The sequence below is a fragment of the Aythya marila genome (genome assembly GCF_965140915.1).
Source record: "Aythya marila genome assembly, chromosome: 27".
Classification (NCBI taxonomy): domain Eukaryota; kingdom Metazoa; phylum Chordata; class Aves; order Anseriformes; family Anatidae; genus Aythya; species Aythya marila.
This window is the reverse complement of record NC_139068.1, coordinates 2,555,626-2,699,236: the sequence shown is the minus strand read 5'-3', so window position 1 is coordinate 2,699,236 and position 143,611 is coordinate 2,555,626. Positions and strand designations below refer to the sequence as shown.

Sequence of the window (143,611 nt, the reverse complement as noted above, 5' to 3'; positions counted from 1 at the left end):
AAAATAAAATAAAATAATAAAATAAAATAAAATAAAATAAAATAAAATAAAATAAAATAAAATAAAATAAAATAAAATAAAATAAAATAAAATAAAATAAAATGGGCTGCATGGTTGCATATGTGGCAACAGATTCCCTAAAGTAACAAAGTTCTGCAAAGAGAAGTGAATGCATTAGTCTGGGGGTCTATCCTCACAACTCTGGAGACCTCCTAGTGGAAAGCACAGGGTTAGTGCAGCCTCTCCCTTGGACTCTCCAAATACACAAGGAGTTCTTTGTTTTGGAGAGGGGTATAATCTGGGAAGGGAAATTGCAAGTAGTTTTTTTGGAACAAACCAGTAATGAAATCCCATCAAATTTTACCAAATAACAGTAGAGCTGGAGCCTCTTGGCCTCTTGGGCCTCTCTGTCTGCTGACAGCACCGAGCAAACAGGGACCTGTTCTAATTATGTGTGCCAACTGCATTTGCTCAGCTCTTCCAAACCCAGCAATTGTTTAAGGCGCTTTGGTGAGCTGCCAGGAAACGTGCTCAGCCTCCCCCATCCCACATCTCCTCCTTGTCAGACATGGTGCCTGTTGATTACTGCTGCGCTTTGGGCTGCTGCTGGAGACTGCCCTTCAGGACAGACCTCCTGTGCCAACAAACATTCTCAGGTACCAGCCTTGGTGGAAAAAAAAATACACTCTTTTTTTTTTTCCCGTCCTGACCCTCAGAGCCCAGCCACCACTCTGCTCCCTGTGATGCCTCCGTTGGTCCAGCACTTCCTCCCATTGTGGCCCAAACCAACCACAAAGACCTGTCTACCTCATGCCAAATACCCCTGCAGTTTTCCCTTCACCCAGTTTCTTCACTCAGTTTGTTAGAGAGGATGACAAATTAATTTTGTCTTTCACTTTGTCAATGATCTAGATGAGGGCATCAGGTGCACCCTTAGTAAGTTTGCAGACAATACCAAGTTAGGCACGAGTGTTGATCGGCTCAAGGGTAGGAGGGCTCTGCAGAGAGATCTGGATAGCCTGGATCGATGGGCCAGGGCCAACTGTATGAAGTTCAACAAGGCCTGCACTTGGGGCACAACAACCAAATGCAATGCTGCAGGCTGGGAAGAGTGGCTGGAAAGCTGCATGGTGGAAAGGGTATTGGGGGTAGATGGCTGACTATGAGCCAGCAGTGTCCTCAGGTGGCCAGTGCCATCCTGGCTTGTATCAGGAAGAGTGTGGCCAGCATGACTAGGGAAGTGACCCTCTATACTTGGCTCTGGTGAAGCTGCACCTCAAATACTGTGTGCAGTTTTGGACCCCTCACTACAAGAAGGACATTGAGGCCCTGGAGCATGTCCAAAGAAGGACAATGAAGCTGATGAAGGGTCTAGATTAGACCTAGAATTAGAGAACAAATTTTATGAGGATTGGCTGAGGGAGCTGGGGCTGTTTAATCTGAAGAAGAGAAGGCTCAGGAGAGACCTTATTGTACTTCACAATTACCTTAAAGGAGGTAGTAGCAAGGTGGGGATCAGGTTCTTCCCCCAAGCACCAAGTGATGAGATGAGAGGATATGGCCTCAAGTTGCACCAGTGGAGGTTTGGGTTGGATATTAGGAGAAATTTCTTTACTGAAAGGGTTGTGAAGCACTAGAACAGGCTGCCCAGGGAAGTGTCTGAGTCACCATCTCTGCAGGTTTTCAAGAAATGTGTAGATGTAGAACTTAGTAGCATGTTTTTTTGGTGGACTTTAGTACTAAGTTAAAGGTTGGACTAGATGATCTTAGAGGTCTTTTCCAACCTGAATGATTCTACGATTCTGTGATTCTATGACGCACACATTTATTTAGCTTTGCATTCTCTGAAGCATTGAGCAGCGCTGTACAGCACTAAAGAGCGTTGTCTTTCTCCTCTCAAGGCTTGGAAGGATCTGTCTTACTGTAAAGTAAGATCCCTTTTGTTTTGCTTTGTGAAAGCCTTCCAGAGCACAGACAAACTAGGCCCGGCTGCTGCCCCCATTGTCACTATTACAATAGCCCTGCAAGATGCATTCAGAGATCAGGGCATATCACACCCACATATGGACAGAGTGCTCCTTCCCGGAGATCTTGGTCGCAGACAGGGGACCCAAGGGAAATGGAAGCTATGAGTCAATTGCACAGTAACAAATAGAGCTGTATATTCCTCTTACAGCCAGAGTCCACGTCTTTCCCTGAAGAGTGGACTGGTTTTGCATTTATTTCCCTCCTTAGCTGTTTAAAGAGCAGCCATGATACAAGAAGTCCTTTTAAAGGAAGATCTGAAGCTTCCTGCTGCCATTATCAGTCCTTTGCTTGCATCAGCCTAAAATATCCACACAGCTAAAATCTTGCAGTTTACAGCAAAGTGCTGTTCTTTTTCACTGCCTTCTCTCTGATCTCAGCCAGCAGACACTCCAAACTCGCCAGTGCTGACTGGTAAGGACCATACACATTTCTCTGCCCTTGCTGCCACAGCCTCTCAGTAGGATCGTGGCATAGGCACACATTTGGTAAGAGCACACTGATTTCTTGAAACAGTGCAGTTGACTAATTGGTACGAAATCACTTAATTCTTTGGTAGTTTACTTGCTGACTCTGAAAGGTGAGACACAATGTATAGTCCTGGGCAGGAAAATCCCTTAGGAATCTTGCCTGACAGGTAATATGTGAGAATCAGGCAGACCCTTGCCTCCTCTAGCAGCAGGGCTGTGGGACACTTTCTGCAGGCAGAGCAGCTCATGTGGGAAGAGATATACCTCCAGTACCTGCTTCAGGTGATGTAGCTAAACACCATGTCTGTTCAGAGATGATGACAAGGACATTCTCCCCTCTGAGCATAAACAGAGGCAGCAGGGGGGGTGAGCAATCCTTCTTCCCTTTTTCATGAGACTGGCAATGGGAATGCCTTGGGCTCCCTTCCCATGTCTCCAGGCCCAACTCAGGGAGCAGATGGGCCTCAGTCAGCATGCTTTTCCCTGCAAGGAGTGGCTGAAGTCCTTGATCTGCAAAAGGATTGCCATATATCCATTTTGCATGGGCAACGGCCAAGTTCTATGCAAGGAGCAGGCAAAAGTGTTTACCTGTATGAAGCATCACAAGGACAGCTGTCACTTCTCCCTGAGTGTGCAAACTGGTCTAGATGTGCAAGTGAGATTATGGACAGGGCTGAGCAAAGGCTATGCATTGGCTAGTGGGGGATAGAGATCTCCCCAGAGCTCATCACGGTGACTTTTATCTCCATAGGCCCACATGCTCCTGCAACAGTCACCATCTAACTACATTCGCCTTACCATGGAAACAAATGTTGGACAGAGATCTGGGGATCTACTGAGACCTACTCAAGGTGCAGTTGCAGGTATTAACATACCTAAAATAGCTGTTGCCTAAGCCCATCAGGGTGATTCAGAGTAAAATGAGTACTTGGGGTTTCTGCATAGGCAACAGGGAGACCTAGATCAGGACCTTCTGAAATGGTGCACACACAGACTGCACATAAGGATCCAGATTCCTAGAAATACTCGAGAGTATGCAGCCTTAAATGGATGCTCAGATAATAAAGATATTTCAGGAATTGAGGAATCTACCAAATATCCTGCAACTTGCTCATCCCCACTGAAGCTTAGTTTTATGTTGCAAAGGCCAGCTCTTTCTCTGCTTGCTCCTAAATCACAGAATCACAGAACTGAAGGGGTTGGAAGGAACTTCGAAAGATCACCGGGTCCAACCCCCCTGCCAAAGCAGGTTCCTTAGAGCAGGCTACCCAGATAGGCATCCAGACAGGCCTTAAATATCTCCAGAGAAGGAGACTCCACAATCTCCCTGGGCAGCCTGTTCCAGTGCTTGTCATCTTCACTGGGAAGAAGTTCTTTTGCATGTTGTTGCGGAACTGCATGGGCTCGATCTAAATCCCACCATATGGATCATTTAGCTCTAGACGTACATACACACAGACATAGGGTAGTCTTGTAACTATCAAGAGTCTAGCTGAGACCCTCAAGTATCTCTAAGATCTTGGCCTGAATTCTGAGAAATGACAATGAATAACAAAGCCTGGCCAAGCAGAAGCACATTGTAGTACCCATTCTATGGAAAACTACCAGCAGAAAGCAAGCACAGTGGGATAAAGAGCTCCTGGGCAGGTTTTCGGCTTGATGCTATTCCCAAGTGTTGGTTCTCCATTCAGCTGAAAGCCATTAAGAAGCAAAGGATTCAATTAAAATTCGGGAAACTTCCCTTGCAATGTAATTTGGGGCCATGTCCGGACCATACTTCAAGAAACTGAAGTTCGCTTAAGGTCCTACCTTTGTGTTTACAGACTCTCTCCCAGCCTGAGCATGCAAGAGTTAATGTCTCTAGCTCTTCCCTCGATGGAGTGCAGCCCAGCACTGTCTGAACTGGCATGAACTGCTGCTTAATGCTCCAAATGGTTTCAAGCACATTCCAGCTAGGCCCCCAGAGCTGGGCTGTGTTCTGGCCAGACCAAACACCACAGTCTGTTTAACAACTGCAGTGCAAGGCACAGATCAAAGGCAGCAGCCTGAACGCCTGCTGCACACTTTTTGCCTTTTATCTCCCTGCCTGGGAAGCACATCCTACAGCTACCCCCAAGAAGAGGTTGCAAGTCAAATGTTCCTCTCAGTATATTTCTTGCCCTAGTGACGACAAGTGCATTATGAACATGGGCTGTTGGTCTTGCTCTTGTCAGAGAGGAAGAATTAGTAAGGTAAGCAAGAGATGATAAAGGACATTAGATATTCTCCTGCCATGGCTGCTAGAGAACTAACCTGAGCCTTCCAGAGACGTGATACAAATGGCATGAATTTGCAGGGTTGGAGGGGGAGACAAAACCCTGAATTTCCCTCATACTGAGTGACAGACAGTCTACCCTGGGAATGGTGGGAGGAAGAGGCAGAAGGGAATGGCTGGTGGGTTGGGGCCTTGCCAAGCTTTGAGACTAGTGGCTGCCAACAGCTCTTAGACACCTTCTAGGCCAGACTATAAAGAGGTAAAGAGGGGAGAAATTTCTTTCCTTTTCCTCCTTTGTACTCATGGAAAAATCTGTTGTCTAAAAATAAGCCGTAAGATAGCTGCTGCCCAAGGGACATCATGTACCCAGGCCAGGAAGCAAGCTCAAGGAAGGTGAATTAATAAAGTTGGGATCTAGAGTGTAGGAAGGAGACCATCTGGACCTATCAGTATACCTAACATCTTCCCAGTATCCCAAGGTGCCTCTGCTGGAACTCTTCAAAGATACTGGCATTCTGGCCAGTCACAATGGAAGCAAAATGAGATGAGAAAATCACGGAAGAAAACTAAGCCCTTTCACTCATCCAAAGGTTTAATTTTCTAACAAAGAACGAAGTCCATCTCTCCTTACCCTGAGCTGAAAGTCTTTGGCAATGCCCAGGGGTTTGCATTGCACTGTGCTTTGGAGGGTTCCCAATACGGTCTCATGAAAAGCTTAGGGGTGAACAGGGTCCTTTTTTCCCCCTACTCTCTCCTGTAATGCATGGAATTGAAATTACCTCTTCCTTTTCGTTTTGTTGTCAGTGGCTTCTTAATAAAAGAAGATGTTAACTATTTTAACTATAATTTCCCTCACTTTGGTAACTGATAATTAAAGATTCAAATTCCAAAGTTTTAATCAAGTTTGATAGTATCTAGTCTTAAACCTTGATAAGCACCTTCATATTTCACTGAATTACAGGAGAGAGTTCCTATTGGTGCCCTCCAGGGAAGAAAAGGTGGTGGCGTGAGCTCTTGTGCTATTACACAGCACAAACGGGAAAGAAATGTTGTGTCTGCCCTAGCTGCAAGGAAAATACTTGGTTTTGGATCTCACGTGTTATTAGGCACCGAAGAATCCAAACATGAGATTCTGATCCATGGGAAACTGTACTTCTCTAGTCCAGCTGCTCCTGGAACAGCACCATTTATCTAGGACCAGGAATGCCTTAGCTACTCCCACACGGGGATCCTGCAAGCTTTTGCATTTCCAGTCAGCTGTTGACAAAGTATCTGTTTCTCAGCAGCACTGGAGTTCAACAGACTGTTCTATGTTGCTCACTCAGTTGCACAAGTTCACAGGTTTGTTGTTTTGCTTTACTATGTTCCTGCTGAACTTTGGGCTCACTGATAATTTTGCATGAAAACAGTTTTTCAAGAAAAAATCTATTAACCAATTTTTTCACAGATAGTGTCTGTTCTCCATGTTCATTTTCAATATTTCACTGAAAAAAAATGAAAAATGCTTCGATTTCTCCCCCTCCCCCCTCCACCCCCCCCCCAAAAAAAAAAAAAAAAAAAAATCCTAGGAAATGAAAATTTACTGTGGAAGAAACATTTGCTGAAGAGTTCAGCAGAGAAGCAGGAATCTGTGCTCCTGTGGCCAGTCCAGTCCTGAGCTTTACAGCAACAATAATATACAGCTCAACTGACTACAGCTATATCACCTCCCAAAGAAAAGTATTAGCTACCTTTTCTCCAGAGCCAAAGAAAGTCAGAAAAGTCAGTTGTTTGTCACAGTGCTGAGGTTGAGGAACTGTCCTCAGCTCATCAAAAGCCTTTGGAAATGATTTTTTTGAAAAACAAAACGGAGAAAGATGAGAGAAGGCAGATTTCTAGATTTACTTTTTCTTCCATCAAGAAAGAATGAGACTTTTGGAACATGAAAATGGAAAGCAACTTGAGTGAATAAATGTTAACTGAGTGATTTTTATAATTCCAAATCTGGAAAGAGGAAACAGAAAAACGGAATAGATTTCAGTCAAAGACATGGTAGTTCCCCTTCTGGATTGGAAGTGTGAAAGCAAAAGACATTCAGGAGAACTGGCAGTTCCTTAAAGAAATTACTGAGAACGTAAGTGCAAACTCCCCATGCAGAGGAACTACAGGAAATGTGGCTTCATTGCTTCTTACTTGCATTTGAAGTTGCACAAAGCTTGGAAACTAGGTCAAAGTAATAAGGACAAGACTAAAAGAACAGTATGAGCTTGTTCAGGCAAAACCAAAAAGGCACAAAATGAAATCAGTTAAGGGACACAATGCAACAAGAAATGTTCTGTAAGTACTTTGTTAATAAGTTGATGAAGAACCTTCTGCTTGACTCCTCAGAGGAGAAAGAAAGGAAGCTGTAGACAGATGATGTGGCCAACATATTTGATGCTTTCCTTGAAACTCCTTCTGCCTAAAAGGGCAACTGCAAGCATCATCAGGAACAGGACAAATACTTACAGGTTAGAGTGTATGTGGAGAGGTTACATTTCATAAAATATCTGGCTTAAAGAACACCATCCCAGTATATTCAGAGGTGGTAGTTGCACCCAGGGCCACCAGCAGTTGTCTGGACAATTAGGCAATAGTGGAGGCATGAAAAGGTTTAGAAGACTTCTAAGAAAGGAGATAAATGAGAGACCCAGAATTCTATCATTGATAGAATTAAGAGTTGCTTGGATTCTATAGACTCAGCATCTAAAACTGAGGAACACAGCTAACAGTTTTCTGAAAATAATACTTAAATTCTTAAAAAGAAAAAAAAAAAAAAAAAAAAAACATATTAAATACTAGGAATTATTAAGAAATGACCATAGAATAAAACACAATGTTAGATGCTACTGTGAAAACTAATGGTTTGCCCACATCTTTTGCACCTATGGTCCTCACCTCCATCTCAAAAAGGATACAGTAGTACTGGAAAAGTGTCAAAGAAGGACAATAAATAAGGATGTTGAATCCATCTTTGCTGATAACAATTAAATAAAGCAATGCAAGAGGTAACTGATGGATATGTAAAGTCACAAGTGTCATGGACAGGAAAAAGATGAAATATCTATCCCCAGTGACTTCCCTGGCAAGGTTCAGAATATATCAGATAAAGCCATCATAAGGCAGATTCAAACCTAATACAGAGAGATGAGTGTTCACACAACAGAGTTTATGTGTGGAACTTCTTGCCACAGGACACTGTAGATGAGAATATTATACACACATTCAGGTGGTGATTAGACAAATTTATGGAAAATGAGGACTCCAGATACAAACGCACTGCATTTTGCAGAGGAAGTGTCTAAGCTGAAAACTGCTAGAGGCAGGGTATATGGGGAAAGTATAATTTATTCTTCCCCATTCCTACATGCTTTCCCTAGGCATCTGTTGTCAGATGCTGCTAGAGAAATTTATTGGGCTGGATAGACTTATTTTTTGACACAGAGCAACTGATGAGATTTACATGTAGCTCAATACCCAGAACAATTCCTTAATAAAATTGCAGACAGTCCTCTTGTAAGTATGTTATAAGCTGACAAGATGAGAAGCTATGAACATTTATTTTTTTCCAGGACAAATTATGACAATCCAATTTAATTTCCATATGCACTGGGTTTCTATAGATAGGGAAAAAAACAGCTGGTGACAGTTATTTTGACCTGAAAATGGCTTTAGACTTTGTTTCATATACATTCTCATTAGGGCTTAGGGGAACTGGGATGATCAAAAGCCATACTGAGAGAGCAGATCTCAAGGGACAATTGTCACTACAGAGGAACATAGAAAGTAGACTTTGCAGTGGTTTCTTGGGTCCACTTCTATTCAGGGTTTTTACTAGTGTCCCAGATGGTAGGAAGGAGAAAGTGGTGGGTTTTTTTTGTTGTTTGTTTGTTTTTGTTTTGTTTGTTTGTTTTTGTTTTGTTTTGTTTTTAATTTGTAGTTGACAGGAAGTTAAGACTGTCTGTCACTGGTGCTCTGGGGCTCAGGCATGGTGTTGCTGGCATCCACATGTGAAGTGTCACCTGGGCCAGGTTGCTGAGAAGATCCTCTGAATCCAGGAGTCCTATAAGTCCTGGAGAAAAGGCAGGACCAGAGGCTCTGGTCCAGTCCCTGAGTAGCTCAGGGTTTGGAGGTCAGGCTCCAGGAAGAGAGGATGTAACAAGCACAGGTGAGGTGCAGAACCATCCCATCACCTCTCTGATAGTGGCATGATGGAAATGCCTAAGATCTTGTCCTGCTTGGGTCCTTGTGGTGCCACCTATTTACACTTCATCACCATGGTCTGGTGCAGCATCACAAAAAGTGTTCCCACAGATACTCATTTGCACCACCTGCCCATTCCACTACTGGGGTAGCCACAGACAGTGCCAGAGAAACTTTGGCCAAGACCAGGCAAGGAGAAGCCATTTGAGCAGGCAACATGGGGAAAAGAGATCAAGAATCAGAACAACTGGTGCAGAGGGGTGATTCTTCCATCAAAATGTGGACACAAGAACAGTCGAGTGAAAATAAGATGATCCCAAGAGACTGTGTGATGAGCATTAGGATGCTCCAACTCATGGGAGCTCTAATCAGGCTGTACCATCATGTGTGGGTCATTGGCGCCACTGAGTGGTAAATCAAGTCTCCTACATTGTACAAGCCCCAGCTTGCTGTCTCCATCAATTTATTCTCACCTCAGCATCCCTACAGGTGTGTGTGACCAAGGAAAGCTTCAAGGCACTCTGCCGCCCCTCCATCCCACAGTGCCTGGTAGGCAAGAGATTCATGAGGGTGCACACACAGAAGCCACTCTGGTTTTCTGAGGTACATTTACTGCATATGTTTTCCTCTCCACAAATCTAATAACTTGCTGGGTCTGAGGCTAATTGGGTGGGGAGCTGGGGGTCAGCCTCTTCTCACAGGTAACTAGTGATAAGACTAGCGATTGAGGATGATAGGCCTCAAGTTGCACCAGAGTTGGTTCAGGTTGGAAATTAGGAGACATTTCTTCTCAGAAAGAGCAGTCGGGCGTTGAGACGGGTTCTCCAGGGAAGTGGTGGAGTCACCATCCCTCTGGCTTGCCCTCTGGCTTGCCCTTTAGAGCACATATTGAGCAAGCACTTCAGCCTTTCACGTTTCATTGTCTCCTCCCAACCTGCTTTCCTCTCCCTTCCATCACTAGTTCATTTTCTGCAGCTCCAGCTCCACCCCAGTTGGGCCAGTCTGACTTGCTCCCTACAGAAAGTCTTCCTCTTGGATCTGCTGGCAGTCTCTTCTTAGCCCTCTGCATGCTCCCAGCTTCAGCATCCTACAGCTTCAGCTCAGTCCTCCTCTACAAACACTTCACAGGAATCTGGACCCCAGCTCTCTTACTTCATTTGGCACAATCCAGGATTCAACTATTGCTAATAATGTGTTTGCCACAAGACAATCTAAGTCCTGTTCTGAACACAGAATCAATTCCCCTGGGTGATTTCCTGCAAAATTCGGAAATTTGAGAAGGGTGATTCATGTATTTTCATATATGTGCGTACACACACACTTGTAACTAGCAGAAGTGTTTACATCTTCATCTGAGGAACTGTACCACAGCAAAAGTAACACCAAACCCTCCCAGTAACTTGGGGTTCCCCTACAAACAAATGAGGATTGCTTATTTCCAATAAACCTCTTCAGTGATTTCAGGTGCAGAGGCTCAGCACCACAGGATCTCAAACTCCAGGACAGGATAGCAGTCCAGGCACTGTGAAAAGACACCATGTGTCTCTGAGACCACCCATGAACCACCTCTACAATATTTCTTCTCTCTGTGTCAGAGATAGGAGTTTGTCATGGTAGCATCATGTTAAGCTATGAGATTATCTTTTTCCTCCTTGCTACTTTCCTTCCCACTCCTGAAGTGTTTGTTGGAGGCTCACACCTGGATCACAGTTGCCACAGATCAGGTGTGATGGGAAGCGAGTAGCTGCACATCATAAAATGTGTCACTTGAACAATGGGTGTGCAAGCAGTAATGAAATAAGGTCATGAAAGCAGTGATGGAATAAGATCATGAAGAAACAGGATGACATTTGATGTCATCATTAATAATGCTAATTTAATTCTGTTTTCCTTCCTTCTCTCCCCCTCCCCACCTCCCTCTCCTCCCAGCCTCTATTCCAGATGATCCTTATCCCTACTCCCCACATTCTCTGGATCTACTTCAATATCATTCCAGAGTTACAGGTAGATCACCTTTGAAAGTAGTTTTTGTTTCACACCCCCACAGACACATATTCAAAGTTTGGGGCATTATAGCTTCTCAAAGAAAAGGCTGTCAGATTGTTTTCTTCATATGTCAAAACAATAGTTTTTTCTTGGCCTTATTTCAGAAATGGCCCAACTGTTTCAGCCCAAACTTTTCAAATAATTCAGCCACAGGCAGACAGGGAATGTGGTGTGTTTCAGACTGTGTGGTTAATGCTGGCAGAAGTACAAGGAACAGAAAACATGGTGCTACAATGGAAAGCATTAGGAAAACTTAGCTCTAGGCAATGCTATCAGCTCTGAATATAACAAGCTTCTTTCTTTTAAACTGAAATAATTTTTCATGCAGGAATTTTCATCAGTTTAACTAAATGGCAGTTTTCAGTTCCTAAACCAGAAGCCTACCATCTGCACCACCATTCCTCAATGTTCAAAGTAGGCTTCAAAAAGGAACAAGGAAAAGCAAACACTTTCTGCAGTTCTGTCCCTCTCTGGAAGCCCTTGGAAGAAATTGCACTCCAAAGTTGTTGCAAGTTGTGCACATTCTCTCCATATGCCCTGGATATGCCCTTAGCACTTTCTTCATGAACAAAAACACTGCTGGTCAAATACCCTCAAATGAACCATCTCAAAATATAACAAGGTCTAACAAAAAAGAGTGAAGCAACTGAGCTCTAGAGATGTTATTTGATTTAACCAAAGTCGTCTTCTCTCCAACATCCATCCACCACACAAACCTCTCTACAAGCTGTCCTGTGCACACACAGAGCATAGGGTCACAAACCAGCCCTTGAGTGGAGTATGGAGCACGGTGTGCCAATGTTTCCTCTGTGCTGAAAGACTGCGGCAGGCAAAGAGCCAAAGCAAGCGTGCTTAAATTGCTGTTTTACAGTCCTGTGGAATGGGATGAAAAGGGAATGAGGAAGGTGAAGAATGTACTGTGCACACACCACTTGCTCTGCTCAATGGCTCCACACACTGTATGGAGCTGTGCCAGGGGTGACGCCATGGAAAGAAGCCCATGGCACTGGCCAAGTGGTACAGAAATTGTGCTGTTCCTAGCGGGCTTCTTCGTCCACTGCCCACTCAACTCACAGCTGAACCTGTGAAGCTTGGTTTGGAGTCAATACTCCATCCCACACGCAGAGCAAGTTTTTGTCTTTCCTGCCAGCAAGGTCTGAAAAACACTTGATTCATCCACTTTTATGTGGTGTCAGCCAATATCTGCCTTGAGGGTTTTTTTCCATAAAAACCACACAGAAGTCATATGGTCATGACTCAATAAAGCCCCTAGCTGGCATCAGCACTGCCAAGAGCCCACCCAAACATCCTCTGCAAGTACATCTGAACTAGGCCCTCTCATACCTGATGTGGAAAAACAAACTCCTAGATCATTCCAAAAACACTTCTTGTTGTCCCTTTCTCTGTGACCTGGCCACCTTTCACCATCAGACATCTATCTAGCAAGATAGACTGCAGAAGGTGTCATTCATATAAGTGTCTACCATTGACCTAACTGAATCTTCAGGGCCACTAGGAGCAAGTTTAGGGACATGTGATGATGTTCACAGTCGGTGAAATGTGAACATGCATGTGTGTGGCTCCTTCTGCTGGGAACTGGATTTTCCTTTGATGTGTTCTTCATAGCTTGCTCACCTCGAAGGGAAATGAATCTCCTTAATCAGTAGTCATCACTCACTCCACCAGGCAGCAACAAAGTTGGGGTTACTCCACAAGAGAAGATAAACCAGGAGACCACAGCACAGACAGAGAACCCACCATGTGCATTTCTATAGTATCCGGGCAGGACTGGTGACAAAAGGCCCCACTGACAATCCCAAACAAGGCAAGGGTGTGAATAAGGTCCAGGGTCCGTCCAGGGATTCCGGTCAGGAGCTGCAGGAGATGAAGCCAACCGTGCCCTGGGGTACATCAAACACGGCATTGCTAGCTGGTCAAGGGAAGTGATTGTCCCGCTCTACTCCACATTGGTGCAGCCTCACCTTGAGTACTGTGTGCAGTTCTGGGCACCACCATATGAGAAAGATATAAAACTGTTAGAGTGTGTCCAAAGGAGGGCAACAGATGAGGTAAAGGGTCTAGAGGGGAAGACATACGAGGAGCAGCTAAAATCACGTGTATTGTACAGACTGGAGAAGAGACTGAGGGGGGGCATCATCATGGCCTACAGCTTCCTCATAAAGGGAGCAGAGGAGCAGGCACTGAGCTCTGCTCTCGGGACCAGAAACAGGACCTGAGGAAATGGCTTGAAGCTGCGACAGGGACTGTTCAGGCTGGATATCAGGAAAAGGTTCTTCACCAAGAGGGTGGTCAGGCACTGGAACAGACTCCCTAGGGGAGTGGTCACGGCACTGAACTTGCTGGGCTTCAATAAGCATTTGGACAATGCTCTGATTGTCCACGATCTGATTTTGTTATTATTATTATTTTTTGAGTGGCCCTTTGCACACCCAGGAGTTGGACTTGGTGATCACTGTGGGTCCCTTCCAACTCGGCATATTCTACAATCCTTATGAGAGCCTTCAGCTAATCCTAGCCCCTTTACATTGTCAGATATAAAAGCACATAAAACCCTTTAAAAGAGACCGCAATATTTCTTTTCAACCCCATTCTGCCTTACTTCAAATGGTCTGAATACGTAGTATGGAGCTCATCTTCAGTCTGGAACTTATTGCATGGATTCAGATAAAACTTGATGCTCCATGGGACTGCCTTCCCTGTCGTTAGCATGGTTACAGCCGTCATTTTCTATTACAAATGTTGTTGTACCCATTGCTTCCTCCACTGACAACCAATAGATGGAGTCAATGTCTAGCGATATGTTTGAGACTTTATCAGAAACTCTCTCATATTCTCCTTAAGTGCCATAATTCTGAATTGGTCTCATTAATAAGTGGAATTAATAACTGGAATCTCCTTTCTAAGATATTTCCTTAAAAGTGGCCTAACTACATTCAAACGAGGCACTAATAGATGTGCTAACACTTTCTAATTTGGCATGCAAGTTTTCCTGAGTTTCTTTTGGGTTTTCTCCCTTTGCTCTTGTGCTATTTAATTTCAAATCTCTATACATAATCAAATACACTTTATTTTAGGGGACATACTCTACTTGATACCCTACACAAGAGAAAAGCTTCCAAAAGTATCAGATAATTAGACAGAAAGTTAACTGACAGGAAGTTAAATGACTTTATCCAAACGAACTTGATGATTCACTTGAAGCCCAAGTGTCCCATTGGTTTCTCCTTCCCTTTGTGAATTTGTAGAAGAGCCCCTGAATACCCCAGTGTCCCTAACACTGAGGTCTGAGCTGTGTGCTTCACATCTGAGTTATTTTTAGAAGTTCTTCAAAACTTCAACATCAGGCTGAGCCAAACCCAGGAATTAAGACTCAATAATGCTTATCTGTACATGCAAGACTCTGGAGGTCTCCCCCTAGGTCCTGAAGGCAGAGTGAGTGTCAGGGATGCAAGAGTGCCCAGCTGGATGAGCTCCTCAAACAGGTGGCTTTGTTGCAAGAGGAGCTCACTGGATAGCATAGCATTTGGGAATCTGAGTGGGAGATTGACAAATCGTATTATGTCTGAGCAACAAACCTGCCTTAAGTCTTGGCAAGGGGAAGGTAAACCAGCTTCCAGCCCTGAACGAGCACATTTGAAAGACTCACAGGACAAGGGATCCTTGTCTATGCATGGACCCACAGCAGGGGTCTTCCCCTTGCACCTGAAGTGCCCCTGTGCAACAGATATGATGCTCTAGGGCAGGATGGAGGAGACTCCCAGAGAATTAGTAAAGACCTCAGAAAGGCCAGCCAAACAAAGGTGGCTCAGTCTCCCAACTCAGAATTGGGAAGTGGCTCCAGATCAGATGATACATCCCCCAGAGGTGTCATTTTCTTTTCCAGCTGTTAAAGGAAGGTTTATTGGCTGCCTAGTAGGTAGACATCTACATTTGTAATGAACTCTGCCCACATAATCAACAACCCCTCCACCCTACAGGCAGGAGTTGCAGCATTTCCCCTACCCAGGGCCTTAGGTAATGGTAGGAGCTGCCCGGGGAACTCTCTGCACACCCATCTGGCACCACCAGGAAGCACACCTGCTCCTGTTACCCTTTCCTTGAAGGCCATCCTCAACACACAGGAAAGAAACATCAAGCAAAAAGAGCAGACTCCTTCCAGATGTCTTGTCAGGCAGTGACTGCACAGCCAGGCTGTCCCAGTGTTAACACCTCAGCCAAATGAGCAGAGATGACAATTATTTATGTGGGGGAATTCATCTGTTTCCTTGGCAGCCGTGTATGACTGTAAACCAGGTGCTTGGGTCATGGCCAGACTTCAGAGAGCTTCTTTGGAAACCTGATCTGTAAGGCAAAGTCTGCCATCTAGTTTCTGATGTGTGATTAACTCCAGTCTCTCAGCCTGGTAATATCAAGAAGAATTTGAGAATTTGTTCCACGCTCTTATCCCAGGGCTTTACATGATTAATTTCCCTTCCCCTACTACTCTGCTGGCCATTTTCTTTGGTCTTTGGGGATCTGCTTCAGTGACAGACCAATTTTCCTCTGTTGATGCTGGGGAAGAAAAAAAAAAAAGAAAAAAGAATAAAAGAAAAAAAGAAAAAAAGAAAAAAAAAAGAAAAAGAAAGAAAAAAGAGAAAAAAAAAGAAAAAAGAAAAAAGAAAAAAAGAAAAAAGAGAAAAGAAAAAAAAGACATGTACAGCCCTCCTGTACTTGCAAGACTGATGTGTAAAATGATTTTTCATACCCTGAAGGTAACAACCATGTGGTGAGGGGCAATATGGCAGTAAATGCCATACTGAAAAATGTTCCACTGAAAAAAGTGAACAGTCACAAACCTTTCCACTGAATTTGCAAACTTGACTCAGTCTCCAGATAAGATGCTCTTGGTTTCTGCTCTAACTGAAGATCAGACATTCAGGCTAATGACCCTTAAAGCCCAAGGATGCGTAGCTTTTGCTGTATTACTATACATTCGTGTTTTTAAAGAACCAAGACCCTCAGAAAAACAATCAAGTCTTTCACTTAAGCCTGTAAGTCTCAATTCCAACTATAGGTAAAAAGTTTAATGTTTCAGTGTTACAGGCAATGACCAGAGGATAAGACAGGCTTTTTCTTTGCAGTGCTCCACTTTGCTACCTGTTACCGCAGTGTTTAGTAATGTTAGACCTGGCAAACTAAATGCAAAACACAGATACAAGTAGATGCAACCGTGCAGCTTATGGAAATGGCCTGGCTGATGTAACAGATGTTTTTCTGAAAAAAGGAAAAGGAAGCAGAGCAGTACTTTAGCCATGAAGCATCTCTGAGAAAAGCATCATGGCTCCCAGACCATCAGATGTCACAAGTCAGGAGGGGATTTTGCAGAATAAACTGTGGTCAGGAACAGAAGAATGCAATATTCCAATCTGGATTTTCCATCTGCTGTTTGAGGCTGTTTTCCAGCACCTTGCAACTGGATGAGTAAAGAACAGCTTGTAACACAGCTTGTAAATATGTCACAGCTTGTAATATATTTATCATGTCTTTGGTTATATCATAAATGTTGGTTACTGGAATAATTGATTAGAATAAGGCCCAACATAAACCATATCCACACCCCAGTGAGATCTCCTGAATGGGGGACATGTTCCCTATCGAGTGAGATCTGACCCAAGGTACTCGTGGGCCTGAAGCCTTTCCCGCTGCCTGATAAAGCCTGCACAACAAATCAACAGATGTGAGACTGATGCCCATATGCAACCACACTCAAACTGTCTCATTCAGGCATTCAGCTTAAGTGATACAAGACCTAAAGACAAGATGGTTGGCCTGGCAGTATAACTCAAGGCTATCAGCTAAGAAATTAGGCACTGGGAAGTTGAGAGCCAAAAATTGGCAGCTGCTTTTGGTCTCTGATTAGTTACAACTCCTTCACTGAGCAGGAGAGACATGAAGAGGCCCTAACCCAACTTCCAGCACAAGCTCAGGTCTTTGTACATGCTTCAGCTCTGGCCTGGGCTCTCTGTGCAGGAGCCATGGCACACAAGTGTTTGTCTAGGTCATGTAATGTTATTGCTGGCTTGGGTGATCATTATTGGTTGTGTCTGTTTAAAGTATCAGTTAAAGTGCAGATTTTGATTAACATCCAATTTGGAAGTTTTCATTTTGTTAAGTGGTCCCTCAATACAACTTAGAATTTATTTAGATGCATATTTGGGGATAGTTTATTTTATTTTTGACATTATTTTCTGGAGCAGAAATGCCCTGTGAAAACAATAGATAACACAACTTTTATCACTACTTCGCCAATTTAAAAGAGAATTTTAAGTTCCAGGATGTGTTCCAGGGATTTATCACCTACCATATATATTTAAATGCTTTTCTTTCTAAGCAAGAGCATTGTTGTAACCTCCAAGGATGGACCTCAGATGGATTCAGCTCCCTCCAGTACAGGCAGTTTGGATGAGGTTTTTGGTAAAAGGTAATATCACAGACAATATTTTAGAAATCAGTGATTTGGGGAGAAATTGGCAAGCATAAATTGCAGACACGTGTATCTCTATCTCTGACATCTGTTTGGTATATGTTCTTGACACAGCCCAGAACGATGTTTTAAATCAATTGGACTTAATGAACTGCATTTTTTCATTTTTTATTAATCAAAACTAATATAGAATTATGACAACTGGAGACGTGTTTTGTCCACATTCACTGCCAACTCATGATGGGTAGGAAAGGTAAATGCTAAAAACAGCACAGCAACAAAATCACAAAGAACTGGCAGATGTTGAGGACTCCTTAGCCAGTGTTGCCTATTCTCCATGTTACTGCAAGTGACCCTGTCCAAACCACTTGCACACATCCATACCAGTACTTGTATATGGATATGAGAGAATCAGTAAATTAAATTCAAGAGAGGATGAATCAATTTTGTTTAAAATAAAATAACCTGTACAGTGTGCTCTGAGTTTTGCTGAACAGGCTGTGTAAGGGGAAGGGGGGAGGCAGGATGCTCTGACATTCTCATGGCATGCTAGGCACTCTCAGGACACTTTTTTCTCTCAGAGTGGAGGAGGAGGGACCAGTGACACATTCACCCTGAAAATGGTGCTGCAGGTTGAGATCACAGCAGGACAGGGCAGAGCCTAGCAGTAGAGAAAGGGCATGGGATTGCTTGCTGAAGTTGCAATACCTAATAATAGCCACAGATCATATACTTTTGTAGCTCTGTCAAGAAAGACAGAGATCCCAGGACAGCTTTCCTCTCTAATCCCCTGGAGCAGCACAGTCCCTTGAGGTTTGTAATTCAAATCCTGCCAGACTGTACCGGGGAGACAAAGTGGTTGTCGGGTACTTTGGTCTGTCCTTAAAATAGGAACAAATCTGCTCCCATGTGGCTCCCCATACAGCCTTGGACTGGGGGGAGGGGGTTGCACGTCATCCAAGAGCACTCACAGTGCCTGCATTTCTCTTTTTTCTATTACCTGCCCAAAACCATAAATTTGGCTCAAGCTACTGAGCTTCAGCACCAGGCAGTAAGCCAAGTTCTCCTGATACCTGAGGCCATAAGGCCCAAGGACTACCAAGTCAGGCTGACACACAGCAAGAAAAATGTGCAAGTGAGGCCATGCAGCAGACACAGGCAGCAGAGGTGGGTAAGTGGACTGTGGGAAGCACTGAGACATGCACAATATGTTCGAGCCACTCTGTGCCATGTAAATGGCCCTGATGCATGTACATTTGTTTCTGCTGGTGGTCTTTCTGGGTCTTCTGGTGGTCATTGATAGTCTTCCCCACTTTGTTCGCTGGTTGAACCCAGTTCTCATGCATGCTCAGGCTCAGGAGGGATGCTGCAAAACAGCTGTGAGAAGGGGCTCTGCAGCTGTCTGGAGGCTATCAGTATTACTTAACGGTATTGGTATCATAAAATTGTTCACCATTGCCTGCTATGTGATTGTAGTAATGATAAAGACACCAGGAAAGCATCACATTCTCAGTATTACCATCAGTAATATCATCAGCATTGTGAGTATTTTTCCTTTGGCAGAAGAGAAAGCTAGCATCATCTCTCAGGCTCACATAAGGAGAACAGTCTGCACAGCTCAATGGCCAGGGTGTCCAAGAACAATGCCTGGTTTTGCCCATGCTGCAAGGAGACTGCCTGTGAATGTACCCTTCCCATCCATTTATCTCTATTAATATCCCACTGTGGGATTTCTCATCACATTGGCTATTACAGCTGATTTACTTTAAATAACTAAGACTTATCTTTGGAGACTTTCCTCCAGCAACAGAGGGCCTTAAGCCTTTGCCTAATCTTCCCAGATGCAGCTGCGGAGCAGACTTTCTCATGTCAGCTGTGTGATTCTTGAGAAGTTATAATTTAAAGTGGCAGCACTCCTTATTTAGTCAAAATGTCATTCTCTGATGACAAATAGTGTCTCTGTAAATTTTCAGTACAACTGTTTGTTTCTAAAATAAGCTGTCATATCTTAATCGACCTCCTGGTTAAGCTGTGTCCTCCAACAGCAATACCTAAATCAAAATGAGATAAAACAGCTTTACTTCTGAGAAAATAATTGTGTGTCAGCGTCTAAGCCTTTGTCTTTGCAGTCTTAGCACTAATATATACAAGTTATCCAAGTTATCTTCAAGAACAGGGTTGAAGCTGTTTTCATGCTCAGAGATGAATATACGATATCTTTAAAAAGAAACGCTGCTGACATCCCTAAAGCTGGGTCATAAAACATTTGTACCAGATACTTTGGTAACAGTAGAGAATGCAGACAGGACTGCAACTCTTGTTTCATGAGCAAATTGACATATAGCTGTGTTTGAATTCAAAAAAGCAGCTGACAAAATTCAGCTAAAGGAATGAGGTAAGATAGATGGCAGGGTCTGAGGGCTTCATCTTTGCTTGCACAAATCTTGGCAGCAGAGCTGTTTCCAGCATGCCATTGCTCCTTCATTCTGTGTGGCATGTAACACGCACATCTATCAGATTTTTCTGCTGGTCATTTCAATTACACAGTTTCCCTTGTAACCCTGATTTCTGCAGCTGTTAGTTGGCTAATATCACTTATGCATACTGGAACATCATCAAGGCTGAAATAATCTTTGTTAAATTAGGACTAAGGAAAGAGAAAATCTTCTTTTGTTTTACTTTCAGTGGCATTGCTGCTAAATTACAATGCCTCTACACGAGTGTTTGTGCCGGTACACTAGAAGTATGAGGACCATGAAGCCAGGAATAAGGTGTGGGCCAGGTTTGTAACAAGCTGGAACAGATTGATTTAACCTGCTGTTGAACTGCACTGCGCTGCACGAGCTGCTGCCTCTCTTCAGTCACATGCATCTGGCTGAGCCAGTTTAAGCAGCTAAACTAGAAGAAAACTAACCCTGTATAAGATCTTTCTTACAGTGGTTTAATTAAAAATAATAATAAGTTTTCTGGTGGTTTAGCTCCTCAAACTGGCCCATCAGAAGGTAAAATGAATGGCAGGACTGTGCCTCTGTGCCTGAGGGAATACAGGCTGAAAAAGTCAGGACAGCCTCTTTCTGCAGCAGGTAGCTACTGGGTAGATTTGTTGTAATTCAACGCTGCTCCCTTAAACAAAGGAGTAAGTCCGGTGTGTCTCAGACTGAGTAACTCAAAACTGTGATTTAGCCCTCAGTCCTTTCCAGGTGCACCAGGCCTGTGCTCAGTTCACAAAGATCTGTTCTCTCTGTCACAGTTTTACTTTTAGAGTTACAAAAAATAACGTGAACTTTTATGTCTTCCTTCCTGAAGTGTGACCTACCCAAGAGCAGAGTCCATTGTGAGGGGCTGTAGTGGCAGTGGGTTCACCATGCAAAAAGCACCTGAGTAACTTGTCCGCTTTTCTGCTACAGTACTTTGCCACTGGGCCCTGCTCTTCCTTAAAATGCAAGGGGAGGAGAAACAACTGCCTCCTTGCCCACTGCTGTGAACAATAGAAACTTTGCAAGAAGTGCTCCAGTATGTGCATGAACAGCCTTTCACACCTTGGGTCACTTACTTGCTGCAACCCTCCCCGACTGCCATAGCACTAGGAACATTATCAACACTTGAACTGCTGACACAACCTCCCTCTGAGACCAAAAAAGGTCACCGGAGGGCACAGTGAGGTAAACAGAAGGGAAAGTAATTGAGAGGAAAAGAATTCAGTTTTGTTCCAAAACAGTCCAACATCACTGCAAGCTGCAATGTTTTGGATCATTAGAGAAGATTACGGCACTTTTTTAGCGCTTTTGGGAGCTCCTAAAAAGTGGAAGTGGATCCTGTTTGAACGGTTTGTCACGCTGTGATGTGAGGAAGTTCAGTTCTATCTGCATTTGAACACCTGAAATCAAAGTGAAAGAAGCATTTTAACAGCAGGAAAAGACTGGCATTTGTCTTATTACAGAGTCACTAGCAAGAAGTGCACAATTCATATTGCATTTGAGTTTTTGCAAAAGTGAAGCTTCACACGTATGTTATTGGAAAGATAAATGCATGGTAAGATATCAGAACACTGGTATCTGCAAGCACAATTCCTGAAACTTCACCTTATTGTTACAGCCCTGACATTGCATCAGCAAGTTTTTGTGAATCTGAGGTTGTGCTGCTGCAGGTACCCAGAGGTGCCACTGCACTAGCTGAGCAGAGTTTCTCAGCACCCTTTTTTCACCTACACAAGCCAGATATTTCTGTTCCTAAATCCCCTGAAAACCAATGCAGGGAGAATTTTTTTAGAGTATGCCTACCCCTCAGAAATAACACTGGGGTCACTATGAAGCTGAGTGTTCATGAACACACAAATTAAAAAGCTGTAAAATAAATTGAATCGATTAAATTTAAAACATTAAATGGTATCTCCATTTATATCTAAATACATGGCAATGCTTTCTCAGAGGGGAAGAGGACTTCATTCCCTCCCTGTTTCTCCCTCTCGAGGTCTGTAAGAACAGGTTGGGGCTGGGGATTCCCTGGGGGTCTCTGGTTCTATATTCCAGACTGCAGGGTTTACAGGAAGAGGTGAGATGATGGGAGACAATGGGGAACTGTGTATCCCAGAGAGGAATGTGCTTTCCTTCTGTGCTGCGGGTCCTGGTGGACGACAGGTTGATCATGAGCCAGCAGTGTATCCTGGTGGCCAAGACAGACAATGAGATCCTGGCGTGCACTAAAAGGAGCGTGGTCAAGGGAGGTGATCCTCCCCCTCTGCCCTGGTCAGGCCTCACTTGGAGTACTGTGTCCAGTTCTGGGCTCCCCGGCACAAAAAAGACAGGGATCTCCTGGAAAGAGTCCAGCAGAGGGCCACAAAGATGATACGGGGCCTGGAGCATCTCCCCTGGGAGGAGAGGCTGAGAGAGCTGGGGCTGCTCAGCCTGGAGAAAAGAAGACTGAGAGGGGATCTTATCAATGTTTATAAATACCTGAAGTGTGGGAGACAGAAGTATATGGCCAAACTCTTTTCAGTGGTCTGTGGGGACAGGACAAGGGGCAGTGGCCACCAAATGGAGCCCAGGCAGTTCCGCACCAACACGCCAGAGAACTTCTTCCTGGGGAGGGTGCCGGAGCGCTGAGACAGGCTGCCCAGGGAGGCTGGGGGGGCTCCTTCTCTGCAGATATTCAAGGCCCGTCTGGACGCCTCCCTGGGCAACCTGCTCTGGGAAACTGCTTTGGCAGGATGGTTGGGCCCAATGATCTCTGGAGGTCCCTTCCAACCCCTACAATTCTGTGAGTCTGTGATTCTGTGACCTACTGTATATTCACCAGTACCCATTTATGTTTGAAGTTCAGTTGTACCGAGTGGGACAGACTGGGTGTGCAGGGACTTTGGTTTTCCACTTGAGGGTGCTGTCCAGGCTGACACAGTTCACCTTCAGGGTGTCCAGCACATCACAACCAAAGAGATCGGAGACAAACTGCCCACCAGATCTGGTCAGAGATTTATTTGGACTCGATGTACAGGATGTCAGAGGGTGACTCTTTCATAGACTATGAGCAGAGGACTTGTTCAACATCTGGCCCACGTTAAGCAGCTAGTGTATAAATGATCACATTCAAACTACCAGTTTTTCTTACTCATAGATATATTGTAATATAAATAATAAAATGGGTTTGTCAGCCTATGTTTTAAAGTTATTTTTAAGTACCTCAAATCCTAATTATTTCCTGAAAAAAAAAATTGAAGAAGCCTGATATTTAGAGACTGAGTGTCCATCTTTGTGTTCCAGAACCCTTTGGATGTCTCAAGGTGCATATTATAAAAAAGAGTGGTAACTTTTAAGTCATTAATGAAGCACCCTCTATGGTCAGAATGAGGGGCACTGTTCAGCACTCATAGCCAGAGTTCAAAATACATCATGATTCATATAAAAGACAAGGTATTCACAGGTCATGTCCCTGTGCACCAGGGCTCCTCACCAAGGCTTTGTGTCCCAAATTGCTGTGGGGCATGGAGGTTTGTGCTGTGTTTTGATGATGGCCCTGTGTGCTGGTGACTGGTGATTAAGCAAAAATTTCTGTTCCAAGTGGCATGACTCATATTCCACCTCTGTAACTGAGGAAGTCACAGCTAACCGGGGTGAGGGGGTGAGAAAGACAAATAACACCCTGAGCAAAGCCCCTTCCTTTGTTCCAGTGTTTTTAAATGTTTCTATTTTATTTACCCTCTGCTCTGACATTAGCAGATTTTTGCCCAAGGAAGGCCCAATCCAAGTCCTTTGGAAGTCAGTGGGAGCTTTTCACTCAGGTCAGCAGGCTTTGGATCAAACCCAGAAAAGCTGGATTTATAATACAAAGACTGCTGGTCAAGCACTGTTTTAAATTGGTTTTGGTGATGCCATTCAACTAGCTACAGGAACACTAATGCATGTAGGAGCGTTGGGGTCCACCCAAGGGAATATGATATGGCTAGAGATTCCTGACATTATTACTCCATGGCCCAAATACTTTGTGCAAATATTCACCAGTATATTTGTACAGATGCTAGTACATTCATGGCAATCTTGAGCAGAAACCATTTTCAAGCCATCAGTCAGTTACACGTTTGACTGTGTATTGCTTGATTGGAACTGAGCATGTGAAATACAATCAGTAAGCAAGAAAAAAAAAAAAAAAACTTTAACAAGTGAATAAATTTGTTTTAAAATTCTTAACAGCTCTATCTACACAGGTATTTACAGCTATATTTATCAAAACCATACTGGCTACAGCTTTAGAAAAGTCTGGAAATAAAGAACTGATGGAAAGTGTTTTAGTAAGATGAGAGAACAGTCTTAAGTGCTCCAAGAATGCATTATAGCACACTGGCAAACAATAATAGTACACATGATCTGTACTCCCAAGACTTGAAAGCAAGAATGATGGGGTGGAATTTTTTTTGGCCTACGTAATTCAGGAGGACAGAATAGATGAGCTTAACATTTTTTTTCTGGCCTTAAAATCTACCCAGCTGTACTGAAGTGATTCCAAAGCTGTAGTCCACCATATTAGCTCTTCCTCCTTGTTTTGACTTGCCTCATCAAGAGGCTGAAATAACACGTAGTACTCAATCCTTGTTTTTTCATGTAAAGGGCAGCTGCAATTTGCTCAGGGACTTTATTTTGTCTCCTTTTTTATAATGTTTACCAAGAAAATACTGGGTTAAACTAACCAGGTTCACTGTTGGCAAAAGAAACATGGAACTGTAGAAATGTGCTCCAGCATCATCCATTTAAGCATTTATAGGCTGCTGTATGTCCTGCTTGATGCACAATGCTTTGATTTTAAAACATAATGGCTTATACATACTTTCATATGTGTGCATTTTTAAATGTATTTTTACACAAGTGATAGAGCAGGCATGAAATTAGCAAATCTCTGATCTAAGAGAGTAGTGGAGGTAGAAGAGGTAACTAGCAAAAGAAAAGGGGGAAACGTATGATGAGAAAAGGAGCAGGATCTGGTTCATAAGGTCAGTGGCAGGAAGGCTGTCATTACATCAAACTGCAGCAGGAGCAGGAGTCTCATGACGAAGATTCCCATGACACCTTCCTTATCTTTTAATTTGCACTCATGAAAAGTGCATGTAAAGTAATAGTTAGGCTAATTCTTTAGCATTTAATTCTCACTTTGACAGCTATAAATGGTACCATGCAAAAAACAGTATTGCCATGCAGTGAAAAATCAGAGAAAATAAGGAAATGAGTGTCTTTGTTCCCGTGGTACTCCATCTGATCTTGGAGGTCTCTTGCAACCTAGATGATTCTGTGATTCTGTGATTCTGTGATCTGTATTACAGGTGTCACGGCATCTCTGTCCTAGCACAGCTGTTCCTTCCAGTTCATGACACCTGCTTCTCTTCCTGGAGACATTAATTCCCTCTTGGGGAAGGCAAACAGGCCAAGTTTTCCTTTTAATGTTGAAACACACGTGGACATTCATATAATGGTCCTGTCATCTCCTAGGTGCGTCACACCTGGCAAGGCTCATCCAGGGTCACCAGAACCAGCCTCTCCTCCCTTGCTGGTACCCCCACACTCTCTTCACATCCTGGCCCCTGCAGTCCTGGGTGCCCCTGCTCATGGCCTCCTGGCTTTGGATGTCCATCAAACGGCCACAAGTTGTACCTGGGGACATTTAGATTAGATATCAGGAAAAACTTTCTCTCTCAAAGAGTGGTCTAGGGAGGTGATCGTCCCCCTGTACTCAGCTCTGGTGAGGCCGCACCTCGAGTACTGTGTTCAGTTTTGGGCCCCTCGCTACAAGAAGGACATCGAGGTGCTTGAACGGGTCCAGAGAAGGGCGACGAAGCTGGTGAGGGGCCTGGAGAACAAGTCCTACGAGGAGCAGCTGAGGGAGCTGGGCTTGTTCAGCCTGGAGAAAAGGAGGCTCAGGGGCGACCTTATTGCTCTCTACAGCTACCTTAAAGGAGGCTGTAGCGAGGTGGGGGTTGGCCTGTTCTCCCACGTGCCTGGTGACAGGACGAGGGGGAATGGGCTTAAGTTGCGCCAGGGCAGTTTTAGGTTGGATGTTAGGAAGAACTTCTATACCGAAAGGGTTGTTAGACATTGGAACAGGCTGCCCAGGGAAGTGGTGGAGTCACCATCCCTGGAAGTCTTTAAAAGACGTTTAGATGTAGAACTTAGGGAAATGGTTTAGTGGGGACTGTTAGCGTTAGGTCAGAGGTTGGACTCGATGATCTTGAGGTCTCTTCCAACCTAGAAATTCTGTAATTCTGTGATTCTGGTCAGGCACTGGAGCAGCCTGCCCAGGGAGGTGATGGAGTCACCGTCCCTTGCTGTGTTCAAGAAGCGCCTGGACAAGGTGCTGAGAGATATGATTTAGTAGCTTAGTGGTAGCATTGATGACAGGAGGACAGTTGGACTAGATGATCTGGTAGGTGCTTTCCAACCCTATGTTTCTCTGATTCTATGATCAAAGCCCTCTGGCCCCTGGAGACACTTCCCCGCGGGGCTCAGCACAGAACCATCCCACATGGCTCATGGAATAGAATCATTAAGGTTGGAAAAGACCAACTGGGACCACCCCGCGGCAGCTCCTCGAGGCCGGGAGGCCAGGCCCGGCCGCCGCCCGGGGTCCTCCTCCCCGCCGCGCTGGGAGCAGCGCCCGGCCTGGCCCCGCCCCGAGGCCGCCGCCTCCTTCATCGCGCCCGGGGCCAGGCAGAGCCCGGACGCCTCTCGGGTCTCCGCGGAGACCGGGACGGCGCCGCCCCGGGGGAAAGAGAAAGAGAAAGAGAAAAAGAGGGGGCCGGGGGAGGTGGAGGTGGAGGTGAGGGGCGGATATAGCCCGGCAGGTGGCGGCTGAAGGAGCCCGCGGGGGTGTCGGGGACGGGGGGAGAGTGCGTGAGCGCTGGCGGAGCGGGGCTCGGACGGTGCCTGGCGGGGGAGCGGGCAGTGCTTTTGGGGGGCGAAGGGACAGTGCCGGAGCCATCCGGCAGCGCCCGAGGGTCAGGTACCCATGCAGCCGGCGGGGAGCCGGCCGTGAGCGGAGGGGTGGCGGGGGCGGAGGTGGGGGGCACCGGGGAGCCGCGGGGGCAGCGCGGGCGCCGGGCCCGAGCAGCGGGCGGCGGCCCCTGTGTGGCCGAGGGGGGAGGGTCGCCGTGACGGTGCGAGGGGCTGCTGAGGCACGGGTTCCTGCTGGGGCTGCAAGGAGCAGCCAAAAGGGTGCCCTCACGGCAGCCCCCTGCCCCAGTAGAGCAGTGCTGTGGGAAGAGCGGGCAGGATCCGTGCCTCACCTGCTGCCGGGTGGGGTGCTGGCCGGCCTGCTGCTGGCTGCCGGTCCGGAGGGGAAGAAAAAGCCTTGGTGCCGTTCTGTTGTAAAAGGAGAGCTTGCCGTTCTTCTGGTATAGCACGGCCAGTTAGTATGAAATCAATACAGAAATAAGGGGTTGTGTTGAGCTGTGTTTGCAGTGAAGAAGGTCAGAGCAGGCAATCGCAATGGTACTTTTTGAGAAACCGTTCCGCCTTTCTCTAGGTAGCTGCTGGTTGAGTCTCCAGTACTTCACTCTTAGCCCTTTGCATGGAAGGAGGATGAAATTAAAGAGATTTTCCTTGGTGGCAATGAAAACTATTCCCAGAAGAAAAAAAAATACGGCAAAGCTGCCCACAGGGCTGCATGAATGCATTTATAAATCTTTTATAATTATAAATCTTTTTAAAGATGATATGTTTGTTCATCAAAATTCAAGTGGTAAAATAAAGGAAAAAAAAAAACAGCTTAGGCTAAAGTTGAAACCAAAAATAATTTAGATTGTACTTTGCACTTCTGGAGTCATTTAAAGCCAGCTTGTATGGTAAGTTTATGAAGCAGTAATGGTTCAGTCTGAATCAAGTTAGGTATCAGAGCATGAAATGAATGTTTCCAAGATAGATGATGATGAATTATGTGAATTCAGACATCTGAATTTTAGCTAGCAAGATTTGAATATGGTTACTTTCTTACCTACACCTTTATCTACATCTGAAGACAAAATTTTCGTGTTTTGCAATTTTAACATGAAGTCTTATTAAAGTTTTGCAAAAGTCAGACAGAAAGTGTGTTTGAGGGGACAAACGTGGAGACTTCTGTCCTCCAAAGGAGCCAGTCTTTCTTCTTACTGACCAGAGACAACTGCAAGATATGAAAATGTGCTGGTGACTCATCTATCTGCAAGCTCAAGTTTATCAAGATATTCAGGAGATGTATGGAGACTTAAAAACACAAAGGAACTTTTTTTTTTCCAATTTCTTTTATATTGTTAACCCAATGCTGTATGTTGGAAAAAATCAGACTGTGATATGCTGATGCTTCAGTGCATCAAAGCTGGCAAAACTGAACAGTGCATCTGATATGAAGCCAAAATTTCTCTTTATCTAGAATCAATGCTACCCCGTGAGGAATACCTGTTCTGGGTTATTAGCTGTAACAAACGGATGAAATTCATATAAAATATTAATTTTATTAATTCCCTTCTTCTGCTAGAATTGCATTAAGGAGATAAAGCAAAGAGAAGAGATTTCTCAGTTTGATAGTTGCTTCCGGTAGGAAGGAGAGCAAATAAATGCACTGAAAAGTAATTATTACATTGCCCTTCCATTGCAGTCCACCTAACTCCACAGAAATTGGATTTATTATTGTAGCCTATCACTCACATAATTCAGAGAGACTCAGCTTCTCTATGCACAAGTGAAAGATGAGATTTCTGCTGCAATCTCTACAGGCAGTGGTTGAGGAATTGATGATATATTTCAGCTCTAATCAAAATAAAAATGTCCCTTCTGGGCTGGTGCCTTTTCTGCTTGTTCTTAGAGGATGTCTAAGGACACCCTAGTCTACAAAGAAATGAAGACAGTGGTGGTGCTTGGGGGTGTCTAAGCTATCCACTCTTTCCTCCCAAGTTTACCTGTGGACACTCAATGACCTGTCTGAAATCTGAAGCCCAGAAGTTGGGGCTTCACCTGAGGAAGTCCTTTTTCTTCTCTGCACAAGGTCACAAGCGTGATGGAAGGCATTTTTTTTGTGGTTTTGAAGGTTACTTGTGGTTTTCTGACATCCTTTTCTATTCAGAATTTAAATAGTATTTGGTCTCAAGGAGAGAGCAAGTTCTGAAGGGTTAGTATCACAAAGATAGCCAATTTTAGTGGTGTCCAGTAAACACAAGAATCACTTTATCAATCATTCCTGAAATTGAGAGTTTTTCAGAAAGATGATTGATGTGGATTATGTTCCTGAGCCTAAGAGGGCTCAAGAATTAAAAAGGTTTCAGGAAAGTCTAATGGCTTTCTGTTTGAGATAGATACCCATGTTAAAAGTTCAGCTATCTTTTGTTCATAGAATCATACAATGATATGTATAGGAAAGGACCATCTAGTCCTTCCCCCCTGCCATGAGCAGGTACATCTTTCAGTAGATCAGTGAAAGTTATGGATGAACAGCTTCTGGAAGTGTTCAGGGCCAGATTGGATAGGGCTTTGGGCAACCTCATGTCTTACCACCCTCATAGTGAAGAATTTCCTCCTTATATCTAGTCTAAATGTACTCTCTTTTAGTTTAAAACCATTATCCCTTGTTCTAACACTACACACCTTTGTAAAAAGTATCTCTCCATCTTTCTTAAAAGCCCCCTTTAAGTATTGTAAGGTTACAATAAGGTCTCCCCAGTCTTCTTTTTTTCCAGACTGAACATCTCTAGCTCTCTCCTTCATAGAAGAGGAGTTCCAGCCCTCTGATCAGATTTGTGGCCTTCCTCCAGACCTTCAAGTCCGTGTCCTTATATTGGGGGTCCCAGAGCTGGATGCAGTAGTCCACATCAGGTCTAAAGAGACTGAAGTAGAGGCAGGGAATCACCTCTCTGAGCCTCCTGGCAACTCCTCTTTTGATGCAGCCCAGGGTACAATCACCCTTCTGGCCTGCAAGCACACACTGCTGGCTCATGTTGAGTTTTTCATCCACCCATACCCCCAAGTCCCTTCTCCACAGGCTTGCTCTCCATCCACTTGTTACCCAGCCTGTACTGATGTTTGGGATTGCCCTGGCTCAGATGCAGCACCTTGCACTTGGCCTTGCTGACTTTCATGTATGCCCACTTCCCAGGCCTGTCCAGGTCCCTCTGGATGGCATCCCTTCCTTCTGTTGTGTCATCTGCAGCACTCAGCTTGGCATCATTAGCAAACTCACTGAGGGTGCACTTGATCCCACTGTTTATGTTGTTAATAAAGATATAAAGCATCACCATGGATGTCCACCTGAACATAGAGCTGTTGACTGCAACTCTTGCCATCCAGCCAATTCCTTATTCATCAGCCAATTCCAGTCCATCAGATCCATCTCTCTCCAATTTACATGTAAAGCCAAGGATATTGTGTTGGAATGTATCAAAGACCAAACCGAAGTCCAGGTAGATAACATTGCTCATTCTTCCCTTGTCAACTGACATAGAAGGCCTCCATCATAGAAGGCCACCAGGTTGGTCAGGCATGATTTGCCCTTGTTGAGGGCTGTCTCAAATCACCTCCTCGTCTTCCATATGCCCTAACGTTGCTTATCTGATCCATGATATTCCCAGGCACAGAGGCAAGGTCCACTGGTCTGTATTTCCCAGGGGCTTCCTTTCTACTCTGTTTTAAAGCAGGTGAGCTGTTTCGCTTTTTCTACTCATTGTGGACTTCACCTAACTTCCATGACTGTTTCACATGTTGTTCTACACTATCATAGATTTGGGAATACATGTAATATGTAAAGAAAGACCCAAAAATAAATTTCTACCTGTAGCAGGACCTTTTGACAGCTCTTGCTGGCCCGTTAAAAGTCTTTCTCCCAGATGTGGACATTGTATTGAGCATTACCTCAATGCAGCAATTCAGAGCTGTGGCAGATGAAGATGCATTCTTAATTCCTTGGACAAATGTGTCATTTGTCTTGCTACTTTATCACTCCGCTAAGTTTTCATTGAACAGAAATAGGATCAAGCTAGGATGTACCATCCAGTAACTACTTTGTCAGTTGCTCGTACGTTTTTTTTTGTTTTGTTTCTGATCATTAACAAAACTTTGGAAAAGTTGAGTGCAGAAAAGTTTCTCTATGCAACAAAGAATCCACCTGCTTTTGCGTACTTGTTGACAAGGTCCTTTAGAAACACAGTATTATGAGACAAGAAAACTAACACTGTTTTCTAAATTTTTATTCTGTATTGTAACACCAGCTTCTAAATTATTCTAGAACCTTCCCATGCAAAGTTTTTGGGGATAAATTTGCTTTCTGTCTCTTAGATCTAGACAAATTCGTATTTTCTGAAATAGGTACAGCTGAGGACAATGCTTTACAGACTAGTGTAGGAACAGAAAATCTCTGTAGCAGATGGTAAGTCTATAGCCATGTAGACATAGCTCTGACTTTTGCTTATTTTACAACTCTTTTGTGACCACTGCAACAGTTTCTAACATCCATCCTCTAGCAGCTGAGTTGCCATGTTAAGACTTCGGAAGCAATTACTTAAAATGAAAGATCTCTCAGGGAATTTTAAAATCTTAATTCATAGCCAGAATCTTAATTCTTCTCACTGAGAGGATAAAACGCAGCTAGGGTGTTATCATGTACTGTTTGTTTTTCCAAGTCAAACATGAGTAAGGGAAGGTCTTGTAAGCTTCCTACTCACCTCTAGGAGAAATATGGGAGGAATACGGATGGAGTGATGTGATGCTGAGGTTCCCTGCAATTTATTTGAATATGTACACTCAGAATTTACTTTTGGCTATGCATATAGAATATTTAAGCTTTTTTGTGTTTGTTTTTTTTTTCAGGTTCCTTTTCCAGAGGGCAATAAAGACTTGATGACATGAATCCAGATATTACCAGGTATGATGTAGCAGTTGGAGGTTTTTATTGTTCAGCAGAGACGTTTTCTGCAGCACTACAATTTGATCAGATTGAGGTCAATGACAAATGAACCCCTTTGTCCTGCCACAAGCCACTTGGGCTTCTCTTCCCTATCTTGTTTAGCCTGCACAAATGATCCTGAAACCATGTGGTAAATTGCACTGAGGAACTGGTGTGGGGTGAAATCAACCCAAGTACAAAGAAAAAAAAATGTTTTAACACATTTATTTAACACATAAATGGGAGTGCTAGTCAGGAACGGGTGGAGGCCTGGGGCCTACTCGCAGTTGGCAGTGTTGGTTTCAGTTGGCAGTGTTGTTAACACTGTAAGGTAAGTTATCAAAAACCTGTGACAGCAGAGGAATCTCTTCACTCTGGACAGAGCAGTAGATTCATTTCAAAGTTTAAGAGGTTGTGTTGAATCTCTCAACCCATTGATATAATCTTAAAGGAAACGTCTGATTCCTCCCTCACTGTGGTCTCCTGTGCTGCAATCTGGCTTTGTTCAGGTGAAACCAAATTCACAAGAGGGAAGATTATAAAATTTCAGAGGACTAACATCCACAAATCAAAACAAATAGTCTGTCTTGTTTTCTGTACTCTGGGCACTGATTAACATATATTTGCCTTTGAAATGCTGAAGATTGAGTCCATAACTCACAGCACTATCTGGAAGATCGCTTTTTTGTTTCTTTTAATTTTGACTCTTTGTATGCATCCAAGCATTACTATGATATAACAAGTTCACAGTAATATCCAATCTAAACAGGTGAGAGCAGTTTTGAGCTGACTCTACTTCAGTTGTGAACTAGATAGTATATAGATAGTATATAGCCTGTTGATAAGAACAAAATTGTAATGAGATTTACAGAGTCAGGACAGTTTATTGTACCCTGTGTTTTATCTCATGCTTGTATTCCTGATGTCCATTCCAAATTTCTTTCCTGTAGCAGAAAACCTGTGCCTTCACCTGAAGAGAAAGGGGAAAGCAAGAGTCTTTATCTGACACAAGAACTTAAAAACAGATCATGTAATTATTTCTTACTAGTAAACTGAATTATTCTAGTTAATATATTAATTGAGTGTTGCAGGCACATCTGCAATGTAACATGTCACAGGTGAAGAATTTATGTGATGCTTTTGATGGCAATGCAACATACTGCAGGTTGTGTTGTAAAAGCTCCAGCTAACACAGTCTTTAGATCTGGAGTGCATCTGATGAACAGGTATGTAGGAAACTCTACCAAGAGCTGGGGTACTGCATAAACAGTGCAGGTTCTTGTATTGTTATGTTGGGTTTATCAGTTTCAGGAGCTGTTACCTAGCCTGGGCTGATATCTGTTGAAAAGCTACCAAAGCTAAGCTGAGCAAGCCAATCCTCTCCACCAGGTGCATCCTTTCTATCAGAAGGAGACAGAGCTACTCTGCTTGGTCCTGCTAGACAGTCATGGTCCAGACCTCACACACAGGCTTTCTAGCTGTGGGCTGTTTTCCTCAGATTGCTGAAATATATTGCAGGGCTTTGTTCCACATCCTTGACTGTCCTTCTGTTTGAAGTAAAGGCTTTAATTTTATTGTGGGTCTCTATTACATATATATATCACAGAATCACAGAACTATCTAGGTTGGAAGAAACGTCCAAGATCACCGAGTCCAACCTCTGACCTAACACTAACAAGTCCTTCACTAAACCATATCACTAAGCTCTACATCTAAACATCTTTTAAAGACCTCCAGGGATGGTGACTCAACCACTTCCCTGGGCAGCCCATTCCAATGCCTAACAACCCTTTTGGTAAAGAAATTATTCTTAATATCCAACCTAAACCTCCCCGGCGCAACTTTAGCCCATTCCCCCTCGTCCTATCACCGGGCACACGAGAAAATATATATTATGTATGAAAAAAAAAAGAAAGAAAAAAGAGAACATGAAAGAGGGAAACAGGCTCTGTTTGGGTTGTTTTTCTGTAACAAGGGTTATTTTTACCGACTGGGGTACTGTCACAGTTTTCCTGGGGAACTGCTTCCTTATTGTCCATCTGTCTTCATACGGTATATGAAAGGTAACCTTCTTCTGAAAGATTTGAAAGATGTTATGCCAGAGATTGTTTTTAATATTTTTAAAGAAAAGATCATTGATTTTTTTTTTCTGTTTAGAGATGATACTAAAGAAAAACAACTTGAAATCAGAATTCCTGAAATAATTATTATGTGATTTATCTTGTAAAGTTTTTTTTCCCCAGTATTTACATCGATTTGTGGTGAACTGAAGAAAGGAGAAAGTGACCCTGAGTATCTGTATTTTAAAAATAAACCCTGAGCTCAGCTAACATGAATCAGGGCTGTGCTGTGACAGCCAGAGATGTTAACTTTGTACAGGGAAATTGAAATGGCTGTGGCTGTCACTCTGGCCTGGGTTATGTTCACTTATCCAGTCACTGTAACTGGTAGAGTTGTAATTGTCTGAGCTCACATAGTTTATATGCAATTTTTTTTAAAAAACTAAGTATCTTCATATGGTAGATTGCATTACTCATTAAGCAGTAATGATTGTGAAAAGTGAGGCAGTTCTTTTAGTTGTGGAGAAAGGGAAATCTTTCTGTTGGTTGCTGTTTCTCAGACAATGTTTTAAATGTATTTTGCTTTTGCTGTAGCGTTGGGAATGTAGATGCTATTCTCAGATAAAGTTTTAGGTTTTATGTTTTGAAATGAAAGAAAAATAATGAAAACATACTAGTTTTAGAAGTATAAGGGTGTCATTTTTAAAATCTTAATTTTAGTAATTAAAATTTAATTTTTCTCTCTAAGCTTTGAAACAGCCTGGGGAGTTTGTGGGAACAAATAACCTGGGAAACTGATGGAACTGTTGATACTGAAATTCAAAGCCAGCTGGTAGAAAGTAATTAAAGCTTGTGTGTTCCTTGCGTGAGGGAGGAGAATGGAGATTGTGTGAAAAGTTATGATCTGCATCTGTAGGTGTGCTAGGTTATAATAAAGGATGCCTCCCTCAACCTAATGCAAACAAGCTCACCTAGCGTGGATGATAGATAAGCACTTTTCTAGTCTCTGTTGGCATTCAGAATGATCCAATTCCACTTTGATGTTTTATCTTTGTTAGATCTGTGGCATAGAAGTCACATGTATTTGTTCCTTTGTCTTACCGTTTCCTTATTATCACAACTGTTTCTTTCATTTTGTCTGAAGATTAACAGTTCAGGAGTTCAGTGCTTCGCTTAGCTGAATGTTCTTATTGCTGGGGGAAAAATGAGAAACACATATTTGGGGAAATGCCCCATTTGTGGTAGAGTGAAGGGTAACATAGGGCTTGACTCACTGCAGGGACTGACTGTACAAACAAGCAATGGTGAAGCTTTGGACTTCAGGGCAGTAGGAACTTTGGATAATGCTAGGGATGAAGACCTTCTGAGAGCTGCTACAAACTGTGCAGAACTAACCGTGTGGCCAGAGTGGCAGAACAGAGCAGGAAGGCCTTTCTGTTCCAGAACAGAACACAAACCCCTTCTGCCAAAGGTGATTCCTGGAGAACAGATTGGGAGAGGGCCATCAGACCAGAACCATACCAATATTTGCTTTGTAATGTGCTTTGGAAGTGATGAAGAATCAGATGACACATTGGACAAGCATTGCATTGTCACATGAATGTACATGAAAAAGACTTTGACAAGGGTTGTGCAGGATTTTAATTCTTCCTTTCAAATCCTGACTTAGAAATTGTGTTGAAATTTCAGTTTATATGGCAAGAAAATTTCCTAACAAATGTGGTTACATCAAGAAGTTTGAAGATATGACTTAAGATACAACGTTGGAAACTTGAACCTACTACCCTCTATTTGTTTTTCACAGTTTTTCAGTTTCACTGTTATAATTAAACATTTTGAGGCCTGATGTGTAGTTGTTGAGTAACAGGAACAGTGATAATCAGTTGAAAAATTTCATATGGCAGTAGAAAAGATGTTTGGGGTATGTATCATATTGAAAGGTATGGGCTCATGGTTCCCATTTCTCCAGCATACAAACATCATGCACAGGACTTTAGGTTGTATAACAAGAACGTGCCTTTGGAAGAATTTTGTGTATCTCCCATAGCTGTCACTGTTACAGGCTTAAAATTTTGAGCCTTACTCAGTGTGTATTCTCAGTGTGTGATTTCTTTTATTTTCTGTTTCCCTCCAAAACATGTGAAAATGTCTCTATCAGTGTACAAACTACTTGTTTGTACAGTCTTTGGGGATAAGTAAGCTTAGAGAGCTTTTTGGCAGTTTTTTACTGTCTTTTATCTCAGTTTGAAGGAAGATGCCTCACTAAGAAGCATCTAACATACTCTTGCTTTATTGAAATTGAGAGAAAGGAGATGAGTAGTTAAGATCAAACTAAGTTTCCTCTTGGTTTCTTTATGTGATCTCCCGGCGTGAATTCTTAGCTTACTGTGGCCTGAGTCCAATAACTTGATTTTCTTCCTTAGTTCTCTCAAGTGATGTAATCCAGTGAGTCCTATTTCTACAGAAAGACCAGAGGAGATAGCAGGCATTAGAAGAAAGAATGAAGGAAAAAAATCCAAAGAAATTGCTGAGTAGCTGGTCTGGATTTTATAAGTGCCTCCTTCTTGCATTTCATGTTGGTAAATGTATGATTTCAAGAAACACACATAAAGATGTTAATACCTGTGTATATATTTTGGTTGGATGTTCTAGCTGGTACTTTGGATGCCTGAGTTGCCTTACTTGGATACTAGTAGGGTCTGATGTTCTTGCTAACAGGTAGTATGTGTGTAGTCTTCTATGCACTGATGGAAGAACATGGTTTTCTTTACTCAGAGGGTGGTGAGGCACTGGAACAGGCTGTCCAGAGAGGTTGTGGATGCCCCATCCCTGAAGGTGTTCAAGACCAGGCTGGATGAGGCCCTGAGCAACCTGATCTAGTGGGAGGCATCCTTGCCTATGGCAGGGGGGTTGGAGATACATGATCTTTGAGGCCCCTTCCAACCCAAGCCATTCTGTGATGGTTCTGTAGTGCTCTTATGCCTCACCGAAACAATCAGCATGCAGGTTTTTTTTTGTTGAAAAATTGTTTGTAAACTTAGCATTCAGTAGCAGAATAGTGATTGTTCCAAAGTGTCAGAAAAACAAAGTTGATGTTACCTCACCCCACTCAGGAATTAAAAAAGGAACATTATTTCATTTAATAGTAGAGACCTAGGGTAAGTGCCAGACAGAGTCTGCAAAGGTCTTCAACTTTCATCTCTGCTGCTTTTTACGCTGGTGACATACCACTTTATTTTTGCGACTTGTTTGACTAACAGGTGCTGCAGTTCACCATGAGTTTCTTCAGCCTTAGCAGGGAAGCATCTGCAAGGGTCTGGAGAAGCACTATGGATGAAACAGCCATGATATTATTTCTAACTGTGCATGTAAGGATGACAAGTTCTTGTTTTTTTTTTACGATTCAGGAGGACAGTTTTGGCTTGTTTGGGGATCTGCTTGGTAGGATTTCATGGGGGACTGTCTTGGTAGGTAAAGGGGTTGGACAGCTGGTTGGTCTTCAAGGTTGGCCTCCTCTAAGCACAAGTGTAGTCTATTCCAACATGCAAAATGTCAAACAAAAATGGCAGGAGGCCAGCAGGGATGAACATGAAATTGTTGATGGAACTCAAACACAGAATAAAAGTATCAGGAAGGTGGAAGTGGGAGTGGCATGCAAGAATTGAGATGGGAAAGTCTGAGCTGTGCTGGGGCTATGGATGTGAAGGGCAAATAGAAGGGCTTCTCTAAGTACACTGTCAGCAAAAGGCATGCTAAGAAAAATTTGGGCTCACTGTTAAAAGTACCTCCTTACCAAAGACCTGGAGAAGCCTGAGGTCCTTAGTGCCTTTTTTGTTTTTGTTTTTTCCTGGTTAAACCAGTACTTGGTTTCTACTGAGTAAAATCAAGGAATCTTACTCATCCACCTCAATAAGGGATAATAGAGTGAGAAGAGCTGTTGATTTGCATTCTGACGTGGATGACTGACATCAGTCTGTAAGCTGTGCTGTCAGTCAGACCTGGCAGTTTGCTTTGGAGTCAAACACTCAGAAGTCAGAGAAGCCTAACAAGCAAGAAGCTGGCAAGCAGACCACAAGGTACGGCAATTAGTAATTTATATTGGCTAGGGAAGAAAAGAGTGTTGTTCTCTGGACAACTAGGTAGTGAAGTTTGTCTATTTGCTAAATGCTGGTTTGTAACTTCTAGCACTTCTTTTGTGTTTTTATGCTTTTTTGAGGGGGGACAGGGGACTCCCAAAAGAGCGTGTAAATGAAAATTGTTGCCTTTGAACAGAGCAGCACATGACCAGCCCACACTGAAGCATGAGGTAGGGCTAAAATTGGTGAAAAGTTGGAAAGTTGAGGAACCCCAGTGAGTTGAAAAGAGATGTTTTCTTGTCAGAGGGTTGTGGAAGCAAGTTTTGTCATTCAGCTTTTAAAACAATGAGTAAAAAATTAAGCTTCTGTTGGACTAGTAATGGAACTAAACAAATAGAGAAATTCAATTCAAACAGATGAATTGCAAAATTAATTTATTCTTGAGTGGGCAGCAGACATAGTTGAGTATAACTGATCATTGGTGGCAAGACAAGGCTGCATAAATCATTGCAAGTTTTCAGCCTTTTTTTTTTTTATAAGCCTGTGAAGACTTAGTGTTGATGATTACAAAAGGAAGAAGATTTTGTTTTTTTCATTTCTAGTCACAGTTGGAAAAGTCTTATTTGACAAAAAAAAAAAAAAAAGGTGGAGATTCTGCCAGAGCTTGAGGTTTTAGAGAAAAATAAAAGCTCATTCAGAATCACAAGAAAAAAAGATGAGAAGGCTGGGGAACACAGGAGAAATTAAGCAGAATTAGCTGCAGGTAAACAGAGATTCATACTCAAGATTCATACTAGAATCTGCCTGTGTGTTTGGAGGAGGTTCTGTGTCGGTTATGGTCAGAGCAAGCAGTCTTACAATGATCTCCAAAAGAGGTTCAGAGAAATGGTGGTGTAGAGGGCAATGGCATTTGTAGGAAATATAACTTTGACAAATAAAATGAGGAGAAGGCATACCAAGAGAGTGAAGGTTAATAAATTGTTCATGGACTGGTACGATAAGGAAAGATTTTTATTTATTTATTTATTTATTCCGTCAGAGGACATTCTTATGCATTGTTCTTAATTAATAAATATCAGCTGAATCCCTTGGACACTGGCAGGCTGTTGCTGAATTCACTTGATAGGTAAGGAAAGCTTTAAATTAAAATGGGGAAGAATTAACAGAGGGAAAAGGGAAAGGGAGCAATCTCTGGGAAATGAAACATTGATAAGATGATATCAGAAAGCAGGTATATCCCTAGGGATGAGGGAAAGGAAATGAACATATCCAAGCTGAGATAAAATTTGAAAAGTTTAATGTATTCCCCTAAGGGAACTAGAACTTAGGTAATCTTTGTCTCAGCATGCTGGAAATACTAGTACATGTACTTAAGAATATTTGAGCAAAGATTTCTTTTTACCTATACGTTTTTAACAAATTGACAGTACATTAATAGTATGTTAGATGGAAAAATCATCGCACCAACTGTAATCCCAGTATTGTGATCCTAATGTGAAATTTTTACAAATAAAATTGGGGACAGAAAAACCTTGGAGACTGAGATGAAGACTTTGAAGGTAACATGGGTGTAGAAAAGATAGCCTATGTCATGTTAGTCTAAGTTTTCTTTGTTAAAATTATTTCTCTAGAAGAGAACTGCAGTAAATTTCAGGTCTGAACTTGTAATTTATGTAACTGTAGCAAGTAGTTCGATGGGGTACTTAGGGACATGGTTTAGTGGGTGACATTGGTGGTAGGGGGACGGTTGGACCAGATGATCCTGGGGGTCTTTTCCAACCTTAGTGATTCTATGATTATGGGAAGTATCAAATAGGTAGGAAACTGTCTAGAAAAGCTATTGGAAGGGAATCGACCTATGGAATTTTTGAATAATCGATTTCTTAGCTAAATTAGATAAAGGTTCAAATGCATAACATATAACGATAACCCAAATTTAGAAAGCGTGGATAAGTGCAGGACTGCAATACAATGGCTCTTCCCATTTGAAGTAACAGGGAACCTTTATGAATATGCATAGGATATATATGCATCTGTTTCTACACCCCAGCTGCTTCTGGAGAGCAGTGAAAGGGAGAGGGACCTGAGGGTCCTGGTGGACAGCGGGATGACCATGAGCCAGCACCGTGCCCTTGTGGCCAAGAAGACCGATGGCATCCTGGGGTCTATCAGAAGGGTTCCTCCCCCTCTACTCTGCCCTGGTGAGACTACATCTGGAATATTGTGTCCAGTTCTGGGCCCCTCAGTTCCAGAAGGACAGGAAACTGCTTGAGAGAGCCCAGCACAGAGCCATGAGGATGATGAAGGGAGTGGAGCATCTCCCTGATGAGGAGAGGCTGAGGGAGCTGGGGCTGTTTAGCTTGGAGGAGAATGAGGGGTGGTGACCTTACTGAGGATGTTCTGCTTAAATATGAGCCAAAACTTTTTTTATGGTGTGACAGGCTGCCCAGGGGATTGTGGAGTTTCCTTCTCTGGAGATACGCAAAACCTGTCTGGATGTGTTCCTGTGTGACCTGATCTAGGTGTTCCTGCTCCGGTAGGGGGACTGAACTAGATGATCTTTTAAGGTCCCTTCCAATTCCTAACATTTGGTGATTCTGTAATTCACAGAAAAATAGGGAGAGCCTCTTCATTTTGCTCTCCAAAATATCAAGATTTAAGAGGCTTTTTTTGGATTTTGATTATTTCAATCATAGCCCCATGCAAAAAATAGAGCAAGTTGAATCCAGAAGCAATATAACTGCATCCGTATGGTGGTGTGCTTCCACATTAACTAGTAATTTCCCCTGTGGCACTAATGTGCTGCTGGGGGTTAATTAAGTCCTAGGAAAACTGGCTATTCCAGGAAGTCTACTACAGGAATACCCGTGCTGCTTCTGGCAGCAATGTCGTTAGCATGATGCTGCACTTAAGCTAATAAGACTTGACAGACCTAAACAGCTTGGCCCAGAGGCACTTGGTGGATGTTTGTACCTGTGGCATTATCCACCCACAAACTCAGCTAATCCACCTCTAGACAATAGACCATCTGCGGTATCATCAAGAACTGGAAGGCCTTCCTAGCCGGAGTAAGAGAAGCCAGGTGGCATTTAATAGTAAAAAGTGCAGAGTTGTGTATCTGGGGACTAATAAGAGAAATTTGTATTAAAAATGAGGGTGTTAAAGCTAGACACTCCTCTCAGAAATCCTGTTCACAGTCTAGTCATAAACAGAGGAATGTGCAAGGAAAGGTTTTCTGTCTTTTCAACTATGGCTAGTTATATTAGGAGAGAATTAGAAGCCATGGACTTATTTAGCCTAGAAATAAAGGATTAGATAAAAGTACTGTTCTATAAACAGTAAGAAGAACTTGCTCGTGGTAAAATCCTGTGCTAATACAAAAACAAATGGCATTTAAATTCTTGATTGTAGTTGGTTTGTTAGTAGTGCAGTACCATAGTAAAACTACATTGCTGCTGGAACTAGCACTGGCATTCCTATAGTAAACAACCTTCCAAGGTATTTGCTGCAAAAATGTTGAGACACCTCTAATACGTCTTGGTACCCTTCAGTAAGAAGATATTATTTTTGCCTCTTATAGCAAAAAGCTGAAAGTGACTCAGCACAGTCTTGGATGTTCCTAAGATTAACTGCTTCCTGAGGTAGAGAGGAGGAGGAAACAAGTTCGTGAGTTGTATTTAGGAATCTTGAAAGAAATTGGAAGTTCTGTGCTATTTTGGGCCAGAATTCCTGTAGCAGAGACCTAAATCACTACTGCATCTATGTTCCCAGTATGTGCTGCGTAAACATTAAGGCAGGGGCAGAAGGGTTTAGGGGAGGAAATATTGATCAAAAAGCAAACTAAAAACTCCAGTGTAATCTCTTTTTTATTATTATGGATTTTTATATTATCTTCCTCCAAACGGTGGCTAATGCAATAACATCTAGCTTGACACTGCAGTTAAAAACTGGACAGCAGATACCTACACCTAGTTTTCTTCAGAGTGGGTAGGTAATTACCCTGTTCTTTATGAAGATTTTTAAGTCTTTTCTCTCTCTTTTTCCCTCACCCTTATCTCCCGTATTCACATATGCAAATTTATCTGAGTATTCATGTAGCTATATTCTAATGTTTTGCTTGGGAATAGATTCTGTAAGGGAAGCAGCAGAATGACTCTTTGAAGATATAAGCAACAGTTATGCTTTCTGGGTAAACCTGCTTGGCCATTTTAACTGTGAGACGAGGAGTAACCTTTCTAGCCAGATTCCGTGCTGCTTCTCAAACAGTTCAGCTTTGAAAGTGAAACTATATAAATACATCCCTACGGGAATTAAGTGTAGTGGTGTTACTGATCCACGGCTCAGATTTCATGGAGCCCTGTAGTGCTGTTCTCTGCTGCGGTGCTTAGATACTGCAGTTGCATTCCTCCTGCAAAGCAGAGTAATTTCTGCTTTCCCAGCAGCAGTTCAAGTGCAGCCTGATAGGAGAGACCTTTGTCACTCTAAAGATTCAGATAGAAATGTCAAGTTAAAAAGAAAAAATCAAGAAAGGTAAGATTTAACAATGTAAATGCAATTGGCAGGGCTGCTGGACTGTGCTAAATCCAGTTGCCTCAAGACCTTCTTGTGTTGACTTCAAGGAGCCATGTTCATGTATATATTGAGTGCCTGATCTTGTCATGGTATAGACTCAGCCTTGTTCTAAGCCTTGCCCTCCCTGTCCCCATGGCATAACTGTGATAATCCTCTGTTTTTGATTTCATTTTCACATGCATATTCTACTTCAAACTTAATGCTGTTTTCTCAGCGTTTACTCTTATGCTCACTGTGAAATCCTAATGCTGATCTGTTCAGTGTCACGTATGGGGGAGTGTTTTGCAGTGTTGTTTTTTCCTTTGTTCTTGCTGAACTTTTCTTTGTAAAAGAAGCTTTTTGTTTCTCTTGTATTCAGAGCTGGAGGGCTTCCTCCTGTATATTATTACAAAGCTACAACTAATAACACAGGATGTTCTGTGAGGTGTAAAGGACTTTTGAAAAGAAGTAGGCCAGTTGATGCTCTTCTGGGGGCGCTCAGTGGGCATTTTAGAAGCACCATGGTCTTCAGCTTCCCAGCTGCCTCAACTTGAAAACTTGTCCTGTCTAAATTGCAAAAATATAAATATGTTGCTTCACACTGTACCTTCTTCTATATTTTTGTGATGTATAATGATAGCTGCTGAGATAAAGAAAACTTTGAAGAAGGTGATCCTGACTGTAGTTTGCACATGAGAGTAGATTAGATAATGGATGTTTACTTCTTTAGTATTTTGAATCTTAGAATATTCACCCTAAGCAAATTGCAGGACTTACTTTAAATATTCCGCACTTGGCAGAGATATGTTGCTGTCCTCCACCAAGCCTGTGTTTGCTATCAGATACATAGAGTTCTGGAGGGAGAATTCCTGGTTGTGTAATACATCATGCAGATACCATTATACATCACAAAATATAGAAAAGGATACAGTTTGGTTTAGTGGAGGACTTGTTAGTGTTAGGTCAGAGGTTGGACTCGATGATCTTGAGGTCTCTTCCAACCTAGACAATTCTGTGATTCTGTGATATGAAGCAACATATTTAACTTCTTGCAATTTAGACAGGCTGAGTTCTCAAGCAGAGGCAGCTGGAAAGCTGAAGACTGGAAAAAAGCTGTGTTTCTAAAATGCCCATTTGAGCACCCTCAGAAAAGCAAAGCTACTTATTATAGCATCTTTCCCTAACATGCCTATTGTCTGCCCTTTGGAATAACCCCGTGGTACTGAAGAAATGTGTTCTGAAGAGCTGAGGAAGGGGCGAAACGTAATTTCTCTCTAGGGTTCTCTTGGGTATTCCTGATGTCCTTCTTAGTTACAATAATCTAACTGCAAGCTGAAGCTGTTCCCAGGCTATGTCACTAAATTATCACAAATTTACACTCCATTTCAAGGATGTAACTCAACCTTTCTGCTCCATCCCAGGATGGAGTAGAGGAATCGGGTGCCTTGTCCCCAGGCAGGCATGCAGCAGCTGCAGCTATAAGACCCAGGCTTTTTTGGCCACCAACCAGATAACTTCACGAAATGCAGCCCGCTATGTCCATATGCTAGAAACTGCATGCGGGTTATGACAAGATAAGCCAACTGTTAGATCTGCTTTTTGCTGTGCAGTGTCTGTGGTCAGTTGTATCACCACAATTCACAGCTGGATGTGTTTAATACTAACTGCTAGCTCATGTTTTTCAGACACTACCCAGCTTTTCTGAGAACACAGTCCTGCGTGATTATGATAATGGGCAGCCAGAGGTCATACAGCATCTTGGTAGCTGTTTGAGAAACCCAGGAGGGCGTTTTCCAGAAACTATTGTCATGGACAACTCAAAATGCGTGGCCTCTGTGCTCTTGCTGACCACACTTCCTAGCTTTAGTATTCTTCATATCTGTGTGGTATGTAGGTCATTAACTAGTCCTGTGACTCTAGCCTGCTCCAAGAGAAGAAACCAATAACTTATTTTCCAGACTTCAAGCACAACTGCACCACTATAGTGTTCTGCTTTTGGTAGCACACGTCATGTTATCCAAAAGCTCATTGTTTCCCACCATGAAATATGTTTGTGTTTTTTTTTTAAGATAACAGAATGTTTAATTTGCTGCTGGCACATGTAAATCTTTTGACCTATAGATATTACAATAGAAAATTATCACTTCTCTTCATAGCAATACTTGGAACATTTGTTCTGCCTTTGCCCCCATTATGCTGCTGATCAGTAACAACTGAAAGGATGAAAACCATAACAAGGATGGTTGGAAAATATAAATAGTACAAGCCCATCACAAGAAATTATGTTCCACTTCTGGAATCAAAGAAATACCAGCTTCTTACCTGAATGGTTGTGTCTTAACCCACTTGCTAAATATTCTGAACTTTCCTTTGTTTTGTTAACCTTAGAATCACAGAATCATAGAATGGTTTGGGTTGGAAGGGACGTTAAAGATCATCTAGTTCAACCCCCCTGCCATGGACAGAGATACTTTCTACTAGATTAGGTTGCCCAAAGTGTCCTTGAAAACTTCCAGGGAAGCCTTATAAAGCTTATTTTTCCTCCATCACCTCTTGTAATTCTTGTGTCTTAACCGAAACATTTTGCATGTCAAATTGGATTTTGAGGATGGGAAAGCCATTTAAAATTTGACTCAGTTTCATATCAGAGAGTCCCATTATTGAAAGATGTGTCCAATGTATTACTTTTTCTGACTACGGCTGAGATTTTTATCAGCTAAGAACATTTACCAACACTGTTGAGGATGGTGTCTTTCATGCCTTGTGTAGCTCTTTCTAATTCAGACACCTTGCTTAAGTTATCTGACTTCTAGCTGCTGTCAAGTATCTATCTGAAGTGTACAAACTGTTTTGGAACATTATCACCACACTTCATAGTGACAACATGCTGAATTGATTGCCAGCTAAGTCAATACATATATGGTTTGCTTCTACATACACACTTTCTGGTCTATAACTATAGAATTTTGTGCAGAAACCTGTATTCTCGCAGTCTAAAGGAGACTTAGGGACATCCTGAAAACTTGGTTCACTGAGGCTCTGATGTTCAGTGTATTTGACAGCCTGTCCCAGGGGCTTGTATCTTTGTCACCCAAATGGAACTATGCTAGTTAATAGCATGTTTACCAGGCAGTCTGAAAAGATTTCTCTAGCATTAAAATCACAGAATCACAGAATTTCTAGGTTGGAAGAGGCCTCAAGATCATCAAGTCCAACCTCTGACGTAACACTAACAAGACCTCCACTAAACCATATCGCTAAGTTCAACATCTAAACGTCTTTTAAAGACCTCCAGGGATGGTGACTCCACCACTTCCCTGGGCAGCCCATTCCAACGCCTAACCCTTTCGGTAAAGGTATACTTCAACTAGCTTCTCTCTTTTTAATGTACAGTGAATCCTGTTGTGACTCTTCTGTGGTCCTGGCTTCAGCTGCCTTTGCTGAATCATCAAAGGCAAGACAGAAAGGGAATTATCTCTGAAGCATCCTATGGCAAGGGGACAGATGTGGATAGCAGGTTGTTCCCACCTTAAAACACCCTTCATGCGGGAAATTAGCTTATAATCTATGTCCCAGAGAGTCAGAGAGATTCAAGAGATTTGGCAGGCACTTTAAAATCTGTTACATCTTGACTGGCAGGTTCTTAAAACACATTCTGAAGAGTCTATAAAAGGTGTTTATCTTCATTTTAAGTAACCAATGATCTTTGTGCAGACATTGCACTGGAAGAAGGGCAATTCCACAGACAGACTGGAGAACGGCCTGGAATTGGGAAAAAGCCAGCAGTTTGCAGAGTCCTGGAAGCTGCACGAGAAAGAAAATGCTGTGATTATTGTCAAACTGAGATCTGGCAAAAGAACTCTGTGTTCTTTTCAGTGCTGGTGAAGTTGGGTGCTACAGCAAGAATGGATATCGTTTTTGTGGCCATACTGCTTCTACTCAGCTACACACCTACAGGGTAGCAGGCTCCAGATTTTTCAGAGTCATTTTTGTGTTGTGCATTTAGGTATCAGATGCTGAAATCAGGGAATGCAGGGAGGAAGAAGAGAATGCATTTTTAGTATGTTGTTTTTCCTTTTTCCTTGTGGAAAAGGGGAAAGTGTTTTCCTGCTTTGCATATCTTAAATGCTCTGAAAATTGCATACACTTTGTGTCAAATACACATATACATTTGCAATCAATTTTGTCATCATACTGAATTGGCTGTGAATGCTTCAGGAGAAATGAGAGTCAAATGTGAAGAAATAGGGTCCTGTTCTTCCCTGTTATAATCAGATCAGAAGACACACTGAGCTGAATAAGAAAGACCAAATCAAGAAGGGAGGTTGTGCTTCAGATGATATCCCTCAGACTCTCCAAAATTCTGGAATAAGCCATATCTTCAGTTTAGCTAACAAATGAACTAATCCTGAATTAAAGGTATCTTCAAAATAAAATGTATGATTTGTTTTCAATCTGTTAAGCAATTCTCTTTGCAGAAAATGGGCCAGGGTTTGGGCCTCTCCTGCATGAGATGTCTTATGATATTCGGGTTAAAATTACATGTTTTTTCTCATTGCTTTCGTAAGATGGCATTTCCTGTGTGCTGTTAAAATAATCTCAATGGGCATCTAATTCCCTTACGTAGTTTGTACCTACACAGAGTCTGTTTGATTTACATTCAGAACTTGTGTTCAGGATATTTGTTGTTACCAGTCAGAGTGAGAAGCCTGTGTTGGAAAGCAGCGCAGCTCCTGTTTGTGTGTGAGCTAGAATTACCAAGCAGCAGTATTTTCATGCTGAATGGTTTGGTAAACCCATTTCACTCTTTTATGCTCCTAAACTCTCTGATCATATATGTAAATCACACCTTCAGTCATGGTCTTTAAGATTCATTGAGATTTACCACTTAGCACAAAATTCTTACCTGGAAGTACTTTCCTTAATCATGTAAAGCAGAATATAGATATTTTTTTTTTTTTAAAGGACAAGCCTCAGAATAGTATTAATTACCTCACAGATGTACACATACACGCACAGTGGAATTGTAATATGTAAATAGAAACAAACAAATACAAAAGATCAAAGACTAAAAAGTAGGGATATGTACATATAAAGGAGAACTGGTAGCCAGCCTTGGAACAGACTTGCCAGATCTTCATAATACCAAGCTGTTGTTCCTATAGAAAGGGATCTATGAACCTGAGAGGTTACAGTACTCAGATTAAAACTTTCTGATACATCTTGCTGAGCATGACACTGGTGTGCTCTTTTGAATTTTTGGAACACTTTTCTCCATGTTAGCCTTTTTTGATTCTGTGCCAGGAATCTGCAGTCACTGAGCACCTGATAAAAATCTGTGAGTAGCTTATCAGGTCCTTGGGCATTGATGCATTCCACACCTCATTTACTTTCATAGCCAGATGCAACCTCAGCTAGGGTGTAATCCTTCCTCTGCTTCGCTGGCTTGTGCTGACAGGTTTGCTATGTGCTAGACTATCCTCAGTGTATTCTGGTCTCTCTTCTTTCCAGGATGGCACGCGCTCTGAATGAATGGCTATGGCAGCATGAGTTCTGGCTCCCCCCCGGAATTACCTGGGAGGACATGAAGGAGTCTGAAGACATCCATTATCCTCAGCCTCGTGATCTCCTGCTCAGTATTCCTTTTGCTCTAATCTTGGTTGTCATTCGATACGTCTTTGAAAGGTAAGTTATTTAGTGCTCTTTGGGGTGTTTTAGGGATAATACTGTCAGTTTGGGTCCAAAAGCTGGCTTTATTGTCTGTATCCAATCTATGATTGTGGAGGTTCATGGAAACTCCAGGTCATAAAGTGTGCTGAGGTAAATGTTTCAGCTCTTTCTATACAGCTCTGTTTACTTACTAAAGAAGCGCGTTGAATATAGGACACAAATCCTACCCTTAAGGTCTAATTAGAAGCAGTGTGACTTCCCACACTCAAAACAAGCAAGCCCTAGAATTAGGTTTACGCTTGTGCTCTAGAAGGCAGACATGCAGTTTCTATTGCACATTACTTGCTATTTCTGGGCCAGGTGCAGTGGAAATAATGCTTAGACTACCCAAATATAGTTAAATCTCCTTTATGTTGGCAAATGGGGATCTGGGATATCCCACCTTACAGAGGAGCCTGAATAAGATGCAGTAAGATAAGCTGAGACATCAGACCTCAGAATGAGTACTGGCATAGCCCATGAATGTATGCATTTCACTGACCACTGTTCTGGATTCAGGAAGTGTAATTTCCTTGGGAGCACCATGTAAAGATGTTTGTAGCAGCTTCCTCTGGGTTGAGGCCTGCCACAGCCACTTCCAGCACTAGGCTACCAGAATCTCTCTTCCTTTTCTCTTTCTGCTACCAAAGCGGCTGCTTTTTGCAGATTCTGGGATATGACCTTCCAGGATCAGCACAAGAGTAACTCTGTCTCTAGGATTTTTCTGGCCAGAACCATTTCAGTATTTTACACATTACTATTCAGCACAGAAAAATTGGGAATTACGTGAAAGCATGACTAGAAATTCCACAAGGTTTGCTGGCTGTGACTTTCATTAAGGTCTTGAACTACTGCTGTTGCTATAAGCAGTTTAACCATAGTCAGTATTGTGTACTACTGAATGTAATTTGCTTGTGGATTAACTGAGTGTTACCTTAGTGTCAGCCATTGTCAGGGCTGCAGAGTAAGACCCCTTTTGAAAATTGTCTCAAATGGTCTTCACTGGATTGAAAAATTGCTATTACAAATTGTCTGAAGAGGTGTTCTTCTGAAATAGCTTAGTCAAAATCTATAGTGGTTTTAAGTTCAGAAAGATCTTAAAAAAAAAATTAAATGAAAATTTTTGAAAATTAAAATTAAAAAAAAGCTTTTTTTTTTCCTTTTCAAAAAGAGTCTGCACAAGAAAATGGTTATAGACCTTTCTGAGGGCTTGAAACATGTTTCTTCTCCAGATTCTCTGTGATACAAGGACAAATTGAAAAAGTGTTTACAAGTAGAATTCTGAGCTCTGCTGTGAGAATATTTTTACATAAAAATACTGGCATTAAATTGGGTTTTTACTAAAAACAAATGCATGAATGATTACTTAAAGAATCTTCTTTTCATTATACAAACTTGGAATCCAAGTCTTTTCTTTGTAAATAATAAGTTTAGTGTGCATTCCATTAATTCCATGGTTTTTATCCTGCATTTCCCTGAGGACATAGGTGTCTCAGTTACCTCCACTGATGTGGGAACCAAGGTGCTGTAGGTAACCATTAAAACAGAAGTGAATCACATTTCTTTCTTGCTGACCTGCAGGACATGGCTGTATACAGTACTTCTTTAGGCAGGTACTGTCCTTTGGTCACTTGGACACACTTTCAGTGTGAAGCTAGAGATTAAGCCCCAATGTTCTGCATTGGCTAGAATAGTCCTATTGTGAGCTCTTCAGTACAGGGAAGACATGGACATGAAGAAGGATCTAGGCTTTTCTCAGTGATGCCCAGTGACAGGACAAGAGGCAGTGGGCACAAACTGAAACATATGATATTCTATCTGAACACAAGAAAACACTTTTTAACTGTGAGGGTGGTCAAACATTGGAACAGATTCCCTGGAGAGGGAATGGTCTCCATTTGTGGAGACACTGGACACCCAGCTGGACACAGCCCTGAACAGCTTGCTCTAGCTGACCCTGCCTGAGCAGCAGAGTTGGACTGGATGATCTCCAGAGGCCACCTCCAGCTTCTATGATTCAGTGTTTTTGCAACTCTGTCCCTTTATTCCTCTCCCCCCGCCATACTGGTCCTAGTCAGCCTACATATCTTTACCATCTCCTTTAAGATGCTCCTGACCAGATCAAAAGATTCTTATATTTCCTTTCCAAGTTCTACCTAAGTTGGGAGAGTTTCCACAGGCGTAGGCCTACTCATGCATTTTAAAACTGTTTTGATTCACAGACTTCATTAAATAAAAGCTTCTTGTCACACCCTTAGGAAAGATAATATCTCAAGCCCATTTTACAGGTCCAGGAACCCTGTAATCATACCACCATCTTACCTATGCAAATTACAAACTAGTGTTCTGAGCTATATTCTTGTTTGTCCTAACTCTCCACAGTCATTTATTTCAGCATGAAGTTTTCTCATTCTTAATAATTACCATTTCACATTCAGTTCATCCTGGAGAAGAAAGGTTCCCTTAGAGAATGGGAGGTATGAATCAAGTCCTCTGTTTCTCCGTTACCTTGCGTATACAGTAGGGTTAGGACCGTTTAAACTCATTTGCACAGAGTTTTGAGAATTGCAGACTGAAAGGATGGGTGTTATTCTCCATGTAGATGGCCATAACTTTGTAGCTTTATATACCTGTGGGTCAATATGAGTGTGATTTCGGAGAACATAAGTAGGCTAACAAGTTTAGATTCAATGGCCTTAGCTTGGCCTCTGGCAATTGATTCTACCCTCATCTGTTACTTGCAACTGTGCATCAGCATTTTTTTCTCTAGATGTGCACCTTCTTCCTTGTGGTGCCTGCCCTAGGATTTCAGAAATGCTGTAAACTGTTACCATTACCTGGGTCAGAATTCCAAGAAAATACAAAGAAACGAGAAGTTCAGAGAAGGTTCTGCACACCCTGATTCACCAACTGCATCAGACCATGCTTGGCAGTTTTTAATAGTGCCATCTTCTTATTTTGGAGATTAAACCCGGGAAAGACCCTGCTACCTTGAGCATGTTTATTCCTCTCCTTGGCACCTGCTGGCTGAACTTGGAAATACCGAGACAACAGCGTCTGACAACCAGTTACTGTGCATTAGGTGGTGGCTGTGGGAAGAGGCTATGCAGTAGCTGGGTGGGGCCTGGGAGAGCTAAGGAGGTTGTGGGTGCAGCCCTAGGGGAAAAGAAACAACTCACACTTCTGTGAAGCAACTCCTCTGTGAGCTTGTTTGCTCTGGATAAGTTGGGAAAATATGGGGCATTCGGTGCTGATGAGAGCAGAATGCACACTCCTAGCCCCTGCCACAATATTGAAGCAGATGCTGGGGGAGGTCGGTAGTTCTGTCCTGACTAGAGAGAGGACCTGGAAGTTGAGAAGCCCTTTCTCTAACAGTTCCAGATTGTGTTTACGAGAATGAGGAATGTCCTGCACCTGTATCTGGTGCCTGAGATTAAACTCTTGCATACCCGTACTTGTGCTTGGGATTGCCCCGACCCAGATGCAGGACCTTGCACCTGGCTTTGTTAAACCTCATGAGGTTCACACAGGCCCACCTCTCAAGGCTGCCCAGGTCCTCCTGGATGGCATCCCTTCCCTCCAGCATGTCAACCACACCACACAGCTTGGTGTCATCGGCAAACTTGCTGAGGGTGCACTTCATCCCACTGTCCATGTCCCCAGCAAAGATGTTAAACAGCACCAGTCCCAATACTGACCCCTGAGGGACACCACTCATCACTGATCTCCACTTGGATGTTGAGCTGTTGACTGCAACTCTTTGGGTGTGACCATCCAGCCAATTCCTTACCCAGTGAGTGGTTCATCCATCAAGTCCATGTCTCTAGTTTAGAGACAAGAGACGAGTTTTATAATGTTTGAGACTTCACAGAATTGTAGGGATTGGAAGGGACCTTGAGAGATCATTGGGTCCAACCCCCAAAATGAGACTTCTTTCAAATGATGGACTTCTTTCCATCAAAGTCAATTTCTTGGAGTTTGTGGTTATGAAGAAATCACAACTTTTATTGCAGTGTTTCTTGCCCATGTTGTTAAGAAAATATGGAAACTGAAGTGCTTTCAGGCTAATAAGGGAAAAAGTCAGTAAACAAAATGTATGTACATTTTAATAGTCCTGATTTTGGACTTGACCTTTGATTTTTGGGAACTGAAAGTCATTGTCAGTGCATTTGAATCCCAATAGCTTCCAAATTGTAGTACAGGAGGATTATATCTGAGAAGACTGTGTGCAGAGGAGGGTTTTCAAGACACCAGGTTCAGTGTCAGCCAGGAGACACTCTTGTTGCAAGTAAGGCAAACTGCGTCTCGGGCCGTATTAGAAGGAGTTTGGACAGCATATTTAGAAGTTGTTTCCCCCTCAGCTTGGCACTGTTTGGAGTGTATCTCTGTACTGTGTCCAGTGTAGGGCCCCACTTAAAGAGGGAGAGTACAGAGACTGGAGAGATTCCAGGGGTGTACTGCAGGATGGTCAGGACCTGAGGCACACGTCTTGTGAGGAAAGGTGTAGGGAGCTGGGTTGGTTTAGTTGAGTGAAGAAAAGGCAAAGGATCAATCTGATGGTAGCCTATAGCTACTTGAAGGGCTTTATAAAGAATTTTTAACTTCTTTGGAAAACAAAGCCAAACTCTTCTTGGTGTTGTCAGGTGGTATGAAAAATGGTAAAGGCTAGAAAATTGCATCTTGGAAAATTCAGTTTGGGCATCAGGAAGAATTTCTTTTTCCAGGGAGGGTAGTACAGTCCTGGAACTTAACACCATAAAGGTGAAGGATCTCTGTGTGTGGTGTCCTCCAGACTCTTCTGTGTTGCATTTACAAGACTTAATGTTGTAGTCTCTTTTGCCCTGATCTGATGTTAGCAGTGGTCCTGCTCTGAGCTGGAAACTGGACTGGAGAAATCCATAGGTCTCTTCCAGCCAACGCTATGATTTCTTGGGTACTATGACACCCTTATACCGTGTCTTGGTGTGATGGTTGGCAGCCTCATAGGTACACTCTAGAGCTGTCTCAGTCACTCATTTCTTAACTGCCTGGGAAATACCTAATGAATTTGCAGCTTATGACATTAAAGTTTCCACAAGCACCATGTTGATGTGTTTTGATATGTTTCCGTGGTGGGGGGGGAGGTAGTGACTGCATTTTCATTACATTTTGTATGAGGAAAGAACTATTCCAGTAAATGTAGAAAAAGGTTTTTAATAGGAGAAAATGATAAAAGACATCTCAAACCTTACACACCCCAAGGTGGTTCTAGATTCTCTAAGAAACAGCTGAAACACCAATTTTCAGGCACAAGTACAGAGCCTGAAATTCTAGCCTGTGAAGCACTTTTCTGAAGAAAGCTAAGGGCTAAAACAAGCTCTGAATTGCATGGAGTTCTGTTCAAATGCACAGCAGGTGTCATTGCTGTTACAAGTCCTCAATCTAAATTGCTTTTTTTTGTCCATTCATTTCTACATTTTCTACTTGGACTGCAGTCTCTGAACCCATTCATGATTCATATGTGTTTCTTAAGGACTTGGCTTGCTTTCAGGTGTTACACAAATATCAGTCATTATAAAATATATGTCAAAATCAAAGCATTCTGTCTGAGCAAAAACCTGAGGAAACTCATGAATCTTTAGTTGTCACCAGCACAAAATAGAAGACTCAGAAAATTATTTGGTTTTAAACTTTTAAAACCTTTGGTAAATAGAACCATAGGTTCTAGTCCAGGTTAGCTACAATCAGCATAAATAAATTATCTGTACTATATATATGCATACATATGTGTGTGTTTGCATATATGCATACATACTTTGATACTCTTATATCAGTTTAATCCTGGGCTATATAGCATTGGTAATAATTTAGTACTCATTTAAATACGGTTCTATAAACAGCATTGATGTTTTTAAAGGTGGTGATCATAGATTTCACTGCCTGTTTGCAGAACAACTTTGCTAGTGGGAAGTGAGTGTTGTAGGTAAGGATGTTTTGGGGAGAAGAATGAACATGTTGCCAAATACTGTTGCTTTGGAAGGAGATGCAATGACAAGAGCCAAAATGGAGAACTTCTGGGTGGTTCCCCTACTAACTGGTCCTTCAAATGTTTGGTAGCATGTAGAACAACACTTGAGAAAAGGCTCTCTTATATTTGTTAAGTGATTCTGTCAAACCTTCAGGTGCACTTGTATATTCTGCTTCCTCTGAGCTGCATGGGCTGTGAAGAAATGTCTTAAGTCATGGAGAGACTGATTTTTATTTTTTTTTGCATTCAGTTCTGAAATAAGTGAGAGGAGAAATGGGTGCTGTTCTGAATGCAGCGAGGGAGAGCCAAACCTGCTAAAAATCAGCAGCTGAAAGTTAGCTTGTTACATCCACAGCCTGTCCCCATTAACTTCACATAAAGCCTTGCATTATTGTCAAAGCTGTACATGATACTATCTGGTGCCTTTGCTCATTTTGTACTCTGCCTGCTGATTCTCCTCTGCCCTGTATTAAGATCAGCAAATTCAAGGTTGCTGTAGTCCAGGTTATAACATCTTTCTCTCTTCTGTCTGTTCAAGGACGGAAGTGGTGCACAGTAAGCCATTGAATAGGAGCCAGAGACAATTCAGTTTTAATTAAATTATTTGAAGTTGCAGAAATGAAAAAAGGCAGCTTCAGTTATGGAGCTCCCTCTGTCTTGATTATCCTCTGTTAGGCTGAGTCTGTGCTTCTGCCCCAAGTTTGGAATGGAAACGGTACCAGTAGAGCAAATTGTGGCCTTCTGAAAGTCAAGTGTTCCTTTACTGAATCCATTTCATCACCAGGGGTTGGGAGACACTATCTCACAGTGAGATATTCTCACTATTCTCACAAGTGATTCTGCTTCTTTACCTTCAAGATCCAGAGTAAAGTGTTAAGTGATACGTATTATCACTCAGATTAGTGAGAACGTGGGATTCTGGCATCCCAGTATCTCTGAAGGCAGTAGATGTGAAGAATTGGGTCGTTTTTTCAAAAAAAAGTTTATGAATGTGGTAGTATTTAGAGATAACCTTATCTCAGGTTATCTTCAGATTTCCTTCAGGCTACTGCTTCATGATCCTATTCTAATATCTACATTCTCTTACCATTTCCCTCAATTCAAACAAAATATTTTTGTTGTTTTGTGTATGTTCACCACAGGTTGACACAGGATGAATCTAATATTGTGTAAGCTGACAGGTGAGGTTAATGAAAAGGTAAATGATGTTTAAAGCACAAAAGACTGTAACAAAGATCTGCCAGTTCACAGTCTTGTGGTTTAATTTTCATCCATCTTGCCAGATGGTGAACTGCCAATTAAATCCTACCTAGTGGATTTCAGAAAACTGGTTTGCAGTCAATCAGAAATGACATCTTCATCTTCGTTGGCGGCTGTGGTTTCCCTGGCTGAAGCCACACTGCTTTAGAGGTTTCCTTTCAAATCTTGACGTTAGTTCATGCTTCATCTTCACAGGACACCAGGGAGAGCAGCATAAAAAATCCAGATCAGTAATTAGGTCAGATCTGCTACTCCCCTTGATCAGCAGTGAACCCCAGTGTAGGTGTTTGGGGAACTGAAGTTCTGGTTCCTGAACTTCCAGTGTCCTGTTGAGCCATCTTTTCAAGCAATCTTCTTCAGCCATAAAGGTTGGAATCTTCTGGTTTTCAATGAAAGGTTACCTTCTGAGGTGGCTTTCTGATTTCTTTCTGATCAGTTTTGGCTTCATAAGACATCCAACATCTTCAGCTTTTACAACCTCACTATAAATGCATTTATAGTAAGGACAGAAGTATTTCATGGAGATAGCTTATACTTGCAGATTGTAGCGTGAATTTCTGCAGAAACATCCACTCAGAATTTTCCAATCCATTTGCATTCAAAGGCAAACCATGCAACTGACTTTATTATTACAACAAAGTAATTTTTATTATCTGGAATAAAACCTTATGGAAAACAACTACTCCAGTCTTTAAAAAAAAATAATGATGCAATTTATTTAATTGTCTACTAGCACACACTCAGGTACAATTGAGATGAGTACAATGTATATACAGAGTATAAAGGTACAGAGCTTCAGAATTAGCACTCAGAATTAGCCCATGGGCAGTTGGGGATATAGAGGACCCTGGTCCACTGTGCTGCTGGGTGAACCTGGCTTATAGAATATCACTGTCTAGCTCCTCAAGTGGTGAATTTGTTTGTGTACTGCTCATTCTTCATCTGGTGGAGAATTCAGCTGATGTAGACTTGTTTTTCAGAACTTCTTGGCTGCTGCTGGGGACAATAGATGTCTGTCATCACTGCTGTTACCAGTGCTTGGCAGCATGAATGGGAGAAGTGAGAGAGAAAATCAGTAAAAAGAATGATCTCTCTTCAAGTTGAAAAGCGGCTTCTGTCTTCCCTTTTGCTGATCCTGTGACAGATTCAAAAACAATGATGAATTTTGGTCTCCTTGTAGCAAAAAGTTACAATGATGCTACAAAACTAGTAATAATTTATCCAGATTGTGCAGAATTCAAGATAAATGGTGCACAAAGTACTGTTTGATGCCTATTTTAAAAGCACATTCACTCTCTGAGACACAGTAGCTCATTCAGCTGCTGCCTGTCTCATCCTAGCTGTAGCTGCAGCTTGCATAATTCAAAAGATGTGAGGGAGGGGAGCCCCCATAGCAATGGTTTGATTCCAGTCCTATATGGTGAAGAAATGTAGGGAAAGGTACTCTGAAAGCTATAGAATTAGGGCTGCATATACGCTTCCTGTGGTCCAGTGATTTGAGTCTGTTTGATTTCCAAAGATAAATATACAAATCTGACCAAAGCTTTCTTGCATTTTACTAGAATTGAGACAAATGAGCACAAATGCCTTAGCAACTTCTTACTTTTTGAAAGTATGTGGGAGATAGCCGTGCTCTGCCGTGAGTGCTCCACATCTGAATCAGCACTTGTACACTCTGGCCTGGTTAGAAGGACATCCCGGGAAACTAATGCCAATCCTGTCTGGCCTAGACTAATTTCAATGCTCCTTTATGAAATTAGCCTGCATGACTTTCTCTTCCTCAGCTTTTGAAGTGGTAGGTGACTAGTGGCTAGCCTAGGGACTCTGCCAAGCAGCTACAATGGAGGGATGACAGCACAGATCCTTGTGGTACTGTTTTTAGCCATAGGGTGGACATCAGGGGTACCTAAAATGTGGTGCTCTTGCAGTCACCTCATGTGACCTTGTTCCACCAAACCCCCTAAGGAACACCAGAGTGTTTTCCTTGTAACCTGGCCGTTGTTTTGCTTTGTTTTGTTTTGTTCCTAACTCTAGAAGACCATCCATAGAGATCACGTCACCCTTTTGCATGCACTGAACCGTGAGGGTGGTTGCTCCTGTGCCTGCTCTCTGTGTGAGGATAGCTCCTGGTTTTTCCCTCTGCCTGTGGTCATTCTCAAAGACCTGTTCCAATGCAATCTGTATCCAGCAACAGGCACTTCTCAGGCCTGCTGTGAGGTTTAAGGGGAGGTGTCATTGCCCTCAAGGAACAGGCCCTGCCTCAAGAAGACCTTACAGATTTCTTGGTAGTTCCTGATCTGCATGAGTCCATGGCTCCATCTCTCTCCAGGGTTCTGCTGAACCGTTCAACCAAGACAGTTGTATTGTTCCTTTTATTTTGTATGGTAATAACTTGCTTTGTTTCTTGCTCTACCAGATTGTTAGGCAAGTTTATTCCTAGAAAATCTGTGTTAGCATATTGCTTTACATGGGTGAAGAGCCTTTGGGCCCTTCTGATAAAGGATATGTAGTGAGTACAAGGAATTGCTTTTTCAGTTAAGCTGTTGCTCTGAGCTTGCCCCTTCAAAAATGATTCAGAGGCTCTTTTAATAGCAGTCTGGCTTATGTTCTCTGACCTGTAGTGTCTGTGATTCCTGCATTGACACTGAGATATTTTTATACACAGAGACAAACAATTGGAATATGTACTACCCACAGACAATAGCCTACAGATAACGTATCAGGTTACTGTGGGCAGAGCAGGGGAAACAAAACACTGTGTCCTGAGCTTCTTCAGTAAGAGCTGTTAGAACAAGCTACATGAGATTTCGCTTTTTGTTCAGAGAGAAGTTTGTTCCCTCCCACTCCAACATTTGCCCTAGAATTTCTATGCCTGTTTGGGCAGCAGCTGCTGAACAGCAGTGAGCTGCAGCTGAGTTTGTTACTAGACATCTCCCCTGGCTGGGCTCAAAATGAAGGCTTACAAGATTTGCAGCTGAGAGTCACAGTGAAGCACGGACCAGTCTGGCAAATGGAAAGGGAAGCTGATGTTAAAACGGGAAGGAGGCACGCACAAAGCCTCAAGGAAGTCTAGCTTGGGTATCCTGAAAGATTCACTTTATCTCAGAAATCACAGGTATAATGCAAGAAGTGTTGTCTCAGTCCGGGACCTGGTTTATGTAGGAGTCAAGCTGCATGGAGACAATTTAAGGACAGATTGATAATGGCAAGGAATTATTCTCCTTGCTTCGATTATCCTATTGGTTCCTTCTGTGGCAAAATCCATAAATCTGCTGATTTTCTGTGCTTCTTTCCTTGGTAACCTCATGGGACAACATACTAATTGCAGCCTCTTAGAAAACAAGCTGAACTACTTAAAAGGCACAGTGAACTGCTCTGTGTTTGTGATTTGACATTAGCTTTAACCATCTTGCTGCACAGAGAGCTGAAATAGCTCACTTCCTGAGTCTTTCCTTGTGAGATTCCTGCTTTTCAACAAAGCAGGGTGGGAAGAGGAGGATTTGGCATCAAGTTTGCATATGAAAAAGGGAGCTCCCCTGCTGATGCACATGATAGAGCAAAATAAAAAAAAAATAAGAATTGCCTCTACCCTGTTGTGCAATAGTGGAAGTTAAGAACAAGCTTCTCAAGCTCCTTAGTAATTTAGGGCAAGTTTTGTTGGCCTAAATCTTGTCAAGAAGACTTAGGACCAACACATTAATTTACAGAGGATCAAATGGTAGGGAATGAAAGAAGAGATCATAAACAGTCTTACTCACAGATGAAATATGTTATTAACAGATACACAAAAATAACAGTATAACTTTGTTTCCTATCCATATATATTTTTGTATTCATAAGCTGTTATTGTAAGACTTTACAAAATAATTATTTTAATTAAATTGTGGTGTGTTTGTTTAGTAAAGTAGATGGAAGTTACCTGGAATTTTTTACCTCTCTGGCTCAATCAATATTTAAGTATTTTCCTCCAAGTGGAATGGTATAAACCTGAAAAACTTAGGGCAAATGTTCCAAAATACCAGAACAGAATTCTCCAGTGTCCAAGAAATCTCCAGGACCCTGTTAATTCAGACGTAGCAGAGCATATTGCCAAAGAAGGGCAGAAGACTGTAGCCCATTGAATATTAATTCTCCCAAGTAAGTAAATGATTGATAATTTCTATTTACGTACAAAACAAAGTGCCTGTTGTAAACTGGTGCATTTCTCCATGGCTACTACCTCTCATGGGAGCATGGCTGTAAATCAGGATTATTAACAAAAATAATAATAAAGGACTATTTTAAGTTATTTTAAACATACTCCCAGTTTAGTCAGAATGATTAGGTCTTTTCTTTAGGAGGGTTGCAATAGTATAAGAGCTATGTTTTGTGCGTTAAAAGAAAGGAATACCATTGAACTGCTGAGAACAGATGAACTCAGAACCAGAAGAAAGGTGGAAGAGAAGACCATTTTCAAGTATTTAATTTTGAAATGTATTTTTCTGTGATTCATTTTCCACAGAGATTTTTGTTACTGAATAGTAATCAAGAAGCATCTGAAAACAACTTCCTCTTAGGTGCTTTAGGCATGTATTTGGTGCAAAGATTTAAGCTGGCTGTTTTGTGTAATATAGCTTTGACAGCTTCTTGACAGCATCCTCTTGTAACCACAAGAAAGTTGACAATATTGTAGGAGCACAGAGATAACGCTTTGCCACTGGAAAGTATGGGTCTTCAAGAGATGGTGCAGTTCGAAGAGTAGAAGTGCTGGTTCCTACAGACACTGGTTCTCCATTTCTTGGTGCTAGAAGATATTTGCAGAGTGACACCCTTATAAATTCAAATACATTTGTGGAAAATAAACTCACAAAAACTAAATTTTTTCCTGTGTCTCATACTATCTCTGAAAGCCTCTGCAAAGGGGCAAAGCCCAGTCTTGCAAGGTGAGGGAGTGTGGACTTAGGCCCCTCCATGATTAATCCATTTAATTTCAGCTTCAGCAGGTTTTGCACAAACTAGTTTGTTCACTGGTGATTACTGAATTGAATTCCTTACTATGAACTTCCCCTTGTAAACCTTGAAGATAGAGAAGCTATCTTCACCAGAACCTTTCTGAAGAAGGAATAGGTTTGAGATAAAAGACATCTCACGGTCTGTGTCTTGCCTTACCTAGCTATAGAAAGCTGTGCAATTTAGTCCTCAGGCTTTCTGCTTCCATATTCCGGACAGATGATAAGCTTCCATGATGAGACCATCTCTGCAACTGAGGTGATGAATCTGTGATGTTGAAATCAGTACAAACATCATCCTCTTTGAGTTTGGAACAAGATTCAACTGAAAAGTGAGTCAGAGCATACATCCAACATGTACAAACCTCCCTTAGGAGGAATTTCAGGGTTTGATTTCCCAATTGTGTTCATAAAAGTAGGATTGGTCCTATAATTCATGGTTAAACTCAAAACCTCAACAACAAAGTAATTGTAGCTCTGGTTAATCACACCCTGTCCTCATCAACTGCAACTGGCTTGTTTCTGTTACAGTGAGATTTTATACCATGACCATAACAAACCAACAGGAAAGAAAGAGAAAAAGATTAATCTAAATTAAGGAGTCATGCAGAATAGTTGAAATAGTTTTTTAAAAAAAGAACCAAACTTGTTGGCAAGCTGCCCTGACACCTGGCAGGAACGTTCTCTTTCCCTTTAAGGTGCTTGGAAAATTTTAGACCAGTTTCCGATGTGGACTGATAAGAAGCTGCAGTAAGTTTCTTCCTAAGCAGCAGAAATTTATTACATCTTCGTCTTCAGAGGAGCTTCAGAGGAACCACTTAAGAACCAAGACCTAGTACAGATCTTAGGGCAAATGTTTTCTCCATTTCTGTATAGTTATGGATATCTTTGAAATACTTTGTCATTGTTCTTAGCACAGGAGGGGCTCTCTAATACCACTGTTAACTGTTGCAGCAATGCCAAGATGCTGCTGAGTTTCACTAAAACTAATGAGAGCTTACACAGAGCGTGATACGTGTGTGTCTTGTAGTTAGAAAGTAGCTAGCAATCACACTTAACCACTGGACCCCCTCTTATGGTAGAAATACATCTTTTTCAGTGGTCTTGGTACATCTTTGAATGGTTCTTTAGCCAGTGATGTTAAAGGAATTTCCCAGAGAAGATGGAAAAGAACAACTGGAATATGGAGCTGGCCATGGAAAAGAATGGTTGAAATCATCTGTTACATGAGGGAACTAAGTGTACAACCATTCTGTGTTCTATGCCTTAATATAATAGAAGTTACAAAATTCCTTAGGTAGGTAGTCTCTTCGGAAAATTGCTTCTGAAACCTGTTTATTAAATGAAGATAAAAGTCAAAAGAACGCTCTGATAGGATACTTGATCTAGAATAGTCCCTAAGCACACAAATGTATGGAGTGGCTATATGGCTAGAAGAGATCACAGGCAGCCATACCATATAATCCCAGTTATAAACATACCACATACAGTTTTTAAGTAAAAAGTCTTTAAACACCTACATAATGATGTAACTTCCACAACTTTTTTGCTCCCATGGAAAAAAAAAATGTTGTTTGGTTTCTGAATTATTAGGGATAACTGATCAGAGCTGCTGCTTGTACAGAATGAAGATGAACCAGGCAGAGCAGGCCTGCATCTCAGCACTCTCTACCTTTGCATGGTATTCATCAGCTCGTAACCACCCTCAACGCCAATTTACAGTTGCTAAGTTCAAGGAAGCTGTTAGCACTTAGAGCAAAATTTTCTTTTTTCTCCAAAATGCAGAGAGAAGGTTTTCCAATGATTTTGCATGTATGATGATCAGTAGCAGGAATATATGCCCTTGGTGGAAGAGGATCAGGCCAGGGAAAACATAAGCAAACTGGACATGCATAAGACCTCATGTGATGCACCTGCAAGTGCCGAGGGGAGCTGGCAGATGTCATTCCAAGGCCAATTTCAATGTTTTTTGATTTATTGTGGCAACTAGGAGAAATGCCTAAAGACTAGAAGAAAGCAAAGTCACTCCTATCCTTGACAAGGGCAAGAAGGAGGACATGGGGAATCATAAACTCATAGAATATCCCAAGTTGGAGGGACCCACAAGGATCATCAAGTCCAAACACAGAAGGTTCCATCTGAACATTAGAAAGCACTTTTGCACAGTGAAGGTGACAGAGCACAGGAACAGGTTGCCTGGAGTGGTGGTGGAGTCTCCCTCCGTGGAGCTGTCTGGAAATGGTCCTGGGTGACTGGCTGTAGGCCAGAGATCCTTGCCAATCTCAGCCATGCTGGGATTCTGTGAACAGTGCTGAAAAGTTCTAGGCAGACACTCCACTCTTTTTGGCTAATGAGATTAATTGCATGCCAGTGGCAATGTGTAAACGGTAGTGACTTATAAGAAACAAGTAATTCTATGATTCTGTGAACTAATTCTCCAGAAATGCGAGGAGCAGGCAGTTAAACTGGGCCTTTTTTGCAATTCTGATTTGCCAAGTTTCCTGTTTGTGCAGTGTTCATGTGGTACCTCACTTCACACCATTTATGAAGCTATTTCCTATGGTTAAAGAGGAAAAGAGGGTTTGTACTGGAGAAGTTTAGTTGTTGAGCACAACAATTCTATGCCTAGTCTTGCCACCCGTTTGAAACTTTTTTCTATTTATGCAGATATTTTTCTTTGCATTGTTTCACCATGAAAGGCTAAAGGTGCACAGCAACATAAGCAACTATGCCTTGTGGTTATGTTTTTAGTTGTTATGCCCTTATGTTCCTACTGTCTGGCATGCTTTAAGAGAAACTGAGGAAAGTTTTTCCAGTAAAGACCAAGGGGCTGTGGTGGTTTTACCGTGCTAGGCAGCTAAACATGACAGGGGCCTCCTGTTTCATCAGGGTATTTATTGATCCTCTTGATCCTGAGCCAAGTCTCTAGTTCACATGGGTCCTCTGTATGTTTAACATCAAAACTAAACAGTGTTGAGGCCTTGTCATCAATGTGGTACTCTGCATAAGCTACAAGCAAGCCAAAGACCAACTGCAGGTATGACGGCTGTCTCTACAAGCCTGGGCTTCGTGCCATAATCTGGGACGCCCAAACATAGTTGATTTGAAAGCTGACAAAGCAGGATGTAGCATTTCCAACCTCAGTCAGTGTTGTGTATTGCAACACTGACCTCAAGGCCTATAGCATAGAAGCCCCACTGTTTCTATTGTAACTTTTTTTACTCAAGTTTCTTTATTTTCCTTACCTGCTTGACACAATACTTGTGCTTAGACCCAAAATTGTGGGAGATAACTGTGAGACACAACTGTTAATGTACTACACCATGTTGTACAGTGCTGCAGTATCAGAAATCACTGTTCTATTTTGGGCTGAACCTTGAATCTTTTCTCTTGCAGAGCCATAGCCCTGCCCCTTGGTGCCAAACTGGGTGTGAGGGACAAGCAGAGACCAAATGCTCAGCCTAACCCCATACTGGAAACATTCTACAGTATGCACTGCAAGAACCCTAAAGAAGTGAGTCTTTCTTCTTTGCTTTCCTCTAGATTTAGCCCTTGTATCTTTACCTAAATAACATCACATTTGGAATCCTGAAGTTTGGTGATGCCACTTGGAAACTCAACAAAGCAGCAGGAACCTCTGTAGCACTGGCCGCCTGACACTGACCAGGCATGGTGATCTTCCTGCAAATGCCATCAGCCATCAGCTCTGCTTCTGAACATGTGGGAATAACAGCTTTCCACAGATAGCACTCCAAAAAATTAAATCTCAAACTTGTTTGGACAGGAAACTCCTCTCCCAAAGGAAATAATGACAACAACTGTTTGTTCGTTTGCCTTCTTTTCATATATTAGCAAATCACTGTCACATCAACTCCCTTGAAGTGACTTCCCTTGTTGCTAGTCCTTGAAGCTTAGCACATGTGGATGGCATGATTCTCTTAGTTCAGGGAGGCAGGTCATTCTGTTGCTGTGCAATCCACAAGTTTGAGATTGGCCTTTCAGGAAGCCAACTAAAATCCTGTCTGTCGTTAGAGACAAAGTAAGGAGCACCAGAAAACTGCAAACACAAATGGTAGGTAGTTCTCCCTTGGGAGAGAAAAAGAGATCTTGAAGATCTTGGCAGTATAATTCAGTTATAATGGCTGCTGCTGAGGGAAAAAGCATTGGAAGGATAGTGTATAGTCAAGCTGTATTTGGATTTAGCCTTGTCAGTGGAGACCCTGGATGTAACCACGGTGGTAAGTAAGCGAATCACTGTGGTGATTCCACACTGATGGCTAGCTAAACTCCACCCCACCAGTTTCTCACTCCCCCTCCTCAAAAGAACAGGGGGAGAAACTATGATGGAAATGGGCTCAAGAGCTGAGACAAGGACAGGGAGAGGGAAATCACTCACCAACCACCATTTCAGGCAAAATAGGCTCAACAGAGGGAGAGAAATGTAATTTATAACCTATTACTAACAGGCTAGAGCAGTGCAAAAATAAACTAAAAACACCTCCCTCCATCCACCTCTTCTACCTCCTCCTCACAGGCAGCGCAGGGGAACAGGGAGGTGGTCAGTCTGTAACACTTCCATCTCTGCCACTCCTTCACAGTCATTCTCTTCACCTGCTCCAGCGTAGGATCCCTCCCACGGGATGCCGTCCTTCTCAAACTGATCCTGTGTGGGCTTCCCACAGGCAGCAGCTCTTTAAGAACTGCTCCCACATGGCTCCGTACCACGGGGGCCATCCATCAGGAGCAAACTGCTCCAACATGCATCCCCCATGGGCGGCAGCTCTCCCCAGACCCCCTGCTCCTGCGTGGGCTCCTCTCCACGGGCTGCAGCTCTGGCCCAGGGCCTGCTCCTGTGTGGGCTCTCCATGGGTCGCAACCTCCTTCAGGGCACATCCTTCAGGTTTCACAGGGGGCTCCTCCATGGGCTGCATGCGTGGGCTGCAGCATGGAAATCTGCTCCATGTAGGACCCATGGGCTGCAGGGGGACAGCCTGCTCCACCAGGGGCCTCTCCACAGGCCACAGGAGAACTTCTGCTCCATTCCTGGGGCACCTCCTGGTGTCCTTCACCAACTTTGGTGTATGCAGGGTTGTTTCAGTCACTCACTCCTCTCTCCCAACTGTTGTGGCAGAGTAGTTTTTTTTTTTCCCCTTCTGCAATGTGCTATTTCAGAGGCACAACCAGCATTGCTCATGGCCCAGCTCTGGCCAGCAGTGGTTCCCTTTTGGATCCAGCTGGAGCTGGCTCTGATCTGACCTGTGGCAGCTGCTGGGCTCTACTCACAGAGGCCACCACTGCAGCCCCCCAACTACCAAAACCTTGCCATGTAAGCCCAGTGCAATCACATTTATTTTCAGTGCCTTTTTGCAGGCTTTCTTGGCCTTGAAGCAAAAGCTATTAGCCACTACCAAAGACATATGAGCAGGGGTTCCAATCCTAGTACAAACAAGTAACTGCCTTGATGAGGCTGGTGCAGCATGTTTCATACTGCAGTGGGGCATGTGGAGCCCTGGGACATTCAGTACCTGCTTAAAAGTAAAAGAATAGAGGCTAAAATAAAAATGAAGGCATTCATCTTGGTCGTGCTGCCAGCCCTTTTCCTTAGCAGATGGAAGGAATGTTCTCAGAACACTTGCCATAGTCCCTGATCTTCCTCTTACCTGTCTGAGCGATCCACAGGTTTCTCAAGAGAACTACTCCCATTGCAGAGATCTAACTCAAGGCCTACCTTTGGAAGCAGGCTTTCCACACAGCTGTCCCTGCACTCACATTGCACTGAAGGAGCAGAAGTCTGCACTTTTATCCTAGAGAATGTAAGGATATCAGAGTGAATCCTGACTGTGAGACTTCTGACATCATTCTGACTTCCTGACATGGAGAAAGAATTGTGCAGCTGGCTGATGTTTTACTGACTCAATTCACTGGTTGCATCTCGGTCTTCTAGCTTCCTCCCTCTCCTGTGAGCGCTCAGACTCCTGCTTATGATTCAGCTTTTACAAGATGTGATTTTACTCTTCTCAGCAGCCATCTCCTTGGGAGGAATACTGCATTATGGAGCAGTTGGAGAATATAAATCAATGTCTCCACTTGACTCCACCGCAAGAACAAAAGTCACTAAGTAAAAATAGAAAGGAGTATATCTGAAAATGACTAATGGGCACACTTTTTTACAGCACTCTCAGAGTATGTAAATCACTGTCAAATGATACCATTAAAGTAAACACATTCCATGAAAACCTATTGCTTTACTTAAAAAATAAGATTATCATTGATGACACTTAAGAAAGGAATATAAAACATGATGACTTCTTCTGTGTCACACGCCAAATTCTTTAAGAGCCTAAGGACAAGAAGGAAGGTAATTGCAGTATTTCTCTGAATAACCTATTGAAAAATTATCCCTACAGGTTTACCACAACAGGATAATATCCGGTAGGAAAATGGTGTTGCCTCTGCTCATGACATTGCTCAGGTTATTCCCTGATATTGCATCAGAATACTGAAAGGCGTGACAAGATTCAGTGTAGAACTTCAAAAGTTATTTAAGCTGCAGTAAAACTTTCTTGGAGTGACAGATGTAAGGGACTCAGTCTCTTAAGGCCGAAAGAAGAAGTGATTGAACAAGAAACACCCGTGAGAAGGGACCAGAGTTTGAAAGTTGAAACTGGAGATGTTTACATAAAACAATAAAACATAAAGTTTTAACGTTTAGTATTAATAACCAGTTGCTTACAAGGGGAAATGAAAGATTTTCTATTATCTGAAATCTTTATAGTAGGGATGGACAGCTTTCTGAAAGATGCTTCAACTTGAACAAATTTGGGCTTGCTGGGAATCTCCACTGGTTGTTCTGTGGTGGCTCAAACCAGATGGCCGTGTGCCCATGATGACTTTCAAACCTGAATCTGAACCCTGCTTCCTCGCCTGTTTTCCAGAGTGAGCTGATCAGTTTAGCCAAACAGTGCGACCTGCCAGTGAGAAAGGTGGAGAGGTGGTTCCGGCGCCGAAGGAACACTGACCGACCGAGCCTATCCAAGAAGTTCTGCGAGGCCTGGTGAGCAGGAGCAGAAGCCATGAGCTGCAGGCGCCTTTCACTGGCACTGAGCTCAGCAGGCAGTTTGCTGCCTCCCAGCCTGCCCTGCACTCCTCCACGGAGAGCATCCTGAGTCTTCCCTGCCCTACCTGATTCTTCTCTGGCTCTGCTGCTGCTTCTCTATTACTGAATCATTCCTTGCTTTTCCCCTTTATTTTCACTCCCAAGGCTCCTTTTACTCCTATCTCACCTTAATCCTTATAGAACACCAGTTTCTGACTTAGTAAGACTGATGCTCTGCTTCAGAACACTATCCTATCTGAAAAACTCCCTATTGTTTTGCTTCCTACTGCTTCCTGCTGCTTTGCTGCTGCTTCCATGCCTCCAAAATAGCCTACCATTGCCTCTCTCTTTCTCTCTTTGCTTCTCTGTGAGCTGATTCTTTCTGCTACATATTTTTTGCAACTGTTCTCCTTTGTATTGCTTTTAAATGTCACAGACACTGGTCTAGACTATATTCTGCTGTCAGTTGACTTCAGCTTCCCTGAAAGTCACAGAACAGAACCCCTTTATAATAGCAGAAAAGCCTATGTGAAATCTTTTCCTGGGAGCAAAACTTGGAAACAGCTGTGTGGAAATCCTCATTATATGGAGGCACAAGAAGGTTTGACAAAAGCAGATCATCATCGGGTTCCTCACTTTTTAGGTACTTTAACTTCTGCAGATTAAAAAAAAAAATCTCACGTCAGCCACTTCTGTAAATGTTAATCTTGACTGAGCTTTCCACAGATATTGCAGAGCAATAACCCTAATAGACTTCATCTAGACACACGTTTACTTGTTCAGTGCTACACTTGGAGGCTGTGGTGACTTGACCCATGACAGCCTGTTGTACAACTGAGCTGTAAGCTCTTGTAGCTCTATGGCTGTCAGTCCTTATTCCTGTGCCTAGGCAATCTTTCTGAGCTGGGATTACCTCCTCACAAGACGCCAAATGAGTCACTGTCAGGGTCATTTTACACCAAGAAATCAAAGTCTGCAAAGCTCTTCAATAAACTAATGGTCTACACTAATGTCCATACCCTTATGAGCAGGTCCCAGATAGTTACCTGAGTCTTTAATTCCCACATCCCTTGTGGGGGCCCCACTAGGTCCTCGTGCTGAGGCAGTGGTTTAAAACCACAGCCTAAGGTCTTTACAGATCTCTATCTCATCGCATGGTAGACCATCACCCAGCAACTGGTGTTCTGCACAACAGTCAGAGCAGTTCCTGCATGTTGGGGTTTAGTGGAAGTAGAAATTAACCCATAGTACAGAATTGCATTCAGAGGAATGTCAAGAATCTTTTGGTAAAAATTCAGAAATTGGCCCCTCTTAGAAATGTTAGTTTTGTCTCAGCTTTCCACAGAGGAAAAGGATTCTCCTGATCTTAGTTGAAATGCCTTACTTATGAGTGGCTGCTCTGCTATGCTTGTAAGGAAGTAGATTCATCCAGGAAGGCCACAGAGATGAAGGAAGAAAATACCTACAGTGTCATTCATCTGACTAGAAGTGTGTACTTATAGGGTAGATATCACTTCTGAGCTAATCACCTCGTTCTCCATTTAATATTCAACCTCTAATTCAAAAATCCTGACTAAAAACCCTAGTGGAGAAAACAAAACAAAACTTCTGCTCTCACTGATTATGTTTTTCTTGAAGCTCCTGTTTCACTGACAGATTGAGTCTCCCTCTAAAAATGTTGTATCTTCTGATTTGTTATGGAGATTTTTGGTAATTTAAGGGTTGTTGCAGGCATTTTTACTCCTGTAAAGATTTCCTGTCTTTAATCTATTATTACTCATTTATTCTGTTGGGATAAAATTCCTCTGATTTCTTAATGTATGTGTATACATTCAGTACCACGGGTTTCTGTCCACTGGACATGGCAAACATATTTTATAAGTCCTTCTGTGTGGATTTAATGTGGATAAATCATTAGCAGCTCTGACTGAGATGAAACATGACAGTAATCAATTGCTTTACATGATAATGAATTTAGCACGCCTGATCTCCAAAAGCCTATGAGTGAAGTTGGCACTGTTTGAATCTACACATGCCTCTACTGGTACTGTGAAGAGTTGGGATGATTATCTAGGTGACTTTATTCAGAGATATTCTCATAGTTTCTATCGTCTAAAGCAGAAGAATTGCTCTTCATGGAATCTGTTGAATGTACCAGCATGGAAAAAAAAAAAAAAAAAAAAAAAAAGTTCCTGTTATGATCTGCACAAACTTTGAGCATATTGATGTTTTTCTTTTATTTAGTAGTGTCATTTTTTGAAAAAAAGTAATACACAGAATTGTAGCTTTGTGGCTAATGGGGTACTAACACACTTTGTTTGTTTGTAGCTGGAGGTTTACATTTTACGTCATTGCTTTCTTCACTGGACTTGCTGTCCTGTACGACGTGAGTATGCAAACAGTGCCACCTGCTGTTCTCCAGTGAGTGCCTGCAGGAATGGCAGATCTTGTTGCCAAACCTGTGTATTCAAACTTTCTTTCAGAGATTTTCCCATCATGTCTTTGTCCTCTGCACAGCACACAATCTTCTGAGATCTATCTATCTATCGAACCATGCTTACTTTAAGAACTCCAACTCAAAACCAAGAGTTTTGCTCTTCCTCTGGAAAAGCAGTAGACAACTAGGATTGTGAGATGCTGTCAGCAATTGTAAAAATACATTTCTGTGATATGGCAGATAAAACATTTATCTGAGACAGGAGCTGCAGGGCCTGTTTCTGTGTTGTATATAGTACTTGTTTAAGGTAAAATGCTTAGGCTTCCTTTGGAGCATGGTCTGCATTTTAGTAATTTTATGTACGTGTTTCCTCTTCTTTACCCAAGATGTGAGAGGGTAAGGTTAATGCCTCTGCCTTTTCTCTGATTTGATAATTAATGATTTCTCTTGATACAAATGGAACAGCCTCAACAGGAGAAAACTGAGACTTGAATGATATTAGTTTGAATCTCTGAGGCAGAAGAGGTATACCATATGCTCTAATCCAGACCTGTGGTCACTAAGCTGGGACAAGGGACACCTGTTATCCTCTGGTTGTATTTTAGAGGTTACCCTGGCTCTTTTGCTGAACCCAATTCCTTGGGTGGGCTTTGCAAAAATATTCTACACTGAGACCTCCTGATGTGGTAAATAGTAGAAAATCTGCTGATCCCAAGACAGGAGGCATAGACTATACTTGCACCTGCTTGTTTTTGTAACAGCTGAAGAAGCATTGAACTTAGCAACTTTTAAGACAGAATTTAAGGTACTCTGTGAGTCTGCAGATTCCAGGATGAGCTAGCAGTGGAGTGGAGGTATCTAAATCCCACCTATAGTGCTTTTTGATTTTTTACATCAAAATAAAAGGTTAATTTCTATTTCTCTGTTTCCAATAAAACACAACAAATCTGTAGTAGTAACAAGCTACAGGAATTAGGTGGTTGATAAGAGAATTCGTCTGGGATCTTCCCATTCGTGTTATATTTTCTTTCCAGAAGCCTTGGTTTTGGGACCATAGAGAGTGCTGGACAGGATACCCACAACAGGTGAGTCATCCAGGAGTAAAAATTGTTGTAATAAATCATGTATTCTCTTTAGATATCTTTTAAAAATCAGATTACTTTAGGGACAAAAGAGAGGGCACTGATTGAAATTCAGATTGATAAGCCATAAGAATTCGAAAACAGATCCCTATCAACAGAGAACATCTTAATATTTTGCTTACTCTAGACACAATAGAGGAGGAATCAGTACAGCAGAAGCCAACTCTACAGTAGTAAAGGAAAAGCAAGCCTTCTGACCGGGCAAGCTTAGAAACTGAAAAATAGGGATGCTTCAAGTTTAGTTTATAGAGGAGACTGGTTAGAGTAGGACATTTTGTCCAGAGAGGAGAAGTGAAGACTTCAGTGGAAAGCCTATAGAGCAGAGGACATGCTCTGAGTGATACACTCCAAAATAAACTCAAAGAAAATTGCCAGCTAGGCACAAAATATACTCCCAGGTCACCAAGGAACAAGGACAGCAACAAAAAGTGAGGTACTGTTTACCCAGCTGCCTCCATCACTATTCTATCTTCTAATTCCAAATCCCCTTGCCATGGACAGGGACGCCTCCCACCAGACCAGGCTGCTCAAAGCCCCATCCAGCCTGGCCTTGAACACTTCCAGGGATGGGGCATCCACAACTTCTCTGGGCAGCCTGTTCCAGTGCCTCACCACCCTCAGAGTAAAGAATTTCTTCCTTATACCTGATCTAAACCTACCCTATTTTAGTTTAAAGCCATTGCTCCTTGTCCTACTGCTGCACTCCAAAGAATCTCTCCCCAGCTTTCCTTCAGCCCCCTTTAGGTCTACATGCCTATTGGAAGGCCTCTATAAGGTCTCCCTGGAGCCCTCTTTTTTTTCCAGGCTGAACAAAACAAATTCCCTCAGCCTGTCTTCATAGAATGGGGCTTCATGCACTGACACAGGAACCATTACCTGCTCTACTTTTCCCCGTTATGTTTTTATGACTTGTGTATAGCAGCAGCCTTCCAATATAAGATATTACAAAGAGATAAATGTCAGTAAAGTGAAAGATCTGATTTTGGCTTTGGAAAAGATTCCTTATCCTGTTAGAACAGCTGCCTTCTACAGGCTTAATTAGCATTATGAATAAATTGATGAAAATCGTGGGTACCATTTCATTCCTGCTTTAAGAACAGACAGTTTTCACTGGGCTGCATCAACAGAGAAGTGTCCAGCAGGTGGAGGGAGGTGATTGTTCCTGTCTACTCTGCCCTTGTGAGGCCCCACTTGGAGTGCTTCATCTAGATCTGGGGTCCCCAGCACAAAAAGGATGTGGATCTGTTAGAATGGGTCCAGAGAAGGGCCACGAAGGTGATCAAGGGGCTGGAGCACCTCTCCTACGAAGAAAGGCTGAGAGAGCTGGGGCTGCTCAGCCTGGAGAAGAGAAGCCCCCGGGGTGACCTCATTGCAACCTTTCAGTACTGAAAAGGGACCTACAGAAAAGCTGGGGAGGGACTCTTTGTCAGGGATTGTACTTACAGGACAAGGCATCATGATTTTAAAACAAAAGAGGGTAGATAGAGATTAAATGTTAGGAGGAAATTCTTCACTCAGAGGGTGGTGCGGCACTGGCACAGGCTGCCTAGAAAAGCTGGGGATGCCCCATCCCTGGAGGTGTTCAAGGCCAGGTTGGACAAGGCCCTGGGTAACCTGCTCTAGTGAAGGGTTATAACTGAATGATCTTTAAAGTCCCTTCCGACCCAAGCTGTTCTATGACTCTGTGATGATTCTGTGATTATTTGCCCTTTCCAATCCAAAAGCCTGGTAAGTGTTTCTAGCAGGATAGTAGTTTCTCCTAGTATCATGCATGGATCTCTTGTGCACAAGATTTTACAATACTAGAATTTCCTGGCTGGGAATTTAATCTTTCATTAATTGAAGAAGAGGCTGAGATACAACTTGATCACAGTAGCATGACAAAGTGAAAACTACCTGTGCTTTAGGGCTTTTTGGTCTGGTAGTCAAAGTTAGAACAAGACCCTCAGATTGTACATTAAGATTTGCAAACCTGTAATTGTATTGCACAGTTTTTAGCTGTGATTCATACAAACCAGGTGGTGTTTGAATAGGAATGTAAGGCTGAGAGGATCTCTTGGGTCCTTATTTCCTCTTTTGTACATTTGCATTCCATGTATTTTCCAGAGAAATCTAAGCCATTGTAACAGAACACTTTCCTACACCTGTAGTAAGCAGAAAAGGCCCAAACCAGAGCTGGTAACATCCCACTGGAAAAGAGCAGGAAAGGTCAAGAACATACCTGTGGCACAACAGGAACAACGAATATATTAAACACAATTTCTACCAAGCAAACCATGTTGTATGCTACAGACAAGGGTAAAAGAAACATCAATAATCTAATCTATCTTTGGAAAAAACAACAAAAAAATCCCTTCAGATCCAGAGGATCATTTGGATAACCCCCAGAGCATGAACAGCACATACCAGCCTGCCAGATGTTAATATCCCCTCTGGTAGGACCAGTGCATCCAGCCATGCTTCCTCTAGCGGCTAATCACTGGTGCATCAAAGAAAAGCAAACTAAAATCTATCTTCTAAGGACAGAAATCAGTACTTTGGGTAGAGGAAACCTAAATAAATTGGTACTTGGGAGCACCATACTCCAAGATTCTTTGGAAATGCTTGTTGCAAAGCCTCTGTAGTCATAGTACTTTTTTTTTTTTTTTTTTTTTTTTTTAATCAAATAGGTTCTGGTTTAAAGATGCCATCTAGTGCCACAACAGAAAAATTACTTGTTAACTAGCACGTGTCTTTGGTGAGTGGGTCTAAGCTTTTAGTTTTTCAGCTGTAAAACCCCAGAAAAATTAGCCAGAACAGCAGGGACTACTGTTCACACTGAGATCTACAGTGACTGCTCAAGAATTTTCCCAGAAGAATGCCTGAAAATTTTCAGGATCTTCCCCCTGGTTATTTAAATATTTCACATGCTATGGCAAAGTGGAGTTTCCCCTGCTATTTGCTTTTACCTGAGCACAGATGATGTTTGGTAAGTGACTAGACTGTTCAGTTGAGGATTTACCCCATGAAGCTGCAGGAACTAGATCTTGTCATTTTGGTTTATCTGATTTTTTTAATTTATTTTTTTTTATAGGTAGGAGTTTTCATTTCCAGCCCTCTCTTTACTTTATCTGACGGGTATACCACTGTCTCTTTCTTGCTGTTGCAGCCTCTCCTACCTTCTCTGTTCTGGTACTACATGCTGGAGCTCTCCTTTTACTGGTCTCTGGTCTTCACCTTGCCCTGTGATGTGAAGAGGAAGGTGAGTGACAACCCCTGGGAAAAAATGAAGCACAAACATGATCCAAGCTTAACACTCAGGAGAGTGTTTTCCAAGGTTGTATAGTGTGTATAATGCTAGTCTGAGGTTTCAGGGGACTCGTCCTTGCTTGTTCCCAGGAATTTCCATTACCAGTCACTGTCTTCCCTCTCCTCTGGGAGGTGGAGAACACAAACCTTGACATGGAAAGGAGCAAACTAATTCAAAAGGTTCACTTCCCCAAGCAGAAATTCCTCTGCTGGAGCAGAGGTGAGTATGGGCATTGCTTTGTGACCAAAAGGAAGCTCTTTTTATGTTTGTCTGTACTGAATCATCAGCTCTCATGGTTCTGTCTTACAATTTGCACTAACACCAGACCATTTCTGGTAGAGAGCGGAGTGTTCTTTGCTCAAGATTCTCTGTTTACTCCATAAACTCATAATTCGTGGGTTCCTTGATTGCCTACATTCTGGCATGCATTTTGTTAAAGATTAACGTGGATAAAACTTTACACTGGGAGGTTTCTTGCCCCATTGAGTAGACACATTTTTTAGCTACCAGCATGCTCTAACTAGAACAGAAAGTGCAATGTATTTTCTGCTGTCCCCTTTCTCATCAGGACTTCAAGGAGCAGATAGTCCATCATGCTGCAACCATCTTCCTGATCAGTTTCTCATACTGTGCCAATTACATCCGCATTGGGACACTGGTGCTGGTGATTCATGATGCTTCTGATTGCTTCCTAGAGGTGAGCTCCACAGTTTAAGTGCCTGGCAAGGCCTAGTTGGCAGTGATGACCTTTAGCCAAGTGCTGTCTTTTGATCTAGCACAATGAGGGACAATCACTGTGGGGTTTCACTGATAACTCATTGATGATCTCCTCACCCAGCTTAGGGTGCCCTACAGAGAGCCAGGAGGAAACATGAATACCTGCATGTGGATTGTATCATATCTGGCTTGTTAGCATCTTGGAGCATATGCAGATGCACTATCTTGACCTGCTTTGTTTTATTGTTCTTTCTCCTTCCAGCCAACTAAGATATTCAATTACATGAAGTGGAAAAAAACTTGTGACAGGCTCTTTATGATCTTCGCAGCTGTTTTCCTCATCAGCCGCCTGATCATTTTCCCCTACACGTGAGTTTGCTGCAGTCAAGGGAAATGAAAAAACTGTCTTCTCAGAGGCAGGATAATTCAGCTATGGGCTAAATCTTTTGCTGTGGCCTTTGCTTTTCAATTTTGAGCTCATGTCCCTGCCTTCTGCATAGGCTGCATTGCCACATGGCTGTTGTACCTACCTTGGGCTAAACAAGAGTGGTCTTCCTTGGAGTTCAGAGAGTAATAGCAAAGACCTGAAATATACTGCAGAGGAGTCTTTGGCTTACGGCTCTACTCTGCTCATTTCAAGTGGGGAACGGAGAGTTGTCTAACGTGTTATATATAAGAAGAGAGTGATTGAAGTGAAACTTCTGTGACAATAGCTTTTGGGGGCTTACAGCCGCTCTCTCTCCAGTGCAATTCTGTCTCTCTTGCAGAGTGCTCTATAACACCTACTATTACTCCATGGAGATATTCCAACCCTTCTTTGGATACTACTTCGTGAATGCTCTCCTGATAACTCTTCAGCTGCTCCATATCTTCTGGTCCTGCCTAATTATTCATATGGTCTACAAGTTCATCCTCCAGGGCACGGTATGAATCAGTTTGTAGTCCCCTGTACATCATATGGGGAGGGAGGATCCCCTGAGACTGCTTGGGAGCACAGGGAATACATCTGGGATGGATTCTTTTTTGTCCTAGTAAAATTATACATGTGAACTCCTAACAGTGAGGTAAAAGGGTCACTCGATACTAGTGAAAGTTGACAAAAGAAGTAAAGTTTTTATGAGTTGATATAATATTTGGGTTCACTTATGAAGTGTGTATTCAAGAAAAAAATGTGTATTGGACTCCATGCGAGATTTCTATGAACAAAGCCAGTGACATCTGAGTGAGGATCCCAACGCTTGGGTCAGTACTGTGTTTGTAACAAAACTAAAAAATCAAGGCAGGGAGTGTTGATGCGATTGATGAGGCCAGTGCAAAAGTGCTTTCCTATAGTTTCTTCTCCAGGGCATTTCCAGTACAGGATTTTTAATCACAGTGTTACTAACATCACAGAATCACAGAATGGCTGAGGGACCTCTGGAGGTATTGTCCAACCTCCCTGGCTCAAGCAGGGCCACCTAGAGCAGCTTGTCCAAGCCCATGTCTGGATGGCTTTTGAGTATCTTCAAAGAGGGAGATTCCACAACTTCTCTGTGCAGTCTGTTCCAATGCTTAGTCACCATCAGGGGGAGAAAATGTTTCCTAATGTTGAGATGGAACCTGCTGTATTTCATTTTGTGCCCACGGCCTCTTGTCTTGGCACTGGGCACCATTGAAAAAAGCCTGGCTCCAATCCTCTTTGCACCCTCCCTTCAGACATTTATATATACTGATAAAATCCCCCCGAGCCTCCTCTAGGTTGAGCAGTTGCAGCTCTCTCAGCTTTTCCTCACAGGAGAGATGCTTCAGTCCTTTAATCATCCTCATGGCCCTTTTGTTGGACTCTCTCCCGTATGTCCATCTCTCTTGTACTTAGTAGCCCAGCAGGGCTACTGCCACAGGACGCAGTACTCTAAACATGGCCTCACCAGTGCTGACTAGAGAGGAAGGATCCTTTCCCTTGATCTGCTGGCAATGCTGCTCCTAATGCAGCCCAGGATACCATTAGCTTTCTTTGCGTCAAAGGTACATTGCTGGCTAATGTTCAACTTGGTTTCTACCAGGACTTTCAGGTTCTTCTCTGCAGTGCTGCTTTCCAGCTGAGCAGCCCCCAGTATATATTAGTGCATGGGGTTGTTACTCCCCAGGTGCAGGACTTTGCACTTCTCTTTGCTGAACTTCATGAGTTTCCTGTCAGTCCACTTCTCCAGTCTGCTAAGGTCCTTCTGCATGGCAACATGACTTTCTGGCGTATCAGCCGCTCTTCCCAGTTTTGTGTCATTGGCAAGCTTGCTGAGGTTGCACTCTGCCCCGTCACTAAAGTATGTTTTGTCGGGGTTGTCTTCCAGTACTTTAGATGTCTGCAGAGTAGATGCATTTGTCTAAACTAGCTGTCTGGGCTCCTTACATACTAGCAGACAGGCATGTCCTAAGCATACTCCATTCAACGTTGCGCCAGGCATTGCCTGTTTGTCGCTATCAGTAACAGAGCAACCTTGGATATCTGAGATGCAGCTGTATAAACTGAAGTGACATGCACCCGACTCTTTCTGACTACAGCCTGTAGTATCTGCTGTGAAACCAAACTGCTGGTCAGCATGAAATTATTCTCAGAATCAAAGACATGACATAATGTGGCCACTTGCCAAGGATGTAGTCCAGCAGAAACAAGTCCATGCCCTGTGGGAGTTGACCTCATAGCCTGGGATGAGTTGTTTTATTACTATCCAACTGGGAAATTCTGTCTTATGGGAACTGAGAACAAGCAGGAAAGGTTCATTTTCATCCATATTGTCCACAGCTTCCATTGCAGTTATTACAGTGTCAAATGATGAGGTAGTGGATAGTGTTATTAGAAAGAAATGATCCATCAGGAAAAATATACTGAAGCACATCCAGATTTTTTCTTATTTTATCTATAAAAGCTGTGATTTAACCCCAGCAAGCAACTAAGTACCTCACAGACTCTCGCTCACTCTCTCTCATCCCCTCACCATGGGATGAGGAAGAGAATGGAAAAGATAAAAGTATGAGAACTTGTGGGTTGAGATGAAGATAGTTTTATTAGATAAGGCAAAAGCTGCACTTAAAAGCAAAGCAAGAAACTCATTTGGTACTTCCTATCAGCAAGCCTGTGTTCAACCACTTCCAGGAAAGCAGGGATCATCACATGTAAGTTTCTTAGGAAGACAAACACCATCACTCTGAATGCCTGCCCCCCCCTTCCTCCTTCTTTACCCCAGCTTTTATTGATGAGCATATGGCCAGTCTGGGTCAGCTGTCCTGGCTGTGTCCCCTCCCATCTTCTTGTGCACCCCTGGCCTCCTCACTGGCAGGGCAACATGAGAAGCAGGAAAGTCCTTGGCTCTGTGGCTCTGTGCAAGCACTGCTCTGCAACAGCTGAGAGCAGTGGTGTGTTATCAACGCTACTATCCAAAACACAGCATCATGTGAGCTTCTACAAGGAAAATTAACTCTATTCCAACCAAAAACCATGACAATAAATTATCTGCCATATTTGATGCGTAATATATATATTTGAGGTCTTTCTGTATTGAACCATAAGTAGCAAAGAAAAACAGTCCCAGGCAGATGTTTCATGATCATTTCAGACATATGGCTTAATTTTTATTTCGTCCTGTGTTGAGCCTGATTCAGTGATGCTTGTGGGTCCCATCTAACTCAGGATATTCTATGATTCTAAGACATTTAGTAGCCCAAAGCAGTATCAGCAGAAATACAGAACATTCTCCCCTTTTGAGAGCCATGAAATTCTCACTCCAGTCAGAAGTTCAGATTGTTCTGATAGGTCTTTCGGATCTCTGTAATTTTCCCCCCTGACTACAGGATTATCTGCACCACCTTCTCACTTGATGATTCCTAATCCCTAGTACTTACAGTTCAGCCTTTATCTTGAAGTAAGGGGTTTCACTTCCTTGTAGAGGCAGCTGTCTTTTTAATTCATGCAGCTATCTAGTTCCTTTGTGAATCTTGCTAGGTTTAAGACCTAAACCATATTCTAAAGGCACTTAGGAATACTGATTATTGTTTGTGTTTCTGCTGCAGAGCAAGAGACTTTGTATATAGTTTCTGAACTGCCAACTCTAGAACAACTTGGGATTGAGATTGTTCACAAAATGTGGCATCTGCTGTTTCTATTGTCCTTGCAGGCAGTTTGACTTGAGTACAACTTCACATTCTTACAAATCCTATCTGCTTTTGGGTGTGGTGATCTTTAGAAAAGGCATCAGACTAAATAGTCTGCTTAACATGATCCAAGTGCTATCCCCAGAAGAATGTATATAATAAATGGAGACTACAGAGCACATCCAGAACTAACAAGCTCCTGAGGAGTTTCCAGGCCTCAGGTCACAGAAGGGGTTTGCTGCTTTCCTTCCGTGTTCTTTCCAACAATGGGTGTGGACACTGTGAATTTGTTCCCAGTTTTGGCATCTTGTATTGCAGAGTAGAAACAGCCTGAGAAGCCAGCAAGTGTTAAGCTGCTTTCTCTAACTTGCCTTTTTACTGCATTATTTCTTTTTTGTCTTCCTTTTAAGGCAAGGAATTAAGTATTCACAAAAGTGGACTACTGATCTCTTCATAGCAAGAGGAAAAACCTGAATATAAAACCACATGTAGAGTTGAGCAGCTTTGTGTTGAGCTATTGGTTTGGTTGAAAGCATATGCTGTCCAAACCAGAGTGCTCAACTTGCAGCCACCCAGAATCTAGCTCCTTGTCCCTTTTGGAAAATATAAGAGTTTGATTAACAGCTTCTTCCCATCCTTCTTTTGTATGCAAAAGACAACATAAATCTCCTCAGCTGTATACAGTTGTCCTCAGTCCTGGGCATATATGATTTGGTGCTTCTTCTCAACCTGTATAGTAGTTCTTCATGTTTATCAGGATCACAGTTAAGATACCACTGAGACAGAAGTCAGGTAGATGAAAAGAAACTGTTTCTAAAGGTGATGTAAAAAGACATCATAGAAATGTGTGCCAAAGGCAGGTGGCTGAAGTAGCAGCTGCAGTCTTTAGCCTGTGTATCAGCTAGCACAACTTCTTGTGTAGACTTCTGCATTTGTATTGTTTCTCATTTACATATTTCTTTAGATGGAAAAGGACATGAGAAGTGACACAGAAGAAAGTGACAAGGATGAAGAAAAAGAAAAGGTCGTGGAAAAGGAGAAAAATGGGATCACGTGTTTCAGCAATGTCACTAGCAGCAATTATATCCAGAGGAATGGGTCTGAGACACTGACCAACAGAGCCCATCTCACCAATGGCCACGTCAAGGAAAGATAGCTACTGCTCACGTTCTGTCTGATCTGGTCTTTAATGAATCCAGTCCACCGTCTTTAGAAAATGTTCTGCTGATTGCGTAGATATAAAGGATTGCCATTGCAGTATCATAGTTGAATTCCTGCTTCCCATAAACATAATTGTTTATAGTCACTGATATTTGAGGGAAGTTTTTGGTCTTTCTTCAAGAAAAGCTTACTATAGGTTGTTGCCTTGAAGCATATAGAAAGGGATCAAAGTGGTTTGACTTGTATTAGACTGTACCATAATAGCTGTTAAATGTGTTAATCTTGAAAAATACTCACAACAGTGGATAAACTTTGGCAATGTCAAGTCTTAATTGCCTAATGTTGTTTGGTAGGAATCTGTTTATTCTTGATCAGCCTCTGGAGGCCCTGGCCCATTGCCACTAATGATTATGGAAAGTAAGTAAGTGTGAAACTCTAAATCTTATTATAGGAACACCTCTTCCAAGAAGACAAGTGCCCCATACTTACTCGTAAAATTGAAACTGTGCATAGTGGAATAAAAGCTTTGGGAAGACATAGGAGAAAACTTTTATTTTTCTGACAGGAAATGCTCCTGTGTGCCATATACGTGTGCCAGTTTTGTAATTGTATGGAACTCCATCCCTTCTATTGTCTCAAAGGTGGAAACTCCAAAGCCCAGTCTGATGACGGTTCCCACCCAAATCATGGTTAGAAGAGCTGGAAAATCCAGGCAGCTGTGTCTCAATTGCCAGGTAATCCGTTAAACCTGTCTTGGAAAGGAACACTGTCACAAGGGAGGGGACAAGAAACTAGATGCTCTAGAAGACAACACTGATTAAGTGCTCATGTTTTTATCTAGTGTAATTGGCACAGTGGAAGATGTTTACAGAGTCAGCTTGGTAAGAAGGGAATCGATTACCCCTGTCCTCAGAGGAAAAAGGATCCAGAGAGGATCTGCTGAACTTCATGAAATAATGCTTTAACTTAGCCTTCTAAGTCTAGGGCCTTTGTCTAGATGTGTCAAAAGTAGAAAGTTTAAAGCAGTGGACCATGAAGTTATGATGCAGTTCTGATTTAGTTCCTTTAGATGTTCTGTATTTTATATCATCCAGTGTAGTACTAGATCTTTGATTCTGTAATCTCTTAAAAGAGTTAAATTAGTATGGCATGGATTTCTGTCTTATAGATCAATTAAACTATGAAACCAAAATATTAACAGATTCACTGTTATGAGAGTAGGGACTTAGATTGCCAAGGCCATGCAGATACTTCCATGTATATACCTGGTAAGGTTCAACACTAATGGGGGGACACGGACCAAGAAAATGCCTGATTCAAGGAGATGGCGCACATTGTTAAAGTTAAGAGGCAAATGACAGTCTAGAAGGACGAGAGCATTTTCAGCAGCCCACCAAGTTCACCTGAAATGCGGGAAGGATTTGATCTGAGCCTTTGATCTTACATTTTAGTCAAAATACATTGGATAATTTCAGAGGAAAAAGTGGTTCTAGCACAGGTGATGCCAGGGCAGCAACATGCTCTGGAGCAGACCATCATCGTTTAAATTCATATTTGTTGAAGATAGTTTCCCTCTGAAATGTTGGGCTAATTCAAAGTTCAAAGTATATGTTCTGTATTACTGTCATGTTTCCTTAATCCATACGTACAATCTTGCCACTCCTCTGCAGGTGATGTGTTCAGGAGGAATGGATATGTATCATTTTGTACTTCTGAATGTAAAAGATCTTTATAAATTACTTTTGAAAAGTTTGATTGTCTGGGCTCTTTTCTATTTCTTTGACTAGCAGGGGGTAACCTGGCTAGTTGCACCACCTGGGTGGATGAGGGAGTGACACAGAAGACACATACAGATTCCTTTGCCATGGCTCTTACACTTCCATGGAGAGGATGTTGCATACCCAAAGCATTCAGCCGTAGTAAGTCATGCCAGTGAAGAACAGCAGCTGTCTTGTTTCACTCCTACTAGGTAAAGCTGCATGTGGCCCTGGATCAGGACACTTTGGGGCACCCCTACATTAAAGCTAGGGGCAGTCCAGGTTACCTGGCACTGCCAAGGCAATTGCAAGTCCATGACTGCAGCACTGGGAAGATGCTTTGGAACTGCAAGGTCATGGGAAGGGAGAAGAATGCCTGGTCTTCTTTTTAATGAGGTTTCTGAAGGGGAGGAAAGGTCTATGTTGTAAAATCACATCTCACCTGAGAAGCAGAATGCTTCCCGGAGACTCTGTGATGCACTGTGGAGCCAGTACAAATATATACTAATGTCTGCTGAATTTTACCCTCAGGGCTATGCTATCCCCCTGAAGATGGAGATAAGCTCTTGCCAGGCTCATTAGTAGGTAAATCTGTTCATTGTGAAAGGATACATCAAGGATTCAGGAGGGCTGTTGGGGTTAATTACAAATGTTTTTAACTGAATAACTGAGTATGAGTGATGAGTCACCAGGGCAGATCACACTGCAGAATTTGTTTTCTTTCCTATGCTATTTGCTATGGCTTAAAGAAGCTGTGTGTAATCAGTTTGCTCCCCACAATGGCTCCACCTTCTTTCCTTACGTCTGCTCTGGTATTGGGAAGCTTATGAGTGCTGCGTAACAACTCACTCTGCCACCACCATCACCTACTGATTCCTCTTGGAGTATCACAGCCCCCTGCACAAAGAAGCTGCTGTAAAAACCTGCAGCGAGAATCCTTGTGATTTGTCTGTTAAAGAAACCAGCAAAGCAGATAAAGCAGTGGGCACCAGAGCAGGATCTACTTTCAATGCATCTTAATCATCCATGCGCACAGGAAAGGTGTGCATCACATAAATGTCATCAAGCAGTTGTGGGGATGGGGTTTCCAGCAGCAGGTGAGCTATAAGAGATGCATTGAAGAGTGCCAGGGACTGGCAAAGTATGGCCCCCAGGGCTGGCAGCTAACATGGATCTACCAACTCCAGTGACACAGGTATCTAGTACTATTTTGGATCTTGTTTTAAGAGCAGTTTGCTTCATGCCTTCCCTTGCACACAGGAAACATGGGCAATGTGCATCCACCATGTTTTTATCATTCAGACATATGCCCAAGGGAACCTTTACTTGGATGACTACACTTTGAACACCATTGCTTTTCTCATTTGCACGTGTACAACAGACACAGTGCCTGCAGGTAAGGGCGTCCCTAAGAAACAGCAAGGCATTGTTCAAAAAGCCAAAGTCATGTCTAAACACGGGAAGTGGAAAGGACCTGTAACTTTGGTAGATTAATCTGAACAGGCAGTAAAGCAGGCCAAGAAATATATTGAGAAACAACTTAAAAGGCAATGACAATCTCTGAAAAACACTGGAAAGACTGTAGGAATCATAAGATTATCAAAGCTGAGACAAGATCAGGCTAGAAAAAGAAAAAGAAAAAATAAAAATAAAAAAAGAATAAAAAGTGCTGCCTGCGACTTCCCTGCTTAGAAGCAGAGGGGAGCCAATATCAGATGTCTTCTTGCTGAGGATGTGTCTCTAGAGGATTCGTCCAAAACTGATGGGTGAGAAGATGTTATATAGCAAAGTAACTGAGTAACAGCAAGCCTTCCAGCTTGGGTGGTATTTGCTCAAGTGTCAAGAGGAAACTTACACAAGAAAAAGTTAAACCAGGCATTGTGGAGTGCCATTTTGTTGTTGTTGTTGTTGTTGTTGTTGTTTCAAATCATCTTGTTGTCCAAAATTTAGGGAGGTCCCAAGTGGGAATGTGAGGAGCTTCTGACATCTGTAGCTTGACACCTGTACGGGTCAGATTGGTTAAAATATCATGAGTAATGGAATTATAGGAAACATGTATGAACATAACATTATGGGAAAAAATCCTCCTGGTTCGTGTATGAGGAGATTATGTCTTTACTGGAGTTATCCCAAAGTGTCAGTGAACACAGGCACAGGAGAAAACCTATTGATAGTGCTTGGCTTTGCAGAGGCATTTGGAAAGATCTCTCACCAGAGATTTAATGAAATCCACCCCAGGTTACCATGAGAGACCAACAAATTTTTTGCAATTATGAATTGTTAGAGAAGCCCCATAAATGGGGAGCTGATTAATAGGTGAGAGCTTTGCAGCCTGGGAAGGAAAAGGTTGGTACGAAGAGGGGGTGAGATAGATGCCCCTGCTGTTATTGTCACTAGGAAGGGACTTCAGCTGTCTATGCACTGAAGTATAATTGAAGACAGCCACCTCCTTGACACCCACTGAATGACTTTCTTGTACTAGGACATCTTACTCCACCTCTAAGCTCATGGGCAGGTCAGAACAAGTGATGCTATTTCAACTAGTTTAAAGTCGTAGTCATGGATTGGAGTGAAAGGTGTGGAGTGTGAGTGACGAGCTGTGGGGCTGGGTGTCCCGGAGCGCTGGAGTCCTGGCTTAGGAGTGAATTTTACGTCTCAGCTGTACTTGTTTTTTGAATCCCTGAGCCTCTGCTGTGCTCCCACAGTCTAGACCAGGATGGGACTGTTAGAGGAGTTCTGGCACCACAAGTACTGGCTACCACCTGGAGCTACCTGGGAAGACATGAAGGAGTCTGCTGACGTTCGCTACCCAAAGCCTCAGGACCTCTTGCTCTGCATCCCTGGTGCCCTGATCCTGATCATTGTCCGATACATCTTTGAAAGGTGAGTGCAGCAAATCCAGCCTCTTCTGTGCTGTCATCTGTGTCTTGAAGGGTTGCTCTGGACTTCTCCTTACCCACCTCCTAACCACTACAAAGGGGACAGGGAATTCTCCCCAGGAATACTGAAGCTTTCTGCTTTTTGTGGTTTATGGCATTTGTATGTCAGCAATTTGCCCTGCCATCTCTCATTCCCATACCCGTAACATAACCTGTACTACCGGGAGTGAAAAGACAAGTCACTCAGCTGCACCTCAGCTGTGTGGGGGAATTCACCCTGGAGAGACAGATTTGGGCTCTTGAGAGACCAGCTGGGAGCATGCAGCACAGGATAAGGAATTTGCTGGGTACATCAGGGTTGGGCCAGGCTTCAGCCTGGTCTTAGAGGGTACTCACAAAGATGCTGCATGAGTCCCCAACTTCAGCATAGAGGAAGGAGAGGGCAGCCATGGCTCCTGCAGCTTCTTGTAGGACCACCCTGTTCACACCACTCCTTCCCCTCAGCCAGTTCTGCCCTCCTCGCTCCTCCTGGCACCAGGGGTCCCCAGTTCATGTACTACAATGCCCTAGCTATGGGCATTCACACCTACCCAGCTGAGGGAAATGGTACTCCCAAAGGGGACCCTGCAAACTGACAGGCATCTCCTTGGAACCTACGTGTGGGAACAATCTAGGTCCACATGGCTGAGCGCAGGAGATGGATCCAGATTGGGCTTTGGGCCCCTTTTCCAGAAAGTGAGACAGACATGTGGAGAGGTCCAGCCCTCACCCAGAGGAAATCAAGGGGTTATCAGTTAAAGCAGGGCAGGTGCTGACACGGGCAGGCCTGACAAGATGCTGCCAGCCAGGCAGAACAGGACAATGGTGTGTGTGAAGCAGGAAGGCTGTGCTCAGCAAACCTGCCCTCAGCTGGAGCATGGGCCTTCTCCTGTGGCCCAGAGAAGCTGGGGGAGCTGGGGAAGCACTGTCCCACCTCTCTGGAGAGCTGGCTTTTGGCTGCTGTGTTCAGCTTTGTGAGAAGCTCTGGCAAAAGAGGCTGTAGGAAGAGCCAGAGAAACACAAAGCAGTCAGACCCCAAGGAAAGCTCTGTCCTGGGGATTATCAAAACATCTCTCCACTACCTGCAGGCCTGCAATGGCTTAGCAAATCCCATGTATTCGTGGGTCTCAAGAAGCTTGAAGTCTGGCCAATGGCCAGCACTGCACTCCCAAACAGGGTCTCACTTCCAGGTTAACTCCATATGTGGAGTGTCTTAAGAGCTATAAGGAAAGACAATGAGAGCGTAGCAACCCCCTCCCTCCCCCGCCTGGGTATCAAGTCAATTATTATTATAATTAATTATTGCTTACTGTTATTAATTGTAGTATTATAGAATCATAGTATCGTAGAATCATAGTATCATAGAACTATTTAGGTTGGAAAAGATCCTGAAGATCATCAAGTCCAACCATCCATCTAACTGCCAAATCCACCGCTAAACCTTGCCCCCAAGCGCCATGTCCCCATATCTCTTAAATATGTCCAGCGATGGCAACTCCACCACCTCCATGGGCAGCCAGTTCCAATGCTTAACCACACTTTCTGTGAAGCAATTCTTCCTGATACCAATCTAAACCTCCCCTGGTGCAACCTTAGACCATTTCCTCATGTCCTATCATTTGTCACCTGAGAAAAGAGACTGGCATGCACCTCACAGCAACCTCCTTTTGGGGAGTTGTAGAAAGCCACGAGGTCTCTCCTCAGCCTCCTCTGCTCCAGACTAAACAACCGCAATTCCCTCAGCTTCTCCTCATATGTCTTGTTTTCTAGTCAGCTTCACTGCTCTTCTCTAAATGCATTCCAGCAACTCAATATCTTGCTGTGAGGAGCCCAAAACCAAGCACAGCACTCAAGGTGTGGGCTCACCAGTGCCAAGTACAGGGGGACAATCAGTTGCCTAGTCTTGCTGGCTACACTATTTCTGATGCAGACCATGATGCCCTTGGCCACCTGGGCACACTGCTGGCTCATGTTCAGCCAGCTGTCGACCAGCATCCTTGTCTGCCAAGCACCTTTCCAGCCACTCTTCCCTCAGCCTATGGGACTGTGTGGGGTTCTTAAGGCCCAATTGCAACATCCAACATTTAGTCTTGTTGACTGCACATCCCAATAGGATGTGGCCCATCAGTCTAGACTATCCAGATGCCTCTTCAGAGCTTTCCTACCCTCATGATCAACACTCCCACCCACGCTGGTTTAATCTGCAGACTTACTGAGGGTGCACTCAATCCCCTCATCAAGATCATTGATTAAAATGTTAAACAAAACTGGCATCAATACTGATTATATTTGTTAGTGTTGTCTCCACTGCACATCCAGCATTCCTCAGCATTGCCTTGGTGCCATTGTGTCTCTCAAAGAAGAGCACTGACCCAGTAGAGGCACTAGGCTTTGTATGTGCCCCTGAAGCAGTGCTGGACCCCTGGGGTTGGGTAGGTTTGCACCCAGTGGGGCTTTGGACTTCTCTGGCAGAGTGTGTGCAGCCAGAGCAGTGATGAACCCCTGGGGTCCATGCACAGGATACGGAGCTGGCACAATCTTGCTGTGGGCTGGCCCTAGCTCACAGTGAGGGTGCCTATGTTCTCTCCTGTCTGAACTTTCTTTTTCTCTTCTAGAACCATAGCTCTACCCCTGGGCAGGAGGCTGGGTGTGAGCAACAAGCCGAGGCGCAAAGCTCAGCCCAATGCCACACTGGAAGACTTCTACAATCTGATTGGCAGGACCCCAAAGGAGGTGAGTGTCACTTGTGTCCCAAGAGCCCAGCTAATCAATACCTTCTTCCCCTACAGATACCCCAACCCAAGCACAACAGCCGCACAGGCATCACAGTTACTGCTAACCACCATGCTAGGGAAGAAGCAGATATTTCTGCACCTTCCAACATGTTGAACAGCTACAATCTCAGCATCACCTGGCTGACAGTTTATCAGATAGAGCAGATAGTGTGAGAGGTGCTGGCTTTCCTAATGAGCCATTTTGAGTAGTGCCTACAGATAGGACTCCTTTTTAGCAGAACTGCAAGTCCTTCAGATCATTATTCACATTGTTGCATGTTCCAGGATTTTTTAAATAATTATTGACTTAAATAGGTATGAAGCTTTGTTAACTTAATTCAAAAATGCTCATGAGCTCATCTCTACATTAGTTTTAATCACTGTTTATAAATCATAAGACTAGGTAGTTTTATTTGGACTTTATGCATGAAATAGAGCATGATGGAAATGGTGCTTTTGAGACTGAATACACAACACAGTTGATCAAACAGCTGGATGTTTTATCTGACATTACTGAGTGATTCCTTATCACAAACCAAAACTTTTTTTAATCTTCATTTGTCATCTGTAGCTGATAATCATGTTAAACATACATCAGAGATGGAAAAAAAAAAAAAAAAAAAAAAAAAAAAAAAAAAAGGTATTTAGGCTCTTACTGCAGATGTTGAATCCCATTGTGCATAGCTAGCAACATTTAACCAGGGAGAGCCTGTGGTAAATTCTGAACCTGTATTTACGTATTGCTGGATTGGAGTTTTAAAATGTCCAAAATGATTTGGGAGCTCACAACTGCAAATACAGCTGATCTATTTTTTTCCAAAGCAATGTGGTCTTCAGGGAAACACAAGCCCACAGGGCAGAGGTGGCCTCTTCCACCCACATGGGGGCAGAAAGCATCAGGAAGGCTAAGTCCTGTTTTCCTGACCTGTTTTCTAGGAGGACCTGATTTCTCTGGCCAAGCAAAATGACCTCCCAGTTAAAAAAGTGGAGACCTGGTTCCGGCACCGGCGGGCCCAGGACCGTCCCAGACTGATGAAGAAGTTCTGTGAGGCAAGGTAGGTGAGCCAGCTGAGGCTTTTGATCATGGAAACCTCCAACAAGGACTGCATGCCATAATGCTGGGAGAGGAACTTTTAAAATGGCCAAATTCCTTCTGACATCAGGAATTTGGGCACAACATGGACCACAGCAGAGCCTGGGTGGGCTGTAGATACCCCATTGCCTTAACAGCACATTTGTGCATGTGCATACATAGCTTAGGTACTGCAAATCTTTATCCAAACGAGTAGGCTCTCCCATGGGCTCTGCAGCTGCTGGGAGAGCACCTGGGAAGACATGATACCACATTTGTTTGTCTGCACCTCATCCTTCTCCAGCTGTTTCTGGCCTGCAGCCATTGTGCCTAAATGTGCCAAGTTTAGCCACTTCCACACAGTTGGGTGCTGGATGCAGTGGCCTGGGCACAGCCTGGTGAGCTATCACAATTCTGGAGGAAGTTTTAATTGCCCGTGTTTTTGTTTGTTTGTTTGCTTGTTTTTCTTTTTCAATTTTAGCTGGAGATTTATATTCTATTTCACATCATTCTTCTCTGCGCTGGCTCTTCTGTATGATGTAAGTATGTCAGCTGGGAGACACTGTGACGCGACACCTTTCCAGAGTTCCTCATTCATGGAAAATAAGTCTGATGGTCCTCGGCCATTTCAAGGAACCCACTGACCATTTGTGGCCATGACTAGGGGTTAGACCATGGCTTCAGAACCAAATAAGGACAAATTTCAGGGATGTGGTATGGAAACATACCCAATCTAAATCCAGCAGAACAGCCCCCTTATCCAGGTACAAACCTGGCTAGGTGTCAGTAATGTGACCATGGTTTTCTTCATCCGGCCCACTGTGTATCAACACCCTCCGTGGAACATTCTGTACATTCACTAACGACAACTGCATTTTGCCAAGCACTTTCACAAAGTTCAAAGGCAGATTGGCCCTACCACAGGCACACTGACATCATGTGTTTACTTAATGGCAACATGAAAGAGTACTTTATTATATGTTATAATGGCTATGGGTTCTTACTGCTGCCTTCTCTTTGCACAGAAGCCTTGGTTTTGGGACCACACTGTCTGCTGGCTGAGCTTTCCACAGCAGGTGAGCTGCATGTATGTGGTATAATTCAGTTTGGAAGGGGGCTCAGGAGGTTTCTTGTCCAACCTCCTGCTCACAGCAGTCAGCTGTGAGCTCAGATGAGGTCACCCAGGTCTTTTCCAGTCCAGTCCTTCAAGGATGGAAACTGCAGAACCTCTCTGGGCAACCTATTCCAGTGTGTGACTCACGTGATGTGTGACACTGTGTGACACTCATGATGAAAAAGCTTCTCATAATATTCACCTCCTGGCTCCAAGCATGCCCACTGTCTCTCATCCTCCCACCATGCACCATGTGAACAGCCTGACTGTCTCCTTGGCCAGCTTCTTGTAGGTGGTCCATATGAAAGAGCAGCAGGAGATTCTCTCTGCCCTGAACAGTCCCCTCAAAGAGTTTCTCTGTAATACAAGCCTGGCTGGAAGCTGCTCCATGTGTGTGGCCTTGAAAGGGACCTGGCAGTCAGGACATCCCCTGAACTCTTGAACAGGAAGAGAAATGAGAGATGAGAGGAGTCTGACCCGCCGTAGAGGGGAGATCTCAGCTCCTCTCAGTCCCTCTGAGAGAGTCTGGGGCTTGTCCTGGCTTTGGAGCAGGCTGCCAGCACACCAGCAAATGTTTCAGTCACAAAGGACAGGAAAATTTAGAAATGACCAAGCCCTGCTGACCTAGATGCAGTTTTCATGAATGCATTTTGCCTGGGAAAAGATTTGCCCTCTCCTGCTCCCTATGGCTAAGCAAGCATGTCACGCTGCCTTTTGCTTGTGTTGCAGCCTCTCCTGCCTGCACTGGGCTGGTTCTACCTGTTGGAGCTCTCTTTCTACTGCTCACTGGTTGCCACCCTGCCTTTTGATGTGAAGAGGAAGGTGAGTGACAGCAGCACAGCAGCAACCCACTGGCTCGGTCAGTCTCCACCATGAGGCTCCCCCCTCCCACTGTCAGCACTCCAGGGACTCACAGAGCTCTGCCAGGCCTCAAGGCAGGCAAGGCCCCAGGCCACATACACTCTCTTGTATCCTACCTTTGCATCTCATGACAGTCCCTGTGACTGGCCAAGGGACACCAAGAGATGGTCACTAGGCGGACATGGTAGTGTGGCCCTTTCCTGCCTTGCTCCCAAGTGCAGCCTGAACCAGAGGACTCTGGTTCAGAGTATTGAGAGAGGAACTTTGTAAGGAAAGTTTAATTCATGGAAAATACAGAAAATCTGTCTTCTAGCACGCTTGCACCTATGTGTACCTCACTGGTATTTATCTGCATTTCTGCATGTAAAGGTGTTCCTTTGTCTTGGCTTTATGCATAACACTAGAGAACCACAGAACAGTGGGGTGCACTACTGTTTGCCATGTCCTAGATGCAGCAGCATCTTTGAACAGGTGCTTCCAGGTCAAGCTCAATGACTGACACAACCTCTCTTCTCATACCAGGACTTCAAGGAACAGATCATCCACCACATCGCCACCATCACCCTGATCTTTGTCTCCTACTGTGCCAACCTTATACGGTTTGGGATGATAGTCATGCTGGTCCATGATGCTTCTGATTATATTTTAGAGGTGAGTTACCTTCGCCTAGAAATGCTCATCTATTCTCTTGTCTGTGAGTAGCGGTGGGAACTGTGCTGACCCTCACAGGTGGGCCACATGTATGTTCTAGTGCTAGGGCATTTAGGAAGTATCAGATTTACTGTTCTTGGAGAAAAGTGAGTACACAGGGGTGGGACAATCTCCAACAAGTCCAGTAACCCTTGCAGGACATGGGAAACCCCTGAAGTCTTTCAGGAGAGTGGTAATAGAAGAACACAGCCACATGGTATAAATGGCAATATGTTTCTCTACAGCTGGCCAAGATGCTCCATTACATGAAATGGAAGCGGGTCTGTGAAGCAGTCTTTGTTGTTTTTGCTGTGGTGTTCATCAGTTCCCGGCTTGTCATTTTCCCGTTAATGTGAGTTACGTTTTAATGTTCTCTAACCATGGGTGTCATGGACTATTTGTACTTCAGGAGAGATGACCCTCCATGGTGAGGGCAGGAAAGGCAGGGAACAGGACACTACAGGTAAGCTCAAAGATGAATCCAGATAGAACTGAGGAACCCCAGAAAAAGCCAGGGTTTTTACATATAAATTAATGTGGAGTCACAGTCTCTGCCTCTCCATTTCCAGGCTCTCACTGTCTCCTAGGCAGGGACTGTCTCTCCTCTGGAGCTGTCTCTCTTGCTGGGATAAGATGTCTATATACAGCTACAGCAACTGACAATTCATGAGCTATCATAGCATTGGGAATTTTTTATGACTACCTTTCTCCATCCTTGTAAGGTCACACCCACCACAGTCTGAGGGTAATCCTTCATCTCCTCTAATCCTGCTCAAGACCTGGTGTGACTCTTCCATCAAGTAGGAAGTGGCCTCCTTCTGTTGCAAACACTGGTTCGTACAAGAGAAGGAAGGTACAAATTATGCTGGTTAGAATTTCCCAAGAATTTCTTCACAGACTAAGAAAGTCCTGCTTAAAGCATTATTAAGATAAAACTAATATAGGGAAAAAAAAAAAAAAAAAGAAAGTAGGAATTTATGGTGACCCTGCATCTATTTGAAATAAAACAGGACAGTGATGAGTTCAACCTCAGGATTCAGGAGGTCAGACACCGGACATGCTGGGAGTGTAAGAGCAGCATTATCTCCAGAAGTCACAGACACCAGTCTTGGAGAATGGTGTTTGCCTATACACATTTGACCACACTCCCAGCCTTTAACTATGCTGAAATTGTTCCCCCTTCTTTACCACTTCCAATTTGCCTAGAAAAGCTGATCTGACTTACCTTCCCACAAATTCATTCCACAATACATGCATTATATATAGTCTAAGGTTTCAGTTTTCTTCAAAAAACAAATGCTTTTCTTAGTATGCCTAAAAGGAGTGGGACATGTTACACATGCATAAGGACAAGTCTGCATAGGTGTCCTCTGTTCCTGCCTTGGCTCTGTACCAGCACTGACTATGCTGAGTTTTGAACATTGGTCCTGCTTCCCTTTAAGTCTGGATGCCTGTGAAGCTGACTTTGCATAACAAATCCCCAACTCTTTGGCAGTGAAACAGCTCCCTCAAAGGGAAAAGCAATAAAAGTTTGAGGCAACTTTCCTGAGAAGCTCAAATAACACTGATTTCAGTTGTCTACAAGAAGTCAAACAAATCCCAGTGACGTGCTGTATTGTAATGGAAGAACAAAGCAGATGGATGTTCAGGATCAGACCAAGGGTCCGTCAAGGGCAGACCCTGTTTCCAACAGCAGCAAGAAGCAGATGTTTAGGGAGGAGCATAAAGGCAGAGCAAACGGATGTTATATCCACCAAATGTTTCCCAGCTTGTAACATCTTAGATTTCATGTCAAAGATACTTGCAGAGGAGCGCACATGCCAGTGTTTGTTATTTCTCTCCTGCACCAAATTCTGTTCTGTTCTGTCTGATTTCCACTTCCAAACCAGATATTTATAAACATTGATCAGATCCCCACTCAGTCTTCTCTTCTCAAGGCTGAACAGACCTAGGTCTCTCAGCCTTTCCTCACAGGGGAGATGCTTCAGGCCCCGTATCATCTTTGTGGCCCTCCACTGGACTCTTTCCAAGAGATCCCTGTCTTTTGTGCCGGGGAGCCCAGAACTGGACACAGTACTCCAAATATTTTCCTCCCAGTCTCTCTGACTACTACATTCACAGAAAAGCTTTTAAAGCCAGTATTAAAATGACAGTAAGTTGCCCTTGGCCTCACCCCATGACAGAGGCAGTGCTTTGACCTTCCAGTGCTGCCCATGAAGAGGGATCCGTGGAAGTGGGCTGGAGATTCTGCAGGTGAGGAGCATGACTTCTCGCAGAGAGAGCTTCATGTGAACAGAGGGTCTTGCAGGGTGGTTTGTGTCTGCATGGTCAAGCCTGTATGTATAAAAGCAATGCCTTGGGGTACAAAAATATGAACCCTGAATGCTCTGTGGAGGTCTTGGGAAGCCAAGTTCTGTCTCTGGCCCAGGGAGGACCACTGCCAGATGGTGGCTTCCTGCTGCTTCTGGGAAGAATTGCAGATACACTTTGCAAACAGACCTATTTGCAAACACTATTGTATGGTTGGCAATTTTAATAGGTCTTCTCCAGGTCTTCTGGGACCTGGGATATGTTTTGTGAAAGATGGGTGAAGTCTTTTTCTGGGACAGAGCAAGAAGTCATTGAAGTGAAGCATGATTACACAGGCCTAGCACAGACTGGTTCTTCCCAGGGAACCCATGAGCCAACTATTTGCCCAGTAAGTCTTTTGACCCTTGTAATTGTGAAGACATGAAGACTAATTCATCTCTCCCTCTCTCTCTTTCCCCCAGCACATACTATTACTTTGTGACAAAATTTCAGATGTTCCTCCTAAGCTGTCTGATAAATGCTTTCCTGATGATCCTGCAGTTGCTGCACATTTTTTGGTCCTATCTAATCCTCCAGATGGTCTTTGGTGTTATCCTCCATGGTGCGGTATGAAAAATCTTTTTCTCCTCTGTGCCACCATTACTCATGAGCAAGTCTGAGATCCACAGTGATTCCTGCATGCCTGCAGGGGAGGGGTGGGAGAAGTGGGACTACTCAAAAAAAAAACAGTCCAAAAGCTTCTGAAGGCACATGGTGAGAGTTGTATTGATACCATTGTTTATGGGATGTCATTAAAATTCAGTTTTCAGTGCACAAGAAGTAGCCATGACTATCACCTTCCCAAATAACCAACTGCCCTCAGCACAGGGCAGTAGTAGACTGAACAAATATATATTGACTTTCAGAGCTTCAGCAATACAAAAATAGAGAGGCATATATGCGGAATAACTATATGTAGAATTAACACTAAGTTATTTTCAGAAGGTCACATTACAAGATTATTATAAGGATCACCAAAAAAAAAAAAAAAAAAAAAAAGAAAACATTCAAAAGTCAGGAGAACACATAACAAACTCCACGTAGTTCAAGTCAATCTCCCAAATTCAGGGACAACCACACTGATTTCAAGGATATGATCTCAGCTATTGTTTTTATTTTACCTCTCAGGTTAACATGCCAGTGCTCTGAATGAAAGCAAAACCAGTCCCCTTTAATGTAGCAAGACATCAGATTTGCAGCTTATTTAAATCATCTTTCTCTCCTACAGAAAAGAAAAGATGCAAGAAGTGACACCGAGGAAAGTGACAGGAGTGAAGCAGAAGATCTGGCAAAGAGCAAAGAGTAACGTGGGGCTCATTGCAAAATACCAAAAGCCAGACAGACTCTCAAAGGCAGGAAGGCAGAACAGGCCTGAGGGAGAGGCCAGACAGGCTCACAGAACCCTTTGCAGCAGTATACCTGAGGCATCATCCAACATCTAGAAGAAAGAAAATTTCATCATAGAGTTTCCAGGCAACAAGTAACTTCAGGAGATGTTTTCTTCACCTCTCCTGTTGGGAACATCACTTTACTAACACTCTATCCAGAAAAAAAAATGTCAATCAGCCACACTCTCACTAAAAACAGGATAAGAGGGATTAAACAATCTGCTGAAGTAATAGCACTTAGCTGTGGTTATCTCAAAACCTTCCAAAAGGTTCATAAAATAATAAATTACAACTGCTGAACATTTATCTGAACCACAATTTCAGAATATGTTGGCAGTCAGTGCTAACCACCTTATGAAAAAAAGTTGCATGTAAAAAACACTTGTTTTAACTGCCAAATAAGCTTCTAGTTGTATAGTCCAAAACTGTCAGGTCTGGGGGCAAGGATAGACCATTTCCACACATAAAGCCTGGCCAAGTGAGACAAGCTGTGTTTGCTGCGTGAATTATACAAAATAGCTCATGCATCTAAAAGGTTTTGCTAACTGAATGTGTACTTAGTGAAAATGGTCATAAAATTGAAAGCAACTGAAATTCTTCTGAAGGCACACTTTTCTACTAGTCTAAATGGAAACTTTCCATAGGGATGTATTAATGTTGTTGAGGTTTCATTTTTAAAATCTGAAAATAAGTATTACAATGCAAACATTTTAATGGGATATTTTAAGGGTTTTCTCTATTTTGGATGACTCTTCACTTTTTAATATATTGTATCTGATATCATTTTCAGAATTTATAGTATAACATTGGATTTAAAGTTTATGTAGAAATGAATTATTACACCTAAACAAGCCCGTTTTACCTTGATTTTGCATGATGCAGATTTTTTTATCATCATTTTTTGAAATATCAGTAATGTCAGCTTGTGTCAATCAGCAAATTTTGCTGATTGTCAATCAGCAAATCTTTGAAACCTGCTAGAGGTCTGATATCACTGATAATTCAAAGGCCCAAAAACTACAGAGAGACAGTATATCATCATATACGTTTGTCTACAAGCAATATATAGAAACCTACAAATGCTGTCTTTAAAAGCTGTTTTCTACATAGTTTTCGAATATGCTTCCAAGGGGTCTGATATATTTTGCACAAACATTAGGGAAAATTAAACCATTTTAGAGAACTGCAAAGAGGTGGGGAATGAAGGATGGTGTCCCCAGAACACTTTATCATTAAGAACCGTGGCCTACCTCCCAGATCTGACCCATCAAAGAAAAATATAAATAATTCAGGAAAGATATGTGAGAGAAAGGCAGAAGGAACTGGAGCCAACATGCTCGTGTCCTGCTGTTTCCTACAGCAGTGCTAAATCCTTAGTCCTGCCCATCAATCCCCTCTTCTTCATAAGCGATCTTTAATTAAGGGTATATACAGGTCATATACTCCTACTTTTTTTTTTTAGTTGTTTGTTGTGTTTTGTTTTGTTTTGTTTTGTATCTGATGCCATGACTATCCTGTCTCTCCCAACTGTTCAAAGGACAGAAAACTAGAGAAGTTAGAGGACAGAGCAGCCTTTTGTGTAACATCAACGCTGAGGCATTTGTGTACTCTTGTGTACACTGACCACTATTTCCAGTAACAACCTGCAAACTACATGTAGTCGCAAAGGTTTCTTTCGCTGGCTTTGGCTTCAAGATAATTGCCAAGTAAAAAACAGAACAGCTAGAAATGAAACAGATCTATTTTTAAAATTAAAAATTAAAAAATAAAAATCGCAAATCAAATTTGATACAATGCAGTTCCCGTCATCTGTAAAGCACGTGACTTTTTCTTTATGGTTATGTTGGATCTGGTATCATTCATACCCATGTATCAAACCTTCGCACAGAGACACAGCCACGAATAGGGAGGGGGCAAGGCAGTTTGTTTTCTATGACCTGGCACATATCAACATAGGGATCAAAGAGGACTACAATTGGGAGGGCACTGTTCCCCTTTCTCTGTCCAAGGAGATAAATTTGTCCATTAACAGTGCTGCATCCCATGAAGAACTTCTTGGTCAAGCATTCCTCATCCACACGAGTCCATTCATCTGTTTCCACATCGAATCGAAAAGCTCCCCCTCCTATGGTGTACAGAGCACTATTCAGTGATGTGATGCAGAGGTCATACCTGAGAGGGAATCACAGAATTACAGAAAAATTAAAGTTGGAAAAGACCTCCAAGACCATTTGGTCAAACCATCCCCCGACCACCAATGTCACCCACTAAACCATGTCCCTATGCACCAAGTCCAACCTTTCCTTGAATACCCCCAGAGATGGTGACTTGACCACTTCCCTGGGCAATCCATTCCAATGCCTGACTGCTCTTTCTGAGAAGAAATGTCTCCTAATTGTTTAAATTGTTGAAGAGTAGGGGCATGACGTTTCCATTTTTCCACTCACCAGGGACATTGCCCGAATGCCAGGACTTTTCAACTCAGATGGAGAGAGGCTTGGTGACTCCATCAACCAGTTCCCTCAGGACCCTGAGATACATGTCACTAGGTCCCATAGACTTGTACCTGTTTAGAGTCATCAGGTGGTGTTGAACCTGCTCTTCACTTACAGTGGGTGGGACTTTGATCCGCCAGCCTCCATCTATGGTTTCAGGGAAATGAAAGACTTGGGAAGCCTGTCTACCAGTGCAGATGGAGGCAAAGAAGTTGTTGAGTACCTCAGCCTTCTCCATGTCAGTCGTTACCAATTACTCAGCTATAGAAACTCACTCCTAATATAAGAAATTAGCCGCCTATAATTGCTCACACACTATTTTCACCCCTTGGTTTATTTTCACAAATGTTAAAGGCACACGGTGGCCTTTGGGGACTCCTCCTGTCCCCTCAGTGCAGCAGCCCGAAGGAAGCTGGGTCCTCTCTCGTGCTCTTCCTCAAGGCTCTGTGCAGAAGGGCTGCCACCTCTCGCACAAGGGTTGGGGGATGGGAAAGAAGCACTCACACAACCCCTGAGAATTGGCAAGAGTTGTTTATTGCCGGGACATCCTGCAGGTGAGCCTGCGGGATGTCCATGGTGTTCGGTGGCCCCAAGCTAATGCTTGGGATGGAGCCTGAGCAATGAGTAGGGAGCTGAGCGGGCACTCCTGCGCCGCTGTTGGTGCTCTCGGATGGAAGAGAGCAACGACATGCTGCGGTAGTCCCAGGTCTGTTCTGGTGGAGGTGGATCCACTTCCATTTGTTCCTCCACCTCCTCTTGTGGACCCAGCTCCATGGGCTCCACAGTGCTTGGCAGAAAGTCAAGCCAGTCTTTGCCCGGGACCGCCCAAACAGGTTGCCTTCCATTCCGAATGTTTTCAGGCCAGGGTGCCGAGCCAGGTGGTCGTCCAGTTCCGCCTCCAGGTCCCATAAAACTGTCAGCTTGATTTTCACACATGGATTTGAGGCTGCTGACAGTCTGATGGCCATGCCTGGGTCCCATGCTCTGTTCTGGACTGTTGGCACGCCTCTGCTCCCCGTGGCTATCTTCCCGATGCTCCTGATTTTGCCCCATGCCACCGTCACGCCTCTGGGAAGGCCCAGACCCCCTTTTGCTGGGTGCTTGAGGGGCTGGCCTGTTCCCCGCGTCGTTGCGGTACCAGTGGTACCGCCGATGTCTGTCAGTGGGCTGGGCAGAGGTCTCTCGAGCACTGATGTCTCTTGTGCTGCCGGCGCTCTCCCTCCGCCCACGACACATCTCCTTTGTATTAGCTGCATTCCTTCTTGGTGCTCTTTCGGACGGCATCGCTGTCCTCGCACACCAAGAAGGGCCGCTTCTCGCTTTGATGCTTCTAGTCGTCCTCCTGCCGCTTTCGCTGGCTGTCAGAAGAGCTAGTCGCTGAGCGAGTGGTGGGCCAGTGGCAGGGGGCTTGTTTTATAGGGCCCACGGGGCAGTGGTGGCCACTGTGACCTCAGCAAGGCTCTGTGATGGAGTGGCCCACGCGTGGCCAAAGGCGGCTGTGTTGGGAGCAGCCTGGAAGATGCTCTCACGTGGAAGGAGGGAGGAGGGTTGGGGGGGCTGAGGGCCCCTTTTCTGGGGCTGGCTCCCCTGGGCCAGTTGGCCTCCCAGAGAGAAAGGCTGCCCCTCGGCCACAGGGACTGCCCTCCACCTCCCATCCTGTGCCATGGGTTTATTTTTAACACTGGTTTTTAGGTAATTTCATTCTATTATTTATGGAAAAGAACAGAAGCAAGGTGTATCTTCAGCCCTAACTCCCATGTGCGCTTTGTGCTCTGAGTGGAGGATTTTTTCCTCACATCACATCTAATCTAAATCTCCCCTCCATTTGTTCAAAGCCATTATTCCTTGTTCCATCACTACACTCCCTGCTAGAGCTCATCTCCAGCTTTCTTTCATCTGAACTTCAGGTTGCTCAGAGGCTCTAGAGGTCTAGGGACTCGAGACCTCTTCCCAAATAATCAGTATCCACAGTACACACCATTAGCTTCAGCTATCCCCTGCCCCAGTCTCCCCATCTCCAGTGACAGCAGGAACACTACCCACTCGTGTTTACTCAGGTTGCAAAGATATGAAGTGCTCCTACTCCTGCCCAAAAGCACAGCCGCTGTCCTATGACTACAGAGCATCATTACAACAATTATCGGCAAGCAAGAAATCAACATTTTATACTAAGCCTCATGTCAGTGAACAGCATTATCGGGGAAGCTTGCACAATTAAACCATAATTCAGTGGATGGATGTTAAGTACTTTACAGATGAGCAAACTAAGAAAGCATTAGCTGCAGGATTCAAGGGTGCCAGCTAGTGACCAGCGACGTCCTGTGTGTGCTCCCAGCACCCAGGAGGGTCCCAGGCAGCCACCAGGCAGCTGCAGAGGAGTCAGGAGCCACCTCCTCCCCTGGATAATTCTTAAGATGTGGAGGAGGAAGTAGAGACTAAGAGGGGGAGAATTTAAGTAAAAGGCGCTGCAGATAATGCAGGATTATGTTTGCTGGAAAGTGTCTTTATTCCTGCTGCAGCATGCAGAATGTTTGCAGTGCTGGCTCTGGACAAAACATCCAAAGCAGCACCAGCTACAGATGGGTCCCGCAGGGCCAGAAAAGCACCCAGGCTACCAGGAGATGCCATGGTTCACTCAGCTACATACCCACTTAGACCTGACTGAGAAAAAACACTCCTGATTGCTTTGCTGCAAGCTGCTAGAAATAGTTCCATATCTTGCCAATAAATCCCCACCACCAGACTAATGGACAGTGGACAACTCCAGCAGTCTTCCATTGAAATGGAATTTCTTGCACACACAAAAAATGACTGGAAATGGGTGTTGTGGAAACATCCATCTCCTGTCCCATGTGCTGACGCAGGGGAAGGAGGGAGGACAGGGACAGTTTGCTTCAAGATGTAACAGAGAGCTTGGCTCTTACACACTTGTGGCTGCATCAGCCCTTTACCACGGATCCCAGAGCTCAGGGATGGGAACCGGTCATCTCCTGACAGCCAAAGCAGCAAAGGATGCCACTGGCTTCAGGAAGCTCTGCCTCAAGCTTTATATATTTCAAATATGGGTGACTTTTAGCTGTTTTCCACAGTCTGTGGATCGTTTCTCTTGCTCAAATGATTTAGCTTTAACCTGAGGCTGTGGGCTCAATCCTTGCTGTCAAAACCCAGCGTGTAGCTTTGCATGCAGCCCCTGCAGGTATGGGGGAATACAGCATGAATCTCTCTGACTCTTTCAAATTCTAGCAGAGCTGCTTTATGTTTGTAGAAATTGACATAAATAAAAATATATCTGACAGGCTTTAATCTACATTTCTCCAGTATATCATCATCTGTGCTGGATTTACCATCTTATAACCCTCCACTGACTCCTTTCCAGGTTCTTTGCATCTCTCTTGTACTGGAATCCCAAAACTAGCCACTGTTCCAGGTGGTCTCATTGGTGCAGAGGGGAACAATAATGCCGCTCTCTCTCGAGCATCTCTCCTCATCAGGTCCCAGACTTCTTACCTTGGAAGCGGGGAAAATGAGATGACATCCCAGCTGTCCGTCTCTGTGTTCAGCCTTTGCACTCCACCATAGACGTGTCCATTTTCATCCAAACCACAGACCACATAGATCCTGGTCCCCACACTGACCGCGTCTCCTCTCTCCACAGGTTGAACCATAGGACTCATGCTTTCCCACTGTGGGTCCACCAAAGCCATGCGCTCCACTTCTGCGATTATCCCTTCATCTGTGCTCCCTCCAAGTACATACAGGTAGAGCCCTGCTCCTACTGCACAATGGCTATTGCGAGATTTCTTCATGGCAGGCCCTTCCAGCCAGCTATTACTCAAACAATTGTAGATCAGCACCCAATCGACACTATACCACACAAACTCATCCCGGAAATATCCTCCTGTCACAAAAAGGAAGTTCCCTGGAAAGACAGCAGAGAAAAGGATCAGTTACGCAAAGGCTAAAAATTGGTCCTGAGGGCTTTCTTTTTGTTATTTTTTTTTTTTTCCTCTGAGCTGTACTAGTAGGCTGCAGGATGAGCAAAGAAAACGACTGCTCTTTGTATTAGCGGGCAATATTTGATTCCTCATCTGCCCAGATATGCTGGGCATAAAGGATGAAGCAACTCTTTCCAAGTTGGCTCCCACTCTTGAACAGAACCATGAAAGCAGAAAAGAACCTCTGGGGATCTCACATCCAGCCTTCCACTTGAAACGGGACTATCACCAACACTAAGTAAGGGAAGTCATGGTTTTTGAGCTGTCTTGAAAGTCTTCAAGGATGAAGACATCACAACATTCACATGTAAATTTATCTTAAAGGCAACTATAAATCAGCAGTCACCACCTGTCAAAACCAAGGCCAAAAAAAATGCTTAAAGTCATTAGACTCACTCCAGATAAAACTAATGTGAGGAATCCAATACCTTTATTGTTCCTGCTATAAGAAAAAATAATTTAGCTTTGCCTAACATTCTTCAAAGGCTATGGAAAACAAGGCCATTCCTTGAACACAAGCGAGGTTTTTGGCAATGCTATATTTTATAGGAAAAAGCAGCTGAATTTGCTGCATTTGAGACTCTAAATAAACCTCAGCTTTTCTTTGTGTTTGCTCAGTCCCACTTGTTGGCATCACTTGAGGTACAGGTCTGCAAGTTACCTACTGCTGCCACTGCATATTGCGTGAGGTTTCTGCGCTGCAATGGAGAACAAGCCTGCCAGGTCCCTGTTTTAGGTTGAAACAGAAATAATTCTTGTTGTTCGTTGTCATGCTTTCCTCCCAGGACATATAAGGTGTCATAGCTCCGACCAGCATTAGGACACAGCTTCAGATTTTGCCAGCTGGGTGGAGGACAGCTGTCTAACTTCCTTATTAGTCTGGAGAAGGTATCTGACTGTCCATGGCGCTTGCTTCGTTTCACCAAGACATCGAGGAAGGACAAACTCAGAAAAGCGACCCTGACTTCGCCCACCAAATCCAAGAAGTCTTCCTCCCTCGTTGCTGGGTCCTCCATTATCCACCTCACAATACTGTCAAAAACCACATCTTCTCGAGGAACAAATAGCTCATCACTTTTTAGGAAGTGCATCAACGTTTCTTTGGGTAGAGCCTTGAATTCTTCCTGACACATCACATCCCCCCAGTGGGTGAGAGCTACATTCATAGCAGATGCATGCAGCTCTACAAAGGCAAATTGCTGTGAGTAGGTCATCAGGCCCAGACAGTTGGAAACATGCAGCTCCCTCTCCAGAAATTTCTCACACAACAGTTTCACCCTGTCAAACTGTAAAAAATCAGCTGTTTCCAGTAAGCTGATCACATTTTCTTGACCTATTAGCACTTGGGCTGTGCGAGTAAACTCAAGAAGTGCCTGAAAAGGTGCTGCATCGATCCCTCTGATCACTATATGGTGCTCGGTGCTCTCTCTTGCACCCCCAAAAAACATTGCTTCAAAATATCGGCTGTGCAGTGAAAGTGCCCTTCGGCTGACCTGAAAGAGTCTCTCTCCAACCTCAAGAACCGTGTCTGCAACCATTTCTGCCTGAGTTCCCAGCTCTTCTGCGTCTTGCATGGACTCCATGTCTGTTGACTGCAGACCAGTTAAAATTAACTCCGTCCCTACGCAGTCTTTACTCATGTGAGGTCTCTGGAAACATTATCCGCCCAGCTCCAGGATAAATACAAGATAAGCCAACCTTAGCCTAAAAATAGAATATGTTTTCCACCCTCCTGCTTTGCTTTTCAGCCTTTCCTGCTGCTTTCAGAGCAGCAATAGCAGGAAAGCTGTTTAACTACAAAGAGAGAGATTTAATTGCCACCCACCTTTGTTAGGCAATACCAAAGTCAATTGGGGGAGCTGTTCTCCAAGCAAAAAGCCTAGACTAGGAGGAGGAGGGAGGTAAAACAATCAAAACCTTCCCAAGCACTGACTACACCTAAGGAAGTTATAGATTATCATTGAACCTGCTGGTAGAAGTAAAAAATGACTTATTACAATGCTTTTTATTTCTGAAAAACAAAAACTTAAGACTTTCCAAGAAAAACAATTTCCCCAAAGCTAGATCCTTCACCAATTTAACTTTGATATCAAATTCCAGATTGCTTGCAGTATTTGTTAAATATTTAGCTTTAAGCTTTAATAAGACATGGGGAGACGGAAAGAGCCCCCACGCAAATACCAAAGGCAGCCACGTACCTAGCCAGCCTCAACCTCGATGCACTAAACCAATAGTCATAGAATGAGCAACAGATCACTCGCTGATTCCACACTGTGGATTTCCCAGAGCATTTAGACCAAGCTGTTAAGTGGAGGGATTTGCACCCTGACTTTGAACTAGGGCTACTTACCCTAGTGGTTTTCAACAAACAGAAGAGTGCTACATGGATCTAGTACACCTATTTCTCTCTGCAGGTGAACAGGGGGAAGTGCCAATCTCTACTGGTAACCAATGATAGAACAAGGGAATAGCACAAAACTGCACCAGGGCAGGTTCACACTGGATGTAAGAAAAAAATTCTTTACTGTGAGGGTGGTCAAACACTGAAATAGGTTTCCTTAGAGAAGCTGGTGATGGCCCATGCCTGTCAGCATTCAAGAGGCACTTGGACAATGCCCTCAATATGCTTTAACTTTTGGTTAGCGCTGAATAGGTCAGGCAGATGGACTAGATGATCTTATGGACTAGATGATCTTCGAAGGTCCCTTCCAACTGAACTATTCTGTTTTGCAGTATTACAAAAATGTGTTGGAATGAGCATGACTCTACAGCCAGCTATGGAAAACACTTGAAGAATTAACCCCTAGGAGCTGAAAATCCAGAAGCACTTGTTTATACAGGGTTTTATGTCACACTAGACAAATGGTCTCTGTCATAGCTCCCTGGACAACTCTGATATACTGAACTTGAATCAACTTACTGCAAGTTCCCAATCATTTTAGAGTTGACCCAGGAAAAGCCACGAACAAGTTGCTGTTGCCAAAATGAACAGCCAGTATAGCCTGCCCTTGCCATGCTTTCTCAAAGATGTCCAGAACAAGACTCTTGCTGCAACCAAAACCCTTCACCCAGCTACAACCTCCTTGTAAAGGGTCCACAGGAAACAGAAAGTAGCAGAAGCAGGTTGCCTACAGGCTAGATGCAGGCATCTTCTACAAGAGAGTCTAAAATGCCTAACAAATGCAGATGTATTCACATAAGGGACCTGAAGCTATAATTTTTCATTGCTTTCCTGCCTTAGAATGGAACACTATTTCTGATCTTGTCACTTCTTCTTTTGCTGTGTTCACCCACCCCTTGAACAAATGTCTTTTAGGTTTAGAAATATGGAGAAGTTGCAATGGCAGATGTAGACCCTTTTTTCAAACAGACAGACATTTAGAAACAAGTTAATTTGCATTTATTCACTCACAAGTCCTCAAATCCTGCTATTTGAAGTATAAAAGAAATAAAGTGTTTACTTACAAATCAAATTATTATAGCCATCCCCTCGTGGTTCTTTTATATAAAAATCAGCAGTATTTCCAGACACTGCCTACAACTGAACATGCTTCCTCTAAAGTTTCAGCTATCAAACAGACACTTCCGTAAGGTTCACATCAATCAGCTGAGACACAATCATGTGACAAGTTAGTCCAATTTTCCTGCAAAAAGTGTGGGAGCCTTCCAATTGCAGATTTTTTGGGTTGTGATCTGTGCAACAAGTGCTAGAAAATATCTTCTTAGCTATGTAGCTTGTATAGGTGATAAGGTACCATATGATGGAAGTATTTCTCCTGCATGCACTGGAACAAGCAGGAAAGAGACCAAAATCTAAAGAAGGAAGACTAAAACACAACACAAAATGCTTCCCAGCTGAGTCCTGAAAACTAAGAGGAAGAAAAACACAACCTAATCTATTTGGATCCATTTAGTTTAAAAACAGTTGTATTTAAAGATGCACAACATATAAACAATATTTGGGGCATTCTTTACTAATTTTAATGTGGTTGTTTCAAAATTCACAATATCAAGAAGATTTCTGACAATTCCTAGATAGCATATTCTCTCCTGTCAGCTCTAAACACTGTAGAGCTTCACATTTATTTGAAAAAAAAGCAGAACTTACTTCTTGCATACCACACCCTATCCTGCACTTCTTATGGAAAACCACAAAAATAAAAGCTGTTTTTCACACTAACAAACACATGTTCAAACTCCTCCCACAAATCAGGGAGCTTCACACACACGGATAGTTTCCTCCATGATTTGTACCCCCGAAGTCTTCAGAGATAGCACAAAGCCATTAGCCATCCTGCTGCTGAATGAAAGGGTTTGGAATTGCTTCCATGCCATCCTGTGGACAGATGAGAACCACAGAAGTCCCTCTGCAGACCACAAGTCCCAGCTGACGTGTGTCTTCTGTTAATTTGTATTGATCATCTGGGTCTGAAAAAAAGAGATCCATAGTTACAATGGCAACATAAGGAAGATAAACCAAATTTCCTCAACTTCAAAAAGCACAGATGTTATTTTTCCAGACTTCCCAGCTTGCTTTTTTTTTTTTTTTTTTTAAATTGAGCACAGAAGACTACAGAAATAATGCAGTAACATCTGACATTTTCAGCACATTATTGCTTTATTAGCTTTCAAAGCAACAAATTTATCTTTTAACAAATTCACTCTTTAAGTCACCTAACCAAAAGCATAGATACAAACATTAAAAAAAAAGGAAGAAAAAAAAGATCCTGATACCATTTCAAATGACCTTACAGACAAACACTTTCAGTGGATTGAAGTGAGACCTCATAGTGGCCTATAGCTTCCTCATGATGGGGACTGGAAGGGTGACAGGACCTGAGGAACAGCATAAAGCTGCTTCAGGGGCAGGTTGGGTATTAGGAGAAGGTTCTTCACTGAGAGACTGGTCAGGCACTAAAACAGGATCCCTGGAGAAACAGTCACAGTTTTAAGCCTGCTGGTGTTCAAGAAGATTTGGACAACGCTCATGGACATACGGTTTGATTTTCAGGCTGTTCTGTGTAGAGCCAGGAGTTGGATTTGGTAAACCTTGTGGGTCCCTTCCAACTCAGAATATCCTACAACTCTGAAAAAAAATCATAGCTCTATTAGCTCTAAGAAGCTACAGAAGACTTTAGTTCCATGGGTATAAAGAGATTGCATTTACAGTACAGTTTATAAGACTATAAAATACTAATTCTTGCTGAAAAAATGCTTCTCATGCTTTGTGCAAGACTGGCAACCCTCCAGGTCAAAGGCACTCTGCCTATCTGAAAGAGAACGCTTCTTCATTCCAGCTTTATAGGACAGGAGTACCAAATAAAGGAGCTCAAGCAAAGACTAGCAATGCTCTGCAACAGAAAACACACTTAACCTGTGTTATTTCATCCACTCATGCTTAATTCCTGTCTATGAGTCTCTGTTCAGGTGATGTCAACCTACCATTTTTGGTTATTCACTCACAGAGCCCTAAGTTTTCTGTTAAGCGAATCATTGGGGGGGAGGGGGGGGAAAGAGATGCTTTACAGAGATAGTGTATTACTTACCTCTCATATATTCAATGGTACCATCAAGCACAAGGTTCAGTAGAGGGTCAAATCCTTTCAAGACACCGCTTGCTATTAAAAACCACACACAAAAGAATAATTAAAGACCAAAACCAGGAACACAGAAGCGTAGAAGGTTGAGAACTCACTCAGTTCTCCAGATACATTCCCTTCCTCAAGCAAGAGGATCAAAAGAGTGACAAATATTAAACAGCACACTTTATCAAAATGCAGAAGCGTGAGAACCCAGCTTGTGTTGTATTCCAGTTTTTACAACTAATTACAGAAGTGTTAATGCCTTAAAGATCATTTTGAGTTTTCAGCCAGTTTCATGAGCATTTTAAGAATATCTCAGCATAACAAATCAATACAAAGTCAAAACATTAAATAGGTAAAACAAAGACCCCTTACAGAAGTGGAATGTCAAAAAGGAGGAAAAACTTTTAATATCTTCCCTCAGACAATCCATTTTCTAGGTGCTTTTCTGGGATGTAACCTTTTCAGCATAAGCACTAGCTTTATAGGAATGCACTGCAGACAGTCAGTGGCTCTATTATAAAACAGAACACAGTTCTTCAGGACTGGTCACTAAAATTGCAGGACTACACAGATAGATCTCTCTTATTGAAAAATACTTGATTATCAGCATTACTATCATTGCTACCAGCCCAAACCAAGGAACAGACTCCTGTATCTGAGATGTTAAATGAAGATTATAAGAGTAATAGCATGATTTTTCTGAGAAGAAAATCTAAATCTTTAGACTCAACAGAATTGAACATTGCTCAAAAACTACCAAAAAACCACCCCCCCACTTAACAGTAGAGTACAAATAACCTCCAAAACTCTGTAAGCATCAAGGCCCAACAGACTTTTAAATGAGATTTTTGCAAACAAATTCGCAAAGCTAACTTCCAGCATCTCCCACGCAGCATTTTGTTAGCTTTCAGACAAACAGGTGGCCTGCAGGTGGCACTATCAGATGCTCACGGATGGATAGCTGTAAATACGACAGGAGCAAATAAGGAAGGAAACATAACTGCTTTGGAAGCGATGGAGAGACATGGAAATACCATTAAACAATCTAAGAACTCCATGCACGTTTTAGCAAGCTAAGAGATGAGAGGGAAGACAGGTGTGTGAATCATAACACCTAATAATGTTTCTTTGCTGCTTTAAGAGCACTCTTGAAATGTAAGGAGTCAGGAAAAAGGAACGAGAACTAACAGAAGATGGAAAAAGGTGCACAGATGAAATACAGAGATAAAATCTCAGCCAGGGGATTAATAGAAAGATCAAAGGAGATACGCTTTGCACAAGTAAATAGCAAACTGTAATGAATGAAAGCACTCGTTATTCATTGCCTTTCCTCGAAAGAAAACAAGAAAGAAGAACGCAGCCCCAGAAGAGAAGGGAGTCATAACGTGAGGAGATGCACAGAGAACCTCACTCTGGGGGCACCCGTGCCCGGACCCAGCCCGCTGCCGGCTCACCTTCTCTCCCCCCTTGAAACTTCACCCGGATCGTTTTGTCGATGTACTTGGAGAGGTCCAAGATGCTCTCCTTCTTCTTCTTCTCCTTATCCTACAGCAGCGGAGCGGAGGCAAAGCTGGGTTAAACAGGAGCCTCCCCCAACCCAACCCAACCCAACCCAACCCCCCTTCCCTCCCCGTCAACTTAGGCGCTTTTTACACCACCCTCTTTATAGCACCGCTACGGAAATCACCCCGAGGCAGCTACGGACGAGCGCAGAGCGAGGGGAGCAGCTGCCCGACGCCCCCCGTGGCGGCGCAGCCCCCTCCTCACCGCCATCTTGCCCGCGCCGCCACCGCCGCCGCCGCCACCCCCGCCGACGTTCGCCATTTCATTTGCCGCCGCCAGAAGTGACGTCGCCTCCCGGGTAAACACCCATTGGCTTGCCGCGGGGCGAGGGGCGGGACTTCCGGGCCTGGTTGCTAGGTAACCGGTGCGGAAGGGGCCCGGCCTGGCCCGGGCGGAAACAAAAGCGGGCGGCGGCGCGGTGGGGCTGGGATGGCGGCGCGGTGGGTCCGGCTCCAGGCCCGGTTCCTCCTCCTCTTGCTGCCTCAGGTGAGCAGTCGGTGGCCGCCCCGAGGGCGTCCTGGGCTCTCCCTGTTCCTGGGGGTGCCCTGCTGGGGTAGGCGCATTGGGTAGATAACGGGAAGGGGCCGTTACCGCAGCCCCCCCCCGTATGTGCTGTGTGTTCTCCGTGAGCTATCAGTGTCTGTGCGTTATTACTTTGTTCCGCAGTTGTCAGCGTGTTCTTTATCGTTCTTAAAGCGTGGTGGCTTTGCTCAGCCTGAGCCTTCTGCAGGCAGCCCCTTGGGAACAGCGCGCGGGGCAGCGGATGGGTTTGGGGATGGGGTCTCCACATGGGTGGGTTTTGGCGTTGGGGTCATCCCAGCCAATGGATCTTGGAGAAATCCCCCGTAGTAAAACAAACGGGGCTTCTGCTGAACCCGCAGATAGCTTTGATCCCTGCGTTCTTCTCCTGTAGAAAAAAATTTTGTGGGACAAACTTTCCTAGGTCTTACAAACATGTGTGACAAGTCGTGCAAGTAATCCTGACACAGGAGAGAATGGGTTTTCTAGCTGTTGTGTTGTGGCACAGTACATAGTTTGTGTATTTTAAGCTCGGGTGTTCTGCATTCTGTAAGTATCATTAATATATCTTAACTGCTTACAAGTACTCTGTAGAGCAGCATTTCTTCTTGGATCTTCTTGGTGCAAGATCTTAATGTGATGATTTGATTTTTCCCTCTTACCTGTCTCCGTAACGTTTCCTTGTAAGCAATCTTTGGTTACAGAATGAGCTGATTACCAGTTAACGTACTTTTTTTCTTACATCTGCATAATACTTTCTCCTCCTCATTTTTCACCTGCTTTGTGTATTTTGCAGTTTCTAATAATGCTTCAAATGTACTGGTAGTGCCAACACGAGGCCCACAGATTAATAAGGTATAAGAAAGGGTTGAGGTCTGGCATGGAGTTCACCATCACCTTTGAAAAAGTGACCCCTGTCACTTACGTACTGTAAGCTACTAATGTTTCAGGTGTCCAAGATGGCTTGTTCAAAAACTATTTGAAGAGCTGTGATTTTGCAGTATTTTACATCTCCTGTACTTGCCTGTAGGAGTTCTAGCTAGTACCTCATCCTCAGCTGGAGGCAGGGAAGAGTGCTGTGATGCACTTGTACCAAAGTAAGTACAAATGACTGATGGATGGGATTATTCCAGGAGGACAAAGCTGATGAATGGGATTATTTCAGGAGGACAAAGTTGACAGCTCTTACAATGAGTTGTGTGTATTTACTGTGTGCTAGTTCTACTTGTCATATATTTACACAGACTAAGATATAACCATATATTTATACAGACCAAGGTACTGCTTATGATGTAACTCAATGAACCAGTGTCCCTAAGGCAAGGATAAGGTAATAACTCACTGTTCCTGTACCATGGTCTGCCTCGTTCTTTTCTGCTGGCATTACTAGATTATGCTAGAAACTGGAGTGTTGGAGTGACAAACTTAATGCTCCAGAGATTTTTTTCTTAGTTTTGATTATTTTAGTGACCTGACTGAAGCCTAGCTCCCCAGCCTGTTATGTTGTCAGAACTGCGAAGGCTGGGAAATCAGAGGCAGGTCATGAATAAGTCCTGTCTTCTCCTCTAGATACTGCCGTACAAATTTATAGCCCTGTCTTGTAAAACAACCTCTCTATGTACATCCAGACTTGTGTGACCTTCTTATAGTATAATTTGCCCCTTTCTATGTTGCCTTACACTTTCACCATGAAATGTAATCCCTTAAAGTTATACAGACTGTATTGTCCTGCTGTGACTCTTTCTTCCTTCTGTGGAAAAACAAAGGTTTAGATAGTTAAAGGTGTATGGGGTGCCCAGGTGAGTTTGGAGACATGGCAGAGACGAGCAAACAGTGAGAATGAGCCCGTCGGTTGGCTCAGTTGCTCATGTTGCAGTTTCTCAAGAAACTTGGTGAGCTGAGTTCCTCTTCTCCACCTTCTTCCATCATTTAACTTAAAAGCCCAGCTGCTCGTCTGCAAGCTGCATTAGCTCACCATCATGGGCAAAATTTGGGAAGTGGTCTGCTTTTTTAACACATTAAATAGACCACGTAAGGGTCTGAGATTCAGAGCAAACAAGTGTGCTCTTCTGGTGCCACAAACTAATAGATTGGCTCAACTGCCTTTTAAGTTGTGCCCTCAGACTTGATGCTTCTGTGTGAGAACCTTTACCTTGTTTTGCAGCTTTGTATTGTAAATTGTGTTGATTGTAGGGCAGTCTTCAGAAAGCCACGATTCTAGCAGGTTGCCATCTCTGCAGAAATCTTGCTTGTGGGGATATCTGGATGTCTGATTGTAAATGTTCTGTTACCATACAAGTATTCTTTATTTACATATGGAAAATGGATAATTCCCTACTGAACTGGGAGGAGTTACTTCTATTTGAGGCTAAGAAGCCTATTCCATTTTAAGCTAGTCACAATCTTCTAAATCATATGTACTGTATGAAGCAAGAATCTGAAAACAATTTATCATACCAGCTGTTATTTTTTTCCTGCAGATTTGGATATCAAGCCCAGCCTTTTCCAAAACCCTTGGAAAAGTGCTTTTTGGGCTTGTGGGAAGGTTGTACAGGAGATTGTTTCCTCATAGGTTAATCCAGGATACAGAGTGATCTCTAGGAACTGTGAACAGTAACAAAGGTTGTCGTTGTCCCAGTGCATCAACCTCACTGCTTTGAACTTCCTCTGGCAATGTGATGCCTAGTGATGTAAACAAAAACAAAACTGGAAGCATCAAAGCCCTACAGTGCTGACAAAAAGGAACCCTAATGCCCATGACTCTCCTTAGGTGGAAGAGAATGAGAACAGGATCGAAGTGGTTGTTAACAGACTCCAGAACTATGCTTTGATGCTAAGTGATAATTGCATTGTAAAAATGTTTGTTAATCCCCGTTCATTTCTGTCCTCTGTGGACAATCTGTAACTCCTTACAACTTCTGCTTTCAGCCTTGATCGTACTCCATTTAATTCCCCTCATCCTTGATTTTACTTGTCTTTTGGCACACAAGTGCACAGCTTTCTGAAGTGTTTTGAGCACTACACAGTAGGAACCTTTTACTCCCCTAGTATTTCTTTTAAGAACCATTAAGTTGCTCAGAAAGCCTAACTGTGTATTGCTGTCTTCAGTGTGGCTCTTGGGGATTCTCACGAGTTTCAGTAATGGTAATGGAAATGGAGCAACACACCCTATGCCTATTCTCTCCTCTTAAAGATGTGTAGTTTCTGTTATAAATGCCAGATCTTTAACTGTACAAGCTGATGGTTGTTCAAATGCATAAAGCCATCCTGCTGCAGGTAGCTAGCACCTGCAAAACTGCCTGAAGCATTTAGAGATAGCTGTGCATGTAATATTCAAAACCGAGCTGTCCACGTTTTGGATGTGATGGTGTAAGTACTGCTCAGCAATAACTAAAACACTGGTGTGTTAGCAGAATTATTCTCATCCTAAATCCAAAGCAAAGCACCGTGCCAGCTGCTAGGAAGAAAACTAATGAGGTTCAGGACTTCCCAGCTTCTAATGCTGTCCTGGCAGCAAGAGGACTGGAGGTGCACAAGAAGCTGGAAGGGGACACAACCAGGGCCAAAGGGATATCCCATGCCATGTGTTATGCTCAGCAATGAAACTGGGGAGATTGGCCAGAGATGGGGCCCTGCTGCTCAGGGACTGGCTGGGCATTGGTGAGCAATTGTGTTGTGCATCACTTGTTCTTTTTATATTCTTTTATTCTTATTACTTATTATTTTTCCTTCCTTTTCTGTCCTATTAAACTGTCTTTCACTCAACCTGTGAGTTTTACCTCTTTCTGATTCTCCCACCCCACTGGGGTAGGGTGAGGGGAACAAATGTCTGTGTGGTGCTGAGCTGCCTGCTGGGTTAAACCATAGCAGTCCTTTTTTAAACCCAGACAGTTTCTGTAACAATAAGCAGGAAGCACTCTTGTTCTGGCCATCTCTATATCTATACTAGGGTCTCTGGTGTGTTACTCGTGCAAGACAAGTTCAAGATAATGACTGTGGGCTATTATTTAGCGATGCTTCCTTTTATTGAAATGAAAGTGGTTTAGGTGCTGTGGTTAAATAGCTCAGATATGAGCTAAAGAAGCACACTGACAAGTAGGTATCTCTTTTTCTTGTTGTTTTGGTTTTGCTAAATACGTGTTTGTTTTTTTCCACCACCATTCTGCATGGTGATATCTCCCTTTCCACAGCAGCTGTGTCTTGAAACTTGCACTTTGGTTACAGGGCCTTAATCAGCACTGAAATAGGCAGTGTAGCCTGCTATGCCCAGCACACTTCAGGACAAATCTGGTGTATTTTAGAGAACCGAATGAACACTAATACTGAAGAAGAAAATTGCTGCATCAGTTATCCAAAGTTAATTATACATAAGAGCTAAAGATCAAATATTTCTACATCCTGCATATTTGGGGTTGATTTTTTCTTTACCCATTTGCTGTCAAATGGTATAGTTTATTCTCCAGGCAATTTGGAGTTTGTTTACAATTAAAGACAATTCTTCAAAGTGTTCCAGAAAGCATGCTCGCTGTGAGTGTTTCCAGGGGTTTCCAGCGTAGCATCCACTTAGTAGGTTTGAAATAAACGGGGAGAAATGTCTGAGGGATTCTTTCAATGAATTTTAGTACAAGCACGTTAAGATTCAGCTTTGCTTCCAGGTGTCTGTCATCTTTTTTCTCAGCAGCTACCTGAAGAAACAAATGTATAAGATGTATTTGTACAAGCGTATTGTTATCAAACCATTAATTTGTTTAACATATGAATGTTAGAAGGAGATGTGACAGGCTCATCTGTCAACACCTTTCTATCTAAAATTGTTAGTCTAAGCCAGCACAGCAGTGTGGTTAGGGATAGTCTGTTGTGTTTCTCTCATGATCTTGAAATCTTTCAATTCATCCAAGTTTAAAAGAGAAAGGGTCTTCCAGATGACACTTGTCCTTCAGATGCCGAGGCAGGTTTTAGGGTATCTACATGGAGGGATCTTGTGAATATACAGGCTGCTGGAAAAGCTCTGCTCATAGAGTGCTGGACAAGAAAAAATAGCCAAGAATTGGAACAGGACCTGGGTCTTTGGATAGGGGGTAGTAGGACATGAAGGCAGTTGGTAGGAAGATACAATGAGTTGGCTTTGAGTTGTTCAGCACAGGGCTATAAAAGCACTGCTAGGCTGGATTAAGGGAGAGAGCGTCTCTAGCTTTCCTCCTTTTGTCATGCTGGCTTTTGGGTTTTGTCTTGCCAGTCATTCTTCCTGCTCTGCATCTGCACTTTCCGTGAAACCCCTGAGGAGCTGCATTTTAGGTCTGTGATCAGAACAGTGTAGGTGTTAGCTGTTGCTCATCAGCTCTTGCACGGTGTTAAGACCTTTGCTGTTTGTTACCATCCTGCATCCCTGGCAACTAGGCTGGGGGTGGGCAAGAGGCTCAGAGGGAACTCAGCTGGGACAGCTGAGCTGGCTGAAGGGTTGTTCTATGCCATCTAGCTTTGTGCTCAGCAAAAAAACTTGAGAGAGTTTTTCCAAAGCAGCTGCCGCTCAGGGACTGTCTGGGCTTTGGTCTGCTGGTGGTGAGTGACTGCTTTTGCATCACAGGTCTTTGCTGTTGTTGGTTTTGGTTGTATTTTTTCTCTTCTTATCCTCTGCTTCTTAAACCGTATTTGCCTTGACCTACCTTTTTTTTTTCCCCCCCTCATTTCTGCCCTTCTTGTTCTCTCCCCCATGCTGCAGGGGGAAAGTGATCGATCAGTTGTTTGGGGGCTTGGCTGCCAGCTGAGGTCAGCCCACCACAGCTATGTGATGGGAAATCAACCCCATGCTTTTGCCCTCCCTTCAGGGCACTTGAGTTTGTACAAGCAGTGCAGTGTCAATGCACATTATCTTTTTATAGTCTGTTACCTGGCAGCAGTACTTCACAGTCCTCTTGCAGAGAAACTTAAGTGCTTGAAGGCCTGAAGCAGCAGTTAGAGATCAAGACTTTCCAGCTTCAAAAAGAGGCATTGATCTGGATTTGTGCATTTTAATTAAAAAAAAAAAAAAAAAAAAAACTCAAAAGTGAATTGTTCAGAAAGCAGGACAAAAAGTCTCTTGAATGTGAACGAAGCATTTAAAGCTTTCTACAGGGACTGCAATGGTCAGAACTTGGCTAGTCCCTAAGCACCACGTCCAACCTTTCCTTGAACACCCCCAGGGATGGTGACTCCACCACCTCCCTGGGCAACCCATCCCAATGCCTGACTGCTCTTTCTGAGAAGGAATGTCTCCTCATTTCTAACCTAAACCTCCCCTGGCACAACTTGAGGCCGTTCCCTCTAGTCCTATCACTAGTTCTCTATTAGAAGAGGCCGACCCCCAGCTCCCCACAACTTCCTTTCACTGAAGGTCAGTGTGACATGAAGTGGCACAGAAGGAAGAGGGAGGGGAACAGAATCTCCTGGTGGTGGGATTGTTGTTTTTAAAGCCATATTCAGGGAGGCTTCATTTGATTCTCTGACCAGTTCCTGTGTAGGAGGGAATCTGCCTTATGTATCTGAATTCTTTGTTTGAAGTATGATGGAAGTGATAACGAATTCCACTGTATTCCCTGCACAGACCCGGAAACTTTTTAGAGTCTTCTGTTTTTCTTTTAAGTGAAAAGCAGATGAGCTGACAGCAAGCTCTTTCATGTGACCCAAACTTCTTGTGCTGAATTTTGTTATACTTTCAGGTGTACTGCGAGTATGGAATGGTACATGTCCTTTCAGAGAAGGGGAGCAGCAAAGGAAAAGACTACTGTATCCTCTTCAACTCGCAGTGGGCCCATTTGCCACATGATCTGGGTAAAGCTGTAAGTACCTAGCTAAGTATTAAGAAAAGAATATATACAAAAATGCCTTTGTTATAGGGGAAACTTCTAATTCCTATCTTGGATTTAGTAGAATCTGAAACACCTAATTTGCTTGCTGTGCTTTGAAAAATATTTTCAGTCTGTTAAGATCTCCATAGACAGTGCTGTGATGGTGGTACTTCTTTCCAAGCAGCATGCAGAGAGTTAACTGTTTCAGGTTCAATCTTTCTTTTGCACATTATCAATTAAATGAGAATAGAACTTACCTGTGCTTGGAAAGAAGTTTTTATGTTAGTGTGATACAAAAAGATACCACATGACCTTCCTGATATCCTAAATTCATAGTTCTGTTAAGTTTAGGAATAAATACAAACTGTCACGTGTGTTCTGTGTTATCCAGAGCTGTGTAAGCTGATGACTTTTTTTCCCACTCGGTGGTGATAGGTGGCCACTTCTCATGAGACCCTCACTGTTTACAAGCAACAAATCTGGGAGATCACCATTCCTAGACAGTTCCTTTAGTACCTGTACCAAGCAGTTACCATCAACGTGCTTTTCAAATTTCCTGGATCTGTTGTAGCAGCTGTGTGGTATTCCCACTTAACATCTGGCAAGTTGAAGTCACCCTTAAGGACAAAGGCAGTTAGAGATATCCCTTAGTTCCTTATACAATCATCGGTGTCATCATCCTGGCTGGGTGGTCTATACTAGACTCCCACAAAGACATCTGCTCTGTTTGCTTTTCCCTTAATCCTTACTAAGAGGCCCTCTGCTGGGTTGTCATCAATTTACAAACTCTGTACAATCCTGCCCCTCTGTTACAGAACCACCCCACTATATTGCCTGCTCTGCCTACAGAGAGAACAACACTTGCTTCTCTGAGAATACTCTCACTTTATTGTAAATTCTAAGTTGTCTTTTAGAAACCCTGTGCTTTTTTGCTCTTGATTTTATTTTTATGTATATATAAAATATTTTTTCTTTTCAGTCACTCTTGCAGCTGCAGGATCAGACAGCATCTGTTTTGTGTTCTCCTTCTGATGTACCTGATGGGGGATTTAATAATCAAATCCCCATGGTGATGCGAGGGAATTGCACCTTCTATGAGAAAGTGAGGCTTGCTCAGATAAATGGAGCTCGTGGGCTGCTGATTGTTAGCAGAGAGAGGCTGGTAAGTCTATTTCTGTCTTTGTAGATTACTGATGCTCCTCTAGCGTTAGATACTGTCTTATTTTCAGTGCTTATTGCTGGTATCAGATGCTCCTCTTTAAATATACACACATGTTATTTATGTTTATTTTCATGCATCTTCCTGCCTTGCCTAGCCATGTGTGGAAATAATACAGCTGAAGAAAATATGAATGAAACAAGAGGATATATTAATTTAAGTAGGCAGAGTGCTGCATAGAGCCTCTGTAACATGAAGTCAAAGGCTTAGAATTTTCCTCACATCTTATGAAATACTGGAATCAAAAAGATTCCAAGCCATTCTATGGTTCTTGACTTCTCTGGGTGCCTTTACATACTGAGCTGCTAACTTCAGAGAACTGTTAATGATTTCAGGATCTATTTCTGAGTGGTAACCACCAATTCAGAGTTTAGGAACATACTGGCATAGATTATATTACTTTTTCCAAGTTGCATTACTTTATATTTGTGCTAAAGTGAATTGGCCATCTTTTTCCACTCACTCAGTTTGGTGAGGTCTTCAGGATTGGTGTGTGCAGGGCTGTTTCTCACTTCTCTCTCTCTCAGCTGCTGTTGCACAGCAATATTTCCCCTTTCTGCAATGTGCTCTCCCAGAGGCAAAACCAGCATCACACGTGGCTCAGCTCTGGCCAGCAGTGGGTCCCTTTTGGAGCTGGCTAGAACTGGGTCTGATCTGACCTGGGGCAGCTGCTGTGCTGTGCTCACAGAGGCCACCCTTGCATCTTCCTGCTACCAAGCCCTTGCCACGTGGCCCCAGTGCAGCATCTTTATAGTTGGTTTAAGATTTTTGATAAGGCATAAGCAGTATTTTTTGGTTTTGTACTGTGTTTTGGGTTATTTCTTCTGTGGTTTGCCTGTGTAAAGATAATTGTAGATTATAATTTTTCTTTGTCCCTTTTGCTTCCTTTTAATTCAGAAAATATTCTAAAAACTTTAACCCTTTTGATGTAGTCTTTGCAGAAATTAATATATTTTTGCCTGATCTGAACTGTCTTTCAGGTTCCTCCTGGGGGTAACAGGAGTCAGTATGAAGAGATTGATATTCCTGTTGCTCTGCTGAGCTATTCTGATATGTTAGATATTGGCAAGGTAAGCTCAATACTAAATACTCTATTTCATACCATCTCAAATGAGTTATTGGTCAACAGTATGTGAAGCTCATCTTAGGAGCTTTGGATCTGTAGAGTTATACTCGCAAAGACTGTGTTATATTATGTTTTATCTAGTTATGTTTTATGAAGTGTCCATCCTATACTTATTTTGGGGAGCCTTGCTTTGGAATAGTCCTAATCTGGTAGTGTACTTCGAATACCTGTTGGCAGTGGGAACACATCATCTTGGTTCACTTCAGCAGGAAGGAGTTCAACCATGTGTGATGAGGAAGCTAACTTCACAAGTATGTTAGTGGTATAAAAGAAAACAGGCATGTGTAAAGCATGTGTAAGCTCTTTCTCTGTTGTAGTATCATTATCTCTATCTTCTCTTGAACTGAGGCAGCAGAGGAAGACCTAGATGTGCCAAGGCGGTTTTGCAGAAGCAGAACTGCAGATGTCTGTAGTACTTCTAGATCACAGAGAAAGATGTCTCCTTAAATTGTGTTTATATTTGGAATCTCTGAAGGTGTTCTTCGCATTCCCTTGACACATAGCCTTTATTTTTTATTTTTTTAAATACCTTTCCTGGGAAAATGATATCAAAAACAAACTTGGGAGACTTAAAGAACAGGGTAGTTCTAACTGAAGAATGATCACTAAGTTCCTTTGAATTTGTGCTTGCCTCTGCAGAGTTTCGGCAGGTCAGTGAAAGGGGCGATGTATGCACCAAATGAGCCTGTGCTAGACTATAACATGGTGATTATATTTGTCATGGCCGTGGGGACTGTTGCAATTGGAGGCTACTGGGCGGGAAGTAGAGATGTGAAAAAGTGAGTATGGGGAATATAATATGCCAGATTTCTTCTTCTTATGCTTTTGATGGGGGCGGGATGGAACCACGGTGGTGGTGTCCTCTAAAGACATCCTGGTAGCTGTGCAGCTGATTGGAGACTCTCCATAACTGGAATGGGAAGATACTAGTGTAACATCTGAGAGCCCTTGAGCGTGGTGTATAATTTTCATGTACAGTATTTGAGTGTTTTGCCTTTTTTCAAAAAGCCAAGCATTTGAAAAACTTGAAAGGGAAATTGGATTGGAATAGGCTATTTGGGCATTTGCAAAGAGTCATTTTTAAAGGTCTTTTATGAAAATTATAGTGATTTGATTTCACTAGTATAGTGTAAAACAGATGGTTAACATATGATGTTTATTATAAATGTTTTACTGAAATTTTATGGTTACTTTTAGCAAGTAGATGGGGAGGAAATATATTCTATGCATTTCCAACATTTACTTCATGCAAGCTGATTTCAGGATTTCTTCTGAAGTTAGCAGTGTATTCTGTAGGAATTTTCAAGATTCAGAGTTGTAAGTGAATGAAAAATAGTACTCTTGGTATAACAGTTTTGTGATTACTATTACACCAGATTATTCTGTTTGTACATACATGTTAAATGTTGAATTCCACTGACTTGAGTGGAAATCTGTGCAGGTGTTGGTGTAGTGTCATCTTTTCCAAGTCCATGTAACTCTTACTGAAGTTTCAGTGCCATTTTCTTGCAGAAGTAATGGTCTGATTATAGCCATATTACTCTTTCAGGCGATACATGAAGCACAAACGTGATGATGGGGCAGAGAAACATGATGATGAAACAGTTGATGTGACTCCAATAATGATCTGTGTATTTGTAGTAATGTGCTGCTCAATGCTGGTCCTCCTTTATTTCTTCTATGACCACTTAGGTACTCTTAAGTTGTATTTCTATTGATACATTTTCAATGCTACTAGGCTGCCATTGCTTCAAGAACAATTTTACTGTAGAAGTGATTATGAAACAGCTGTTTTCTACCATCTTTTCTCATTGCTATATGATTTAAACACTTTAAGAAAATCCTCAGAGTAGACCTCTGTACCTACTTTAGTAAGGTTGGATTTGGTATTCATAGCACTTCTTTCAAATATTAAAATCTGTTAAGTAGAATAAAAGGTGTAAGACGCTAAGTCTGCATTTTTATCAAAGGATTTCTCAAACCTATACTCTCCTTTCTATTATTATTCAAGTTGATTTTTCTAGCTTTATAAGTAAGGTAAGCATCTATTGATTACTTTTTATCAAATTAAAGAAAGAACTTGCAACCTTAACACCCTGAAACTTCCATTCTCCTATTTCTGAGGAAGCTATGAAAGATGCATACCAGCTGTGTTAATTCCTTTTGTTACTGAGTGATTTTAATTGTTCCCTTACTACATTTATGTGTACCAATTGTGAGAAGATGAACACTTCACAGTAAATTGTCTCTGGCTTCTGATTTAAAGCTTACTTTAAAAATAGTAGCCAGGAGCTTTTGATCTGTTAAAGTAGCTGTTGCATAAAGTACCCGAGTAAACTAACCTGCAATTAGATATTTAAAGAGCATAAATCTAATCAACAGTTATTTGAAGTCTGCTTAATTTTCACTGATGAAATTTAAGCCTTACTCAGGCTTTTTGATTGAAAGAAAGTATCTCTTACCTTATCCTTTGTGGACTTACTATTTTTTATTTGTCAGTCTATGTTATCATAGGAATATTCTGCCTGGCTGCCTCAATTGGACTTTACAGTTGCCTGTCTCCTTTTGTAAGAAGATTTCCCTTGGGAAAGTGTAGGTATGTGACAACTTGTAAGTTCTTTAATGGGAAAAATTAAATTTATAGTATAGGGTAATTAAGGGATTTACAGGGTGATTTTGTGTTTCAAAACGTTTATGAAGGAGGAGGGCAACTACATATATAATTGTACCCATTTGTGTTTCATTTTCAGAATCCCAGACAACAACTTGCCTTATTTTCACAAGCGTCCACAGGTCCGGATGTTGCTGTTGGCAGTATTTTGTATCTCTGTCAGTGTAGTCTGGGGAATCTTCAGAAATGAAGATCAGTAAGTGTATATTTTAATTTCTATGCAAGAAGACCATAATCTATACTATGTTATTGCCATCTGTAGAAGCTTAAACCTATCCAGAATCTAGGAGTTGGAAGAAATTAGACACTTCTATTGATTACTTTTTGTCAAATTACAGAAAAAACTTGCAATCTTAACACCCTGGAACTTCCATTCTCCTATTTCTGAGGAAGCTGTGAAAGATGCATACCATCTGCGTTAATTCATTTTGTTACGGAGTAATTTTAAGTGTTTAAAAAAAAAAAATAGATATAAAATTCATAGTTGCTCTTGATGTACTTCATCTTTTTCTCATTGGTCTAAGTTACAGGAAAATGTCTCTCGCTATACCTGAGTTTCTTCCATAAAATTCAGGCTTCACTGGTTCTGGATTCCCAGCCAATATTCTGACTGGTTTCATGCAGCTTTTCACAAGTGGTATAGAAGTTTGGGTACAAGTTGTCTAATTTATTTCTTTAGGTGATGGTCCACATGTGAAATTTTTCTGAGAGAATAAGACCTATGACAATTGTCAGATCTTTAGAAAATGGTTTACTCATGCCAGACAGTTGAGGGGAGCTATGTCCAGTGTTGCTGTGGTACCTACATTTACAGCATGTAAATTACAGCATGTTCATTCTTCTTACTGCTTCAGTTAAAAGGATTCTATCACAGGTTCCATGTTAGAACTGACATGTTGGCTTTAGTTTCTGCTGTTAGTACTGAACGTGTCTTTCTTGTCTTGAATGCCTTTTATTGCCTTTGTGGGGTCTGTTTTCTGTGTTAAGGCTTTGGATCATTCACTGACAAAACTCAGAAGGCATCAACTCTGAACCTCTTTTAGAGCAATAAGGAACCAGTGTCAGACTGAGAAGTACAGAAATGCTATAGTGCCATTCCAACCTGTGATAATTAGGACTGGGAAACCCTTAATCTTCTGCCTCAAAGCTGGAGTGGATTTGAAGCGTCCTGCACAAAGCTTCATCAGCAGGTACTCAGGTATTGATCAGAGGATCACAGAAGCATAATGTCTCATCTGCATCTAGTCTCTAGCAGTTACAGGGAAACACTAGTGTTCCATATCTCAAGTCCTACTTCTGTTTCATCCTAGCTATCGAGTAAAACAAAAAGCTTTAGTTCTTCTAGACTTAACTTGCAAAAACTTGCCCTTGAAAAATTCTTCCCTTCACTGAGATTCCTAGACAGCTTTTCAGCAGTGTTTTATCCAAGGAAAAGACCACTAGTAGCCTCTGAAAGGATAAGTACATCTTTCTTTCTGCGGATGATTCACTCTGTGTTTGCTTTGGAGAGTGTGTCAAGTTGAACCAGTTTCTTTTAGGACTGGCATATGAAGAATTATTCCATCAGGAAGTGTGATAATAAGTAAGGTGGTTCTTAATTACTAGTATTAACCAAGAATTAATCTGTTTTTTCCATCCTGTTTTTTGTTGGTGACTATACCACCAGCAACCATAGCTGCATTTTTATGGTTGCTAAAATGTAAGAGCAGTGTGTATTGTAAATGTGAGACAAGGTATGTAGGGAGAGAGAAAAATGTTCTGTTAGAACTGTCACAGGTTTTAGTATAGCTAGTTTTATTCTCTATTCACTAATTTCTTTAAAGAGCCAGTACGTTACTAGTTTGTAATAAATGGGTATAAACTCCAGTATTTTTTCATCAGCATTATAAATCTAATCATTCATGGAAAAAATAATTCCAGGTATTGAAAAGGATTGGAAAAAGTAGAATTTGAAAAGCAGCTACTGGCAGCAAATACATATGAAAATTTGCTGTGTGAGGTTAAATGCACTCTGAGGTAGTTATGTGTTCAAAGACTGTTTGATTGCTCTGAAGAAATCGGAACAAAGAGGATAAAGGCAATTAGCTTGTCCTAAACTAAATTGCTGAGTATGAATTATATCTTGTTTTAAAATCTTAGTCTTACAACCAAGAGATTAAAGAATGTCGTATCTATGTGCTAGATGATAGACTAAAACATGGGTAGTTTGGACCAAAAAAAAAAAGCAGAATTACAGAATGTTTGAGGTTGGAGGTCCTGTGATCCAACCACCCTGCTCAAGCAAGTCAACCTGGGTCCAGTTGCCCAGGACCATGTCCAGATGACTTTTTTTTTTTTTTTTTATATCTCCAAGGAGAGAGACTCCCCAGCTGCCCTGGGCAACCCGTGCCAGTGCTCATTCACCTGAACAGTGGAAAATGAGAATATTCTGTGATTCAGTTTTTGCTTGTCACTTCTCGTCCTATCACTTGGTGCCACTGAAACAAGTACGGCACCTTTGCGCCCTCCCTTCAGATACTCATGTACATTGATAAGATCTTCCCAAGCCGCCTTTTATCTAGGCTGAATAGTCCCATCTGCCTTTCCTCGTAGGAGAGATGCTTCAGTCCCTCCACCATCTCTGTGAGCCTTTGTTGGAGTCTCTCTAGTAGCTCCATTTCTTGTACCGAGGAGCCCAGGACTGGACACCACACTTAAGGTGGACCTAAGGCTGAGTTAGAGGGGAAAGATCACCTCCCTCAGCCTGCTAGTAACACCCCTCCTAATGCAGCCTAGGATACCATTGCTCACCTTTGTTGTAAGATCATATTTCTGATTCATATTCAACTTGGTGTCCACCAGCACCCCCAGCCTCTTCTCTGCAAAGTTGCTTTCCAGAAGGTTGGCCCCCAGCATGTGCATGGGGTTCTTCTTCCACAGTTGGAGGATTTTGCACTTTCTCTTGTTGAACTTCATGATTTTCTTTTCAGCCTGTTTCTCCATCCTGTTGAGGTTCTTTTGGGTGGCAGTACAACCTTCTGGTATGTCAGCCACTCCTCCCAGCTTTGTCTCATCTGTAAACTTGCTGAGAGTACACTCAGCCACATCATCCAGATCATTAATGAAGAAGTTCAACAGGATTGGACCCCATGTGGATCACTGGGGTACACTGCTGGCTATTGGCCTCCAACTAGACTTTGAGTCACTAATCACCACCCTCTGGGCCTGGTCTTTCAGCTGGCTTGTACCTCCTTGTCTGCCCATCTATATGGGCATATATAAATGTATCAACAGCTTTCTATGGGAAAATTGTGGAAGACACTGTGTAGAAAGCCTTCCTGAAGTCCAGATAAAGTATCTGCTGTTCATATAATGAAAGTCATTTACCTTGTAGAAGGTTATCAGGTTGGTCAAGTACAACTTCATGTTTGTAAGTCCATGATGACTACAATGTTGATTGCAAACAAGAGCTTGTAATAAAATTTTTATTTTGGTTTGGTTGCTTTATTTACTTTTTTTTCCCCAAGCAGGTCCTTAGTGAAAACAGCTTGGTCTGACTGTCCTGCTGCTTCCTGCATAAATATAAATTTTCTCTTCCTTTAGGTGGGCCTGGGTTCTGCAAGATGCTTTAGGAATTGCTTTCTGTCTTTACATGTTGAAAACAATTCGCCTGCCTACATTTAAGGTATGGATGTTAAAGAGATATTAAATTTTGGTTTACTTTATCTACTACAGCAGTGTGATCCAGTGAACTTCTCATCCATACAGTTATGATTTCATGGTATAGGTCTTTGATTTAAACACAAAAAAATGCTGAAACACCATATGATTCAGATTTTACTAATTGTGATTACTTCATAAAGACTTGTTTCTTGAGATCTGTCAGATGTAATTTTTCAGTCCTTCTCAATGTCATTTTGCTGGAAATCGGATATGAGTAGCTTCCACCACTCTGTTTTGTTTTTCCCTTAATTTGACATAAGATGGATGCAATGTTCTAATTTTCAAATCTTCTAGAACTTAATCAGTATTCTAAAATAAAAATTAGTGTTAGTCATTTAGTTGCTTCTTAGGCAGCTCTTCAAACTCTTTTCCAAGTTATCTTCACCTATAAATCTGTTCCCCTGTAGAAATTGGCTGAGATAGTGTAGATGCTGTTTCAAACTATGCCTAGCATCATTCAGAGAAAATGCAAAAGTTTTTAGTATCTCCTAACAAATTGAAACAATTTTCAGATTTTATAGGATAAAGAATTTGAGGGACTAACATAACTTTGTATCTGAGAATTATATTCTTGCTGCATGCAAAATGAGATTCTTCCATTTAAAATATTTAGGAATTGAGAAAAATTAGGGTGTCTTGTTTAGTCCTAATTTTTTATTCTGAATACTCAAGCTGCTGAATATATGCTGCTGGTAACTAATGCATAGTATATAAATACACACCAATTATCTTGTCTCTTCTTCCAGGGTTGCACCTTGCTCCTCCTGGTTCTTTTTGTCTATGATGTATTCTTTGTATTTATCACACCTTTTCTAACAAAGGTAAGTAAAGTATTTTTCTGTTGCCTGCTGCAGACAGAGCAAAAGGTAATGACATGTTTCACTGTGTATTCCTAAATAATCCCTGGCCTGCTGATTGATGTGCTGATTTAAAATTTTGCCATTTTTTTCTTTAGACTGGGGAGAGTATAATGGTGGAGGTAGCTGCAGGCCCATCTGATTCTGCCACTCATGAAAAGGTATTGTATGTAGTCTGAAAAGTATGCATTAACTTCTAGCTATTAAGCTTTCAACTTCTGTAAAACTCAAAGACTATGGGTCTGAAATGGATATGCCACTCACAGAATTTTACATGGAAATAAGCACTCCTAAGCTCTCTGGAAATCTACAAAAGAAACAGGACCAAGCAGACTTCTAGTGACTCTTCATGATAGCTTTGGTCTTCCTTTGTCTTGCTTTTAAAGAGTTTCGGTAAAAGGAAGCTGGTTAGCTCAGTTTCATAAAAGTATGTGAGCATATTTGTAATATAATTTCTAATGAAGCATATCCATTTTAACCTGAAGAGATTAAATGCATATGATGTCTCTTTCCTACCATCCAGCCCCCCCCAGTTTTGACAATTGTTTTATGAAAACCTGAAGCTAGGCAAAGGAGAGAAACACAAACTGGAGATAGAAAACAGAAGTCAGAATTCAACACTTCTGTACCCTTTGACTACAGCCAGCTGCATGCACAGAGCTGTACAACGTGATGTGGCTGAGTTGAGGAAGAAAGTAGGTGAGATGTAGAAAATGACGAGTTACAGTGTAGAAAATAAGTATGAAGTGAATCTGTAGGAAAACCAGTTTTGTTTAAATTAGTCTAGTCTTTTGCTCCCACTTTAGTTCAAATTTTACACACAATTAATTATATGGAAGAATAATTATACTATAAGTAGATACAATGATTTTAACACTAATATAAGCAAAATATATTTTCTTTAATAGTCTAATATAGAAATATGTTTGCACTGAACCTTGTCATACTGTGCCTCAACACTGCAAGTTGTGTAATAAACAAATGTTAGAATACACACACAAAAAAAAAAAAGTCTCAAAGTGATTGGAGAAATTACTTTTTAAAGGGTTTCCTAAGTCTTTGCTCTTTTGATACATCCATTGCAACCAGTAGAACCAAACAAAGCTATTTCTTATACATGTGGCAGCTTGTCTAATTTTGTTTCTACAGTTAAACCAGAGTTGATACCTACGACATGTGAGGACTTTGACATTAATATAGAGTATTTTGAGATGTGCATCATACTACAAGTTGTCTTGGCCATTTGTTTTTAATAGTATTTCTTCACTCCCATCTTAACTGTATTTTTATTGTTGTCAGTAATGAGATGTATAATGTTTAAAAAAAAAAAAAAAGATGTTTTTGCTATATCTGTGTAGCCTTTAGGTCCAGTACAACAGTAACAAGTTCTGGTGTCAGTATGTAGAGAAGAAAGCTTTTCATAAGGATTATGTCTCTTTCTTTCTAAGCTCCCAATGGTCCTGAAGGTTCCACGACTGAACTCTTCACCACTGGCTCTGTGTGACAGGCCTTTTTCTCTCCTAGGATTTGGAGACATTTTAGTTCCAGGTATTTCTTGTTTAGTGTGTTAATTGTACTTGTTGCACTGTCATATTAGCTTATTCTTCTGCTTCCACTTCAAGTGGGAAGTTTGATTTGACATGTATAAACCTGATATATTTGTAAGTATACCTTTCTGTTTTTTTTTCTGCACTATTTATTCTTTCAATAAGAAATTAAATGCCTACTAATTTGATGGTTCAGTTTCACATGCAGTCAAGTCGAGAAATGTAGAGAAAACTGAAGAATTAATTCAGCAGCTAATATTACAATATAAACATTTTTAATAGTGAGATCATAGAGGAAGTGACTTGCCCATTTGCCTGTGATTTGAGTGCACATATACCCCACTATTCAAAACTTTGTTGTTTTGTTAGTAACAATGGACATTCATTGTGTGAATACCTCACTTTCTCTACTTACCTGCATCTCCAGCATCATAACGGTCTGTTTGAAGACTGCTCTGGTTCTTATAGGTTGTATTAAAATGAAGCTTCCAGTTTGTCAGGTTGATGATCTAGTAAGCCACTTGAAGCCATCCCCATCCATAGGTTGCCAAAATGCAAAACAGGCTGTGATGACAGCAATTTACAACATGAACATTTAGAACATTTGGTTGAAGCCATCTCTTGTCATGTGTTCAGTCATCAGAGAGCTGTCTCCACCTTTACTGTGCATTAGCTGCCACTGAGTGCTCTGTCCATGTTTCTTCCAGTACTATGCCAATTCAAAAGCATCTCAATATACTACAGCACTTGGCAGAGTAGATTTGCAGTTGCTATTGGTTTGAAAAGCTCCAGAACTCATCTCTGGGTACATGTGGATGTTATGGACAATTCACCTGAAAATAAAAAAGGAAATTCACCAGTAATTAGAGTTCAAGAAGTGCTTCCCATTTGCACTGTGACCTCCCTTCTGCCTGCTTTCTAATTCATTGTCCCCAGGATCATTTATTTCCAAGCTTCAGAGTTGAACTAAATCTTACACAAGGAGCTTGATTATCCGAGGAACTTGGATAATCTGAGATTAAGAGAATTATCTACATTCTAGTGATGAAACATACTGTGGACAATTCATCTAGCAGCATTCTTTCTGTGAATAACTTATTTTTCACTAGCTGCATAATCTTCTGTGGTACAATTGTTAACTCTTGCTGCATTTGATTTGCCAGAGCAATTACTTTTTTCTTTTTGTTGTTGTTTTTGTTTCTTGTTTTCTTTAAAATACATGAACAAACAGGTTCATGTGCATTGCTTTGAAACTTACTTTGTTTCATTTTAATCAAGAACTCTTTAAAAAAAGCACACAAAAGTACTGTGCATTTAGCCTTGATTTCTACAGAACCAAAGTTTCTGCAATCCCTGGTTTCAACAAAATTCAGCAAAACCTGAGACAATTATATTCTTACAAGTTTCATGGAAAAAAATCTATTTAAATGGGGTGGGGTGGAGAGGGATCCTTCCCACAGGAGGGAAAGGCAGAAGCATATTAATAAAAAGTATTAAGTTAAGGGTAACTTTGACTATTTATGTAACTGTTCTGTAAGCTGTGGGGCTTACTGAATGATGCTGTTCTTAAATAGTGGAGTACCAAAGTATTGGAAAAAAAAAATCTTAAAAGTTCATAGATAATTTGATATACGTTTTCATTTATCTCAATGCATGAATGGGTTGAAAATGTAATTGTTCTTTCCTTTCCTAGGTTTACTGGTAGCCTACTGTCATAGATTTGATATTCAGGTCCAGTCATCCAGAGTCTATTTTGTAGCCTGCACAATAGGTATGTTTGACACTTAAACATGATATCTAGAGGAGTCACTCCCTTCAAAAGCATACTATTGATCTCATACTATGTTGTTTTTTGATCATTCTGCTCCATTCATTATTAAACAAGTAATAAAGCAAATAAAACTGTTCTTTAAAGGCTAGACCTTCTACTACTGAATTATGACATCACTTTCTTGAGCTGCCTTGTCTGACATAAATAAAGGAAACTACTTCTGATCACGATTTGTGTAACTGTAACCCCTACATGTATTCTTACATGTTCTTAGCTACTCATTCTGGCTTCTTGATTAAAGATTTTTTTTGAGTTGGTGGCATATGAAAATTCAGGTTCAAGGATATTGACTTTGTTCTTTTTGTGTGTTCTAAAAATCCGTGATTTATGATGTAATGAAGTATTTTGTAATGGATATAATACCTCCAAATGGATTCCAAATTGGTTTCAAATTTCAGTTTGTAGAATCCAGAGTTGTACACCATGGGCTTCAAGGTGACTGACAAATGCTATCTTAACTTCTAACACAGCCAACAGAAACCTGTATTTATGCTATCAAAGACTTAGAATATTTGCAGTTAATATCATAAACTTAGGGGAAAATGCTTTAGAAATTCTTGCAAATATAGATTCTTAAAGACTTAAAGCAGAATTAGAGTAGAAAATTTTAGACAACTTCATCTCATAGGTTCTTAAAGTAACCTGTTGTCTTGCCTGGTACTTTCAAAACATCTTTACAACATTTTCCTATCAATTTCGGTATCTGTGAAGAGTCAGCAGTGTTATTGCAGCAATAAAAACTAACCACATACTGCACTGTATTAGTAAAATTAGAGTCAGCAGGATGAGAGAAGTGATTATTCCCGCAGTTTGTCATTTGAGACACTGATGTGCTGGAATAAATCCAATGCAGGCCACTAAGATGGCTGGGTGCTGAAGCACGTGATGCTCAAAGAAGAGAATGCAAAGGGGAAATTCTTTTGCTGTCTAAAGCTACCTAATGTGAGGTAGCTGGGAAGACATAACCGGACTTCTCTTGCAAGCGTGCAGGGCGAAGATGTGAGGCAATGGACTTAGGTCATAAAAACCAATATTTCAGTTAAATACAAAGAACTATCAATTAAAAAATAAAAAAATAAAAAAAAAAAAATGGATAAAACCATTGAGTATTCCAATAATCTTACTTGTGAACAAAAATCAGTTAGTTTTAGCTTCCTTCTGAAAATTTAATTGAAAATAATTACAATATAAATCCTAAATGCTTCTGTTCCGCTTTTCTGCGGAATACAAGCAGTAATTTAAAACAAAATAATAAATTATACATCTGGTTTTTTAAGTTATGTTGCCATGTAGTAAGAAGCAGTCAAAGCCAAACCAAGTATATAATATAATGGTCAAAATAATTGTCTCTATCTGAATTCATAAATATAATAGGAGAAATAAAATATTTGTTTATTTTGTTTCTCTAAAACTGTTTAAGATATTGATTTAATCACACAGCATGGACTAGGTCAATCACACTACTTTCACATTGTACTACCTACTCAAATACACATTGTATTTGAGATACCAGTAGTATCTCAAAGTAGTAGTTGAAGTTTATAGTGTATGTATAATGCTTCTGTTTAAAAGCCTGAAAAAAATTTGGAGAAGTTGCTTTATGTACTTATTGGAAAAAAAAAAAAAAAAAAATCCTGTTAAAACGCTTATTTAGCTATTTAATTGTTTTTTCTTAAGCAGAGCTATAGCTGATTTTTTTTTTCTGATTTTGTTTCCTTCCAGCATATGGCATAGGCCTTCTTGTGACCTTTGTCGCCTTGGCATTGATGCAGATGGGCCAGCCAGCTCTCCTCTACTTGGTGCCCTGCACTCTAATCACGAGTTTTGCTGTGGCTCTTTGGAGAAAGGAGCTTGCAATGTTCTGGACGGGCAGCGGCTTTGCGGTGAATACCAGTTTGATATGAGTGTCTTCAAGAAATACTATTATTATAAAAACCTAACTAGAATTAAAGTTGAGTAAAATATTGTAGTATTATCCACCAAAACCAAAGATTTTTGTTTTGCTTGATTGTTACTTTTTTGCTTCAGTGATGTTTTCATTTTCTTTCTTTTAATATTAATGTTAATATTAATGGCCATGTAAACTAGCTAGTGAAAAGTAAAGTAGACCCTGTCTGTCCTTCATTCTGACACAATTTTTACTGGTTTGATCTTTGTTGAAAGTATTATTACTGTTGTGGTAAGTAACTCCTTAATACTTATCTTCATATCTTTTTAGTAGCCTACAGCTTATGAAGATAGAGATCTAGATCAGTTCATAATAGATTGCTTATAGTCCCTTAAGTTTTACAGAAGGTAGTGCTTCTCTTTTCATGGTTCTTCAGTAAGAACATAAACTTTAGGACTGGTTGAGTTGGCAAATACTGTTTCTTATTACAGGAAGCTAAGTAGCATGCAGTTAGTTGAGTTGGGATTGCAGTCCTTTGTATGCCTTACACAGGTCATGTTTCTGGAAAACTGTCACAACTGATGAATCAAGAAATAGGGACTAAAACCGCTACTAATGTGTCACAGAAAGGTTGCAATCAAAGAAATGAAAGGCATTGTCAGTTTTTTACAGACATGTGATAGCAAGAGACCCAGGAGGATCTTAGCAAATAAAAGTTCTTCCTATTCAGAGAACACTTAAAAATAATACAGAAATTCCTGCAACTCTGATTTAGAGAAATAGTATTTCCTGGTTACAAATCTTTTAGGCATTTCACTACTGTTCTGTGTTAGCAACCTAGCACAAAGACACTTTAATAGTATTAAGGGTGCCAATACATTGTAGCCTCATATCTGAATTTGGAGCTTATAAAAAGGCGGAGGATTTTTTTTTTTTTTTTTGGAAAAAAAATCCATTCTGCAGATGACTAGCTAGAGCTTTAACATACAAGGTTACCAGAAGTACAATGCAGATGTATAGCATAGCAAGCAGCTACCTCTTACCATTCTTAGAAATACATATTTAAAAAAAAAAGTCAAATGTTCATCTGGAAGTTGTTCTCTATTTCTTTAGGACCATCTCATGTAATAATACCTTCCCTTCCTTAGCCTTAACAAAATTGTCTTGAAAGTTTAGACTAGAAGTCATGAATTCAAACAACAGTTTAAAACAAAACCTTTTTTAGAAGTTTAGTAACTTTTTTTTCTGCGTAGACGTGAAACTCTTTGCCAAAATTGTTGTGAATAAGAAAAGTTTACAGGGTTTTTAAAAATTATTAGACAAGTTCTTGGAAGAAAAAACTCCTGTGCACTTTAAGATGCAAAAATAGGATCACATTATGCATGTGTCCACTGCTGAAGAATAGTGAGAGATGTGCCTTTTATCTTCACCTTGTGTGACCATTTGATCTGACCACTTCACCTGATAACTGGAGGCAGTTGAAAACAGTTTTTACAAATCCTAGTGTATCTCTATATACAGTTAATACTGTTCTTGACAGCAGTGTAACAATTAATAATCTTCTTCATTCTAACTGTGATCTTCCATTTGCAGAAAGACCTACCTCAGCCTCCCTTGGTGATAGCTCCTGTCAACTGCCCTGAGCTTCCCAAAGATAGCAATGTACCAGCCTCTCAACAAGAGACAGAGCAAATGACCAATCCCACTCTCCATGTGAAGGAGCTGCATGGCCCCACCTTGACTGCAGAGGAGCTGGCTGATAATGACGCAAAGACGGAACAGTCAGAAATTTCTATCACACAGAGTGAGGAACAAGCTGGGCATAACAAGGACGACCTTGAAAGCAAATGCCTAAACCTAGAGCAAAAACAGGTGGAATAAACAATGTGATAGGAACTCCGTATCTTCTGTCACAAACATCCATGTAAAGCCAGTATGTATTTAGACTGGTTCAGTAGTATTCACCTTCATTGAGGAACCTCACTGGGAGTCTGATCATCAAACACAATGCAGAATGTTCTGCCTCCAGCTTCGGTACAGCTATACACTTCAAATATATTTCTGAAATATGGTGCTCTACAAGGGTTCTGATGTATGGATTTCAGTGATCATTTTATAAGTGAATGCCTTTGACTGATGCATTTTCATTATACCGGGGTAGTATTAAGAGTCTTTATTTACACAGTACTCTGTGCTTGTGTGGCTATTATTGCTGCTTTAGCATAGTGTAGGTTAACATGGAGGAAAAGCATTGAACAAGTCTGCTACAATGCTTAGTTAAGAGAAACATAGGTTTTTAGCACTTTGCCTACTGTCACGTTTTACTTGTCAAAGCCATTGATGCAAGGGAATGCTTTAGTATAAGCTGACATTCAGGAAATGCAGAGGATGGTTAAATTACCAGCCTCTGAAAGGATTTATACTACCGTGGTGCATTAAATGCATCTCTTAAACTTTTTTGTCTTTGTTTTTACTTCCAGGTATCTGTGTTGGCTACTAGTCTAGTTTAAAAGGCAGGATTAATGGAGCTACAGGAAGCTCTCTAAGCACTCCTATGAACTCCAGGGGCTGTCTCTGAAAATAAAGTGTTTGTCACAGAATAAGTGTATTAAGAATGTTTGCTTTAGAATTAAAATACAAGCCAGATAAATAAGAAAATAGGTAATTATATAAGCGTTGTATACGAAGCTTAATAGGCAGTACTTTCACTAGGAAAAACGTTAAAGTAAAACAGCAAAAAGAATCAGTAAAAGCTAAAAAATCCAAACTGCTGAACTTTAAGGAATGGAGTTGTGATCATTAATTCTGAAGAAAAGGGTGTTTTCATTCCCAAGGGAACACATATGGTGCTATAGTCACTCGTGATTTAGAGCTACTTGCTGCTCAGTAACTAATCAGCTGCTTCAAAGAATGTTTTGTTTTGTCCCAAGAGTAGTAAAGTGTGGCCTGTCAGGTTCCAAAATGAGGCTGTGATCTAGCCTATTATTTTGCCCCTCTTGCTAAATGACGTTGTGAAAGACTAAATTGATGAATTTAAAACTATTTGAGGTGCAAAACTATTTGAGGTACAGCTGGTCTTAATTTATATTCCTGAAAATGTGCATTTTCTTACATAACATGGTTGAACCGTTTACGCATCAGCTTTGATACACACAGATGATGAGATTTGCATATCATGTATTCAGTTTAAGAACACTTGGCTTCATCAAAGGTGTCTGTGTTCTACACTTAAATTGCAATTCCCTAAAATTTCGAACTTCAAATATTTTACATTAAAGCTGAAAAAGGAAATATGATGTGAATATCATATAAAGAATATGATTCCAAATTGCATGGAAGAAATGCTTTTCAGAGTATTTCAGGAGCCTAAAATGTCATTTACAAAAGCATCATCATTGTGTCATGATCTGAGGCAATGCTTTTAAATTAAGAGTCTCCAGTTGGCATGTTGAGTTGAATGCTGAAAGGCTCTCCTTTGAATGTCTGTCTGTTAAACTTCAGCCATTATCTCTTTGGCTAGGTCTTCCAAAAGTTTGCCCTATATTTTTTGGGTGTTTAACCTCTCTTTATCTGTTTTGCATTGGGTGGACAATATTCTTTCTCTAGAATGTGAAAGGCTTTCTGTAAAACCATACCATGGGTTCAGGATTTTACCAGCTTCTGCCTAAAGCTTCAAGCCCTGTCTGATAGATTGATTTTTAGTGGTGAGTTTCTTGAAAGGCTTACTGAGTCCTAAGGCCTGCACCACATTAATTTATGAATGGCCCGAATGGATTAGATAGTAGGATTAGAGAGATCTGGGTTATTTTTGTTTTTCTGTTTTATCTCCTCTTTAACAGACTATATTACTTTTGCCAGGGGTAATCTGAACCAATTAGTGATTAAAAAGCAACAGAGACATTTTATTGAAAATATCAGCCAGCTGGACTATGCCTTAATTTAAACCATTGTACAAGTATGTATATTAAAAATACAATCCTGTGTTTAAATAATGAACTTGACAAATAGTGATAAAACGAATTTGGAGACTGACTCAAAGTTCTATGTTTTTTTTCTTGATTATATTTCAGTCATAATATTTTTGGGAGTAGTTTTTATACGCTTATGTCAGTAGTTTTTTGATGATGAAGCATTAAGATTTATCACCACCTTGAAAATGTATTTTAACATTTGTTCTCATGCAGTGTGGGGTAGGTAAGAGTTTATTTCTCAAGTTGTTTATAGCTCAATTAAAATGGAATAATTTATAACACTGATTAACTTATAGACATTCAGTAGTTGCTTTGTTCATATTTCACTCCAGATGGGTCTGCTTGTAACACATGCTTCACCTTCTTGTTTTTGATGGTTTTCCATCTAAGTGTAATATTTCTTCAAACTCCAGAGATCGATGTGGAAAAAAATAGTGCAATAATTCCAGTTAAAGTATGTAAATAATGAGTTGTATACTTTGACTATTCTAGTACTGTACAAATCAGGAGACCCTGGTGCACTAGTCTGGCTGTGACTGTTTAGACCCTGATCCCACATAGTTCAATCACTTCCATCAAAAAACAAGGCTCTGCTTTTCTGTCTTTCAAAAAACCTCCCACAGCAACTTAATGTAAAACATAGTGCTTTATAGGAAAATGTCAAGATATATTCTATGTAGCTAATTCTGATTTTTTTTATGATTGCAGATGTACATTCTCCACCAACTTGAGTTAAAAGGCTGCTTTTTAAGTAATGTTAAAGTGCTTCTTGGTTAACACAAAAGCAACCAAAAATCTTTCTTTGGATAACCACAGTAGTGAGTGTCAGATTCTTTCCTGGGTCTGAAATCACTAAATATGAGTCAGTGTGGTGGTCCAAGTGTTTGGTTTTGATTTGTCCTCCTGAAGGGTTCCACAAATTCAGCTGAAGGTAGAATGCAACCTGAAAGACCTTAGTGACTTAATGAGAGTGACAAATAAGGGAGAAGTACCCCAAATCCTGTTAGTTTGTGTGAATCTTCTTTTTCACTTGTCACAGATAAAGAGCATTTAAAACGAAATACAATAATATATCTGTTTTTAACAGTAGTAGAAAAAAGCAAAAAAAAAAAAAAAAAAAGTCCACATATGGAAGAACTATACTTGTTTATGTTTAATGATTTAATGTTATCTCTAAACTTGGACAAATGTCAAAAAAAAAAAAAATACTACTACCCATAGCACAACATTGTTCCTAACAGGTTTATTAATATAGTATTTAGAAAACATGTCATATAGAAAATTCCTCTTTTCATTTTGTTTCCTTTTTGTTTTAACCATATCAAATTTCTTTTTTTTTTTTTCTTTACCTGATAATCTTGATCTCAGTCAAGCCTTTCCTGCAGAAGCTGCTCCTTTTTGCTTACAGTAGCCACCAGTCTGTCTTTTCTTAAGAATACCTTGCAAGTCCTAATAGTGTTTTTCAGGCATGTCCATTTCCATGTTTCAATTTGGTTTTTGCATCTGTGATGCATTTCTCACTGAGAACATACAACCATAATGATAGTGCCTGTAGACTTCTAAGTATGCTGGAAAAATAGCACTGATGCTGGAGCCAGAAAAAAATAAAAAAATAAACAGAACTGAAATAACAACATTTTAAGCTTTGTTGAAGGTGACTGCATTCATCAGTCAATTAGCATGACATTGGGGGAGATATGTATTTACTTGCAGATATTTTTTCTGGGAGGTCTGATGGACAACAGAATGCTTAGAGTTTTTTTGTTGTTGTTGTTGTTTTTTTGAGGAAAAAAAGTTTTGTTTCAGAACAAAATCCATGGAACACCGTGTAAGTTCAATGCCTCTGGATATATCACACTCCAGTTCGTAGAACCTTTCTGACTTAGGAAGTTTCTCAGTTGCCTGCTTAACTGCTCTGCTTCCTATTAGATGCCTTTGGTCCTGAGGGGTTCCTTTGTTTCATTTAACTGTTTTTATACCTTCCCAGGCTAGCGAAATATAAATAAACTAAAGAATGAAATCACTCCTGTACTGGGTGTTGGCAAAAACAGTGTTGCCTTGAAGTAAATGCTTACATACAGGTCTTTTATTGTAAGACACTGCAGTTTTTGCCTGTGGTTTTGTTCCTTTCTCCCTTTTCTTTAGTCCTATGGCTGTGTAGTGCATATATTTTTGATTTCTTGCACTATACTGGATGTTTAGGATGTTAAGCCCAGTAATATTACTTATTAGTGGCAGCTTCATTGATAATTTTAAGTGATTAATTTATATACATATGCTTTCATCATTTGCCACGTTATTTGTAGTATATTCCTATGTGTACATAAGCTAGCCAAGCCATAATGCACAACTAGTGTATAGCAATACATGGCACACCTTACTTTGGCACAAGCACAAATAATGTATGCCAGATGTGCTGGCAGATCCAAGCATTTGTCCATAGCTTGGGGGGGATGCCTTTTTTTTTTTTTTTTTTTTTTTTTTTGACAAATATAGTCTGTGATGTTTTTAAAAAAATCTGTGTAAGGGCTGCACATTGAGGAAAAAATTAGGACATTTAGGAAAGCATTGTGATCGGAAGTTCAGAATACAGAATAATAGAATGGAATTAGATTGAATCATAGAATCTAGAGTTATAGAATAGGATGGGATTGGAAGGGGCTTTGGGGACCACCTACTTCCAACCCCCTGCCATGGGCAGGAATGCCACTCGCTAGATCAGGTTGCCCAGGGCTGCATCCAATCTGGCCTTGAAAACCTCCAGGGCTGGGGCATGCAGAACCTCTCCAGGCACCCTGTTCCAGTGCCTCACCACACTCCAAGGGATGAATTTCCTCCAAACATCTAATCTAAATCTACCGGTTTAAAACTATTCCCTCTTGTCCTATTATTGTCTGCCCTAGCAAAAAGTTGTTCTCCATCATTTTAAGAGCAAAATTTGTATACGGAAAGGCTGCACTGAGGTCCCTCTGGAGCTCTCTCTTCTGACAGAACATCCCCAGCTCTCTCAGCCTTTCTTCATAGGAGAGGTGCTCCAGCACCTCTCTATGATCATCTTCATAACCCTCAGGACCCCTTCTAACAGCTCCATGCCCTTGTTTTGCTGGGGGCCCCAGACCTGGATGCAGCAGCCATGTGGAGCCTCACAAGGGCAGAGCAGAGGGGCACAATCACCTCCCTCCACCTGCTGGTCACTCCTCTGTTGATGCAGTCCAGGATGCAGTTGGCCTTCTGGGCTCCAGGCACCCACCCTTGGCTCACGTTGAGCTTTCATCCACCAGAACCCCCAAGCCCTTCTCTGTAGGGCTGCTCTCAATGAGTTTTTCACCCACTCTGTACTTATTTCTGGAATTGCCCCAGCCCAGGTGCAGCACCTTGCACTTGGACTTGTTGAGCCTCATTAGGTTCAAATGAGCCCTCTTTTCTGTCTTGTTCAGGTCCCTTTGGATGGCATCTCTTCCTTCTGTTGTATTGACCAACCATACTACTCAGCTTAGTGTCATTTGCAAACCTGCTGAGGGTGCATTGGATCCCATTGTCTATGTCATAGTTAAAGATACTAAACAGCACTGGTCCCAAGACGCATCTTCTCTTACAAATAATGTTTTGGTTTTGTTTTACTAATTTAAAAATCGCGAGTTCTGTGGACAGAAACCATGTCAAAACACTTGTTAAATAGATGTAGTGCTCCTTCTACTGAGATAAATCTTATCTTTTGATTTAGTACATTTAAGTAACATGCATGGGACCAAGTCTATGGGAGGAGATAACCATGTTTCTCTCTAACTGGTAGTTAACGACAGTGGTATGCATGTGCTAGTGCAAATAGCTCTTGCCTATTTGTCTTCAACTCGTGCTTTGTCACTGACCTCTCAAGATTGGAATAGAATAGTTAAGTTGGAAGGGACCTTCAGAGAACATCTAGTCCAACTGCCTGACCTCTTCAGGGCTAACAAAAAGCTAAAGCATATTGAGAGCATTGTCCACATGCCTCCTGAACACTGGCAGGCATGGGGCATCAACCACCACACGGGGAAGTCCCTGTTTCATAGTGCACTTGAAGCACTCTCTGCACTAGTCCATTAACATTATCTTTTCAGATAATGTGTCTTAACCATCAGATACCATCGCCCACCCTGACTCCTGCATTACGCATTGCATTCATTGTGTGGGACTGTCTCATTCCAACATTTCCAACAAATCTTTTCCATCCTAGAAGTTACTGACAGCATACAAGGTCCAATACATTCAGTTTGGCAATATGTGAAAACAGAACCATTTTCTGAAAGATACAGATTTTCAACCCTGACTGTGGATGATCTACTTATTATTTTTATCACTTTATTTCACTTTTTCAAATAGTGCAGTGCTGGAGGAACTGAAGATCTGTTAACGTGCTAGCAATGTTTGAACAATGTTATCATTTCTTTATTAAAAGTGAATTACCAGTGCTCTGTATGTGGAACATCTGGGAGAATGCAGGCAAAAAGAGCAGTATAAAGAGAATTTCTGAGATAAGACTAGAGAGGAAAACACACATTTGTTGAACGCGTGTTTATTGGGTGCTTGTTAGTAGCTTCTTTTAGGGAGTAGGAGGTAACAGTAGAATAGTTTAAAATGTCCGATGTCTTTGTGGAAGGTCTTTGCAATAATGTTCAACTAATTGTGTATAGGCTAGTGTTATGAAGACTGCAAACTCAAACGGTTATTAATTTTAGTGCTTGCAAATGCATACCTTTATAGTCAAGAGGAATAAACTTTAATGCTCTTGTTTCATGAAGTGCTGAAGGAAGCTTTTGTGTTTCAAAAGCTGATACCTTTTTGTTATTGAAAATCTTCTTTGCTATTGGCACCTAAATAAATAAATAAATAATAAAAAATTAAATTCCAGCTAAGAAATTTTGCCAGGGTAAGAAGATTGTGGCATAAAAGCTCCATTCAAATATTTCCCCTGCACAGTGGCTAGGAATGCCACATGCACTGAAGCTGTCAAAATAAAATGCAGATGGGACCTAAAGAACAAGGAATTTAGTTCCTTATAAAGATATAGTCAGTCCTCAATCGTTGCATCAGGTATGGTGATAAAATGAACATCCTTCCCTGATTTTATCTTGTCTCTCATTTATCTCGTCAGATAGGCAGTCACACACAGTATGAATATTAGTTCCACAGTTTTAATTCACTGGATTGCTGAAATGTAGACAGCCTGTTAGGAATTGTAATTCTCTCCCTTCAAGCAAACTGTAGCAGGCATGGTGTTTGCTAGATGATGATTTGCAAAATTGGTGCATGGTATCTACAAGGATAGATAAATTGGTAGTTTTGTGACTTGTATCTATGATACAAGTATCTTGTATCTATGGTACAAGTAAGATTTTAGTTGTTACTATTGTTTGCAAACAATAACAGAGAACTGAACATGTCATGTTACTACTGTCTTCCTCTGCTGACAGTAGAATAGAGCCATTGCAAAACTCGAGAGGAAAAAGTAGTGTCCAAGTAGTAAAAGACACTTTTGGTGAATGTTTTCTGTTTTTCTGACGTTGTAGGTCTTACTGTACTACTTGCATCAGATCTTCCATTCAGTCTAGGTGGGTTCTTTCCCATATAACTATAGAACTCATCATGGTTTTGATATCAGCCTCTCCATCTGAATGATTTAGTCCTGTAGCCAATTGCACAGCATATCATAATATATAATTTTATATATTTAAATATATTGTAAGACACAGCATCTCCAGTGATCAATGTAGATTTGTTTCTTCCCTCTGTGATGTAACATGGGGAAAATCCTATTTCATAATTAACAGTGGGAGAAACAGAATCTGATGACAAGAGATAAAAAATATCCCAAGGGTTTCTGCAGAGTGATTGTTTTGTTTTGTTTTGTTTTCCATGGAGTAATTTAGCCTATTTCAGGCATACATCTATATGGTAACAGAAAACAATCCTAAAAAAAAAAAAAAATCAACTGAAATTGCAGTGTTGTTTTTTTTTCTTCTTCTTCTATTTTGCCTTTTAAAAACATTGGAATTTACCTTAGCCTGTTTTAGTTTAATAATGTAAAAATTTTCTAAAACTGTAAAATAAAGTTACTTAACTTTTGAACTGAATTTTGCTATTTTTTTATCATTGTTGTGTTTGAAATCCAGTTTACTTTTATTCTTTGCACTAAAATATGATATTTTTTTGTGTGTGTGATTTAAAAGATCTCAGAAGCTGCTCACAGCTTCAGTCTTGAGATGGATTACATGCAAAATTCTTGTCTATGGTCTTTCAAGTCTTGCCCATTGCATTTCAAGTCTCCTGCTCATATGAAAGACTCAGAACAAATCTCTGTCTAAATGAGTAATCAAGCTTTCTTTCTGCCTCTGATTCTAACCCTGATGGGATTATTGTGCAGATAAAACCAATGAATTGCACATTGTGCTATTGCTTGGAAAGAAAGTTGGGTACTTTGCAGGTCCTTTTAAAAAATAGTAAGTCTAATGAATTAGATTGCAAGTCATAAAGGTATCTGAACGGTGCAAATTGAAAACAGGTGCATTTCCACTCTGGTTTTGTAAAATTGGAAAATGTCCTGCATTTTCCTTTTACATGTGTAGTATAGCTGAAAAGACAAAAATTAAGAAATTTCTTGTGTCACCTACCTTGAAAGAAGAAAGACAAGGAAGGAAGGAAGGAAGGAAGGAAGGAAGCTAAACAGCCTTTCTCTTTGGACTGTTGCTGCGGAATGACAGAACAGCTACTTCTGTTCAGACAAAGAGGGCTCAAAACCAGAAAGACTGGTTTGTGTTAAAAAAAAAAAAAAAAAAAAAAAAAAAAAGGATAATAAAAATTAAGATTCAGTCTGGCTACAAAATTCATCCTAAAATGCTGACAGGCAGTATTTTCTGGGAACAAAACATAGTTATCACGTCAATACCTTTACCATTTAGTCATTTTTTTTTAATCCATCACCTGTAACATCACTTACTCAACAAACAATTGTACCACATAAACCTCTACAAATACTAAACTAGTAGTGCCATCACTATTTTTGTTGTTGCTATTAAGCAAAGAAAAAGTCACATTTATTTTGTAGTAGCACATACAGTTTCCTGTATTAGTTGTAATTTAGATTTAGGTATACATCTGCATATTAGAACAGAAATAGAATAAGGAAAAAAATGTGTTGCTTTTTTATTCCTGTATCTGTTGCCTAAATATGGACAGAGCATTTGTTTAAAAAATAACTAAATTATTGGTATTTTGGCACAGGGTAATGTTCTAATGGGGAATCAAATCACTCAAACAGAAGGATGTCTCAGGATGAGACCCTGAGCTGCTGTTCTGCTGAGTTCCTACAGTACAGCTGGTCTGTGGCTCTATGACCAGTCCTGCACATGCATGTTCCGTCACTTTTGATTATCTCAATTGCATTTAAAACATTTCCAAAATATGCACTGCATAGTTTCTGCATCTGCAGGCACAGTTTCTGTTGACTACTTACAAGCATCTTATCTGCTTAGGCTTTGCTCAGTTTTGCAGCAAGAACCACCTAGGGGGATGTCTGGAAGGAAGGAATGAATTTTCCACCCCGAGTGACAGCTCCTTTGAGCACAGGAGTGGGTCTGTGCACAGGTGCCACCTGAAGGTTGCCCTCAGGGCAGTGTGAAATTCCTTCCCAGAGAGCTCCTGCACTAATTGCTCAAATACTTTTTAGTGAGGATTGCCCAGTTTCAAGTCAGTTCGTTGACCGAAACCAGTCCATTATCTTACCCGTGCATGTGACTAAGTGGAGAGTTTCGGGACCACCAAGGGCCTTGATGACTTAATGGCACTGGATGTACAGACAGGGACAGCCTTGATCACCAGCTATGCCACAGCTAGAACTAGAAGACAAACCTGAGTTTCATATTTATAGCTCGTTGCAGCCTAAATTCTGTAGCTCTTGCCACATATTCAAAATTAGATGACCTATGTTTCTTTTGTTTTGGTATGGTGGTTTTTTTGTTTGTTTTGTTTTGTTTTGTTTTGTTTTGTTTCTGTTTTAGAAGGAATACAGATTGCATATCACACATAAATAAGAGCTTTTTGCTCACTGTAATGAACTGCAGAGGTCCAATCTTCACAAGCCCAATGCTGTTGTTCAGTACAGGTTGGAAGAAAGTTACTTGAACAGAAAAACAGTGATGATGACTGAAAATACAAAGCTCTGAAATTCGTTAGCCTTTTCAGGCTGAAACAAAACCAATTCTCAGTTTTTCATGTGTTTTTCATCTTTCAAGAGGTCTTGGCAAAAGGCTCAAATGTTAGCTTCAACAAAAGGCAATCCCTGCCTGGTTTTGGCCTCTGTCACAAGTACGTGTGATGCAGGGTAAACCCTGCATGTCCCTGTGCAGCAAGTATGGCATTT

General features: G+C 42.0%; 5 protein-coding genes across 7 annotated transcripts; 3 read left to right on the top strand and 2 right to left on the bottom strand.

Annotated features, from left to right (window-relative positions):
• The first annotated feature begins 26,691 nt into the window (after positions 1-26,691).
• CERS4 (ceramide synthase 4) lies at positions 26,692-82,216 on the top strand. Of its 2 annotated transcripts, none has more exons than XM_082780089.1 (12): positions 26,692-26,794; positions 31,804-31,858; positions 48,078-48,251; positions 63,927-64,044; positions 67,466-67,584; positions 69,955-70,012; positions 71,101-71,148; positions 74,354-74,446; positions 75,063-75,191; positions 75,474-75,580; positions 75,979-76,135; positions 80,301-82,216. In XM_082780089.1, exons 2-12 carry the CDS (start codon positions 31,839-31,841, stop codon positions 80,490-80,492), a joined length of 1,215 nt encoding a protein of 404 aa, XP_082636215.1. In that variant the 5' UTR covers positions 26,692-26,794; positions 31,804-31,838; the 3' UTR covers positions 80,493-82,216. The 2 variants fall into 2 exon arrangements, with proteins under 2 accessions (XP_082636215.1, XP_082636214.1); XM_082780088.1 differs by having other exon boundaries at positions 71,098-71,148.
• Positions 82,217-84,970: 2,754 nt separating this feature from the next.
• On the top strand, positions 84,971-96,826 carry LOC309887969 (ceramide synthase 4-like; the record flags this gene model as incomplete). The annotated part of the gene is made up of 10 exons (XM_082780092.1): positions 84,971-85,137; positions 87,788-87,905; positions 88,883-89,001; positions 89,500-89,557; positions 90,044-90,094; positions 90,862-90,954; positions 91,516-91,644; positions 91,929-92,035; positions 94,455-94,599; positions 95,261-96,826. The coding sequence occupies 10 exons, from the start codon at positions 84,971-84,973 to the stop codon at positions 95,336-95,338; spliced, it is 1,065 nt and encodes a 354-aa protein (XP_082636218.1). The 3' UTR covers positions 95,339-96,826.
• Positions 96,827-97,252: 426 nt separating this feature from the next.
• Positions 97,253-103,493, bottom strand: LOC309887963 (kelch-like protein 23; the record flags this gene model as incomplete). Its single annotated transcript, XM_082780084.1, has 3 exons — positions 97,253-97,592; positions 101,423-101,834; positions 102,572-103,493. 3 exons carry the CDS (start codon positions 103,491-103,493, stop codon positions 97,280-97,282), a joined length of 1,647 nt encoding a protein of 548 aa, XP_082636210.1. The 3' UTR covers positions 97,253-97,279.
• Positions 103,494-105,293: 1,800 nt separating this feature from the next.
• LSM7 (LSM7 homolog, U6 small nuclear RNA and mRNA degradation associated) lies at positions 105,294-109,338 on the bottom strand. Its single transcript, XM_082780104.1, has 4 exons — positions 109,263-109,338; positions 108,950-109,040; positions 107,457-107,528; positions 105,294-106,338 (listed from the first exon to the last, which is right to left on the bottom strand). The coding sequence occupies exons 1-4, from the start codon at positions 109,317-109,319 to the stop codon at positions 106,196-106,198; spliced, it is 363 nt and encodes a 120-aa protein (XP_082636230.1). The 5' UTR covers positions 109,320-109,338; the 3' UTR covers positions 105,294-106,195.
• A 135-nt stretch (positions 109,339-109,473) lies between these two features.
• SPPL2B (signal peptide peptidase like 2B) lies at positions 109,474-141,220 on the top strand. 2 transcript variants are annotated; one of them, XM_082780077.1, is made up of 15 exons: positions 109,474-109,544; positions 116,273-116,392; positions 117,381-117,563; positions 118,601-118,690; positions 119,386-119,525; positions 120,296-120,438; positions 121,246-121,342; positions 121,497-121,613; positions 125,000-125,081; positions 125,866-125,940; positions 126,075-126,137; positions 127,425-127,524; positions 129,217-129,294; positions 131,077-131,237; positions 132,836-141,220. In XM_082780077.1, the coding sequence occupies exons 1-15, from the start codon at positions 109,488-109,490 to the stop codon at positions 133,121-133,123; spliced, it is 1,794 nt and encodes a 597-aa protein (XP_082636203.1). In that variant the 5' UTR covers positions 109,474-109,487; the 3' UTR covers positions 133,124-141,220. The 2 variants fall into 2 exon arrangements, with proteins under 2 accessions (XP_082636203.1, XP_082636204.1); XM_082780078.1 differs by having other exon boundaries at positions 131,077-131,305; positions 132,836-132,975.
• The last annotated feature ends 2,391 nt before the right edge of the window (positions 141,221-143,611 follow it).

Excerpts from the sequence above, each read along its gene's own strand:
- LSM7 (XM_082780104.1), bottom strand. The coding sequence starts at position 109,319 with ATGGCGAACGTCGGCGGGGGTGGCGGCGGCGGCGGTGGCGGCGCGGGC. Across the intron at positions 107,529-108,949 it reads GTTTCAAGGGGGGAGAGAAG|CAAGCGGTGTCTTGAAAGGA; the intron begins GTGAGCCGGCAG and ends GGTTTTTAATAG. Across the intron at positions 106,339-107,456 it reads TACCATTGAATATATGAGAG|ACCCAGATGATCAATACAAA; the intron begins GTAAGTAATACA and ends TCTTTTTTTCAG.
- SPPL2B (XM_082780077.1), top strand. The coding sequence starts at position 109,488 with ATGGCGGCGCGGTGGGTCCGGCTCCAGGCCCGGTTCCTCCTCCTCTTG. Across the intron at positions 121,614-124,999 it reads ATCTTCAGAAATGAAGATCA|GTGGGCCTGGGTTCTGCAAG; the intron begins GTAAGTGTATAT and ends CTCTTCCTTTAG. Across the intron at positions 126,138-127,424 it reads ATTCTGCCACTCATGAAAAG|CTCCCAATGGTCCTGAAGGT; the intron begins GTATTGTATGTA and ends TTTCTTTCTAAG.
- CERS4 (XM_082780088.1), top strand. The coding sequence starts at position 31,839 with ATGAATCCAGATATTACCAG. Across the intron at positions 71,149-74,353 it reads GGACAGGATACCCACAACAG|CCTCTCCTACCTTCTCTGTT; the intron begins GTGAGTCATCCA and ends TTGCTGTTGCAG. Across the intron at positions 75,192-75,473 it reads CTTCTGATTGCTTCCTAGAG|CCAACTAAGATATTCAATTA; the intron begins GTGAGCTCCACA and ends TTCTCCTTCCAG.